This window comes from Agelaius tricolor, unplaced genomic scaffold (genome assembly GCF_023055355.1).
Source record: "Agelaius tricolor isolate 1412-34295 unplaced genomic scaffold, bAgeTri1.0.p SCAF_5, whole genome shotgun sequence".
NCBI lineage: Eukaryota > Metazoa > Chordata > Aves > Passeriformes > Icteridae > Agelaius > Agelaius tricolor.
In genome coordinates, this window is record NW_027269265.1 from 3,469,674 (window position 1) to 3,610,809 (window position 141,136).

At 50.0% G+C, this 141,136-nt stretch overlaps 2 protein-coding genes across 7 annotated transcripts; one reads left to right on the top strand and one right to left on the bottom strand.

Annotated features, from left to right (window-relative positions):
- The first annotated feature begins 3,248 nt into the window (after positions 1–3,248).
- On the top strand, positions 3,249–106,661 carry SAMD4A (sterile alpha motif domain containing 4A). 6 transcript variants are annotated; one of them, XR_011679082.1, is made up of 14 exons: positions 3,252–3,510; positions 3,772–4,363; positions 65,809–66,354; positions 83,159–83,422; positions 88,652–88,761; positions 89,412–89,498; positions 92,395–92,704; positions 94,264–94,349; positions 95,824–95,942; positions 98,591–98,792; positions 99,390–99,516; positions 101,018–102,060; positions 103,073–105,721; positions 105,760–106,661. XR_011679082.1 is itself a non-coding variant. In XM_071426126.1 (13 exons), exons 2-13 carry the CDS (start codon positions 4,168–4,170, stop codon positions 103,099–103,101), a joined length of 2,160 nt encoding a protein of 719 aa, XP_071282227.1. In that variant the 5' UTR covers positions 3,253–3,510; positions 3,772–4,167; the 3' UTR covers positions 103,102–106,661. The 6 variants fall into 6 exon arrangements, 2 of the variants coding, with proteins under 2 accessions (XP_071282228.1, XP_071282227.1); XR_011679083.1 differs by having other exon boundaries at positions 103,073–105,684; XR_011679081.1 differs by having other exon boundaries at positions 103,073–106,661.
- A 6,495-nt stretch (positions 106,662–113,156) lies between these two features.
- GCH1 (GTP cyclohydrolase 1) lies at positions 113,157–134,332 on the bottom strand. The gene is made up of 6 exons (XM_071426128.1): positions 133,852–134,332; positions 122,720–122,829; positions 120,514–120,569; positions 117,511–117,542; positions 116,525–116,609; positions 113,157–115,451 (listed from the first exon to the last, which is right to left on the bottom strand). The coding sequence occupies exons 1-6, from the start codon at positions 134,153–134,155 to the stop codon at positions 115,325–115,327; spliced, it is 714 nt and encodes a 237-aa protein (XP_071282229.1). The 5' UTR covers positions 134,156–134,332; the 3' UTR covers positions 113,157–115,324.
- Between the last annotated feature and the right edge of the window lie 6,804 nt (positions 134,333–141,136).

Genomic DNA, 141,136 nt, shown 5'->3' on the forward strand with positions numbered 1-141,136 from the left:
CAACTGCTTCCTTTGAACTCGGGAATCATCACAATTCACTAATTTGCTTAGACCACCTGCTTGGTTAATATAACCACAGGCCTCTTGTTTTCCCTCTGAAATGGTAAACACAAATCCAAATGTTGCTGTACTGACCCTGGAGAAGAGGAGGCTGAAGGGAGACCTCATGGAGGGTGCAGCTTCGATCTCTGCTCTCAGTGGCAGTGACAGGGAATGGCTGGAGCTGTCAGGGCAGGTTTAGGTTGGATTTCAGGAAAAGTTCTTCCCCCATAGGCTGGTGGGGCACTGAACAGGCTTCTCATGGAATGGTCACAGCCCCAAGGCTGCCAGAGCTCCAGGAGCATTTGGACAACGCCCTCAGGCCCAGGGTGGGATTGTTGGGGTGTCTGTGCAGGGCCAGGAGTTGGACTGGATGATCCTGTGGGTCCCTTCCAGCTCAGGATATTCCGTGATTCCGTGACCCACCCCAGCCCACAACAACACAGACAATGCACAGCCCCACTAGCAGGGGAAGCCTCTGCTTCCTACCCAGGCACTTGCAGCCCTGCAGAAATGCTCCAGCTGGATCTGCAGAGACCCCAAGGTCCCACAGGAATTACCATATAAAAGAGAATTACCCTGCTTCTCCGCTCAATCTGCCTTGTGTTCTGCCTGGGGTGTCTGTGCTCCCAGGACACGTGGTCTGCACTCTGGGTTCTCCATCTGCAGGGAAGCGAGGTGGCCACGGGGGTGTTGCTGAGTGCCCCCACTGCAGTCAGGGAAGGAGATTTGCTCCCAGCCAGCTTGAGGATCCTTCCATCACACAGATCTGCACGGGCACCCGCCCTGCAGAGCACGGAATGCAGCAAGGAATTTCTTCCACGGGTCACAGATCTGTTTTTTAATTACCATAGAAACCTCCAAACATCAGGCGTGTGCTGTTACGTCAGGGTCTCACTCCTCCACAGCTGCCTCCTTGGGACACTCTGGGGAACAGGAACTGTGGGGTCCTAAATGGTGGGGGATTATTTTTGGATTAATTAGTAAGCATGGTCTTGGTATCTTCTGGAGCACAGGATAGAAACTGTGGCTTTGGTCCTTTTTTGCTCCACAGCTTGCTGGTGTGGGGGGACACCATTCCCACCGCCCTTCCCCGCCTCACAGTGGGATGCATTTACTGCTTCAGCCCTAAATATCCTTCCCATCACTGCTATTCCCACTTTAGACATGCAAAATGCAAAACCTGGGAGGCGTTCTTGGCACAGCCAGCTTGGCAACCCTTGAATCAGCGGGGTGTGAGCGTTCCCACCCGGAGCTCCTGGTGCTCCCGCGCCAGACGCGCACCCGGCGCGGCAGACGGCCCATCCTGACGGCTCCACGGCCATCCCAGAGCACACCCCGACTGCAGGAGGGCTCCCAGTACTTCTTTGAGGTGAAAGGGGCACCTTGGTGGAGCATGGATTGGGATGGAGCTGGAGGATGAGGCAGATGGCCAGGGTTTGTTGGCAGGAAAGTCCTGTTTGTTTAATTAGTCACCAGACAGGCTGAGAGCTAAAAGCAAACTCCAAGTGTGGTGAGATGGACCATTTGCACTTGATGTCTACCTGGTGATCCTCATCTTGTCATCCTGAAGTGGGATTGATGCTCCAGCACATGGGACCAGGTGTTCCTGGTGATTTTGGGTGGCCTTTGGTTCCCCACTATTATTTTCCCCCCAAAAGGGGCAGATTCAGACACATGCAGCTTTAAAAGCAACCAAAGGAAGCCCAAACATGGACTGTTCCTTTTTCCAGCCCCCACCAGAGCACACAGCCACCTGTAGGGGATGGATTTCTAAAGCAGCTCCAAGAGAGCTGAAGAGGAACTTGGGAGAAGGGCCTGGAGGGACAGGACAAGGGGGAATAGATTCCACTGCCAGAGGGCAGGGTCAGATGGGATACTGGGAAGGAATTCTTCCCTGGGAGGGTGGTCAGGCCCTGGCACAGGGTGTCCAGAGCAGCTGTGACTGCCCTTGGATCCCTGCAAGTGTCCAAGGCCAGGTTGGACAGGGCTTGGAGCAGCCTGGGACAATGGAAGGTGTCCCTGCCATGTCAGGGGTTTGGAATGAAATGAGCTTTAAGATCTGTGATTCTGTGACTCACTGGTGGAGGGGTTCAGTCCCCCCCTTTGCCATGATTCCATCGTTTCTCCCTCCCAGACCATGTCCTGACACCTGGGCATGTCTCTCAATTCTGAGCTTCCCTGTCTTCAAAGTGATGAGGACTGGGAGATGCTGCAAAGGCAGAATCATGGAATCACAGAATTGTTAAGGTTGGAAAAGCCCTCTAAGATTGAAGGCAACCATTCCCCCCAGAATTGCCAAGGCCACCACTGACCCCTGTCCCCAAGTGCCACATCCACACATCTTTTAAATCCCTCCAGGGGTGGGGACTCCAACACTGCCCTGGGCAGAGGTACCAGTGTCACTTGTTCCTGAGCTTGGATCAGGTATTTTGGGAACTCCTAAAGGGGCTCTGAGAGAGCTGGAGACACACTTTGGACAACAGCCTGGAGTGACAAGACAAGAAGAAATGGCTTAAAACTGACAGATACTCCCACAAATGAAAAGCCCACAGATAAAAGCACTTTACACCTTTATTTTTGCTTTATAAAATGTTCGATTATGTTCAGTGTTGGATGCCTCCTTGCAAACACTTGTGCTTAGGGTTTTTTCTCCCCCATTTCCCTTCTTGTATATACCTGGATCACTCACCCCTTGAAATGGGATGGAAATAAAGGAAGAATTAAAAAAGAAAAAAGAAAAAACGAAAGTAAATAAATGAGAAATGGGAAAGGGAAATAAAATCTGCACAGGAAATGATACACAAATCCTGTCCCTGCACACTTGGCACTTGATGGGGTTAAATCCATGCATATCTAACAAGTATATCTAATATGCAAAACTATGGAAAAAAAAAAAAGTTTTAAAAATTACCATTAGGGGACGAGGCCACATTTACCAGATCCCAAAGCGGCGCTTTTTCCCCCCAAAACACCCCCGCTGCCATTACCCCGCAGCCCACTAGAGGGTGGTTTCCTCCAGCGGGAGCTCGGCCGCGGCGCGGGGAGGGAGGGAAGGAGGGAGGGGATCCGGAGTGTGTTTTCCAGCATTCCCCGGGCAGGAGGAGCGCCCAAAATTCCCGAGGGGAGTGGCAGAGCTGGGAGGGGGGGACACACAGAGGGGACACACGGGGGACGCGCGTCCCCCTCGGGCTCCCCCCTCCGCCGCGCGCCTCGGCCCCGCCCACCCTCCGATGACGTCACCCGTATGCAAATGAGCGACATGGGGGAGCGGGGGCCCGGCGCGCGGCCGGGCTCAGTCTCGCGCCGCGGAGCGCGCGCGCGCCCCCCCCCCCTTCCCCTCTTTCCCTTTTCCCTTTTCCCGCCTCCTTCCCTCATTTCCCCCCCCTTCATCCCATGGACATGGCACGGCCACCTTAAAGCGCCGCGCCGCCCCCTCCTCCCCCGATCGCCGGGGCCGCTATGAGTCAGGTGAGTGTGTTTTTATACGGAGTGTGTGTGCGGGGGAGAACTTTTGGGGAGGGGGGGGAACTGTGCTGCAGTGGGGGGGGGGGGATTGTGCTGGGTGCTTCCCCCCCCCATCCCAAATGGCGGTGCTGGATGTGGGGGGATCGCGGTGACGGTGGGGGAAGAGTGGGAGGAAGGCAGCGGGCTGAGTGGGAGCCTTCCTCTCCATCCTCCTCGTCCTCCCGCAGCCCCCCTGACGCCCCCTCCTCTCTCTCTCTCTTCCAGGTGTGAAGCCCCCGCCGGGAGGAGGTCGTTCCCCTCGCTGGCTGCAGCCCTGACGCTGGGATTTTCCTTTTTTTGGCTTTTTTTTTTTTTTTTTTTTTCGGCCCCACCACCTCCCTCCTTCCCTCCCTCGCTCCCTCCCTCCAGGAATCCAGCGCTGCACCGGAGCCAGAAGAGAGGGAGCAAAACCCAGCCCAGGCCGAGAGCCGCGTCCAGAAACCAAACCCGCCCTTCGCGTCGCAAAGGAGAATTTTTTTTTTCTTTTTTTAATCATTATTATTATTATTATTTTTATTTTTAATACCCCTGACCCGAGCACGGTGGCGGCAGCGGCGCCGGGGCAGGGAGGCTGTCCCGGTTATTTATTCTCTCCCCGCAGAGCTGTCCCTCCGGCTCACCATGATGTTCCGAGACCAGGTTGGCGTGCTGGCCGGGTGGTTCAAGGGCTGGAACGAGTGCGAGCAGACTGTTGCGCTGCTCTCCCTGCTCAAACGCGTCAGCCGGACCCAGGCTCGCTTCCTCCAGCTCTGCCTCGAGCATTCCCTGGCAGACTGCACCGAGCTCCACATCCTCGAAGGGGAGGCCAACAACCCCGGTGAGTGGTGGCGAGCCTTCTCGGGCGGTGCTCTAATGCCGTCGAAATTTAAAAAAAAAAAAAAAAAAAAAAAATACACCCGAGAAACGGGTGCGGTTTGGGAGCCGGGGGGCTCCTCCAACTCGGTTCTCTGCTCGCGTTTTATTTTCCAAACGGGGTTTGGCTTATTTCAGTTTGGTTTTTCACAGCAAACTACTCCGCTCCATGGCGTGGTGTAACTACGGTAGCATGAATGATTGGTGGGTTTTTTTTTTCCTTTCCCCCCCGTGCCCCCCCTTCCTCCTTCCATGCAGTTTCCTGTGAAATAAGTAAGTCAGGTCACGTAGAGTCTGGATTTTCTAGGCTTCTTTTGGGCAACGTGGCTTGCTTTGCTCTCTGCAACATGCAGAAGCAGCCCATCGCTACCTCAGACGAACTGTTATTGTATAAAGGTCTGGGCAAGTGGGTTATCCTATTTTTTTTTTTCCTGTTAAATGTGGCAATTCCTATTTCATCATTCAGATCCTGTTTGGACGCATTTTTTTCCTGCGGCTCTGAATACCCCCTTGTGTTTCAGCAGAGCTCTGAGAAAATATGAGTGGACTGTTTCGTGTTACTGAGCGTGCAGGGTGCAGGACAGCAAATGTGCGTGGCTACCGAGAGTGTATTTTTCTTTTATTTATTTGCAATTCCAAGTTGCTCAACTCCTCCAAAGTAAATGGGAGTTGGGGCAGGATGGGAATGGCACGGGCGCCGTGCGAATTGCGCCGTGTGTTCCCGTATTTATTTATGGGGGGTGTGTTACAGATGTGTGCGTTCCTAAGCGCGGATGTACACAGGGATGCAAGTTGCTTAAAGTAGAGTTTTTGTAACACAGAGGGCCAGCAGGGAAGGTGAAATATCATTTAGTTGCGCAGTTCTGTTTCTCCAACACCTCTCAAAAAAAAAAAAATCCCAAACCAAAAAAAATCCCATAAAAAAAAATCAAAGCAAACCCCCCATTCCCAAGCACCGAAACCGCAGGGGGCTGGAAGCTCTCGGGTGTTGGGCTGTGCGTGGCAGAGCAGTGCCGGGGAGCGGCCGGCTGCGTTCCGTGATGGATGGATGGATGGAAATCCTGCGGCCGGATCCCGAACAGAGCCCCCGGTGTGCACGGGGCGGGAGGAATGCAGGGTCCTTCTCCAGCTGTTCCCTATTAGAGCACCGAGCCGGCAGGATTTGGCAGCTGCCTGCGCTGCCATTTGATGACAAGGTCCAGCGCAGCGCCGTGTTCCACCGAGGACGGATTTAAGTCCTTCTGCAGGAAACCGAGCCTGGAGCTGCTCCGGCGCAGAGGGATCGGGGCTGGCTACGGGGGAGCGAGGCTGGAATTGGCCGTTCCCTTATATAGCTCGCAGGAATGAGAGGGAGGAATGCTGCCGAGTGCGTCTGGGCGCAATGCTGCTGCTTTTATAAACAGCTGAAGGGATGAACCTCATCCATCCCTTTGGGTGGGGAGGCCCCGGGGGGGGGCCGGGAGGGAACACATTCTCCAAACTCGGCTGCTCCTGGATAAATCTGCAGCTTCCCGTGCCAGCTTCAGCACAGCTTTGCTGTGATTCCCTCTGCGAGTTGGTGTGAGCAATATATTTTTAATTTTATTTTTTTTTTATCAGCATCTCAGCTTTTCATTCCCGCTATGGGTTTGGCAGTAGCTGTGTCCCCTCAGCTGGCCAGGGAATTGGAAGGGAGGGGGGATTTGCCTCCTGCGATCAGGAAAGGCAAATTGTGAAGGAAAGCAGGGCTCTGAAGTGGCCCTGGACACAGAGTCACGTAGGGCCGCCTGTGTGGTGGCATTTTCTCAGTGTAAGGCTGGGTGCAGACCAGGGTTGGGCCCTTCCCATCTCCACTCGTGCGAGCAATCCCTGCTTGCCCCTGTAATCCCGGTGACTTTGCTTGGCGCGAGGATTTCTCCTGCGTGCAGGGCTTGGCACCCAGCCCCTGCCTGGCCCTTGCTGCGTTGGTGGAGCTGCCTGAGCTCTCCCTGGCCTGCCTTCCAAAAATGATCTCTTCCTCCAGGGCATTTGTAACTGCGATGCCAAAACCTGGATCCACTGAGTTCCTCTTTCTCACTGAGCATCCCCTCTGTATGGCTTTCCCATGGGAGGGATGGATGGATCCGTGCATCCTGGCACTCCTGTTGTAGTGCAGGGAAGCTGAGCTGAGATTTGTAACCAGGCTCGCTTAGGAAATAGCTTTTAGTCTCCTGCGTTGGTGCTGCTTTCCTAAAACCACCTGTATTCCTTAAATCACTCCTGTTCCACGCCTGTTTGGCAGTCTGGCACTGGTCTCTTCCCTGGCAATGGAATCACACCAAGTCCTGAACAGCAGCGTTGTCATCAAACCTTGCATTACTCGTTACTCTTTGAATCCTCGTGTTTGCATTACTAATTTGGGCTCGATTCCTTCCCAGGCTGGGGCCTGAGGTGGCTCCTGGTACATTTTCCTGGTGTTTGCTGACTTGGAAATAGTGGCTTCCTGCTTGTAGGTGTCCCATTGTCATCCCTGGTCGGGGCTGTAGGGCAGGGGATGTTCCTTTTCCATGAAATCCACTGTCTGGGAAGGAGTGTCACCAGCTCAATGGAACTGCTGGGCTAATGTCCTGGAGCAGGTGTTGGAATTACACTGGGAGAACTGAGTTGTTCTGTACATGCAGGACCTGTTGCTTGTCCCAGCCCTGTGGGGAGATGGGAAAACTGGAATGTTACTCCTAGGTGATGGTGCTTAGGAGAAGGTGGCAGCCCTGCTGTGGTCCACGGTGGATGGTCACCATCCTTGGAACTGTTACCAGCAACAGCAGAGATCAGGAGGGTCCCAAAGGGACACCAGAACTCAGAGATCCTCCCTGACTGGTGGTGCTGGTCTCAGAGCCCTCAGGTGTGTGCACCAGGTGTGGAGGAAAACCCATTTCAGCAAAGGTGTCCAGGTTGTTTCTTGCCTGGTAGACTCAAGATGAGAGGTCTGATGAATGGCAAATGTGATGGGAGAACTCAAGGAAGAAAATTTTTTAACTGGTTAATTGCCACAGAGAAGCAAAGATATTTAGTTTGGAGGAGTTCTGTCTTGGTGGTTTGTTGGTTTGTTTTTTTTCCAAGTGTGAGGGTATTTTCATAATGACAGCCAAGCTGTCCTCACCAGTACTGCAAACCCCACGTGGCTCTGCTGGGTACAGCTGTGTATAAACCTCAGGAAGCCCTGAGGATCCTCCTGGTTCCATGGTTCCCTGCCTAAGCCTGAAGAGGTGGATGTAACCTTGTTGGGAAGCTGCATTGGTGTGCAGGGGCTGCAAGGCCACCTGCAATCCATTGCTTGCTTATAAAGGGAAAATAGGAGTGGGAAGCAAACATGGAAGGACGTCTATACATTCTTCATAGGGTGAAGTTTACAGCTTGGGATTGTCCTACACAGTGGCTTCACTGAGCTTTAATGGTTTAAACTGGTGAAGAATGTGATGGTTGTTGCTAATTCAACTGGAGTGTGAGTGGCTTGGTCTGCTGAGAAGGAGGAGAATATGGAAACCATATTATCTGTGCACAGAAATAGAAGTTTCAGGTATTGCATAGCACTATTTAAAAGCCTGCTATAACTTCCTTCCTTCCTTCCAGCCTGGCCTTGCTGGGCAGCTTCAGTCCCAGCTGCTCGGAGCTGTCAGGACACAGCGACCTCCTCTGAGCTTCCAGGAAAGGTCAGGCAGGAGTGGGGTGGGAATGGGACCTGTGCTGCTCCTGGGGCACCCAGGGCTGCTGGGTTTGGCTGCTCTGGGGGCTGCAGACCCAGTGAGGAGGTGTGAGGGCTGTGTCCATGGAACATGGTCACAGAGGGCAGAATCTGCTTTCATCCACTCCAGCGTCCCTCTGTGGTTTGTTCCCAAAGCAGTCCCACATCCCACCCCACCAGCCCTGGCTTCCTCATTCCTGCAAGGTTGACACAAGTGCCCAAAGACTCCTGGAGGTCCTCCAGGTGTCCAAACAGCCACGTGCACTGATGGAAGCAGTGACAGCTTTAAGCCCTTGGCTTTAAAGGACAACACATTTTCTCTGGCCTGTGCACAGGACATTCACTGCTCCATGTGTTAGGGCCAAAATCTTTATTTCATTTCAGCAGGCTGTCAGGTATCACAGGTATCATCAGGATGACCTAGATTGCTCATCCTGGGAAGGACTGGCCAAAGGAAGAGACAAGGGTTGCAGGGAGCTGTAATGTCTTTTAATAGAGCAAGTGATGCAGCTGGAAAAAATGGCCAGGCATGAAGGTGCACCAGCTCAAAGGAGGGCTTGTGTGCTTGTGGGTTTTTTCCCAACTGTACCAGCTGGTCTATTAAAAGGCATTACATATTCCTGCAGACCTTGCTGCTTATATCCTTAGCTCCCTGTGGCTCCAGCCCTGCATCTGTTGCTGCCACCCCAGCCACAGTCTCCCAGCCCATCAGGAAGCTGCTACCCCTGCACTGTGCAAATTTTGTAGTTCATCCCCAGTGACCCCCACTGATGGCAAATCATCCAGTGCCCAGTTTGAGGGTGTTTCCCATTTAAAAAAAAATAGAAATTCTTGGCTTACAGTTGCATTGCAATGCTGAGCTGTGGTTTAAATGTCCTTGGGCTGTGTGAGGGCATTGCTGGGCTGTCACACAGTGGGACTGGAGGAGCCCAGGAGGAGGAGGAGGGGGTGAGCAGCTTAGCCTGTGCTTACTGGATGTGATGGGGAGTTCTAAGTGCAGGGCTGGACATTGGCATTGTGTGGTCATTCCACACACTTCTCTCCCTGGAGAGGGATGTGAGCAGCCCTGCTGGCTCTGCTCATTAAAAATTAGGAGCTGGGACTCCTAAATGGAAAGACCACAGAATCACAGAAGGGTTGGAAGGGACCTGAAAGCTCATGTTGTTGAAACCCCTCAGAGAGGGACAGCTCAGAGTTCCATCCAGCCTGGCACTTGCTTTTGACCTGCTGCCACACATCTTTCCCAGGTTTTGTTTGCAAACTTGAGTGCTAAAAGCTATCAGTGCTGGGACTTTTGGGAAATACTAAGGGTAGGGGTACAGAAGTACAGAGTGCTGTTAGCCAGGGGCTTTGAGCCAGGCTACACACCCAGTGTTCTCTTGTGATTCAGAGCTATTTTTATGTTTAGGGATGCTTTCCAGAGTGGCTGTGGGAAGCACTGCAGGCTGCAGGAAGGTCTGTGGTGTGGCATTACAAAGGTTCCCCTTTGCTGTCCCACTCACCCCAGTGCTGGGACCTACAGGAGACTCTTCTGGGCTTGCACTTTGCTCTTCTGTATTTTCTCCTATTTGTTTAAAACCTCTCCCTTGTTGTTCCTGGCATGTGTCCCTTGCAGTAAGAGGAGTTAGGAGATACTCCTGTGCCTGCTCCCAGAATTTTGTCAGCATGGATGACAAAGTCTCCTCCATTGGCAGAGCTAATGAGGGCCAGGTGTTTTGGATGGGGGGTGGCAGAGCTTGCCAGGGTGGTAATTTTTAGGCAGAAATGGGAATGAAAATGGGAATGAAAAAGTTAATTAATGGTAACAGCCTGTTTTGCTGCCTGGAGCATGGTGTGGTGCAAGAGGGTTGCTCATGGGTGAGCTGCTTTTTCCCAGAGACCTTTCCATACTTTCAGTGTCCTTTTAACCATTTCCTCAGGTAGTTCAGGGAGGGGTGTGATGCCAGGATTAATGCCAGGGTTAATTTCCTCACTGACTTCAGTTGGGAAAAATCCCACTGTTGAAGTGCACATGAAGGAGGCAGGGGAGCATTTCCTGCATCGTCACAGACCTGAGCTGGAATTCTCTGCCTGGACCAGCTTGTTCCTGGATTCCTTCTGTGCAGATATCTTGTATTTGTGCTTGGAAAAGCAGCAGAGCTGGAGTTCTTTCTCTCCTACCAGAGTGGGTGCAGGGAGGATGTTGGTGAAGGAGAGGAAGCACACAGAGCATCACTATCAGGATATAGATTGATGGGAGAGGTCGAGGACAGCTTTAGATCAAAAGCTGAATAGGAACCAGCTGTAGAGCCATCAATTAAAATAATCTAGTTTGTGAATACACTTATCTGCAAACGAGATTAAATGGATGAGTGGGGAAAGCGCTCTGCTCGCACTGCTGCTGCTGGATGATCCTCTGCACAGTTGCATCCTTTGGCGTGTTAGACCTCAAAATCTGAGCAAAGCTGCGTGCCCATTTCACCAATTACACATTTGCAATTAGGCCAGTTGATTTTAAAGCAGCTGATGCTCCAGTCAGCTGAATTTTCCCACAGAGTTCCCCTGAAGCAGTTGAAGGTTGTGGATCGCAGCGGAAATTCCCACCTCCCTACAATTTCTCAAGCTTTGCCCTTTCTTTTTCTCATGCTCCATCAAAAAAGACCACCTTGGTTTCATCTGTGGCCCGTGAGAGCCACTTCTCACTGAGCTGGGAGTGATGTTTGCAATCAGTTTAACTGAAATAGTAATTAGTGTGAGCTCCAGCTTTATTTTAGGATGCATCCGTCAGTGCTTCAGCGCTCCGGCGTCGAGCTCGTGTCTAGTGTTACCACAGATAACTGCTGGGGGAAAGGGCACCCCTGGCACTACCAGTGCCCCCCAACCCTGGGATGGGCTCATCAGAGAGGGGAGAAGCTGCTGTACTGCAGTGCTGTGTTTTGGGGCTCCCACCTGATGGCCCCAGTTTCCTCCTCACTCCTTGCACGGTGCCAGCTGGGTGCAGGAGCCCACACCAAGCACAGGTCGTTGTGTTTGGAGCCCTTTTTGCCTTCAGAAGGGCCCCAAGGGTGGTGGGATGAGCCCTCACGTGAACTGTGTGTTTGTGCAAATCTGCCTCTGAGCGTGCATGTGCCCTTTGTATTTCCTATTTTCACCAAACAAACAAGACCATTACTATTTTACTAACTCCTGGTTACGTAAGAGCTGCTGAGGGATCTAAAAGAGGCTGCAGGTCTGATGCAAGGGATCCCCAGGCTTGCATGTTCATCCCTTTTCCCTTCAAAAATGGTGTGTTTATCTTCCCAATGCTCTGGTCCTAGGAAGAGACACAGAGATTTGCAGAGGTCATTGCTGAGTGCGAGTTGGGCAATGGCAAACAGCCAAGGCAGTGGCTTTCCATCTTGGCCCAGTAATTACAAATAAAGTTGAGGTTGGAGTGAGCAGATCCGTTCCCAGCTTCCTCTTCCGCAGCAGATGCTTTAAGTGGAAGGGCAGGATCTCATCAAAACAAGGCTGGGATTCTCTGGTGCAGAAGGTGCTGCTGGCTGTTCTTTGGAAGGGGTTTTGTGGGCAGAGGGAGTTGTGTTTCTGGCACAGGGGGGTTGCAAGCTGGATTTTCTCTGATGGAGCAGACCATGGGATGGTCTCATCTGTAGCAGGACAGCCCTGAAACTTGGTTTGCTCTGGTTCTGGTTGCTGAGCAGAAAATGAGCCTGCTCAGGGTGAGTGGGCAACTGCAGAGACAGAAACTCAGTTTCACAGAATTCACAGAATCACTGGGTTGGGAGAGACCTTCAAGATCATCCAGTCCAACGCAGCCCCAACAGCTCAACTCAACCCTGGCCCCCAGTGCCACATCCAGGCTTTGTTAAACACACCCAGGGATGGGGACTCCACCACCTCCCTGGGCAGAACATTCCAGAACTTTATCATTCTTTCTGTAAAAGACTTTTTCCTGATATCCAACCTGTATTTCTCTTGGTGCAGCTTGAGACAGTGCTTTATTCTGTACCTGGCAGGAGCTGGCTGTGTTTGGAAGTGCATGGACTTCTCCTGGCTCTCCATGCAGGACACAAACACACCTGGCTGAAGCAGGAGGAGCTGTAAGTGAAGGATTTTCCAGCACAGGCTCACCCATCGTGCCAGTGTGGGTTTTATTGTTCAGTGTGGAGTTTTATGGATGTATTTACACACAGTGACTCCATGGCCTGGCTGCATCAGGGGTTTTGGTGAAGGTGTCTGGATTTCAGCCTGGTTTCTGTGCTGGGCTCTGTGCAGGTGTGTGCTGCAGCCCCTCAGCTGAGGCTTCCTGGGCTCAGCACTCCTGTCTGGAGCCTGCTGGGGTTGCCTGTCGATTTCTGCTCTCCGAGTTGAACCCAGGGTGCAAACCCTGTGTTTCTCTGCCATTAACCCTGGCTGCTGCCCTTGGCAGACCTCTCAGGGTGTTTGCAGTGCTTGAGCTGCAGTGCAAACACTTTCTTGGATTCTGTCAGAATAATCCATGGGGCAGAGAAAGGTGCTACCACAAATCCAGGGTCATTTTATGTTGTATACAAGGGACTGTCCAAGGTGGGAAACACAGATGGATGATAACTGTGATAGCTCTGTTGCACCAAGGGCTGAGCCAGCTCCTTCCACAACCCCTGCAAACCTTCCCTGTTACTTGCAGGAGCTGGATGGGGCCCAGCTTGTTGAGCTATCATGCCTGGAGATGTTATTTTACTTAAAATAATGTTAATATTGTGACTGTCCTCTGCAGGATTCAGCAGCTCTGCTCCACTCTTTGCTCTCAACCAAGGCTGCCCTGCTTTAGAAGCGTGGGGTGCTTCAAAAAGCTTCTCCTCTGTTACTGATCCTCACAAATAATTAATTCCAGATTGCCTTTTTTTTTTTTTTTAAATACAACTTGTTTCAGGCAAGCCACAAACCTGCCTTTCTTTTAACCAGTTATTTCTCCTGCTCCTTGGCTGTGCTGTTCCCTGGTGGGGAATGGGCATGTTCTGTGTTTGGAGTTTTAATTGTTGTTATAAGAAGAAATTGAGTGGGTGGATAAAACAGGGTTTAACCAGGTTTAGCCAGAAGCATCTTAAAACCCACTTTCCATGCTGCTGCATTTTTAATTTTTTTTTCCTGTGTTTTTAACCCTGAACATCACAGATCAGTTCTCCTTGTCACTGGGTTTTTCCTGTTGTCCCCTTTTCTCTGTCCCCCATCAGCAGTGGGAATTGAAGAAGGAAGAAATTGGGGAGAGGAATGTGGAGGGAAAAACCCACAACTTTTATTGTGGTGAAACTTGGCTGACCTGACATTTACAGGCAGAACATGTGTGTTTCTGCAGCAGCTGCAGTCTGTGCCCATACATTTTCCTGTTGGGATGTTCCTCTTGTTTCTCATGCAGCAAACATCAATGTGATTTTTCTACCTTTTTTTCTGACTGTTCCCCAGCATGCTCAAGTTGCTACAGGGTCAGCTTGGTTCTGGGTTGGGTTTTTCTAAAATCTTACACTTGCAAAGAACTGGATTATTAAAAAAAATGCAAAGTCCCCTGGCTGTTTCCCTCCAGATAATGCAAACATAGATGAAATGTTGAGTTATAACTACCTGAGTGACCTTTTAAGATAAGAATTGTTATTGACTGGTGGTATTATGTTAAACTGATAAGAATTCTTTTTAGAAGAGGAGGAAAAAAAGCCCAACAAACCCTTCAGTAACCATAACAACTTACTCTGCAGTGCAGGGACAGCACACAGCTCCTTCCTGGCACTGCTGCTGGGGGCTTGAGGGTGGCACCACAGGGATCCAATCCAGCAGCTCCTTGGGGAAACCTCCCCAGGGCTCCAGGCTGTGCTGTGAGGGATGCCTGAGGTCACTTGGCTGCTCCTGCTGCTCTCAGATCTCTAATTTCCATCATCTGTAGGGAACTTCAGCTGGGGAGTTGTGCTGAGGCTCACTCTGGTGCTGGGGGTTTGGCTGGGAGGGAGGGATGGCTGCTGGGAGCAGGAAGGATCACAGGAAGGATCAAAGGAAGGATCACAGACTTCCAGAATGGTTTGGGCTGGAAGGGCCTTAAAGCTCATCCAGTCCCACCCCTGCCATGGCAGGGACACCTCCCACTGTCCCAGGCTGCTCCAAGCCCTGTCCAACCTGGCCTTGGGCACTGCCAGGGATCCAGGGGCAGCCACAGCTGCTCTGGGCACCTGTGCCAGGGCCTGCCCACCCTCCCAGCCAGGAATTCCTTCCCAAAATCCCATCTAACCCTGCCCTCTGGCAGTGGGAAGCCATTGCTCCTTGTCCTGTCACTTCATCCCTTGTGAAGGGATCCAAAGCCCCTCTCCAGCTCTCTCATAACTTTTGTAGGCCCTGGAAGAGTCTCTGAGGTCTCTCTGGAGCCCTCTCTTCTCCAGCTGAACAAGGATGCTTTTGGAGGTCAGACGGGGATGCTTTCAATGCTCCTTGCTTAAGAAATGAGGAAGAATGAGGCAAGGAAATCCCTTCTTTGCAGTGGCTGTGCTGGCAGGGTCAGGGCAGCCCCTGGAGCCCTGTTGGGAACTGGACCCAATCTCTGTGTCCTGGCAGAGGTGCCAGCTCCTGTTTCAGGTTAATGCAGTAGATCAGGAGTGTGATGGGTGCTTGGAGCCTTCCCTGGCCCAGCTGAGCCCCCTGGGCTGTATTTGCATGTGCTGCTCCTGGGAATTATGTCAGTTTAAAGCAGAATTCACACTTTGGTCACTTTCTGCTATCAGGGGTTGTTAGTGAGACTGTTAGAGCTAAAGAAAATCTGCCAAGAGCAACTGGGATTTTTTTTTTATCACCTTCTTCCTTCCCATCTCCTTGCACTTGTATTACCTGACAAGGTTCCAAATTTTCATGGAAAATGAACTCATAGCTCACAGGTGGGGATGAGCCCAAAGCTGAACAAAAACCAAACAGCATCTTGGAAAATGCAGAGACCCTAAAAAGAGAGAGGATAGGCCTGGTGAAATACTCCAAATATTTTAGAATTAGGGATGAGGGGAAAACAATGCATTTGAATGCACAGCAGAAGAGGCAAAGGTGTGCAACTTTGTGTGTCTGCTCAGGAAATCAATTACTTAAACCTGCTGGGTTAGGAGTCATGGCAGCAGCAGGGAAGCTGTGCAAAGGTGTCTGCTTAGCCCCTGCTTGCCAACCTCTCCTCACATTCTTCTGGAGCAGCCAGTTGGATGCTGAGTGCTTTTTGTAGCCGATGTCAAATCTCGGTCAGCCGGAGAGCCTTTATAAATAAAGGTGTCTGCTGGTATTCAGGCATATGTGGATAATAGCTGCTGTAATTCAGCTGTCCAGCCTGGCTTCCCAGCTTTTATAAATGACTGATCAGAGATTCCTGAGAATGAGGATTTAAAGGGATGGAGCTGCTGGAAGTGGTCTCTGTGCTGATAAGTTTAGCGAGTCTCTGCTCCCGGGACAGGTGGCCAACATTGCACTCCCTCCACTGATGTCCTGGGTTTATATTTCACACAAAGCAAATGTTGCATTAATAAAACTTGTGCTGTGCTTAGATGGCAGGGCTCTGCAGTCATTTTTTGCAAGCTGCACTCGAATCTTTGAGTTTGTAATATTATTTTTTTCCCCTGTTATTTATGGGAGCCGGTAAACACTCGGAGATCTCTCTGGACAAGCCACAGCAGCTGGAGGATACTGGTTTCTCTATGGAGTGGAGGAATTTCATCAGAGGAGCTATTGTTCCTCTGTGTTCTCAGCATTTTGGCAACTGTTCTTTAGATTAACCCTACAGAAAGGGGAGGCTGCTCTCTGCTGGGTCTAAAATAATTACAAAAATGTGCGCAGATGCTTTTGCATTGTTAGGAATCAGTCCTGGTTGGTAGTGGGGAATGGTGTGGGATTAGGGAATGAAGAAGCCCAAGTTCTTTAAATCCCTCCTGAAGCCAGGCTGGATGTCAGCATTGATGTTCAGTTGTGGTTCATTTTGTGGTTTTAAAGTGGGAGTAGTTGGTGTCTTCTGCCTCTGCCCTGAGCAGTCAGTAACCTCAGTGTGTGATAGCTGGGGTGCAGCCCAGCTGAACTCCAGCAGAATCCTCCCTGGCTGGAGCATCCATTGCCCTGGACTGTGTGGGGTTTGCCTGGCAAGGTTTTGGTAGCAGGGTGGCTTCTGTGAGAAGATACTGAAAGGCATCCACAGCTTCTGTGGGAAACCTGTGCCGAGGCCTCACCACCCTCACAGCCAAGAATTTATTCCCAATATCCCATTTAAGCTGCTGATAGCAAAGAGCCCAGGTACAGGGATGGCCTGAGACAGCCAGAGCAGTGTCAGTTTGGAGGGATGAGCAGCCTGGATAGGGCTTGGAGCTCCCTGGGATAGTGGAAGGTGTCTCTGCTCTTGGCATGGGGTGGATCTGGATGGTTTTTAAGGTCCCTTCCAACCCAAACCATGCTGTGATTGCTCATCCAGGAGCTGGTGTGGTCCCTGCATGAGACCCAGAGGAAAAACAAGCCCATGATTTGTGGCCAAGGGCTGATGGAGCTCCTCGCTCACCCTGCAGCAGCTTCTCCCTCTGTCAGTGCCTGCAGGGCTGATTCAGCTCCCAGCTCTGTCAGTTGCCAGATCTGCAAAACATAACCAAATTCAGGGTTTTTTTTAATCTTATGTGCCTATTTTGATTCAGTTTACCCATACAATTACACTAATTTGCTTTATTACACGCAAAAAGATTAAAAATACATCTGGCAGAGAGGATTAAAAGCTGGTAATCTGGCTGCTAAGAAGCACAGGATGCTTTAGGATTTCCTTTCGAGGTGTGTGGAGCTCTGGAACAAGAGCAAATGTGATCCTTTGTAGTTGGAGTTTTCATAGGGAGAGCTCATTAAAGCTGGTGTGATGGTTTGAGTGAACGAGAAATGAATGAATTTAAAATGTAAGACTAAATCCTACCACATTAAAGGGGTAGTTGTGATTTAAGAGCTCGTTTTTGGTTTGGGTTTGAGTTTTTTTGTGTGTGTAAACCTGGAGCAATAGGGTTGTTTTACCTTTTAAGGGATTTAACAAGTCTCTCTTAATTTTCTTTTAATGTTGCAGAGCTTAAAAATAATGCAAGGTCAGGCTGAGCGTAACTAATTCCAGTGTGAAAGCAGAGGAAAGCCTGTTTCTCCAGAGACTTACAATTAGTGCAGCAATCCTCCTCAGTGCAGCCTTTGAGAGGGATGTAGCAGGAAAAGAGACTGCTGGAATCTTGATAAATAAAAATATGTGCTTGGGGATTTTTTCTTTTTCCTTTTTTTGTCCAAGGAGAAGGGGGAGCCCTATAAAAGCCAAGGTTTAATTTAGTTTTGGTTGCTTTCACATGTGCCCCAAGAGGGCTTGTGGCAGGTCAAGGTGTGATGAAGGTGCCCTTGGATCTTTTGGGGGCTGGCAAACCCCTCTGGGGGTTTTGAGTGTTTATCACTTGGTTTAGCTGGGTTTACCCATGGCAGGGTCCCAGGGGTGCAGAGAGATTTTCTCTGAGCTCTGCTGCTCTGTCCCAGTTTGGTGCTGGGATTCTGGGGGGCTCCCCTTAGTGTTTCACAAAATCTTTTTGTTGCACTATTAAGACTTACTGTGGTGACTGTCATCTTCATCATCTTGATGTCAAAAACCCAAACTTGGCCATTTTCACACAGCTCTGGGTGTGCTGCCTGTTCTGGCCTCCTGTGTATCAAGGAGCCCAAAGCATTCTCCTGCTTTTCCTGCAGCAAGCCCACAGCATTGATGTGACAAAACCACACCTGGCTTTGGTCAGGCCACCCTTGGGGATCCCCCAGCGTGTCCTGGCAGCTGTGCTGCTGTGACAGCAGCAAAGAGGCGTAACTGTGTCACCTCAGTGCTGCAGGGGATGCCCTGGGCCCCACTGCCATCATCAGAGAGCTGCTTCCCTCCTTGTCCCTTCCCACATGTGTTAATTCTGCTTTCCAAGCCTGGACTGCTGCCACAGCCCGTGTGTGTCCCTTCTTTCCGTACATTGTGGTCTCCTGCTGCTGCTGGAGGTGCCTGGGAGCTGTGACACTGAGGACACGTGGGGGAAGGGGAGTTCCCATGTCCTTGCTCCCATTTCCCTTCCCTTGGCCACAGTCTGTTTGCATGGTGGTGGCAGTGAGTGTTTTGTGCTGGGAGCCACCCAGGACACTGAGGTCCCATTTCCTGCCAGCCTTTGGCTCTCAGGGAGTCCTGGGCTCGTCCCATCGGTGCCAGGGATGCAGGGATGGTCCCTCTGGGTGTTGCTGGTTGCAGCCAGCAGCCTGCCCTGCCCTCGGTGCCAGCTGGAGCCCTGCCCGCAGCCCAGCCCTCCCTGGGCATCACCTTCCTGCTGGCACAGCCACAGCCACACAAAATGGGTTCTCCTCTCTCCATCCCCTACCTGCTGCAGCACTGCCTGGCCCTGGGCAGGGACATGGGGCTCTGGGGAATCTCTCCAGAGCCAGGGTTTGGGCTGTTTTCATCTCCCTCAAAATATCTGCACCCCCTGGTTTGCAAGCACTGCCTCGCTCCAATTGAGGTTTGGGGTTTTTTGTTAACTCCTTACGTGCCCCTGGTTGATAAAATTTGGCCTGTTATAGTAGAAATCCCAGCATGTGCTGCCTTTTTTTTTTTCTTTCTTTCCCCCAACAGAATCCATATGTTGCAACTTTGAGGAGAGAGGAAAGCAGCATTAACTTTTCATGTCTAGCATCGCTAATTTAAGGGGTGAGAAATTGGCCTGGGTCTGTTTTTTAAAGAACTGAGCATACACTGATAGTACCAGTGTTGGTACTGAATAACTTGCTAAGCTGAAGGGTGCAGCAATATCTAAAATTAAATCTGTTCTTAATTGCTGGGTTATAAATGGCAGCATTTTCTCCAAATGGAATTAATTTATTATTTTTCATTTGCCGACACGAGTCTCGGCAGCACAAACCCAACGTTTTGCATTAATACAATAATAAGGCACTTCCAAAAGGTGTGTTTGGCATTTGTAGCACCCAGCACAATCTAACAAACCATAAACTATGTCAAAATACCCCTAAAGTGGTAATTAAAACTTTTTTTAAAAATGTAGAATAGATGAATACATTCCAAATTGTGACTTTTCAATGAAGCTCTTTCATAAAAAACATTGTTTCTTGCCAAAACAAATTCAAAGGCATTTTTGTAATTTCTGCTGGGGAAAGGAGGAGTGTTTATCCAGCCTTTCATGTTGGCTGGGCTTTTTGACTTTTATTTAAAACTTAAAAAAAAAAAAGGCAGTGTAAAAAAAGAAGTATTTTTGTCTGAATGTGTGTTAAGAAGTCTCACTCTTGTCCTCTCTGGAGCAACATGCAGTGAAGGCTGGAGTGTAGGGTGTGCCTTGGGGTGCAAGGCTGTCTTTAGCATCCCATCTGAAATTCAGTGGTGATGGGATCCCATGGCCTGTTGTATTTGGGGCAGACACAGATCCCAAAGTGGTTCCTGGAGTTGGGGATCCCATCAGTGGCTCTGCCTTTGGAGGGGGGAACCCCCATGGGTGCTGGGCATGGGAATGGGGTTCCCCTGGCATCCAACCAGTGCACAAAGCAAAACTGCTCGAGGTATTTATAGCTTTTCCTCCTGATTTTTATTTTATAATTTGAATTTTGGATGTGTTTTTGACAGCTTTTACCTGCTGAGTCACCATCCCTCCTCATGCACTGGAGCTGCTCCTGATGTACTGAATCTCTGAGCAGGCTTGAGCAACCATCATTTAAAAATAAATCCTCTCAAGGAATTGGGCTTTTTCCCCCTCTTTTTTCCCCTCATGTCACCAGCTGCTTTTCCCACTGTGTGTTTGCTCTGTCACACGAGGCTGGTGTTCTATAGATGCAATCCCTTCACCTTGCCCAGGATGGCTTTGCCATTTATCACATCCCACCACCACGTATCCTATGGAGGAACTGTGTGTGCAAGCAGATAACAGAGCAGCCTGTGCAGATAACTGTATCTGATCCTGCACTGAGCACTCTGCTGCTCCTGAGATGGGGCTTTGTGGTGGTGAACCACAACTTGAGCACAAACTCATTCTTGTAGCTTGACTTTATAGACACAATTCCCTTCTTGCACTGCAGCACGTTGCTGTTACTTCTGGTGGATGGGAAGGGACAGTAGCTCTTTCCAAGAGTCATCTCAATATCCAGGTCAGTTTTCTTTCCTATTTACCAGGTTCTGGTGGCAGGTGTGTTTGTAGTTGGTTTTGCAGTGCTGCTGAGTGCTTGATGTGCATCACTTGCTTGCAGACAGCCAGACTGCAGCAGCCACCTCTCCAGAAACTGCTTGGGAAGACCTTGGATGTGTGCAATGACACTTGTTTAGGGTATTGAAGCATCTACCTTCCGGTCTCTTCTGCCCCAAAAATGCATTTCAGATTTGTTTTGCTTTATTATCTCTAATTTTGTGCATTGGGTGGTAAATGGCAAGAACATTGTTAGCTCCTTCCTGTTTCTGTATCCTCACACTCCTCCAGCGCTGATGCTGCAGATGGAGAATTACAGGAATGGTTTGGTGGAAGGGACCTGAAAAATCATCTCATTCCCACCCCCTGCCATGGCCAGGGACACCTTCCACTATCCCAGGTTGCTCCAAGCCCCATCCAGCCTGGCCTGGAACACTGCCAGAGATCCAGGGGCAGCCACAGCTTCCCTGGGCACCCTCTGCCTCCCCACCCTCACACAGAGGAATTTCTTCCTGATAATTCATGGTGTGCACAGCTGTTCTGCCTGGATGGTGTATTCCTTATTTTGTGGGTGCTCCCACCTTCCTCCTTCCTGGGGAATTTGCTGCAGAAATGAAGTGTTCAGTCTATTTATAAATTTCAGTCTCTGTATTAATCCATCTGTCTATTTATTAACCCTCCAGGTGGTTGCATTTCACTGTAATACAGCTGCTAGTGGGACGTTAATCTTTGTGAAAGTCTATTTTAGTTTTCTCCTGGTAGTTCAGCCTGCTGTCATCCTGTGGGGTAAATCCTCCCCTAGGAAAGAGGAATGGAGACTATTTAAGGAGGAGCAATTTGTGAGGGAACAGCTGGAGCTGAAACTGAAGCCAGGTTTGGGAGGAGGAGGAGGAGGCTGGGAAGGAGCTATTTCAGGGGATGGTTTGTCTGGCTGGCCATGGAGGTGTCCACCCACTCCTTTGTGTTTGATCAGCACTAGTTTTGGCACTTTGTTTAATATGTGGCCCATTTTTCCATAATTAAGCTTCTCCTGCCCTGGGGCTATGCTGTATTGGTCAGCCAGGAAATCCTTGCCCTCACATTCAGCAGGGCAGCCCAGGTTCCTGTGGAACCCATCCCTGGAGGTTCTCAGCATCCCTGGAGCTGTTCACCACCCTTGGAAGTGTTCAAGTGCTCATTCCCATCATGACTGGATGTGGCACTCAGTGCTCTGGTCTGCTTGAGAAGGTGGTGACAGTCACAGGTGGGGCTCAGTGATCTCAGAGGCCTTTTCCAACCCTTCTGTGATTCTGGGAGTGAATCCCATGGGAAATATTTGCCTCTTGTCCCTCCCCCTGTAGTTTGTCAAGAGGACACAGAAGATGAGAAGCTTTGTACTTTGTGCTGCTGTGAAATCTGAATGAGTAATTCAATAATGAGTAGCTATCAGTTCATTGCTTTCATATTAAGGAGAAATCCTGTGCTTTTAAAGCCTTTTTATAAAGATTGGGTTGTGAGGTAATTTCTAATCTTGCACGACTAACGGGTACTTGAACATAAGGCTTCCTTTTATCATTGCAGTCTCTTTTGTTAGAGCAATCATCAGCATATGGTTTTGGAGGATTTAACATCTCAGACACATGGTGACACTCTCCTAGTCTTCTCTGCACATGCAAGTCTAAAAATGGCCTTTTTTGGTTTCTTTTTAAAGTCTCCAGGATGCTTGTGAGTACTTGGAACTAGAAAAGAAAACAAAAGGCCCACAAACACCAACAGGTTTTGTAAAAGAAGGTTTCTAAAAATGCAACTTATTGAGGAGAACACGTGTGTCTGGGCTATAACATAGAACTTGTTGACATGTTTTGCTAAATTTGCTCAGGTTTTTTTTTATTTTAGCAGTTGGGAAAAGCTTGTAAAACTGGGGAATGTGTGCAGTGGTTTTCCCTCCTTTCATAGCACTGCTGCTTCTTGTTGTGTTCTCCTGAGGCTGACTTGTGGCTGGGTCCCAAATCATCTTCTTGGCATCTTGTGGGGTTCCTGTGCACCCAGCCTGGGCACAGCTTCTTCCATCCTACATCTCTCTGCTTGTTTAGGAGGGAGATTTGGTAACTGTGGATTTTCCTTTCTTCCCTGTCAGCCTACACAGGGACCAGAGGACCAGGGACCTGCTGTGTCCTGCAGGCCAGGGAGGGAGCAGGGATGCTGCAGCCCCTCTTCTCTCAGGCTTTAGGTGCTTTTGGCAGGGTGGAAACACTAAATCACATTAGGGGTGTGTTCAGGGAAATTAGGGCTATGGTGGCAAGGGCTGTGCATCCTCACTCCTGAGCAAAAAGGGTTTGTGGTTTTAGGAAAAACCTTCAGGGCTGTGGGATGGAACTGGACAGTTGGGCCTGGAGCTGCTGCAGTTCTCCTCTCTCTGTCCAAAGGATTTTGGTTTCCTCATTACTATCAAATAGAGGATGAATTGGGCTGTGCAATATTCCAACTGTTTTTGGGAAAAAAAACCCAGCTTTTTTACAAAAAAAAAGCTGGGTTTTTTTGTAAAAAAATAAAATAAATCTGGCTTCCTCTCAGATGTTCCTGTGGTGGTGATGTCTGGAAATGAGGATGGAAAAGGAGAGGAAATCCTACTTGGGGCTGAAGGACAGTGTTGTGTTCCTAGTGCCAGAGCCAGGCAGTGGAGCATGGCCAGGGCTCACTCAGGGCTCGTTGTGGCCACTCATTTCTCAGCTCTGGCCATTTTCCCATCAAGGTAGAAGCCACAGAAATATCTCATTTTATTATGTTGCCATGAGAGAGGAAGGATTTTCTGTCTCAAATAACAGCTGGAGCTCAGACTTGGAGCAACCTGGTGTAGAGAAAGAAAGAATTGGAGGTGGTCTTTATGGTCCCTTCCAACTCAAACCATTCTGAGATTCTTGGGTTCTTTTTTCCCAGTGCACCACCCATTCTGTACATTTATTTCTTTCTTCTGTGCATTTATTTCTTCTTCTTCTTGGTCCCTGTGCCAGCCAAGATTCCTGTGGAAGGTTCCCCACTGACATTCCAGAGGACCAGGGTGCCTCAGCCTCAGTCAAGGGATTTTTCTGACAGGTGGACCCCACCTCTCCCTCCTCTTTCTCAGCTGAGGGGTCCCCTCTGGCTCTGACCTGGAGTCTTTTGGAGACCCTTCAGGAGAGCATCAGACCTTGTGCAGACAGGGGGGGTGGTTGAATTCCAGCTTCCATCTCTGGAAGTATTCCAGGGATGTGTAGATGTGGCATGTGAGGACACAATTCAGTGGTGGCTGTGCCAGTGTTGGGTCTCAAGTCTTTCCCAAGCTGAACTGTTGCACAGTTCCAGTCTGGAAGTGGGATGAATGGGAATTTTGGGTGTCTGAGAGGGTGCCTGCCCACCCAGGCTTGCTGTGGGATGGCTCCAAGGGGACCCTTTGCTGACTGTGGGATCCCTCATATCCCAGACTAGGAACTGATGCCCCTAATCCAAACCTCTTGGAGCTGCTGCTGTGCTGGTTTCAGCAGCAAAAGGGGAATGTAGGCACTGTCTGGTGGGTGCCAGAGCTGCTCCCCATGTCCAGGACTGTGAGAGAAGCTGAAGGGAAGAGTGGGGATGTGTTCCCTTCGTCCCCTGGCAGACACACCTATCCCAGAGGCTTGGCTGTTGTTTCAAAGCTGCTCTCTTCTCTGGCTGGTTTAAATTTAGGAGCTGGCTCCTGCAGGCACAGGATAAGTGGCTGTGCCCTGGGGCAGGAATGGGACAGGGCATCTGCAGTGACAGGAGCTGCTCCTCTTGCTCCTCCTCCCACCACATCTGCTGCCCTGTGTATTTCCACCTCACCTGTGACATCCCTGCTCCTGCTTCTGAGTCAAGGCATCAGGAATTGCAGGACCTGGGGGGAGATATTCTGATACTGGGGGAAGAGAAAAAGTGGTGAGAGCAGCTCTTGCAGGGTCTCAAGATCTGTGACCCACATCTCTGCATCCCAGATACCCAACCTTGTCCTGTACTTGCATTCAGATGCTAAAACCTGATCTCCTGGGCTCAAAAATCACATTGGTATGGGCTAGGACAGCACACAGCTCCTGCCTGGGCAGGCACAGGCTGAAGTCAGAGCATCAGCATCTGACTTGATGCTTGACCTTTTGTGTGCTCCCTCTTGCAAACACATTTCTCTGCAGGTCTGGGGGAAAGAAATTGGAAAATATGTAGGGTGTGTGCTGAAGGCAATCCTGGTGGGATAGATCCATCCTGGGGGGATGGTTTCATCTTTAGCCCAGGTTTGTTTCTTGCTCCTCTCCTCCCTCTCTAAAAGGAACTGGGGGGATGAGTGGATTCACTCTGAGGGCTTTGGATGGAAAATGCTGCAGTAAGCACAAAGTATGGTGTGGGCACAGTGCTGCACAGCACTGGGATGGTGCCTCTTAACCTGCATGGAGAAATGTGCTGGTGTCTTTCAGTGTGGCTTTAAAAGGCTCCTGTACAGCTGGAGGGGTAAATGTAGGAAGAATATTCAGTCTCCAGCTTTCAAAGCAAAGCCTTGCCTTTCCCATCCTTCTGTATCAGAGTCCTGTGTCATGGACTAAACCATCCAATCATTTTAAACTGCCAGGGCAGGTTTCAATGAGATTTTAGGAAGAAATTCTTTGCTCTGAGGGTGGTGAAGCCCTGGCACAGGGTGCCCAGAGCAGCTGGGGCTGCCCCTGGATCCCTGGAAGTGCCCAAGGCCAGGTTGGATGGGCTTGGAGCAGCCTGGGATGGTTGAAGGTGTCCCTGCCCATGGCAGGGGTGGGATGAGGTGATCATTAAGGTCCCTTCCAACCCAAACCACCCTGGGGTTCTGTGGTCACACATTACACATCCCTGCTCAGAAAATGCATTTGAAGACTCTTTATTTTTCCTTATCTGACTGTCAGAGAGAATTGCAGCTCTTCATCAGGAGCCCTGACTCCCCTCCTGTCATCAGGCAGGTTTAAGTAGAAGGAAAGTTTCTTTGGTTAGGAAAAAAAATCAATAAAGCTCCACCTGAATTTTTCTGAGTTATTTTCTTTTTGGTCAAGAATAGCTTGGAAACAAGAGCTGAGGTGTCAGAGCTGAGCACAGTAATTTATTTGGACTGACTATAATAATTTATTTTGAGCACACTGCAGAAGCAGGAGGCTGCAGTGGCTTTGCCACCCTTCATGTGAGTAAAGGAGGGAGAGATTAGAGTGGGATTTCTGCTTTGGGGGGTGCCTGACATGGCCATCTTGGCCAAAAACTGTGAGTCCCCCATTCATCCTGCATGCAGGGAGCATTTGCCTCACCCATGCAGATGTGGATAAAGGGGGAGATGCTCTGCAGACCCCTCTGCCCTGAGGTTTCCTTGCAAAAGGCTTGGAACAGCTTTTTGGCAGAGATGGGAATTTGTTCCTGTAGGAACAGGGCTCTCCTTAACAGGAGATCCTTGAAAATAAATGTGTATGTTTTTGGTCTGGAAAATACTTTTGTATCCTTAGATCCTCCAGCCAGAAGGGAGCATGCTGATCTCTGCTCTGGCCAGACAATTGCTCTCCCTCATTCCTGTAGCTGAGCTCCTGCTTTCTGGGTGAGCTGGATTTGATTTTGGCATTTCCCATCAGCTCCCTGAAATGGGGTCAGCTCTTGCCTGCTGCTCTTTCCAGTGGGTGATGTGCTCCCATGGCTGGAAATCCTCTCTCCCATGCCTAACCTGATGCATGTCAGTGTCACTGCAGGGATTTATCCAGAGGTGAAGGCAGATGCTCAGCACTGAGTGGGAGGGTGCTTCCTCCATGTTTTGCCCACACCATCCCTTCTCCAGCCCAGTGAAGGACAGTGATGGGTAGCAGCATCCCCTCTCCCTGCCTGTTTCCCGTGGGTCCCATTGCCAGGAGGGAGGCTCAGGAGCTGGGGGTATCCCCATGGAGAACATACCAGTTGAATGGACTCCAGCCAGGGCCAGTGGCTTTCCTGTGCCAGGTTGAGTGATAAAGGCCCCCTTGTTAATGCACATTGCCTTAAGCTGTGTTTCCACAGCTTTGCCTCTGTTTACTGAGAGTTTTCAGACGTGTAATTCCACCGGATCTGGCTGCTTACGGAGAAGGCTGGATTATTTGTGTTTCACAAATAAGGCCAGAAAACACAAGGGCTGGAGCACTGAAAGGCAGCTCTGCATCACTCCTGGTGGAGTTTCTTTTTTTGTGCCACTCTCCTCCCTTTTCCTTTTTAAAATTTATTTCTAGCCATAGACACCCTTTTCTCTGGCCCACGTGTTCCCTGTTATCCATGTTCTCTCCTGTTCCCTTAAACTGTTCATGGCTCTGGATTGTTTCCTTCTGGAAGAGAGTCTTACCTGGACTCCCTACTCCCCTTTCACTTGGAGGGTCCTTTTTCCTAGTGCTTTTTAATTTTTTTTTTCTTTCATATAGTAAAAACTTATTTTGAGAAGAGCTGGGATTATAAATAATGAGACCTACCCCTGAGGAAAGAAGAAGTGATCTGTTGTGAGCCTGGGAGGCAGGAGCATCCTTTGGCAAACCCTTTCCTGGTGTGGTTGTGAGATTGGTAAACTTGCTCCTGTCTCAGTGAACTTTTGTGTTCTCAACTCTCCGTTTTGTCCTGCTGGCCATAAAACCATTGGAGGGGCTGCTTGACAGTGGCACCTGTGTGAGCTGACAGCTCTGCATCCATCTGTCCTCACAGGGCACAGCATCTCTCCCCCATCTCCAGTGGAGCCCTTGGGAAAGGCAGCTCTGTAAAGGTGAAGGAGCAGTTTGGTTAATTAGAGCTCTCTGGACCTTTTCCAGCTGGATTCCCAGGGAAGCAGGGGACAGCTTGTGTCCTCAAGCCAGGCACCTGGACCACGGCTCCAAGGCTCATACCCAGACACTGCAGGGATGGTCAGGCTCTGCAGGGGGAAAAAAAATAAACCCTAGAGGCTATTTTTTCATGAAAAGGTTTGTAATGATCCCCTTGTGGTCCAGCCTGTCCTTAAAGCACCTTGCAGGAACAATTAAAGCAGTGCTGGTACAGCCATATGTTCGTGTGAACACGGAGGTGTCGTTGCCATCAGCAGAAGTGTTGGGAAGAACATCTGTGAAAGGGGTGGGAGGGAATTCCCAGACCATCAGCACAGCAAGTCCTGTTCCTGTCAGACCCATGTGTGGTCTCCAGAGCTCCTCCTGTGGGACCAGCTCAGTGAGATGCTGCTCAAAAGGATTTTTAACAAGAGCATTTTTGCCATCTGCACAGCTGCTCAGGGCAGGCTGCAGGACAGCCAACATGCCCAGAGCAGCAGGGCCTGTCCCTCAGCCAGGGAGCCTTGGTTTTCCTGAGCTGGAAAGAATTGCTCTGGATAAACTCTGTAAAGTCTGGGTTTGTGTCGTGGTGGAGTTGGTGAACAGATGCCCGTTGTTTTGTGGAGCTGTGGATGAAAACCTGACAGCTTTCCTTTGGTTCTGCTGGATGGGGCTGGTGGCTGGGGGTGCCCCAGGGATGTGAGCAGCATGGAGCTGGTGTTATTTTAGGGCCAGGAAGATGATAAAAGGGCTGGAGAACACCACCTGTTAGGAAAGACAGAGGTTTAGGACTGTTCAGCCTGAAGAAGATTCCAGGGAGACCTTGGAGCCTCTTCCAGAGCCTAAAGGGGCTCCAGGAGAGCTGGAGAGGGACTTTGGAAAAGGGCCTGGAGTGACAGGACAAGGGGGAATGGCTTCCACTGCCAGAGGGCAGGGATGGATGGGATATTGGGAAGGAATTCCTGGCAGTGAGGGTGAGCAGGCCCTGGCACAGGGTGCCCAGAGCAGCTGGGGCTGCCCCTGGATCCCTGGCAGTGCCCAAGGCCAGGTTGGACAGGGCTTGGAGCAGCCTGGGACAGTGGAAGGTGTCCCTGCCATGGCAGGGGTTTGGAATGAGAAAGCATCAGGTCCCTTCCAACCCAAACCATTCCAGGATTCTCTGACTGTATTTACCTGCTCTGTGTCCCGAGTCTCTGGGCCACTGGGTGCTGAAATTGGGGAGCTGAAGGTGGGCTGTGTGTGCCTTGTCCAGCCGCTGCCATTCCCATGGGCTTGCTGTGTCCCTTAACTTGTGATCTACGGGATGCCACATCCTCAGCCTGACAGGGAATTTGTGCTGGGATCATTGCAAGGGGATGTGTGGGAAATCCTCTCAGTAACAAGGCCTAAAAGTGATGCTTTATAAACTCTCATGTCCCAAAAGCCCAGCATTTTTGGGGACTTCCTTGAGTTCCATCCAGACCCACTCTGCTGAGATGTAAGTTTGGGAAACTGACCCCAGAAAGCAGGAGAACAATGGGAATCTCTTTGGGCTACTTCTTTTCTAATGGAAAACAGACTTAAGGACTTTGTGTCTTGTTCTGGGGGAATTAAATAAATCTTTGAAGCTGTGCTTGCTCTCTGTCTGACTTTTCAGCAGAGAAATTAATATCACCCCCATTTTAAATGTAAATCTTGGAGAAGAGCATCCACAGTGCTGAACTGTGGGTCTGGGGATGGTGGATCATCACAGCCATGGTGCTGTGAGTTGATGCACTTGGCAATTCTGCCTTTGTTGGTCAGGGTTGAGGCAGAGTGGGGATGGGACTGATCCCACAAAATAAAGAGTTCTGAGCTTTGTGTTCCCAAACCATCCCACAGCTGTGAACTGGTCAATGCCAAGCTTTTATCTGCTTGGTCACAAAATTGTGGGCCAAATTGTGAACTATGAGAGAGGAGCACAAACCCCAAACCTTGCCCTGGCTTGCTCCTACCCTGGCTGGATGCACAGCTGGATGTTAGGCCACATCCCAAGCACAAGGAAATGTTCAAGTCCATAAAATGTTTGTCACCAGAGATGTGTTTAGGAGGATGTGAACCCCCAAGTGAAGGTTTGGTGCTGGTCTAAATTGTGTAGAGCAGCACGTGAGCTGTGTAAAAAGCACAATGTTCAAGCTGCTTACATCCAAGAACTCCAGATGCTGATAATAAGCAAATTAGACTCTTAGAGTGTTTTTTTAATGGCCCATGATGTTTCCAATGGCATTTTGTGTTTCAGACTTCCTTGGTAGGGCAGTGGTAGGATCTAGAAATATCTGAGGCATCAACAGTGTCTCTGTCTGTCTCCCTTTTCCCATCCAAAGATAATAAGAGCTGCAGGGCTGGCCCTTCCCCCAAAGCTGCAGGGCTTGTGTTGCTTTTCCTTGCATATTTTGGCAGGGAAAAAATAGCCTTGAAGTGTGGTAAAAGACAGAAATATGCTGGAGCATCAGGAATCCAACCAGCCTCTTTGAGGATGGAGAAAAAGAACAGAAAGAATTTTTTTTTTCCTTCCTTTCTAAAGGCGTTACGAGCAAAGCTGTTGGGTTTGGGGATGGAGGATCATAAAGCACTTTCCTGATCCGGAAAAATGATTCAAACTGACAGATTTCAAGAGGGAAACAAAACTGGAGAAAAGCTGATTTTTTTTTTTTTTTTAAGAACTGCTGCTTGCACAGCTTAAAAACAAAAACCTGCATTTGCTTTGCAGTTTTGCTGACATTATTTCTCAGGCTGTGCATGAGTGATCTGAAGGGAGTGGTAACTTCTTGACTATTCCATTGGTTTTTAGACCCATTTTTGCTGCATGGGATCGTTGGGGATTTTTTCCCTTTTGTGATCATTTACAGCAGGGTGGTGACTGTGCTGATGGGAGGAACTGGCTCTGCCCTAAGGGAGAGGGACCAGGAGCCTGGTTTTGGCTGTCAAGGTGTCCCAGGGGTTGAAAAGCCCAGTGGTAACTTCTTGACTATTCCATTGGTTTTTAGACCCATTTTTGCTGCATGTGATAGTTGGGTTTTTTCCCCTTTTGTGATCATTTACAGCAGCGTGGTCGCTGTGCTGATGGGGGGAACTGGCTGTGCCCTAAACCAGGAGCCTGGTTTTGGCTGTCAAGGTGTCCCAGGAGTTGAAAAGCCCTTGGGGGTATGAAATGCAGGATTTGTGGCATGTGCTGGTGCCAGGAATCTTTCAGCTTCTTGAACTGAAGGAAGAGGCAATTCCAAAGTGTGTGTAAGCGATGCTGGAGCTGATAGTGTCACTCAGCTGTGCCCAGGGAGGGTGTGGAGGCACCATTCATTGCCTGAGGTGGGTGCTCCTGTTTTGGGCTCAGTGTGGGTGTTTTATTGGCTGTCAGCAGCCTCCAGTGCCCCTGCCTGCTCCTGGGTAAGTCACTGATGCTCTGCCCTGGCTCCTGCAGCTCCCTGTGAGCCTGGCTCAGCTCCAGCAGGAGCCCTGGGCTCCAGCCTGGTGCAGCAGCACAGAGCTCAGCCCGGGGCAATAAGGAATGGACTGGCATGGTGGAGTCACTTTGTGTTGTTTATTGGACATTCTGGGGGTTTTTTCTACAACTGCATCTGTCGCTGTGACCCCAGAGTGGCTCCACTCAAGTGCAGGGATGAACGTCAGATCTTCAAGGGACCAGGAACTCCCTGTTCTCAACAGCAGCAGCTCTGATGTAAACCAGTGCTCTGTTAGGGTTTTTTTTGGAGGGGAGAAAGAGGCAGAGGAGAAATACATGATGTGTCAGTGATGTCTTAATGGGAAAAAAATGATTTCCAATTGCAAAGTGGAAGGAATCCTGTGCAGAGCATTCTGGGGCACTTCTTGCCCCTTCTCTCTCTCTCAGTTTCCCTGCAAATATTCCTGGTCCAGGTTTTCTCCCAGGCAGCACTGAATCGTGCCTGTCTGCCATTTGTCTTTCTGCAGAAGGATGTTTTTGCCAATTTTAAACCAGATCTTCAGTCTCTCAAAGCTGAGGTGGCTTCAGACGCCCACAGGTTTTGTTGGATTCTTTTTTTTCCCCCCTGGCATGCATGCTTCCAAAAATGAGTGGGAATCCTTCCAGAGATGAGCACTGTAACTCCAACTTTTGGAGAGCTTTTTTTTCCTACTTCTATACATATTTTCTCTCATTAGTGGTGGCAGAGAGCCTGCAGGTATTTATCACAGCATCAGCCATCCGCTTTCTCTGCAGCAGCTCCCAGCCTGTGCAAAATGCTGGGAAACTCAGGCAAAGTGTAGGATGTAAACACAGAACAGGGCAGATTAAATAAATCAAAATTAAGCAATCTCTATTGTTTAAAGCTTTTTTTTTTTTGTAAGAAAAGAATGAAAATGAGACTTCACATGATGACAACCTGTGTTAGTATAAAAACATACCACGATGAGTTGCTGTGCTTCATATTAAATATTCAAGTGCTGCTTGTTTGCTGCCAGAGTGTTTGAGTCACGCTCTTGGGGGAGGGAGTTTATAGCAAAGTATCTGTAAAGAGGTTATTCAAGTGCTAAGTTTTCCTCCTTTTGGGTTGAATTGATCAGTTCTGTTCCATGGCTGGTCCCTTAAAAGCAGAGAAAGTCATTGGGGCTGAGACAAGGACAGGGACCCCCCCAGGCTGGGGAAGAATCTGTTGCTGCTAAACTTGAGAGCAACCATAAGATAATAATAACAACAATAATAATAACAATAACAATTATTATTATTATTATTATTATTATTATTATTATTATTATTATTATTATTATTTTAAAGCACAATACAAACAAAATAAGCTTTGATGCCCTTTTTTTTCTCCATAAATATTCCGCAGTGCTGAAGCCACCTTGTCATTTCACTCTTCAGTTTCCACTTGAGCAAAGTTTAGCTCGTTGCTGCAGAAAATGAGCCTGTAGTAAATATAATGATTCATCATTCCTACTGTAGTGAAAAAGGGAGGTGGGGAATGTCTGTCAAGTTCTCCTGAAGTCCTTGAATCAAATGTGTAGGGATTTTTGAATAACCTCGGAGTTACCAAATAAAAACATTAATTTGTGTGTCAAGATGATATTTAATTGAAAAGCAACCAAAGGGACAGATTCATTTTTAGGCAACTAGCAAAAAAAAAAAAAAAAAAAAAAAAAGAAAGAAGTATAAATACAAAATAAGTTTAAACTAAAGTAATTGGAAATTAATTGAAATTTAATTTTAATTAGGTGCCTGAAATTGGATCGTCTGGATCCCTGGGGTTCCTATCTCTGTCTCTTCCCTTTTTTTTTTCCCCTCTGTAAGGCAAATGTCAATTAATATTTTAAAAGTGCTTTAAATAACTTCATGTCTGCAACCTATTGCAAGTCAGTGGGACTCAAGTGCTGAAAGGTTTGGGAGCCAGTGGGCAGTTGTAGTTACAGAATAGCTGCATGGGGAGGAAGCACTCAGGCTTTTGTGTGTCTGTGATGTATGGTTTTTCTTAAAAGCAGAAGGGAAAAGAACCTGATTTGCCTTTCTGCTTTGAAATATCACCTGGGCTGGTTTTCTCCTGGCTGCAGAGAAGAGGATATGGGTCAGACCTCTTAGAGAAGATCTGCTGTGTTTTTCTCTGAAGCTCTGGATGTCTGGAGATGCCCTGTCTCACTTTTCCTGGCATCTCCAGCTGCAGCAGTGCCTTCAGGCTGGGAAGTGGTGCAGGATCCATCCTTTGCTCTTGGGGGCTTGGTTCCATGGAATCACAGACTGGTTTGGCTTGGAAGGGACCCTAAAGACCATCTCATCCCACCCCCTGCCATGGGCAGGGACAATTTCCACTAGACCATGTCACTCAAAGCCCCATCCAGCCTAGCCTTGAGCACTTCCAGGGGTGTTTCCACCCTAGCAAGGATCTTCTTGGACACCTAGACAGGCTTTGCCTTTCCAAGGTGTCTTGCCAGGTGCTGCCTCTCCACGAACAGCTCCTGGGGCTGGAGGAGGTGCCTGAGCATTCTACTGAATCCTTCCTGGTCCAGGGAATTCAGGTGCCAAAACAGGCGCCCAAAACACCTCTTGAGGCGTTGTTGGCTTTCCTGGGAGGATGAGGATTCTGCCCTGGGGGATTTCACCATGGATCCTGCCCTTGACAAGTGAGGACACAGCTCATACCAGGCACTGGGCTGAAGGAGGGCTGAGGAATGTCCTCAGTCTAGACAGATGGCTCTGGCTCAGGAAGGAGGAGGTTTTTGGGAACAGCTCCCTCGGGGCAGGGCTCAGGTGCACCCAACCTCTGCTGTTTTCACAGCCAGGCCTGTGGGAGGCTCCTTCAGGCAGCCCAGCAGCAAGAGGGACCAAGATGCTCCAAAACCGAGAGGACCCAGGAAAAGGACCTGCACCTTTCCCACCCTCTGTTGCATGCCTGGCCTGAGTCCCTGTTGCATCCTTCCTGCTTGGGAATGCTGGCAGCATGTCCTGGCTGCTGGCCGAGGATGTGCCTTGGTGCTTTTGGACTCCAAGGTGCCTTTGCTGTGCTCAGCCACAGGAGTGGTGCCCAAAAGATGCATCTTTAACATAAGCGAGGAGCTGTCACTTGATGGCTTGAGCTGCAAACCTTCTTCTTGTGGCATAAAAAGCAGGAAGGGGTCAGGAAAGAAGGACAACAAGTTTTGTATCTGTGGGCTGCTCTGTGTGGCAGCTGTGTGTGTGTCACACGTGTGGCACACAGAGGGATGGGAACAGCGTGTGGAGGAGCCACTCCACGATCTCCTCCCATGAATTCTGTGGAGTTCCTCCTCCTGCCATGAGCTCCCAAGCTGATGCCATTTCCTTCCACCTCCGGGAGCTCCAGAGGAGAAGGGTTTTGCTCAGGAAGTCGGAGCAGCCGTGTTATTTATAGCAGAATTATTTGTTTGGACGTGAATAACCTCGGCGCTCGTTGGCAGCGAGCTGGAGGTCAGCTCCCCTGCCTGCTGCATTCCTGCACCTCTGCTGCCTGGGGAGACCCTCCTGGATCCCAGGGTGTTTTCCTGGGCTGGATCCCTTGCTCCCCATAGCTCTGCCCATCCTGGGGCACCCCTGCACCCTCCTGGGGGTGTATCCTCCATTCTGGATGTCCCACACCATCCCTGATGATCTCTGATGCTGGTGCATTAGCTGGCACATACCTCAGAAATCCTCTTTAAAAGCATCTCCCATTTGTGTTTCGGGTATTTTGTACCCTTAAAAAAGTGGATAGACCCCCATTTTTCAGCACAGGCCTATGCCAAAGACCCCAGCATACATTTAGCCACATCTTACTCATTTTGCTGGTTTCCCCATTTCAGCTCTGAAGTGAAATCATCCCTCAGCCTTTCACTAATGGAAACTTGGTTTTGGTGCCAAGATAGAGGCAGCAGAACCTGAAACTATTTTTCCAAAGCACTGGAAACATTGTGCAGCTCCAGCCACTGTAGGGGAGGCAGGATGGAAACAGCCACATCAGGTTGGTTACCTCTGATCCTGGTTTTCCAGAGATAAGGTTTGAGTCCCCTGCATTATTCTGCAAACAAAACAGGTTTGGTTGTCTCTTTGCTATAAGGATTTTTGTGTTTTAGCTGAAACATCTTATTTTGGCTGACTGAAGGACCCTCAGAAGATGAATGGGTTTCTTCTGCACACTTCCCCACACTCTTTTTCATTGTCAGAGCAATGTAAAGACTCCTTGGAGTAATGAGGAATCTAACTCCTCATGTTCCTTTTCTTTTTTCCTTTTGAAATCAGGAGAGAGGGCTCATTCCTCCTATTCAGCTGAGAGTCCACGTGAAATAAAATCTCCCAGAGTGCAGTGTAGGGTTGGGTAATATCACGTGTAACACGGACTTAGGCATCCTCTAACAGGCAAATGGAGAACAAAACATTTCTCTTTTTTTTTTTTTTTTTTTTTTTTTTTAAGAGATGCATGGTTTGTTTGTGAAAGTTTTGGAAAACCCTCTGGAGCTTCTTTGCATGTATATGCAATCCTCAGGCATACTTGTCTGACTGTCCTAGCTGCTCAGTTAAAGGTCAAACTCTTGGAGGTTTCCCAGCGTATATCGTCTACCGCGATTATTTTTTTCCATATTAAAAAAATACGAAATTTCTCAGTAATGTTTAATTATTTTCCAGTTTGTTTAAGCTCTTGTGGAAAGATCTGTGTTTGCACTGGTGAGCCAGAGCAGCGTGTCCCACTGGAGCTGCCTCCAGCACTGGGGAAGGGCTTTTTTTTTTTTTTTTTAGGTTTTTTTTTTTTTAATTCCTTAAACACGATTTGAATCTCAAGTGTGACGGTCTGATGAGGGGAAATACTGCACCAGAACATTTGCTTGTGGTTTTTGCTCTGCTCTCCCTCCCTTTCCCTGTGCGTGCCTGCAAGAGAGGGTTTGTGTGGAGGGAGGGAGGGGGAGGCACCAGCCAAAATTTTCCAGCAGGAGCTGCTGGGGCTTGGCACGCCCAATGCGCCGGCTCCTCGTTGGATGTTTAGAGGGAGGTGGAATAGCTCAAACTGGGCTAATTGGGGTTTCTCAACAGGAACAGCTCTTTCTGCTTCTCTTTTTTGGCTTTTCCTCTGACCCTCTCTCTCCTCGTCACCTCCAGCTGATGTGGAGCTTTCCTTGATCCCAAGTGGTTTTGTGTTTAGGACAGATGGTAGGATGGGGAAGGAGGTTCCTGTAGGAAAGGGGAGCACCAGCTCTGGGTGACCACCCCAAGGTGGATGGTACCACATGCAATTTGGCTTGGGCAGGATTAAAGGAAGGGCTGCTGATCTCATTGTCCCAAAGATTAATTGGAGCAAGGAGCAGAAGTTGAAGGAATGAACTTTCTAGGACTGACTCATCCACTTTGCTCCTCTCTGGCAGGGCAGGGTGGGTGGGGATGTCCCCAGAGGTGCTCCCACAGCGTGACGGTGTCCTTGGACATGGAGCAGTGGCTTCACCCCAGCTGTTTGGGTTTCCAGAGCTACGGGATCTGTAGTCAAGTTCTCTGCCCTTTGTCTCCAGCAAACTTTGAGGGGCACAGCATTATGCTGGGCTGTGTTTGTGGTTGGAATTGATGATCTCAAAAGTCTTTTCCAACCTGAATAATTCTATGACTCTATTGTACAGCTCTGGGAGAATCCAGGAAAGTCCCGTTCTGCTTTGAGGCATCAGTTTGGGGTCCAAGGGGAGGCAGAGTTTGCTGTCACGACCCTTTGGGTAGTGCAGGGTCACAGATCTCCCCTTGGCAGTTCCACGCCTGCTGCCTGTTCAAATTGGGCCATCTGTACCTAATTAGGGCAGGGTATTCTTCCAAGAAGCTCATTCTTGAATGAATGCTGTTGAAAAGTGTGTTCCTTATAGAAGTACTCATTGTAGGTCCTCCCAGGCCATTCCTGGGAAGAGCCTCCAATGAGCGATACCCCATCACCCATCCATTTATTTAATCCTCATTTTCATTCCCTTACCCACTGGGCTATCCCAGCTCTCCCAGCCCCCCTCCTTAAATACCAAAAGAATGAAAACATCAGCTCTCCCCCATGCCCGATTTCTGTGGCTGTGCTGTATAACTGGACAGCAGTGATGTACCCCAGCCCAATTTCTGTGGCTGTGCTGTTTAACTGGACAGCAGTGATGTACCCCAGCCCAATTTCTGTGGCTGTGCTGTTTAACTGGACAGCAGTGATGTACCCCAGCCCAGTTTCTGTGACTGTGCTGTGTAACTGGACAGCAGTGATGTACCCCAGCCCAGTTTCTGTGGCTGTGCTGTATAACTGGACAGCAGTGATGTACCCCAGCCCAATTTCTGTGGCTGTGCTGTATAACTGGACAGCAGTGACGTACCCCAGCCCAGTTTCTGTGGCTGTGCTGTTTAACTGGACAGCAGTGATGTACCCCAGTCCGATTTCCATGGCTGTGCTGTTTAACTGGACAGCAGTGATGTACCCCAGCCCAGTTTCTGTGGCTGTGCTGTATAACTGGACAGCAGTGATGTACCCCAGCCCGATTTCTGTGGCTGTGCTGTTTAACTGGACAGCAGTGATGTACCCGCCAAGGAATGCCAGGAACCGCTGCCGTCCGTCCGTCCGTCCGGGATCTTCTCCCGGCCCACGGAAACTCCGCATTCTTGGGCCAGCTTGCGGCACGCCAGCGCATTCCTGCTCCATGAGGTGGAAGCAATCCTGGTAGTGTGAGCTGTGATTTCTGTGGCTGGGGTGGGGAAGCGCCGCTTTAAAAAGCCTCTTAATTATATTCTTTCTCGGCAACGCAGCAGCGCCGTTTTTAGCCCATTACGAACGCCGCGATTTCTCTCTTAAATCAGCCCGTTTGCTGATTGACCCAGTTCTGCTTCTTTTACTTCTTTTGCCATTACAAAATGTTCTATTTTCAGGCACTTGAAGGAGAAGGAGGGGGGGTAGAAGGAGCCCAGCCCTGTTTCATCCCCGTCTCCTCGCTCGCCTGTGGATGGCGGCGTTCAGTTCCTCACAAGTCCCTGCACAGCCTGGTTGTAGCTGCTGCTTTGGACTTCTCCCTAATTCCCTAATTCCCTGTGCTGGCAGGACGTGCCCTAAACTGTTCTGGTGCTGCATCCATCCCTTGCTAGCACCCAGGGTCACAGCTGAAGGGTTGTGGTGGTTTTGCATGGGAGGCAAAACCTCACCCACTGGGCAGGACAAAACAGGGAGCTGGGATGGGGAGGAGATGTGGGGGTGCTCGTGGAGGCCACGAGGGGCTATGCAAAACCCTCCATCAAAGGAGAGGAGATAAATTGAATTTGCCACGTGGGTGTCATGGTGGAAGTGAGGTTTTCACCTCTCTTTGTGAATTTCTCTGCAAACATCTTTTTCTGGCAAGCATTCGAACGAGCTGCCCATGGCAGTGGTGGAGTCCCCGTCCCTGGAGGGATTTAAAAGCCACGTGGATGTGGCACTTGGGGACATGGGTTAGTGGTGGGCTTGGGAATTCTAGGGGAATGGTTGCCCTCAATCTTAGAGGGCTTTTCCAACCTAAATGATTCTGTTAATCATCATGCCCTCAGCAGGGAAGGATGGGAGTGCTCTTCCTTCCACATCTTGTAATAAATCCCCCTGCAGCAAACCCAGGCTTAGGAAAGATGTGGCTGCAGGTTAGGAGAGGACCAGCTGCTAGAGACAGTAATCTGGAGAGTGACAGACCTGCTGGGTTTGTGATCAATACCATGGGTGCTGTTTATCATAATTCCTCCCCTTACCCTTAGACCTGTGAGTCCCAGCCCTGCTGTGCACAGCAGCTATTCACCCTCATTTAAATGCTGATGAATTTGAATGGAAAGTTGCTTGGTCTGGTTTGCATCTTAAGCAGCTGTTCCTTGGAGGAAGATGTAAGATGTGGCCTTTACCAAAGATGTGGGAGGTCCAGGTCTCTTTGGACAGGGAGAGCACAGCGAATAAAAGATGTGCTGCCCAGGGGATAAATCTGTGTTAGTCCCTGTTAGCAGGTAGTGCTCAGGGAGAAATGCTTGTGGCAGCCTGTGTTCAGGGGAATGATTAAGGAAACTCAGTCATTTCATTTATCCAGGAGGCCACAAGGAATTGATCCATCCATGTATAAATACCCACGTGGGTGCTCTCAGAGGAGGGCTGTCGCTGGTTTTGGAAACTCAGAGGGTTGGAAATGGATGCTGGAGGTGTTCAGGCTGGAGATGGGGTTTGGGTTTTTAGCCTGTGGTGTGATTAACCCTTGCAGCAGCTTATGAGGGACTTGGGTGAACTCTGCATGGGGTTTAATTGGGGAATGTCAGCTTCCCTCAGGGTCCCTGGTGGAGATGCTGCAGGCCAGGGTGCAGGGCTCCCCAAATGTACAATTCTCTTTCCTCCTCTAATTCAGTTGGAGTAAATGACCACAGTCCAGCCCCTCCTAAGCCTGGCATTGATGAATCTGTGAATAGTCTCATAGTGGGGGTTTTTGGTGGGTTTATTTTCATATCTCTGTCTCTCCCAGACCTGCTGTGTTTCTTCCCTGGGCTCCAGCCTTGTCTCAGAATGCACATTCTGAAAATACCAATCCCTTTTCAGGGGGAAGACAGGATGTTCCAGCCTCCTGGCAGGCCCTTAGGTTACCTGGCAGTGGCTGTGATCTCTCTTCACTTCCTCCCTATGAAGTTCCCTTTATGCAGAGCCTGGAGGGACCTTTCTTGGCTCTCTGAACTCAGCTGTGTGCATTCCAGGCAGGTCTCACTGTTTTCCCAAGCAGATCAATAACTGGGCTTCCAATAGAGGTTTGATCCCTTCAGCCAGGGAAGACACTCAGAGTAAAAAAATGTCACAGAAATCATAAAATCATCACAGAAATCACAGAAATCATAAAATCACTAATCATGATTTAGGTTGGAAAAAACCTCCAAGACTATGAAGTCCAACCATTCCCTCAGCACTGCCAAGGCCACCACTAAATCTTGTCCCCAGGTGCCACAGCCACACAGCAGTGATGCCCAAGGAGCCTGTCCCAGTGCTGGTCCTGGCAGCAGCAGGCTCACCTGGTGCTGCTGGCACCACCATCATTCCCCAGGGATTGCCATTCCCTAGAGATTGCCCCATGTGGGTGATGGTTGGAGCCAAGCACGCAGGCTCCTCTTGCAGGGTTAATCTTTCAAAGTTGCAGCCTTTGGGAGGTGTGAAAAGATAAAACAAAGAAAATCCTGTCAGGATGGCTCCATCCATCCCCCCTTCCTGGGCTATTCCTGGCCTTGTGATACCAGGGTGTATTTTTAGAGCTGTGGTCATGTGTTTGCTGTATCTGATGTGCTCCTGTCCCTCCTGCCCCCTGGGATAGATAATCACACAGGGGTGTGGGCTTCACTGACGGGTTCCTGTCTCTGCTCATGCATAGCTGGTTTAAAGAAAGTTTAGAAATAAAACCTTAAAGGTCCTTTAGCAACCTGTTGGGTTTTTATGAAGACAGAAAAATCCCATTTGTAATAATGCATCCTGCAGTAATGTCGTGTAACCATACAGTTCAATACCTGCTCTTGGTCTTCAGAACAATCTTTTCTTGCAAAACCAGTGTATTTATTCAAATACATACCTGTAGATTCATAGTTTAGGTTAGAAAAGACCTTAAAGATCATCAAGACCAACTGCTGCCTTAGGCAACCAACACTCTGTAAAATACCTTTAGGTCACAAGTTGTCAACTGTTTCCTGTGCATATGGGGGTTTAGAAAACTGGAAAACAGGTCCTTCAGCTATTGAAAGGAATGTAAATTGTGCAGCTTTCCCAGCTCAGAAAGGATCTTGGTACCCAAATTTGAATAGGTCAAATATCCAAAAAGGTAACATTCTAAAATATTATGTGCATATGTGTGTATATATATATATGTGTATATATATATGTATATGTATATGTATATATATATATGTGTATGTATATATGTGTGTGTATATATGTATATATGTATATATGTATATGTATATATGTATGCCCTGATTCCTCTCTTATTGAATACATTTAATCACTGGGATGGACACCCTTTTTTCTCCATGCAGAGTCTTACCTGCAGCTGCTCTCTTACCTGTGCACACATGGAGATCTTTAGGGCCAGGGCAGTGAGATACAATAAGCATGTCAATACAGTGGCTATAAACCAGAATTAATCTGCTCAGAGTGATGGAAAATCATTCACAAATCACTGGGGGATCACACATTGCTGCCCTAGACAGGCTTCCTATATGCCAGACAGACAGACAGACAGACAGACAGGAGTAGGACATTTGCTCAGGAATAAGAAATGGAAAGCCAGCACCCCAGCCTTTGAGTTCTAGTTCCTCTAAATCACATTCATATTGACTTGTTTAAAATATGATGCAGGCAAAATCTGTTTCTCAAGAGTGACTTATGCTGGAGTCAAAAAACAGAAAGCAAATTTTGTCTGCCAGCCAAGGAAAACTTGGATTGGCTATTAAACCCAGGATTTTGTTGGCTAGCATTGTATCTGATTACATGAAAGTGTGGGAGCTAATGCTTTCTAAAGCTATTTTTCCAGCCCTTCAGGTGCTCAGAGGTATCACCTACTGTAGCTGTGAGCTCCCCTCCCCACCAGCCCTGCCCCTTCCAGTCAAACCCTCCTGCCTTGAGAAGCTCAGGAAAAGCACTTTTTTGTCCTGCTTGTTTGTTTTTAAGTAAACATTGCTGTCTGTGTTGTTCTAGACAAGAGCTCTTTAAAACAATTTCGCTGAACTGCAGAGAAGGGGGAGAAACCTGTTGACTGTAAACTTCCAGCTGGCTCCATGTGCCAGAGGTGAGAAAGTGTCCCAGCATGTGGGAATTACCCTGGTCTTGCTGAGCAGGAGGGAGCTGGAGCCAGAGCTGGAGTCACAGTCCAGCCAAGGGGGATCTCTGTGTGGAGTGGAGCTCAGCTTCACCTTTGCAGAAGATCCATGGGAAGGTGATCAGGGATTGTTTAGCTTGGAGAAGGTGCCAGGGAGACCTTGGAGCCCCTTGCAATGCCTAAAGGAGCTCCAAGAGAGCTGCAGAGGGACTTGGACAAGGAATGGAGGGACAGGACACAGGGAATGGCTTCCCACTGACAGATGGCAGGGATAGATGGGATTTTGGGAATAAAATCTTCACTGTGAAGGTGGGGAGGCCCTGGCACAGGGTGCCCAGAGAAGCTGTGGCTGCCCCTGGATCCCTGGACCTGCTTCAGGCCAGGTTGGACAGGGCTTGGAGCAGCCTGGGATAGTGGAAAGTGTCCCTGCCATGGCAGGGGTTGGAATGAAATTATCCTCAAGATCTTTTCCAATCCAAGCCCTTCTGTGACTCTGTGATCCAGCCCTTCCTTTCTTTGGAGGGGCAGCATCAGTTGATGTGTGCAGGAGCCTCAGGAAGAACAAATGATGGAAATGTCCCTTGAACTGGTTAACTTTGAGTTTTCTGAATGAGTGTTTTTATCTTTATATTGTTTAAAAAGGTACTGAAAATATCTCCTGGAAAGAGCATTGAGGTGACCTCTCTCTTTCTGCACTGGTGGTGTTGGCCTGTCTGGACACATTTGTCTTCTCTGCTCTTAAACTTGTCCTCTGAAAAAGATTGTCCTGCCTCCTTGGTCCAGAGCTTGGGTGCCCTTATTGCAAATAAATTTCCCCTGATGTATAAAAATAATGCTCCTTCCACCACTTTGCACTGAGCCCTCATTTTCTGGAAGCCAACTTGCCCTTGCAAGAGCAGAGAAAGTCCCTGGGAGCCCTGGTGTGTGCAGGACACCTGGGGCAGTGGGTGGGAGAGTGAGGGAGCTGCACTCCCCTGCCTGAATTGGAAATAATTCTGTGGGAGCTCTGAATTTCACTCCCATAATAAAACATGGGAGTGAAATTCAGCCTTGCTCTCCTGTGTGATAGCACATCTGGCATCAGGGAGGTCTGGGCTGAAGCACAGCTTTTGTTTTGCTGCAGTGTTGCAGGGAGGATGATGAAGATCCATGGGGGTCACCAGTGTTCACATGGCTGAGATGGTGATAGCTGGGAGGATTAGCAAAGTTTGGGTTGATACTATGAACATGCTGTTTATTTTGGGAAATTCAGCAGCAAGCTGAAATGTTTGATTATCTAGTTTATCCCCTGGGCTAGGATTTGTTGATGGAATACAGGTTTCATCAAGGAGATGCTACAGGCAAAACCTGAGATCAAAAGCAAGTTCCTGAGTGCTGTTTGCTGAGGATCTGTGTTTTCATACAGTGACAGAGGTATTTGCTGCCTTCTTCCCTGCCTGCCCTCTGCCAGCACTGAGGGTTTCCTGGAGTTCAGAGTGTGCAGGTGATGAGATTCTCTGAGAATGGAGTGGGGTTGGTGGTGGTTTTCTCTTGGTGTGGTGAGTGTGGCCAGTGTTGAACCAGAGTCTGGTTTTGGGCAATGCAAGGCAGCATTGGCCAGCTCCAGAGCTCTGTGACCAGGAGGGATCTGTGTGTTCTGCTCCAGATCTCCAGAGCTCTGTGATCAGGGGGGATCTGTGTGTTCTGCTCCAGATCTCCAGAGCTCTCTGATCAGGTGGGATCTGTGTGTTCTGCTCCAGATCTCCAGAGCTCTCTGATCAGGAGGGATCTGTGTGTTCTGCCCTGTTCCAGATCTCCAGAGCTCTCTGATCAGGGTGGGATCTGTGTGTTCTGCTCCAGATCTCCAGAGCTCTCTGATCAGGAAGGATCTGTGTGTTCTGCCCTGCTCCAGATCTCCAGAGCTCTGTGATCAGGGTGGATCTGTGTGTTCTGCCCTGTTCCAGATCTCCAGAGCTCTCTGATCAGGAGGGATCTGTGTGTTCTGCACTGAGAGGGGAGCACTGACCTGGTGGTCTTGGCTTGGCCATTCCTAAAATTGTGATCAATCAGATGGGTCCTGCCTCCCCACATCAGCTCAAAGGGCACAGCACTATCAAAAGATAAATGGTTTTCAGGGTGTAGAGGATTGAGGCTCTGATTCAAATGTGCACTAAGGTTTCCTTTCCTGTTTTTGGCTGTTGGGTGAGGTCTGGGTGCTTGTTGGTGTTGCAGTGTCCTGGGAGTTGTTGCCCACAGCTTTGATCCCTGAACCCAGCTGCAATCACCTCCCCAGAGCTTGGGGTTTTTTTTGCTTTCCCTTTAAGGCCTCACCCCATGTACTGTGAAGGTGCCTGGGGCATGACAGTAGCCACAAAGCTTGTGAAACAGGCCAAGGAGAAATGACAAACATGTCCTTACTCAGCATCACACGTTGGCTGATCAGATGCTACTGCTCGTGTCAGCAGCCTCAGCTTCTCATAGAACTTTGGGGAAAATTGCCTGGCAAGATACCCAGAGAGTCCCCAGCATCAGCCTGGAGCAAAGGTCCCACATTGGAGAAGACATTGGTGGAGTCCCCATCCCTGGAGGGATTTGAAAGATGTGTGGATGTGGCACTTGAGGACAGGGTTTAAAGGTGGCCTTGTCAGTGCTGGGTTAATGGCAGGACTGAATGTTAAGGATCTTTTCAAACCTAAATGATCCTTTAGGAGGAGGCTGGAAGATAAACCCCAATGTGAAAGGCTGGGACACTTCTGGGGAGAGACAGTGTACAGGAGTCACAGCCCCATTCATCTGAATAATAAAGAGGATTATTGAAATATTATTAAACTGCCCTGGTCAGGAAAAGGAGGTGGGTCTGGGTCTCCTCATCCCACCTGGAGCAGCCCACTTTGGAGGGCACTGCTGTGGAAAGGCATTGCAAGAGTGCTCTGATGTTCCCAATGAATAATGCAGGAATGCTGAGCAAGCAGCACATCTATGGGAAGGATTTGGAAAGATGTTTTATCTTTAGAAGCAAGGACACTTCATTAATCTCCCTGAATAATGCCAAGCCATAAATTATATTGGTAATAGACACATCTACATAATGAAATGTACCTTCACTTGGTCTTTACATGAAAAGAGGCTGGAAGCAGCTGTGGTTTCAGGCAGCTCCATCATCTGTTAGAAACTGCTTGCTGAGAGTCAGGGATGGAAGGACCCAGCTGTGTCCAGAGCCACCTTTGTGTCCTGCCACATCATGGCTTGTGTCTCTTCCACAGCGTCATGGAAAAGGAAAACCAAACCAAAAAAAGGTTAAGAAAATGGCTGAGATTTGCAGGGAACTTGCCTTGCTTCCAGCATCCAAAAATATTAAAACCAGCAGCCTGTGAAGTCCAGACCACAACAGAATTTAGAGGCTGTGGTGCAAGTATCCAGGAAACTGGGTTTGTATGGTAAGGCCATGGGTCTGTAACCCAGTAATCCCCAGCACTGGGAGAGCTGGGAGTGGGTTTGCACTGCAGTGTGGTGAGTGGTTTGGCCAGGCTGGAGAAACAGACTTTTTATTTTAAGAGCTGGGGGGAAGAAAAACCTCCTTGAATGCAAGCTTTGCACAGGAGACAGCAGCTGCTGGGGCTTTGGGTACTTCTGATTCAATGGATTTACCCAGAAAGTGCCTCAAACAAAATTAAAGTAGCAGTGTTTCCAGAGGTTGTTTTGTTTTCATCCAACATTTGAATGTTGTTTTCCTCTCTCAAATCCCAAACCACGTTACTTTTGCATTCTTCTCCTGGAGTAGGTGGTTTCTGGACATGGCTGGAAGGCATGAGTTGCTGCAGGAGCAATTTTGGCTGATGAGCACCTGTGTTAACTTGAGCAGGGAGGCTTCCAGTCCCACCAGCAGTGAATTCCAGTGAAACACCAGTGGTGGGTGACACCTTGGCCAGCAATCCAGGGGAACTCCTGGATGTCACCCACCTGGAGGCAGCTCTGAGTCATGTGGAGATAATTCTGCACTGCCTCATTCCTTGCACTAGTGGTAGTTGGGCTGGTTTGGGTTCAGGGATGGTTTTTAAACCCAGTTCTCATTTGCCTGGTGTAGTAGAAAATCATTGGGATATGGAGCAGTGGGAGATGTCAACCTTGATGTCAAGGAGGACAGCAGGGCTGGAAGAGCTCTGACTTTGCCACTCATCTGCCACTAACAAAGTGTCCTGCCACACCCCCTAAAGGTGCAGGAAGCTTTAAATTCTGTCAAAATCACTTGAAAGAGAGGAAATGCCAGGCTGAGGATGAAGGGAAGGCTGGCAAGCTCCAGCCTTGCAGCTCCATGGCTTTTCCAGTGGGATCTGTCCATCTCTGCCAGCAAGGAGGAATCCCCACTGCTTGTGCTGAGCTCTTGGTGTGGTGGAGGAGCAGAGACACTTGGAAGTCATGCAGGGAGTGAAAGTCCTCTGGGATACTGGCAGAAAATGAATTCTATTCTGTTATATTTTACTCCACTCTGCCTTGTGTTCAGCATCCTGATCACACCCAGGTCGGTGTCAGTGGCACAGGCTGGCACTGTGTGACACAGAGGGGCAGGAGAGGGACAGCAGGAGTGCCAGCCCTGAGGCTCAGGCAGCTCCCTGGCAGCTGCACCCCAGGGAGAGCAGGGAGATGCTGCTCCCAGCCTTTGTGCTGCTGTCCTGGGAGCTGATCAGGTTTCACCCCAAAATAATTTCCTTCTGCAAACAGTGGTGTCTGTTGTAAGGCCTGAAAGCTGAGCATGGCCACACATTGGTTGCTTTATCAAGGCAGGAATTTACTGCATCTCTGATCTCTCCCCAAAAACTGTTTTCCAAGTTTTTCCCAGGGGTTTGTGGTGTGAGTGGGAAGCCAGGGCTTCTCACTACCTTTGCCAGCTCCTCCCTGTGCTGCTGGGAGCTGGTCCTGCTGAAGCTGGGACACTTTCATGCTCTGAACCAATTGTCAGCATCTGATGGAGAAGTGTTATTCTCTGGGAATCACACTCCTTCCTGCTGTGTTTCCATATGAACCCCTCAGTGTTTACTTTGCAGCTTTCCTTGTCACACACTGAGAGCTGCAGTTGCTGTCCTGTGTCTGTATGTGCATATTCCACAATGTGCAAGGTGGCAGGGCAGGGAATTTGTTCCTGGTGCCCAATTTTCTGCCTTGAACGAGTCCCTTGCTGCGTTGCTGCTTGTGAAGTGGCCCAGAAGAGGAGCAGAGGCTTTGCAAGCATTACCTGTGTGAGTGCCTGTTTTTTACAGATTGCCAGAGAGCTGCAGCCTCCAATTCCCCTCTGCTTGAGACATTTCCCTTCCAAATACCAGGAGGAGACACAGTGGGAAAGTGGAGGTGGCAGAGGATAACTCAGAGTTGTGTAAAACCCAAAATCCTGAATTTTCCCTTCACACCACACAAAGAGAGTTGGAAACCTGGAGTGTCTGAGCAATTGCAGGAATCCTTTTGAGCTGGGGGCTTCACTCTTCCTGTAGGGAGCTGAGATGTAAACCTCCCCCTGCCACAGAGGTTGAGTGGGATGATGCTGTTGCTGCATCATGACATGGAAAAGCCTTGCCCAGGCTCTTCTGTGTTGGATGGGTGCAGTTTGCACCTCTCCAGACAGGCTCTGAATTGCTGGAGGTATTCAGCAGTCGGGTGTTTCTGCAGGGTTTGCCTGCAGCAGAGCCCAGCTGCATGGAATTGCATGAGGATGGGATGGAATAGAATGGAATGGAATAGAATAGAATAGAATAGAATAGAATAGAATAGAATAGAATAGAATAGAATAGAATATTTCAGTTGGAAGGACAGGAAGGAATGGCTTTAAAGTAGAAGAGGTTTGGATTAGATAATAGGAAGAATTTCCTTCTAGTGATGGTGATGAGGCCTTGGCACAGGGTGCCCAGAGCAGCTGTGGTTGCCCTGGATCCCTGGCAGTGCCCAAGGCCAGGCTGGACAGGGCTTGGAGCAGCCTGGGACAGTGGAAGGTGTCCCTGCCATGGCAGGGGGGGGATGTTCATTAATGTCCCTTCCAACCCAAACCTGTGAATCTGTGATTTCGTGACCAAGTCAGTGGTCAAACACTGGGACAGGCTTTCCATAGAGGTGACTGATTCCCCAAACCTGTCAGTGTTGAAAAGGCAGCTGGACAATACCCTTAACAATATTCTTTTAATTTTTATCATCCCTGAACCGATCAGGCTGTTGGACCCCAGCCAGTGTTGTGTATCTCTCAGAATTTAGTGGATTTCTGCACATTTATTGCTGTGTTGCTGTCAGTTGGCTCAGAGCCACTTGAGGCTCCAATTAGCTGGAATCAGTAGCCTGGAGGGTGAGAGAGGGGTCGTCAGCTTCCAGAAATCCTGTCACTCCTGCTGTTCATCTCTTTGGAGTTGTGGAGGTTGAATCCTTCCCTGTGAGTAACTGCAATGTGTTGCTGCTCCTCAGAGGAAAGCAAGATGCAGGGAAGGGAATTTTCTTCTGCAGGGAGGTCTATTCCTCCCCTCCCTGCACAAAAATACAAGATTTTCGTTTTGTTGGAAGTTTCTTCCCAAATATTATTGAGTTTGGTCAAGAAAATGAAATCTCAAGTTCTCCTTGTGGCTTTTCTGATAGCTGAAAACAGACATTTTAGCCAGACGAGGGGAGGAGCATGATTTTGGTTTAGTGAAAACTTGAATTAGTTGGGAAAGCTTTTCATGTTTCAAGCACTAACAAGTGTCAAACTCATTATTGCTCAGAGCTGGGACAGGAGTTGAGTTCCCCAGCATATTTGTGGTGTCTTTGGTGGGCATCAGCAATTATGGGAGAGGACCCAGGCAGTGGGAATATGTAATTGCCAGGACCTGTGTTCTTTGTCCCTTAAGTTCAGTGTCCACATTTACCCATTTCATGTGTTCTCAGTGGAAAAGGATCATGGAAAAAAAAAACTGTGACTGGGCCACATCATTTTAGCCCCCCCCCAAAACGAATCTTTACAGCTCCTAGGATGTTTTTGTGAAATATCAATAAAAACTGGGCGAACAGTGGTTTTATTCTGAAGGAACAAAGTCACTCTTTGTCTCGAGGTCCTGCAGCACTTCGTGGGTACATGAGAAACAAAATGTGAGGCTGGTAATAAAGGAAGGACAAGCCAGCTGCTGCAGGCAGCAGTGCAGCACAGGGAATTCCACAGGGAAAGATGTATTTTAACCTTATGAGTGCTTGTATAGCTGGGAAAGACACAGGGAGTCAGCCAGTGCTGCTGCTCCGCTACAAGCTGGGGAGAGTCAGCTCTTTGTGTCGCTTTTTCATGGGGGTTCCCTAAAAAAAGAGGAGTTTCACTTTGCTTTGAATGTCTCAGCTGTAGATGCAGAGATTTTCCCGTCCTCCCTGAGTCAGCCCCAGCTCTCCCCTCCCTCCTCTTTGACGTTGGCATTTCAGGGCAGGATCAAAGCGGGTGAAATTAGGAAGTCTCCTCCTCGCAGTGACTCATCACTGCCTTTGGTCAAGTGCTTTGCTCTGGGCGATGTGAGCGGCAGAAAGGGGAGGGGAGGGAGGGGAGGGATGTCTGCATCCCCCGATTCCTCCTGGGAATTCACCCCAGCCTGGGGGTGAAGCTGCTTGTCCTCACTTCACAGCCCAGCTCGCGGAGCTTGCTGTTCATGGTACCTTCAAGGCAAAGCAAAATGGGTCAGTTCTTACCCAGGCAGGAAATCCTGTCAAATCTGAGATCTGATCTGATCCATTAAGTTACTTTTTCTTTCATTTACTGCAGAGAATTTGAAGCAATGAGCAACCAGGTGTTTCCCCAGGCTCCTGCAGGGCAGAGAGTTGTGGCCAGCCAAAGTCAGGGCTTGATTTTAACACCTCAAGCTTTGCACAGAAATTTTCTTCTTTGAAGCCCTGGGTATGTTCTCCCTGTGAGGGGCTTGGCAACATAACAGGATCTTCTCTTCAGCCTTTGGGGTGCACACAGTGAGGGGGGCTCCCCTGTATTGATGTTCAATGGGGTCTAACACTGATTTCCAGCAATAGGCTCCATGTCCTGTAGCTCCTGTGGGTTCATTACAGACTGAACCACAACCATCCTCATCTTTAAAAAAAAAAAAACCAACAAATTTTGGTAGAGCTGCATAAGCTTTGCACAACTTGGATTTATACTAAGCTGATTGGTTCTGGAAGGGTTCACCTGGAACTATTCTTCCCACCTGTCTCAGACACTTGTGAAACTCTTAAAAAGAAGGAAAATCATTGATTTTGTGGCTGGTAGATCACAGATTCAGCCTGTTAGCTCACCCTGCCTGCATTCTCCCAAGCAGTCCATGTAGGAGGACGCCCATTTATCCCAAAAGATGGATCCAACATCCATCCCAAGAGATGGGCTGAGCCCCTGCCATGGTGGGGTTGCCATGGCCTTGCTGTGCTCTCAGGGTTTATCCATGTGCAGCTTTGGCTGGGAGCACCCATATGGTCACCCCAGCCAGAAGCATTTCTTTCAGCATTTTTGTGCAGTATTTTGCTAATTACTGTTTTCCATAATTGTGACAATGACTTTCATTCATAGCACTTAGATGTGTATAAAAGCAGAACTTTCCTCAAAACTCCCTTTTTGTCCAGACATCGCTTAATACGTGGAAATTACACTATTGGCTGCTGTGGTTCCAGCATTTATTTTTATTTTTACCATTTCCATGTCTGCTGTGGGAAAGGAAGCAAGGGTAGCAGTCCTCAGCATCCAAAGATAGGAACCACTTTGTTTTAGCTTTACTTTGGCCATGTTGAATTTTGCTGAGCACGTCTTGGCCGAGCTCCAGGATGCTGGACCAAGCCCACTACATTCAGAGAGAAGTGAATAATTACTACTTTGTGGTGGCAACACGGGGAGGAAGGAAAAAAGTGTTTGCAAAGTGCTTTGAAGATAATGACACCCCCAATTTGACGAGTGACAGTGGTGCAGAACATCCTTAGAGAGCTGGTTAGTGATTAGAGGAGCAGACAAGGAGCACTGTTCCCAACAGTGCCTGGTTTGGACTTCCTTTAAGGAGGGAGTGGTGAAAGGGAGGGCTCAGCCAAAAATAAACGAGCATCTCAAAGGCAGATGGTCCTATTCACAGACCTAAAATTACACCAGTGGAGGGCCAGGCAGGATGAAAGGAATTAGCATCTGGTGGTGAAGGGAGGGCAGTGTCACCCAGGGTGGGTGACCAGATGGCCCAGGCACAGTCGGATGTCCTCCTGCAGGCACTTGCAGCCTTTCCCCACTTGTAGACCTCAATATATTATTTTTATAGTTTGTTGTTTGGTTGTTGGTTTTTTTTTGTTGTTGTTTTTTTTTTCCCCAGGGAGGTGCAGATTCCTCCAGAGCAAATGTGGGCTTTACTGGCAGGAGGCTCAAGTCTCCCAGTTCCCTTTTATGGAGCTGTTCACACCCTGCTCCTGCAGCCACTGCAGCCTGGGGTGAGCAGTGCTGAGAAGCCTTCAGGTCAGGCTGGAATCTTCCAAAGGCACAGCTCTGGGGACAATCCCAGGGACAGGCACATCCAGCCTGAAGGGAAGTCCAGAGAGGTTGAAGCACCCAGTTTCCAAATTAATGTGAAGGTGATCACCATATTTCTCCTTGTGGGAGAGGATTCACTTTGTAGCTGAAGTGAGGTGCAGTGGCCTCTCTCAATGGACTCACAGCTGGTTGTGGCCACTCTTGGGAGCTTGGGGTGCTGTCCTTCCTGCTTCCCAGATGGATCATACAATCACCAGGTTGTTCCAACCCTGTCCAACCTGGCCTTGGACACTTCCAGGGATCCAGGGGCAGCCACAGCTGCTCTGGGCACCCTATGCCAGGGCCTGCCCACCCCCACAGCCAGGAATTCCTTCCCAGTATCCCATCTAGCCCCGCTCCTGACAGTGGGAAGTTGTTCCCCATTGTCCTGTCCCTCCATCCCTTGTCCCCAGTCCCTTTCCAGCTCTCCTGGAGCCCCTTCAGGCACTGGAAGAGGCTCTAAGGTCTCACTGGAGCCTTCTCTTCTCCCCTGGAGCACCTCCAGCTCTCCCAGCCTGGCTCCAGAGCAGAGGGCTCCAGCCCTGAGAGGATCTCTGTGGCCTCCTCTGGGCTCATTTCAGCAGCTCCATGTCCTTCCTGTGTTGGGGGTCCCTGAGCTGGATGCCAGACTCCAGGTGGGATCTCACCAGGGCAGATCAGAGGAACAGCACTCACCAGGGCACCCCCAGAGCAGCACTTTGGAGGGTGTCAGCTCTTGTTCTCAGCTTTGTTTTCCCTGCTTAGCTGGAGCACCAAAAAAGCCTTTTGAAAACCGTGCTGTGACTCCCAATCCAGGTTAAAATGACCTTTTTCAGTTTATTCTTCCCCCTCACATTGTTACTTTGGGCTTGAAGGAGGGCAGTGACCTGGTTCATGGCACTGCCCCACGGAAGGGTTGGATGCAGAGCCTGGTGCTCATCCTGGCAGAGGGGAAACCCTGGCACCCCATTCCCTGTGAGTGCATTCCTATAACGTGACTTCAGACAGTATTTCAGAACTCCTAAGGTTTAAAGCACTGTTGCAATGCAAGAGCAAACCTGAGAACTCAGATTTAAATTTGGGGGGGTGGACTGGATTTGGACCAAGGTTTCTCAATGTTAACTCTCCAATATCTCCCGACCATTGTGCAAAGATCAGGACAGAAATCTCTGGAAGAAGCTGCTCGCTGGTGGTGGTGGTGGGGCTTGCCTTGCTACGTAGCCACATTTATTTTTATTTCACTTTTGAGCTGGTATTCCAGGAAAGCCCATTAAGATCTGGCAGCAGGCTGCTGGGGAGCAGTTTGCTGGAGCTGAGTGTGGACGTGTGGTGCTGGAGGAGCCACTCTGAGGGCTGGGGATGACTGATGGTGCGAGGTGTCAGTGGGGAGGAGGGGAAAAGGGGGATGTTCTCACTCCACTGAACTTCCTTCCTTTGTGTTTCCTATTAAGCCCAGGGAGCAGCGCTGATGCTGCTGCTTTTGCAGCCTTCCAAGCTCCCATCCATTTAATTGTGGATGATTTCATCCCGGCCCTTTTCATGCTGAAGCCAGTGGCCTGCGTCATGCAACAGTGAATTTAGGCAGATTTTATTTGCATGTGAGTCATTGAGCTTTTCCAGCTGAATGTCACCAACTTGGAATTTTTGTCTGATTTTGTTGTTGTTTTTGTCTCTTGGTGTTTTTCCACCGGTCTTTTTTTCCCTGCCCTTTGCTGCCTGCACCCCCTCCACAACCACCCCCCTCCCCTCCCCACCCAGAAAAAATAGGAAAAGACTAAATGGGAGTTTGAGTTGGCAGTGCAAAAGGACAGGATTAGGAATGTTCGGGGAGAGGGGGGGAAAAAGGCTGCTTTATGTTGCTGGGAGGGAAGGACCAGAGCCAAGTCAAATTGAGGGCTCTAATTTGGGAGCGGTGTTATTACAGGTCAGAGGGAGTCAGTTACTGGCTAAATTGGGGGAGCTGTCACATGCCAGGGCTGGAAATGCTGCTCACATGGCTGGGGCACACAGGCTCCTGGGCAACTCAGTTTGATTTTGTTGACAATGTTTTTAAAATTAAAAAAAAAAAAAGAAAAAAAACCCTTTGTTTATTTTCCCTCAAGTATGGGCTCTGTAGCAGCGTCCCTCTGCCTCCACTGCTGGCTCATCCTGGCCCTTGCTGCCCTTTGCACAGAGAAGTTTATAAATAGAGCAACTCCTCCATTATGTGCAGCTTCAGTCTCTTTATTTTTATACTGGAATCTGTTCAATGATTAACAGTTTAAACCATGTGCTGTATATCAATACCTTGCATACCCTTCATAACTTATTTTTAGTATTATTTTTCCCCCTTCTAAATCCTTTATCCATTTTAGGCAACACCGTTATGACATTCAGATAATTTTTTATATATTTATTTTAGCCTTTGAAGGAACTTATCTGCATTTCAATTAAGCTTTTGGTAAAAGGCTCTTTGCAATTGAAATTAAGAAGTCAGAGGAGTATTTCCTCCATGCCTGTGGTTGTGCCTGAAAGTCAGGAAGATTCAGTTGTTTTTATGGATTAAGCTCAAAAAAGAGATACAGAAATTGCATCTTTTATTTCCTTGGCTTCCTGCATCCTAGGAAATTCCACTGAAAATCTGGATTTGAGGGTGTGTGGAGGCATGTGAGCAATATAACCCTGGTGTCAGTGGAAGCAGGCAGTGAACTCATTTCCCACCTGTACCCCAGGCCCCAGAAGCAGCAGAACCAGCAGCGTTTTCCTGTGGCTGAGCTCACGGGCTCCAGGGAGGGATGGGGCTTCTGGAAGCAATCTGCAGCTCCTGTTTAATTATGCTTTTAATCCTTGCTGACCCATGCCATTGCCATGGGCCGGCTGAGCTCAGCTGGCTTTGCACAGAGCCAACAAAAGCCACTTGACCCAGGATCTCACTGGGATATCTTCATCCATCAGACCTGGCACGGCTGCTCTGATATTCCTGTCTGCTCATTGCATGCACAAGGGCTGGTGATTTCCCCTCTGCTCTCCACAGGGGACATGGTTTTGGTGTCATTTCTGCCAGGACAGCCTTCTCAACCCACCCATGGATGGTGCTCCTGCTTTCTCCTGCTCTTGTGCCCCGGCTGGCAGAGGTGGAGCAGCACCTCACCTGACAGTGTCCACAGTGCTGGTGGGGCTGTTGCACCTTTGCATGCTCTCTGGTCAGGTGGGACCCTGGCACTATTTTCCTGAGCTTCCCAATGTCCATCCTCCCCATCTGAAGTTTGGGAGCAGGATGCCCGTGATGCTCAGGGGCTCGGGTGCTCCATGAGTGAAGGGAAACCGGCACTGGGCGTTCTTGTCCAATGTCAGGTTGGCTTCACTCTTCAGGACAGCTTTTGTTGGAGGTTGGTTGGTTTGTGTGCCAAGCATCTGTCCTCCTCCTGACCTTGGGGTGAGAAGCAGGAGGTGGCACCTTGTCCTGCTTGATGTCCCCCCTGGCTCTGAGCTCTCATTTGTGCCGCTGAACCATTCCCCACATTTCTCCGTCCAAGCACTTGTTGGATTTTCACTCTTATCTCCCACCCATTGGCACTGCTGCCATCAGTGTAGACATCACTCCACGCTGGCTGGACTGTGGATTGTGAAATCAGTGAAGCAAATTCCTCTTTCCCAAGGTGTTCTCTGTGCCAGGACTGGCCACGTTGTGTTGAGAAGCTCCAATGCCATCATTCATGTGGTGTAGATTCCCTTGGCACCCGTGGGGCTTTTGATAAGGTTTCCCAGCATGTCATCTTTGCTCTGAGTCAGTGAAATGCTCTCAGCATTGGAAATCTCTGCACTAAATTAAAGTCCTGTTGCTAGGGAGTGTTGTGATAATACAGGGTATTATGCTCTGTAGCAAAAGTGTGCAACAGTACAGCCTAGAAAACAAATCCATAAAACCTCCCGTCGGATGCACAGTGTGAAAATCGAGTGTACTTCAGCTCAGTATTAAATATGTCATGGAAAAAGGCTCCCTCTCCTCCTGAATTTCCTGAAAGTCTGCTTTGGGCTGAAAACTGTAGTGGCTGCAGCCAATTTAGAGAAGGAAAAATCCCTGCTCTTGTTGCTGTCTGCAGAAGCTCCTTAATGATCGTGCCATGCAATTCTCCAGTGCTAAAAATACATCACTTCTGGGTTTGTACAAACAGCCTCCTAATGACTGGAGCTCTGGCAAGCTCAGGAGGCAGAGGGGGAAAATAGTGGCAAAAATATGAAAATCTTACTCATTTCTACTCACAGTGGAGCTGGGCTTTTATGTCCTTGTGGATCTCTGTGGGAGTTTAGGGATGTTTTGGTGAGAAATATTCCAGTTTGCTCTGCATCTGACCAAAATATTGGGTATTCTGCTCCCATTTGGAGTTTACAAATTGGGTGGAGGGTGCTCTGTCTGCTGGTGGGGTTTCATCAGCCTCTTTGGGGTGACAGGATGGAAAGATCTGATTGAGGCTTGTCCTTGAGCCTGGCTTCAGTGCTGAAATTCCCAAATCCTGCTAACACTTCATAGAGCTGCTGTTGCTTTGGAGAGCATAATGGAGAGGGGAACTGCCAGTGACAGCTGAGCTCTCTGCCCAAGGAGAGCTGCCTTTAAAAGGGCAACAAGCCAAGTAGGGCTGGTGTCTTATGCCACACAGGGGTTTTGGAGACAGGAGCAAGGGGTTGTTTGCTTTTTGTTTCCCCAGAACTTACATGTCATACAGTCACCTGCCCCTTGCCTGACGTCCCAAGGAGAATTGTGAGAAATTGTTGAAAGAGTTGCCCAGAGAAGCTGTGGCTGCCCCATCCCTGAAGTGTCTAAGGCCAGGTTGGATGGGGTTTGGAGCAACCTGGTCTAGTGGAAGCTGTCCTTGCCCATGGCAGGGGGTTGGAACTGGGTGGTCTTGAAGGTCCCTTCCAACCCAATCCGTTCCAGAATTCCCTGGAACTGGCTGTTCTTCCAAAGTGAAGAGCAGCAGCCCATGTGCCTCTTGCCACCCAGGTGTGCTGACAAACCCATCCCTCCTGCCTGGGCCCTGGGTGGTGAAGGACTCACCTGTGGCACACAGGGGAACGTTGGGGCCATTGCAGGAAGATTATCTCTTTGGAACATAATTGGGTTTGGTGGTTAAATATTCACTGCTGCATTTAACAAGGAATATTGTGTAATTAATTTACATGGAGCTCCTTAATCTTGGTAATTAGGAATGGAGGAGATGCTCCTTCATGAATTCTTCTGTGCTCTTGTCAGTGCTGAACCACAGAATCACAGATTGGTTTGGGCTGGAAGGCACCTTAAAGATCAGCTCATTCCAACCCTTGCCACGGACAGGGACACCTCCCACTAGACCAGGTTGCTCCAAGTCCTGTCCAGCCTGGCCTTAAATCCTCTCTGTATTCAGAAACACTTTGCTTTTCATGGTTACGTGGCTCTTGCTTTGTTTTTCCAAGTGCTGCCTGCAGTGGGGATTTCCCAGGCCACCACCTTTTGTGGGATGTGCTGCCCCACATTGCTCCATTGCTCCATTTTTTTGCCTCCCTTCCCTGCATCTGCTCTGGTCTGTTCACCTCCCCTCCCCCTTGGAGCTGCTCTGCAGCAGCTCTGGTGGAAAAGAAACATTAAGTACTTTCCTAATGTATTTTTAGCCTCTTAGAGTGTGATGTAGCTGCTGGAAACACGGAGGGGAGCCAGCACCATGTGAACCCAGAGGTTGCTGTGCATCACTGGCGGATTTTCCATCGGGCTCAGACAGAGCCAGGGTGTGAGGTGGGATGTGGCTGCATGTGCCTTGTGTGATGTCTGTCTGTCCTCTCCTTGTGGGAGCTGGTAGACAGAAGGTCCACCTGTCCTTCAGAGAGGTTGTCCACCCTTGAATCTGCCCAGGAAAGGAAAGTGACCAGTCAGGGAAAGGGGAATTGTGTGGTTGCCTTTTTATATCTCATTATAGACCAAAGATGCTGGGGTAGCACTGAGTGTGTTGGAGCTGGAGGTTCAAAGCTGTAGGATTGGGTGCTGTGGGAGGGGCAGTGCAGAGCCCTGAATCCCACACACAGCACTCCCCACGCCCTCCTGGTGTCCAGGGCTTTTCTGCAGGCTGTTCCCAGCTCCTAGCAAAGACTTGTTCCAAGGCAAGAGCTTCACCGGTGATTCCCAATTCCTCCCCAAGCTGGCCTGAATGGAAGGGAGTGACAGCAAAAAGCCACCCACGGGGGTTTATGGGCTTTTCCTCTGTCAGATCCCACATTATCCACTGGGGTGAGCAGTTTTGGTGACCTGTGAGGAAGCTGTGCCCAGGATGCAGAGCTGGCCTGCCCTGGAGGTGCCAGCAGCCGTGGGTCCAGCAGGCACAGCGCTGCTTGGCACGGCTCCTGCTGCCTCCAGACGTGTGGCATTAGGTCCTCCCACCCCTCTGAGGTCAGCCCTGGCTCAGGCATAAATCCAGACCTGGAGCAGGCTCTGAGCCCTTCCTGGAGCCTTCTCCTCTCCAGGTGAGCACCCCCAGCCCTCCCAGCCTGGCTCCAGCCCTTGGAGCATCTCTGTGGCCTCCTCTGGACACTTCACTTGGCTTGTGTTTCACTGTGAAATAAGTTGTGTATAGTAACAGGAGGAGAACCCAATTTCTGCTTTCAAAATGAAATGGTTTGTCTTTGTCTTGGATGGGTTTGGTTGTTTTTTGGGTTCTTTCAAGTGCTTGAGAGCACTTGGCATTATTGTTTTTCCTTGAGGACGAGTCACCTGGTGAGACCATGGTTTATCTTGGATGGGTTTGGTTGTTTTTTGGGTTCCTTGTTGGGATTTATGCTGCAGCCTCACGGATGTGGAGGAGCTTGGAAGCATCACGGGTGTCTTCTCCCCTGTGTTGGCATCAGTCTTGGGGGGATGAGGAGCAGGATTCAGGTTCAGCAGTGTTTCAATGACTGCCTCTCTGCCTGCTGCACTTGGCAGGTCAGCAGTAACGTTTATCACTGAGATGTTTTTCCTTTTAATTAGCGCCGGTCACAATAACGAGGAGGCACATGCTGAAATTCTGATTATTTGGCCTCTGGTAGAGGGAGAAGGCTGCCAGATTTAACAGTGAAGGTATTGATGTGCTCTGGATGGGGTACAGAGTGCTTCCAACAGGATTCTCGCTTCGTTTTCCTTCATGTTGGCCTTTTGAGTGAGGCTGATTTACGAAGGGAATGATGTAAAATTGCCCAAACAAAGTATTGTGACTGGGTCAACGTGCAGGTGCTAATTACTGCAAATAATAATTTAAATCCCTTCAGCTGGAAACACTTTGTGCTTCACCTTCAATCGAGCTGCTGCAGCAGGAGCCAGGGCAGAGGTTTGTGTCTGCAGTACTGTTGGAGAGTGGATTTCTGTGATGGGTGGTGGGCAGCTGGACCACCTCACACACCAGTAAACCCAGTTGTGGGAAGGCTGGGACTGGCAGCAACCTGCCCTTGGCTGATGCACTTGGTGCAAATTCGGACTTGTGGGTGAAATCTCTTGATTTTTTTGGCTCCTCTGCTTTATCTTTGCAGCAAACTGCCCTGTGTGAGGTGGGCTGTGGTTTCTCCACCCCGCTCATAGAATCACTGAATGGTTTGGGTTGGGAGGAACCTTAAAGATCCTCTAGTTCAGAATCTGAAGCAGATGAATTCCAGCATAAAACCAGATAAATTCAACTGGAAATGAAGGCAAACAGAAGTGCTTGGGAGAAACTGGAACAACTAGACATAGAATTCAGGTTTGTCTGATGATGGTCACCCACTGAGAGATGATGCTGTGGCCAAGCTCAGGTTGTTGGGCTGTGTTCATATGCAGGGTCAGGTTTCTTGACCCCTTTTGCCCTGGTGAAGGCATCCAGGGAGCTGGAATAGGTGTGAGATCCTGACTGGAGATGACCTCGTTTGCATATTTGGAGGATTTTGAAGGAAGTGCAGCATCTCCCATGGATGTGTGGAGAAGCTGGTGAGTGGTGATGTGCTGCTGGGTCTTTGCACAGCAGGATGAGTCCAGGTGCTGATTTTTCTGCCTCTTGACAATAAAAAGTGGGTGCCCTCCACATAGCTCTGCCCATCACCCAGATTCAGTTTCACGTTCATAGTCCAGGAAATGGCAAACAATGGGAGCCTCTTCTGGGAGCTGCTGAGGAAGCCTCTTGAAACACCTTCCTGCAAACCCAGAAATAGCCATCTCCTGCTCTGTGGCCACTGATTCCAGGCTCACTGGAAGCACTTGCCAGCTGCCTAAGCATGGTTTGGATTTCTCTTTTGCTGTTGGCCATCCAAGACATGAAAACCTTGGTGTTGTCCATCCCCAGAAAAGCTTCCTTGCCATCTAGGAGCACCCAGCTCCTCTCTCCAGTCCCTGATGCTGCAGTTTGTCACTTTACAAAATCAAGGATCCCAACCTAAACTTTTAGTGCAAATTCCTGGTTTTTCTCCCCAAATACATCTGAGAGTGCAATTCATTGCAGCCCTTCTGGGAAGGTGCTTAGAGGGTGCCCTTCAGATTTGAGCATCTGGTTAATGGTTGGACTCAATGATCTTAGAGGTCTTTTCCAACCTTAATGATCCTATGAATCCCTCTCTTAGTCATTTCTTGCTTGGGCAAATTATCTGAATGGGCTTTTGAGAACTTTTTATGGAAAACTGAAAACAAGGGCATAATAAAACAGTAATTTAAGAGCAATTTGCTGACAACTGGAGCCCTTAAGTGCACTGACTTGGCATTGAGGGGCAATGATACCAAACCTCCTGTGTGAATGTCCTCTTTGTTACTTGGAAGATCCTTGGGCAGTTTTAAAAACACTTCAAGTCTTCAAATTGGTGTCCTTGTTGCTCAGGATAAGCTGTTGTCTGTTTCATAAGGTACACATCACTCATCTCTGAATCACAATCAGCAAATTCATGGAATCCTGGAATGCTTTGGATTGGAAGGGACCTTGAAGACCACTTCATTCCAACCTCCTGCCATGGGCAGGGACACCTTCAACCATCCCAGGCTGCTCCAAGCCCTGTCCAGCCTGACCTTAGACACTGCCAGGGATCCAGGGGCAGCCACAGCTGCTCTGGGCACTTGTGCCAGGGCCTGCCCACCCTCCCAGCCAGGAATTCCCAATCTCCCACCCATCCCTGCCCTCTGGCACTGGGAGCCATTCCCTGGCTCCTGTCCCTCCATCCCTTGTTCCCAGTCCCTCTCCAGCTCTCCTGGAGCTCCTTCAGGCCCTGCCAGGGGCTCTGAGCTCTCCCTGGAGCCTTCTCCTCTCCAGGTGAGCGCCCCCAGCTCTCCCAGCCTGGCTCCAGCCCTTCCTTGGAGCATCTCCGTGGCCTCCTCTGGACACTTCACTTGGCTTGTGTTTCACTGTGAAATAAGTTGTGTACAGTAACAGGAGGAGAACCCAATTTCTGCTTTCAAAATGAAATGGTTTACCTTGGATGGGTTTGGTTGATTTTTGGGTTCTTTCAAGTGCTTGAGAGTTACTTGGCATCATTGTTGTTCCTTGAAGACAAGAAACCTGGTGAGACCCCCACATTCTTCTCCTGTGCTGACAGCTGCTCTTGGCCATCCCTCTCACCAGGGGTGGTGCTTTTAAACTGCAATCTTCTGACCCACAGGTCTCTTCACAAAAACCAAAACTAGAATTAAACCCCTGCAGTTTGGCTCTTCAGGGTTTGTAAATGCAGGCACCAGTGTGCTACTCATGTTGTTTTTTGCAGGGACTGTGTCTGTCCTGCCTTTGTCCATCTGGTCTGGCTTTACATTTGGAAAACTGTGACTGTTCCCAGGACATCATAACCATGAGCCTTGCTGGTGGTAGAAATAACCCCCTCATCCCTCAGAGTAAAGGCAGGAAGGTCCCTCCTGCAGTGCAGCATTAGGGGTGGATCCATCACCACTGGACATGGTGGCAATTAACAAATTAACAGTTTGCAGGGATCCAGCAGTGATTAAGCAGAGAAATCCCTTAATGGATTAATAAATTTACAAATTTCACCTCGTTTTCCAGCCAGAAGCCCCAGTTTTGGGGATGGTGTTGGTCCTATTCATAGCACAAGCACAGGTTGCAGTCTTGGAAGCAGGACCCAGCTATATTTGGAGCTGGATTTATCCTCAGGCATGCTGCACATGCATCAGCTGGGCTGTCTAGCAGCAAAATCCTGTCAGTTAAGTAATCCTTCAGTAGAAGGTAGTTTCACATCCCACCTTCATTCAGCTTCTCATCCAAGAAAACGTCCCATAATAAAAACTGGGATTTTCTGCTTCAGGGGTACCAGCAGCTCCCATCCCTTCCCAGTGCAGGGCTGGTCAGTTGTTATCTTACCTCATCTCCAAAAAGAGATGGGAGTTCAGTGGCAGCAGTGGGCAGGACAGGGATTTTGGGGCATTTCAAGGCAGCAAGGTGGGGGGGGCTCTAACTTTGGGGCTCTCTCTATGCTCGGATTTGCCAGTGACATTGCACAGAGCAGTGAAATCCTCATGATGGGAAGCACCAGGCATCCCTGCAGCAGCATCCAGGAGAATGAATGAGTCTGTCCTGGGAAGCACCAGGCATCCCTGCAGCAGCATCCAGGAGAATGAATGAGTCTGTCCTGAGATTGGTGCCTGTGACCCACCACAGGTATCGTGTCAGGACCCTGGCATGTGGGATCCCAAACAATTCCCAGTCTCAGCTGCCCCAGAGTGTTTGTTCTGGCAGTAAAGGATGGGATATCCCAGATGGCCAGGAGTGCATGGGAGCAGGTGAGGGGCTGAAGGGGGCTCTGGGGTGTTGCCAGCCCCTCTCCCCCTGCCCACAGGCAGCGCCAGCTTCCCTCTCCTGCTCTGCCCTCTCCAGATCCCTCTATTTTCTGGCAGATAGGATTAAGCCTGACCTTCTGCCCCATCTCAGAGAGAGCCAAACCTCTTTCAGATCTAATTATTTTCCATTTCTGTTTAATTGTGCACATCCTGCTGCTGCCTGAGAAGGAGACCAGCTCCCGCCTGGGCTGGGGCACCCAGCCCTTCATCAGCCACAGGCTTCTGTGTCAGTGCTCCATCTTTTTGGGGCTGTGGTTTAAACCCCCGAATCTCTTGGAGGTCCAAGGCAAAGTTCCCAAGAAGCAGCTCTGGCGCCATCCTGTGTTTCCCCAGTGGGGACCTTCGTGCTCAGCTCGGCCCCATGTGAGGAGGAGGAGCCCAGCCACGGCCACCTGCCTCCCTCCTCTTCCTCCTCCTCCTCCTCCTCCTCTCCTGCACCCAGTTTACACCAGACTCAGCTTTTTCTATGTGTATTTTCCTCCTGTGTTTAAGTGGCACCAACTTCTTTGAGCAGTGCATTGCAGGCCGTTTTTTTTTAATGGTCTTTGATTTCTCAGTTTATCTGAGCTGCTACAGAATCCCAGCTGGTGCCAGGCTGGGGTTTGGCTGTGCCAGCCTGAAAGTGCTGCTGAACCACCATGAGAAGGATGATAAAATATCGGGGTGTGACATCCCTCTCTGCAGGAGGATGGGAGAAAATAAAACATGTTTTCAACTCACCAGGCAGCTGACTAAGAGAGAGGGGAGAGATAAATCACATTCATCCCAACAGGAAGCCTTGCCTGGAGCAGGGACATCTGCATATGGAAAATATGGATATGCACTGGTGAGCCTTGAGTCCCACTACACTCGTGTATCCTTTACAGCATCACTTATGCTGAGTGTTGCTCTCCCAAATCCCATTTTTTTAGCACCAAAACAACCTCACAGCATTCCCATGGGCACAGGAGCACACCCAGAGCACCACAAGTCCCCTCTGCTGCAATGCAGCAGTTCCTTCTCCACCAGAGCTGTGCCACGTCGTGTCCCTTGCTCCTTTCGGCACAGGACGGCTCGGGCACGCTGTGCTGGCTCAGGAAGTGGCTCTGGAGGAGGGGGAGCTCTGGAGAAGTAAATACCAGTGCAGAAAGTTCCAGGGAGAGTCTCCAGTGTTTCCAGCAAGCCATCTAGTGGCTTCCTATTAAAACAGTTGCATGCCTTGGAACTGGGAGGGTGAATGTGGAGGGGTGAGTGCTGCTCACCGCCACAGTCGTGTCAGGAAACTGAGGGACAGAGTTTGGCCCCAACTGGGAGAAGTTGCTGCTCTAGCAGCCCTTTTCTGGGTCAGAGATGGTGGGAGGGTTGGGTTAGCTGCTGGCTGGCAGCATGGGTCATGCAGAGTCATAGAATCATGGAATATCATGGAATATCCTGAGATGGAGGGGAGCCACATGGATTGTAGAGTCCAATTTCTGGGTCACAGAATATCCTGAGCTGGACATTGATTTGCTCTTGTGCCTTCCCAAGAGCAAACCTGATGAATGATCCTACAGATGGAGATCCAGACCTGCATTTCAGTGGTGTGGGTTCAGTTACCCTACTCAGAACCACACAGAGGCTATAGGGATAATCAGTGATTTGGAGCAGCTTCTTGTGTGGAATGGATTGAAGACAGCAGACAGGGAGGGAAAACATAAAATTTTGGGGGATTTTTTCAACATTTCACCTGATGAAGCTTTGGGCAGTGTGTTTAAAGCAAGGAGGAAGGAGCATTCTCCAGCACACAGCTCAGTTGTGGCTCCTGTAGCACAGCCTAAGACAGGGCTGGAGATTTGAAGGCTTTGCAGAGGGATTTGGTCAGCACTGGAGGAGAGACTGCCCTGGGGCTGGGGAGTGTCTGTTGGCTGGTCTGGGTAGATTTGGTAGGTGCTTGGAGTTTGTTTTAGCTCTTCAGAGAAACCTCTGGTGATGGAGATCTCACAATGTCCTGGGCTTACAGAAGGCACTTTCATCATGTCCAACCTCATTCATCTTTGCTGCAGTTCAAGTCAGAGAATCATAGAATTGTTTAGGTTGGAAAATCCCTCCAAGATCACTGAGTTCAACCATTCCCCCAGCACTGCCAAGGCCACCACTGACCCATGTCCCCAAGGGCCACATCCTCACAGCTGCTAAATCCCTCCAGAGGTGGTGACTCCAGCATCTCCCTGGGCAGCAGCAGAGGTGGAGAGCAGCTTGTCCATGCCAGTGTTCACCTCTCAGCCAGGCTCAGGCTGCCTGGTGCGGATTTTCTGTGCGTCAATGGTGTCTGACTGAGGTGGTGCTTCCCAAGCCAGGCCCTTGCCCACCTCGTGCTGCACAGCCCTTTGTTCTCACCTGCATGCAGATGTTTGCACCTGCTTCATGCAGATGTTTGCACCTGCTTCATGCAGATGTTCTTTTCACATCTCTTCCAGTCTCATAGAATGTCCTGAGCTGGAAGGAGACCCACAAGGATCATCGAGTCCAGCTCCTGACCCTGCTCAGGACACTCCAATCCCATCCTGTGCTTGAGAGCATTGTCCAAATTGTCCTGGAGCTCTGGCAGGCTGGTGCTGTGACCAGTCCCTGGGGAGCCTGCTCAGTGCCCCACCACCCTCTGGGGAAAGAATCTAAGAACCTTTTCCTGATCTCCAGCCTAAACCTCCCCTGACCCAGCTTCATGCCACCCCTTTGAATCCTCAGCACTGTTTGACCTCTAGTCCAGTTTCCTGGAGTGTTTTCCTTTCTCTTTGCACAATACCTGCATGCTGATCACGTTTATCACATCACCCTTATCACCAGTGACATTCTGGGTGGTGCCAGGCCCAGGACAGGTCTCCTTGCCCAGCACATCCTCTGAGTCTCACAGTGAATCAGCAGCACCAGCTCCCTCCATGTGCTTTTCAGATGAGTTGTGTGCCCACATTAGAGCAGTTTCTCTCTGCTGTGCTGCTGAGGGAGCCATGTGCAGCAGCACCTAATGAATATCAAGATATACAGCACTGCCTGTTCCTCCAGCTATTCACAGGCCAGTTGCTCTGTCGCAGAAGGAAATCAAATTGCTCTTGACAAATGGGTGTCGGCAGTCACTTATCATCTTGTTATCTCCTAAGTGCTTACAAATAGGTTGTTTCATTATTTGTTCCATCAGTTTTCCAGGAGTTCCAGTTAAGTGACCAGTTTGTAATTCCCTGACTTTTCCTTCTGTGTATTTAAATCCAACCCCTAGGTTTCTTTTCTTTCTTTTTTCCTTCTTCTTCTGAAACCTCTCCTATTTGCTGTGCTCTAACAGAGGAACAGGAGCTCTGGGGCTGCTTCCCTCCTTTCCTTTGGGGCTGGTGGATGCACCAACACCCTGGATGGATGATTGTGTTTCCTCTGGGGTTCTCTCCTGTGTTATCTCCTTTGAATCTTGACCTTTTCAATTTTTCAGCCAAGTTCTTTTGAAAGGTTAGCTTTACCCACTGAGTGCTTTTGTGTAGTATTTTCTGTAATCTGCAACAGTATGAAAAATTTGGGCCAAATCATGATTTTGATTAAAATAAGAGCGACAGCAGTACAGTTGGAAAATGGCTATAAATGCATTTCCCACATAGAGTTGGGTGTAGTTTGTTTTTTTCAGTGATTTTCAGGGGCATTTGGTAACTTTTGGCATCCAGTTTGGCAAGCTTTGCCCTGACAGTGGTTTTGGAGGGTGGTGACCTGTAAGAATCCGTGTCTGGATAACTATTTAGTGCAATACAACAGTGACCCCCTTGCCAGGGAGATGCTCATGTTGTGCTGCCACATATGGTGGTGTTCACAGGGGTCCCAGGACCAGGGGAGAGACGAGAATGTTGACTCCATGTTTAGAAGGCTTGATTTATTATTTTATGATATATATTATATTTAAACTATACTAAAAGAATAGAAGAAAGGATTTCATCAGAAGCAAGCAAGAAGAAGAATGAAAACAAAAGCTCCTGACTCTCAGAGAGTCCAAGCCAGCTGACTGTGATTGGCCATTAATTAGAAACAACCAACATGGACCACTCAAAGATGCACCTGTTGCATTCCACAGCAGCAGATAATCATTGTTTACATTTTGTTCCTGAGGCCTCTCAGGAGAAAAAAAATCCTAAGGAAAGGATTTTTCATAAAACATGTCTGTGACAACCACACATGTGCAAATCCCTTCGGCGTGTCGCATTTACCCTGCCAGGACCCGGTTATTTCTTTATTACCTCTGTTTATCAATTTCTCATTAATCTCCCTTTTTCCCCCCCTCCTTATTCCTTCAACAGGAATCATTAACCAGTGGCAACAGGAATCCAAGGACAAAGTGATCTCCCTCTTGCTGACCCACCTGCCTTTACTCAAGCCCGGCAACATCGAGGCGAAAGTCGAGTACATGAAACTCTTGCCCAAAATCCTGGCGCACTCCATTGAGCACAACCAGCACATCGAGGAGAGCAGGCAGCTGCTGTCCTACGCCTTGATCCACCCTGCCACCTCCCTGGAGGACAGGAGCGCCCTGGCCATGTGGCTCAACCACCTGGAGGACCGCACGTCGTCGTCGTTGTCGTCGTCGTCGTCGGGGGGCTTTGGCGGGCAGGGCCGGGGCCGCTCGGACTCGCTGGACTACGGGCAGGCTCACTACTATCACCAAAGACAGAACTCCGACGACAAACTCAACAACGGCTGGCAGAACTCCAGGGACTCCGGCATCAGCGTCAGCGCCTCCAGCTGGCAGGACAAAAACCTGGCCTGTGAGAACGGCCACCTGCCCCTCTACTCCTCCTCCTCCGTCCCCACCACCATCAACACCATCGGCACTAGCACAAGCACCAGTGAGTACTCACGGGAGGATCTGGGGACAGTCCCCCCCATCCCACTAGGAATTGCTGCTTTGGCGTGGTTAGCACAGGGGCTGAACTCATCTGGGCCATAGAAAACTCTTTTTTTTTTTTTCTTTATTTTTCCTTTCCTCACCTGCGTTTTTTTATTTCCTGCTTGCCTTGTTGGGGTTTTTTTTTCTTCCAGCATTATGGGGTTTTAAAGACCTGGGTGTGACGGTGCTCGCAGGGGTCTTGGGATGAGGGAAGAGATGAGGATCTGACTCCATGTTTCAGAAGGCTTGATTTATTATTTTATTATATATATTATACTAAAACTATACTAAAAGAATAGAAGAAATTATTCCATCAGAAGGCTGGCTAAGAATAGAAAAAGAAGGAATGATAACAAAAGCTTGTGTCTCAGACAGAGAGTCCGAGCCAGCTGACTGTGATTGGCCATTATTAGAAACAACCACATGAGACCAATCACAGATCCCCTGTTGCATTCCCAGCAGCAGATAACCATTGTTTACATTTTGTCCCTGAGGCCTCTCAGCTTCTCAGGGAGGAGGAAAAAAAAATCCTAAGGAAAGGATTTTTCATAAAATGTGTCTGTGGCACCTGGGAGCTGGAGAGGAGGGAAAACAGCAAAGAGTAAGAAAAAGTTAGATGGGCCTTACTGAAGGGAACCCCTTGTGTTTCATGCAGCTTTGTGTAGATTTACAGTTCATTTTTCAAGAGTGCCTAAAGCAAGCAGGAAACCGATGCTTCATGTCCAAAAGTGAGCTGGAGGCCTTGAGGCAAGTCCAAAAGCGTGCTGAGGACTTACTGAGAGGAGATGGGATTGGGACCATGAGTGCAGGCAAAAGTTTTGGAAGCAGAGCAGGAATCCACCAGCTTCAGGGTATCTGAAAAGGTTCCCTTGTATTTGCAGGGCAGAGGTGTGAGGCTGGTGGTGACAGAGGAGTTTAATGGACAGTCCTCAGTGTTTTCCAGGAGAGCTGGGTGGTTCTTCTCCCATGGAGACCTTGCCAGGCTTTGATGGATGGTGCAGAGCCCAAGCCAAGGCTTGGACACATGGAGAGCTCCATGACTGGAGATCTGTCCAGCACTGGGTTTTGTGTGAAGCTGTAGTGCAGCTACAACTGGTGTTCAAAGCAGCCATTGATTCCTGTGAGCCTTCTTTGGGACAGCAGGAATGCAACGCTGAAAAGATGATTCTCAGTGGGGTTCAGAAGCTCCCCTGCCCACCCACTCACTCTGTCACACCTTTGGGTGACTGCCACCATGTCACCTGCAGGGCTGCATGTCCTCCTTCACTCTGGGATACTCAGAAATCTCTCCAAGATGCTTTATCAGCATCTCCTAGAAATCAGGGATGCCGAGAGCACTTTGGGGAGGAGAGGCTTGTTGTGGCAGCAGCCCTGGTTTCTTTATTAGAGTGTGGAAAGCCACAATTAAATAGCTAAAAGCTTTAAAATGGTCATTTAAGGCTTCTGGGCTTTTCTCTCTCCTGTAAGAATTGCCTTTTTTTTTTTAAGTGGTGTTTCAAATCAGCAGCACTATAAAACACAGCTCTGGGTTTATTGCTGCAGCACCCTGGTCCCTGCCTCTCCTGTGTCCATCCTTGCAGGCAGGTGGGGATTTAGCAGAAGGCTCTCAGCTTCTCCACAGGCTCTAAACCATCATTCCCATCCAGCCCCCTGTCTGTGAAGCCCCCAGCTCCTGCTGCTGTGGGATTGTGTGATGTGCAATTCTCTGAGAGCCAGACCCTGTGCTTGTGAAGCTGTTCCAGGGTGACTGAGCTGCATGGGAAGGTCTAACAAGGAGGCAGGGTGAGAAAAACCCCATGAATCTACTTGCAGTCGGTTTGTTAAAGCTCTCCAAGGGGTTTTTTTGGGGGGGTTTTCCATGTGGTTTTTGCATGCCTGGTGGTTCAGAGGCTTTGCACACCATGGAAAGGGTCTGGCTCCTCGTGTCAGGATCTGGGAGCAGGGAGGTGTGGTGGGTTCAGCTGGTTGATCACTGACAGTGGCTGGAGCTCTTGCAAGTGTTAGGTCTTGAAGGACTCTTTCCACAAACGCCTTGGTGGATTTTTGAGCCTTTCTGTGCTCACATTTAGCTCTGAGCAGAAGCATTGACCCACCCCTTGCCCGTTGCGGTCCCCAGGTGTTGGCACAAGATTCCAAAACTGAGGCAACAGCTGAACTGCTGCAGTGCCTGAGCTGCTGCAGTGCTGTGGCTTCTCCTAAATTCTCTCAGAATTCAGTGTGTTCAGCAGCAGCTGAACAGGATCACCTGTGGGTCTGCCAAGAGCCCTACACTTCACCCAGTCCTCTGCTTGAATTCCTCCTCAATCTCTGCCACTTGCTTGGCTGCATCATCCTCTGCTAGCGATAGTCCAGGCCCACGGGTTAGGCTGTTGTAACTCCTGCAGACGTATTTTGGTGGCACCATGCTCAGACAGCCGTGGGCTGAGCTGGAGGTGACCCAACCACACTTCATGTGTCAGTTCATAAACTTCCTTAACACAATATTTGGCTTGGGCAAAAGCCTGGTAAGTCCACAGATAGATGCTAAAAAATAAACACGGCTGTCAGCCTTTGTCCCAGCCCCTTGACTCAATCGATATGTTTATTAATCTTTTATTCCAAAGCAAAGCCCTCAACTCCTTAGTGTTTGTTTAGGTTTTAGTGTTGTTATTAGTTTTAAGTTCTCCCTCTTACTCAGAGGTGTTTATCTGTGCAGAGGCTTTAATCCAGCAACACCCTGCAGGGCTCAACCTTCCCTGACCCATCCCTGCAACGCCACTGCCTGTTCCTGACACCAAAATGGGGCAAAATCTTTCCCAGAGCAGTGATGTGGTGATGTTGCCTGAGCTATGTTCTTCTGGTGCTGTGGCACAATGAGATTTAATGCTGTCATGGCACAGGGCTGAAATATGGGTGGCTGGAGCTCATGTGATGTTTTGCTTTGTGCTGTCCTTGACTTTGACTCGACCTAGACTCCAGTTTTGAGATTTGGTTCAGGAGTGGTTCATCTCCAGCTCTCCCATAACTGGGGTTAGCAGAGGTTAGTCAAGGCTTAAGGAGATGTTTCAGGAGGCAAGTCTGGAATGTTCTGAAGGAGTCACTCTGGATTTACCACAGGAATGCTGCTCCAGGAGTGGGGCCAGTGTTCTAAGTGATGAATTTGGGTCTGGAGTGATCAGGACTCACCCCAGACAATGGAAGTTGGCCCAGAGAAGCTGTGGCTGCCTCATCCTTGGAAGTGTTCAAGGCCAGGCTGGATGAGTCTTCAGTCTGGTCTAATGGAAGGTGTCTGGCCCATGGCAGGGGAGTGGAACCAGATGGGCTTTAAGGTCCCTTCCATCCCAAACCATTCTGGGATTCTGTGATGTTGGTGTGCTCCTTCCCACCCACTGCATCAGCAATTCCTACAAAGCTTGAGATGCAGCTTTTACCAAGCTTTAGCACTCCAGGAGTACAGACAGCCCTGGCTCGGGAGCACAGGCAGGGAGGAGGCTGGAGCTGGAGCTGGAGCTGGAGCTGGAGCTGGAGCTGGAGCTGGAGCTGCTCCCCGTGGGGATGGGGTGAAGCCTGGAGTCCTGCCTCTGTGGCCAGGTCAGGCAGCAGTTGCAAAATGTTGGGCTTGCACAACGTCTTTGTGATGGAGACATGGCCTGGAAACTCTGAAAGGACAGAGGAAGGCAGCTGGTTTGCAAAGCTGCCAAGAGCTTCTTGTGTGGGGCTCCAGCCCCTTCCCTGCCCCTGGAAGTGGCTCCACCCCAGCACTGATGGCACAGCTGGATTTGCTGTCAGATGGAAGCACAGCTCAGCCCTGTGTTTTCCACCCTCTTGGATGGAAATCTGTGCAAAGGAGGGTCTGTCATTAGCTGTGCTGAGGAGGAGGATTGCAGATACACTGGTCTCATCTGGACCATAAAGTCCCAGGTCAGTGAGGCACAGATACAGTCAGAGGCCTTGCCAGGGAATATCCCAGAGAGCAGGAATCCTTGGCACTGTGTTCACACTGGAGGGATGGTGCACTCTTTGGTGTTCCAGTGTCACTGCACTGCCTGGCTTCCCCTGAGAGGGAGCAGAGAGGTCCTGGGGCCAGCAAAGCTCTTGCCAGTCTGGAGCCACCCTTCCTCTCCTGCAGAAATGGGAAAGATGCTGGTGCTCAGGCCTGCTGCACCCTTCCCATGGGAGGCTCTGCCAGAAAACTGGTGGTGTTTGTACACAAGGAGAGCAAGGGAGGAGAAATACTCACCTGTGCAAATTTCTTGTCCTGAAAGAGAAAAATCTCCAGATTGTCCTAGAGCTGAAGAGAAGTAAATCAGAGCTCTTCCTTCCATGCACCCCAGGCCAGGTTCAGACTGACAGAGGGCAGGGTTAAACTGGATATTGGGAAGAAATTCTTCCCTGTGAGGATGGCAAGGCACTGGTTGGCCAGAGAAGCTGTGGCTGCCCCTGGAAGTGTCCAAGGCCAGATTGGGCAGGACTTGGAGCAGCCTGGGATAGTGGAAGGGATGGTACTGGATGATCTCTATGGCAAGGGATGGTACTGGATGATCTCTAAGGTCCCTTCCAACCCAAACAATCCAGTGTTTCTGTGGTCCTGCCCTGGAGGCAGGTCTGCAGCTGCTGTGTGTTAGAACATGTGTGTGTGTGTGTGACATGGCCTGCAGGATTTTTCCAACATTTGCTGCAGTTGTGGAATCCCCAGTGAGAGGGCAGGTGAACGTGCTGGAGCTCTCCCCGAGCCATCAGGGAATTGAGGGGGAACAAACCACACCAAGAAAGCTCTTGCCATGAACAGAGTGTGGGTTTCCTGACTCTTGCTCCCCTACCTGCTGTGCAGCAGCTCTCTGCCTTCCTCTGGAGACAGCCCTGTTGCCATAGCTGGTACCCAAACTGGGCTGGTAATGGGATATCTGCATGTTATAACCCACAGGACCACCCTGATCTGTGCTGGGTTGATAGGCACCTTCAAAGTTGTTGTCCTCTGTGTAGATTTCAGCAGCAGCTGAAGGGAGGGAATTGTGTGTCCTCAGCCTTGTGTTTGCCTCACACAGAGGAACACATTTCCTCCCATGCAGACTTAGCAAAACATGTCATGAGAAAATGAAAACGTCTTAGTGAGGTTACAGCAGTGAAGCAAACAAATGTCCTGTTCTTGCTGGGGGTGGATTAGCTTTTGGAATTGCCTTCAGAAAATTGTTGCTCAGTTGGCCTTGCTGAGACTTGGCACCCTGGCACTCATCCTGCCAGCTGGGGACACCTCTCATGTCTGCTTGTCTTCTCTTTTGCTGATAGGCTGAGAAAAGCTCGTTGGCCTTTACTACACTTGAGCTTCTCAGTGGTGGCAGACAAGGGCATTTGTTGTCTTGCTCATGCCCTCTAGTGTCACACACAACGGGCAGAGAGCACTTCCACAAGTCTCACACTTTGTCAGGTTCCCGGTGCTACAAAATCTTGCTACTCCTGTAGCTTGAAATCAGAATTGTTGTATGAGGAGAGCAGGTGTGAGCAGAGTTATTTGCTGAAATCCATGTACATCAATGCAGCAGCAGGCAGGACTGTGAGTGAGAACAGCATAGAATCCCTTAGGTTGGGAAAGACCTTTAAGATCCTTGAGTCCATCTGTAGAAGATGGACAGCACTGAACAGCAGATACAGATTTTCTGTCCCCTCTATAAATTCAAAGCTCTTTGTCCCTGGCAGACACAGCCCACAGCTCTGCAGAGCATCACTCAGTCAGTGACATGGGTGGTCACCCACCTCACCCTGGAGGCCACCAAGCCCTGGAGATGGGAGTGGTGGTGGGGAACCAGAGCAGTGTCCTTTTGAGGTGTCAGCAGTGCTGGGAAGGGTCTGCCCCTGCTCCTGAGTGTGTTTTACAGCCAGTGTCCCTTCCTCTTGTAACTTTTGAACTTCAGGCTAGCTGCCCCTGCCCATTTGGATCCTCCTTTGAGCCTGTGTGGCACATTCCCTTCACTTCTTTGCTCCCAAAGGATCTCTTTTCTCACTGTGCCTTTGGCTGAGTGACAAAGCTCCTTGTGATGCTGAGGTCCCACCTTCAGTCATCCCCACAGGGTTCCCAGCCTCACACCCAAGCTCATCAGCCCATTTCTTGTCTTCCAAACATCATAACCTGCACTGGGAGGGAACAAAAAACAAATTTTCACAGGAGGGTGACTTAGAGTAACCCATCAACCACCGAAGAACTGAGCTCGGGATATCTGGAAGAGGGATTCTCCTGTTTTGTTCATCTGGAACTTGCAGATCACAGGCAGCTTTGCCCATAGGGATGCCCATCCTTGCAGCCATGGGGCAGAAGTCTGTTACCATCAACTGCTGGCTCTCAGGGCATGCAGGTGGCCCTGGGGAATGTGGGTGGCTCAAGGGGGATTCCAGTGCCTCTGGCAGGATGTGGATGGCTCTGGGGGAACGTGGGTGTCTCAGGGAGGGTGTGGATAGCTCTGGGGGGATGCAGATGGCTCTGTGGGGATGGGGTTAGCAAGGCAGAGCTGATGTTACCTGAGGTAACAGCACAGAGACAGAGCAGGGTCCTCAGTGCTGTGCCTGCTCTGCTCTCGTGTGGGGACAAGTGACAGCACAGGGCATATGTGCAGCCTACAGCTTTTGGGGTGTGCTGGTGCTGCTGTAGCAGGTGTGGAGAAGTGAGGGATCCCTGCTTGCCAGGCAGGGTGAGCAGGCAGTGAGGGGAGCACGTTGCCCATTGGTGTGCTCTGGCAAGTGGAGTTTCACATGGGCAGCAGGATAGAGCTTGTGGCTGTGCCTCTGCTTGACCCCTCACCAGCCACGGTGCTTGGAGGCAGAGATGTCACCAAAAGGCAGAAGGGTCTCCAGAAGAGGAGAGCAGACCCTGAGGCTGGGCTCAGTGGTGACTTGCACCAGGTGAGGATGCCAAGGGTGGCTCATAACCATGTGTGGTCGATACAGACACCTGTGAGTGCTCCTAAACCAGCCCTTGTGACACCCAATGTGGCTTCCAGGCACTTCAGCAATCCATGTGCTCTGGGCTGCCTTAACCCTTGCAAACCCTGGGTTTGGGTAAGCCCTGGGTTGGGTAAGCCATGGAGGAGGTCATGGTTGGTCTGCATGGATGGAGAGGAGGAGAGGGAGCACTGGGTGCCAGCCACAGACACGAGGCTGCCCCCAAAGTGGGCATGTCACACATGCATCCTCTGAGATCACACAGTTCCTTCCTCCAGACCTTCTTTATGCAAGGTTTGGTCTGTGCTCACACATGGAAACAGCATGAAGCTGTGTCAGGGGAGGTTTAGGTTGGAGGAAAAGGTTGTTCCCTCAGAGGGTGGCTGGGCACTGGAATAGGCTTCCCAGGAAAATGGGACTGACAGAGTTCAAGGAGTATTTGAACACTCTCAGGCACAGAATGGGATTCTTGGAATGTCCTGTGCAAGGCCAAGACCTGGATTCAATGATCCTTTTGGGTCCCTTCCAACTGTGCATCCTCTGTGCTCTCACAGAGCTCTGCTCCCAAATTCACACACAGAGCAGCTCTGCAGCTTCCTGGCTGGAATGGGGCCACCTCATTTGGGAATCTCTATTCCAGCAGCACCCAGGGATGTTCCCACCCTCCCAGCTTGTGAAATCCCAGAGCAATCACTGCTCAGGGCAGGGAATGCCTGCCATGGTTTGCTGTTGTGTTGCTTGTCCCTTGACAGGAGGGTAGGACCTGCAAATTGGGATGGGGGGAGATTGAATCTTGTGGCTCTGATGCCACCTCCACGTTCCTTACAGCAGTCTGGGTGTCTCAGGATGGATGTTGGGAAGCAGCAGCAATGGTTTTGTGTGTATCCTACAGTCCCTGGGATTCCTGTCACCAATCAATGCTGCTTCTGACCTGGAAGTGGTGCAGAAGCTGCCAGGGCAGCAGATTGATGCTCTCTGGGCTGTGGGGCAGTCAGACAGCCCCAGTAATTCTGTCAGACCCCTGGGCAGTGTCCTCTCTCAGGGAGGTTTGGGTGATGGATGGACCCTCCTGGAGCTGGGTGGATTTTTCCAGCTGCCCTGGTGCCTGTTGGATGCAGGCACAGAGCACAGCAAGCTGGGCTCACTCAGTGCACGGGAGCTTGGTGCTCTCCCAAGGGAAGCTTTGCTTTTGCCATCACCCCATGAGCACCTCTGGGTTCCTCTGTGCACTTTGTGATGGGGCTCACCCCTGGAGCCATCAGCAGGGGACTGAGGGCTCTGTCTGGGAGCCAGGGATGTTCCTCAGCACCTCCACTGTTAACTCACATCTGTTAAGGGCCTTGTGAGTAATTCCCTCCCCAAACCTTTCTTGCTTCTCTGTGACCTCATCCCAACACCACCATTCTCCAGCTTTCCCTCAAAGCATCACTAAAATCACAAAAAACATTTCTGATGTTTTCCTGAGCATCTTCATGCAGCAAGAAACCCCTGGAGAGATTCCCCTTCCTGCTGCTCATCCTTTGAATCCGTGCAAGGCCAGGCTTTGGCAAGCAGAGGGATGGAAAGAGATGAGCTCTCCTTCCCCCCACCATCACACAGCATCTGCAGACAAGTGGCAGGAGGGCACGGAGGAGGGATGGAAGTGCTGTGGTTTGGATCATCTGGAGTGTCTCCAGTCTCCTTCCCCACTGCACTGGGACTTGTTGTGTTCTCCTGACTCAGTAACACGCTGCTATTTAATTAACTTTTGACTTCTGGTTTAAAGGAGCAGTGCACAAAATAGTTATTTACTTCATTTGGAAATTCTTTTATTCGTTACCATAATTATAGCTTCCTCCCTTTTTTCCTTTTTTTTTCTTTTTTTTTTTTTCCTTTTTTTCTTTTTTTTTTTGATATTTTAATTAGCAGGGGAAGGGAGAGAGGGAGGAGTGGGGGAATATTTGCTGCTCTCCTTGTGGTTATCACATCCTTCAAATTACTAAAAGAGGCTGGGATAATAGGTCTGGTGATTATATATAGGCACCATCTGCTCTGTGGCTGCTTCCTATCAAAGTGCAGTTAGGAGAGTGCAAGGAGGATATTTTCTCTCCAGCTATATTAAGACTGTTTCCATCTCAGCTCCAAAGCAAAGCTCTCTGCATGCAAATGGATCAAATGCTCTGTAATCAATGGCTCAGTTTTGGCAGCCTTGAAGCTGGTTTTTTTGGGTTTTTTTTTTTAATTTTGTTTTATTTTCCCCTCAAGTTTTGCTGTTCCCATCCGTTATGCAATTTTATTTCAGGCTGGTTGTTCTGATTTGATGTTTTCTTGTAACCATGGTCCCCCCTGTTTGCTGAGCAATGCGGTCTCGTGTTAGCTGGCGCAGGGATCTGTGCCATAACTCCAGTGAGAGGCAATATCTGAGCAATCAGGAATGTTTTGGAGGATGATGAAGGCAGATTTTTAGGATGCATCTGCTGTGGGTATGTAGAGGAGGTGGAAAGCTGAGCTGAGCTAATTTGGAGCAGTAATGGGAAAGAATTAATACTTGGTTTGTGATACCAGCCCTGGTTGTCCTCTTGCTGCTGGGGATTGTTGGGGAGCATTGCAGGGCTCAGGATTTGGGAGTAGAGAATTTTAGAATTCCAGACTGATTTGTGTTGGAAGGGACCTTAAAGCTCATCCAGTCCCACTCTCTGCCATGGGCAGGGACACCTTCCACTGTCCCAGGTTGCTCCAAGCCCTGTCCAGCCTGGCCTTGGGCACTGCCAGGGATCCAGGGGCAGCCACAGCTGCTCTGGGCACCCTGTGCCACAGCCTGCCCACCCTCACAGGGAAGAATTTCTTCCCAAAATCCAATTTGACCCTGCCCTCTGGCAGTGGAAGCCATTCCCCTGTCATGGGGTGTCCCATCTTTTGCATCTTCTCATGGTGGCAGCTGGATACTGTGTTTGCCCCTTGGTGGCCTCAGAGACCCAGCAGGCTTCTCTTTTCTCCTGGAGCTGGTAAGATTTGATGCTTTTGAAAGAGAAATAGGAGAAGGAATAAGGCATGGCCAGCCCAGATGGAAGGGGAAGGTGCTCAGGATGGGGTGTGTGAGTTCCCAAGAGGTGGAGGCCAGAGGGAGGTTGAAACACTGAGGAATTTGTCTTGCAAAATTTGTGCCATGGTACCTAAAAGAGAGGGGGAGTAGGTGGCTTTTTTTTTTAATGAGTGAAAGTGGCTAAAAAGAGATAAAGGAGGAGAAAATCCAGAATGAGTTGGCAAGGATGGAAAAGGCTGCAGGTGTGTTTCAGTCTGGGTGCTGACTGTGGGATGCACATCATGTGAGACACTCACTGTCCTCATGGGTTTTGTCACTGCTGAAGACACTCCCTGCTCTCACCCCACAGCTTTTTAATGACTCTGGGGATTGTTGGATCCCAATTTCTTGGGGCAATTCCAGAGGTTTGGCACTCACCCCTTTCACTTGACTGGTTTAGGGCCCATCATGTCTCACTCCCAGTTTTCCCCAGGTTGCACATTGCTGTGTAAAGGATGCACATCCTCCAGGCTGGCCTCCTGAAATGGTTGTAGGTGGTGGAGGGGTTTCTCCATCTGGAGTGTGGTGGAAGCTGATGCTGTTGGAAATCTCAACAGGGAGATGCTCCTCAGACCAGGGATGGAGGCAGTGGCTGCTGCTTGAGCAATGAAAATGTTCTTGGACATCCCTTTTGGGTGGAAAAGGACGTTGGGAAGGAGAGTTTCTGCATCCCAGTGCTGTTTATCTGGCTTCTTTCGTGAGCAGGGGAGGAATTTCTCCCAGGAGCCCACAGCAAAAGCTATTTTCTGGGATAATTAGGGAGGCTTGGTTCAGCACAGCAGCATTTGATATTAATGGACCAGGATTCCCCAGGGACAAACAGTGATTTTCTGTGTTTTGTGTATAGGTTTAGAAGAAAAAAAATGGATTTATTGGCCTGGACATTGGGGCATTGTGTTTACCCCAAGAGACTCGTGGTTTAGGGCAGAACCTCCTTGCAACATATCCCTAATCCTCCATCCCCACCCATTCCCACCTCCCTGAGCCACCATTCCATGCATTCTTTTGTCTGTCAGTTAAATCCTGGTTATATTCACATTCTGGATGCTCTAGTGGGAAGCAAGGACCTGTCAGAACTTAGAAGGGGCTCATAAAGAAGAGGGAACGGGATTTCTTACATGGGTTGATAGTGATAGGACAAGGGGGAAAGTTTTAAATTTATAGTAAGTTTTAAAACTTATTTTAAATAAGTTATAAATTTTAATTTGAAATTAAGAGAGGGGAGATTTAGTTTAATTTAAAGAAGAAATTCTTGGCTGTGAGGGTGGTGAGGCCCTGGCACAGGGTGCCCAGAGAAGCTGTGGCTGCCTCATCCCTGGAACTGTTCCAGGCCAGGTTGGACGGGGCTTGGAGCAGCCTGGAATAGTGGAAGGTGTCCCTGCCCATGACAGGGGTGGAACTGGATGTTCTTTAAGGTCTCTCCCAACCCAAACCATCCCAGAATTCTGTGAAGGAGCCTGAAAGCATCTCCTGAGCTCCTGCTGCTCGCTGAGACAAGCTGGGCTTCCTTCCAGAAGTGCATCCCGTCGGATTGCCGGAGCCACCAGGGGCTGAATTTACACATCTTTAGATGCAGCCCCGCTCCTGCTGCCACACAAATGAGTAAATAACAGCCACAGCAGTTCCTGCTGGAGCCAAACAGTAGCTCCACGTGTGTTTGTGCCATGCAGGGAATTTCAAAAGCCCCTGTGAGGGTTCCTTCCCCGCTGAGCCTCGCATGCGCTGCTCGCAGGGAGCAGCAACAAACGGGTTATTGTTTCTCTGTCCACTTTCTTCAACAGGAAACTGTGTTTAAAAACACCATTTCTTTAAAAAGGTTTGCTTGACAGTCTTTTCTGCAGGCTGTGCTTCTTCCCTGCTTGAGGCAGCACTCTGCTTGGATGGGGTTTTATCCTCATGCAGGGGTTAACACCACTAATTTCCTAATTCCACAATTTTCCTTTTCCCCAGTGGCTTCTTGGATTTAGGACCCTGAATTTCACCCCTTCATGGGTTAGATCAGCTCATGGTTCAGAGGGCAGCACATGGATTATCCAGCTCCTATAAACACAGTTTGTGTAGAAGTCACAGCCACAGAACACAGGGAGATTAAAGGAAAAAAGGCACAAAAAGAGGCTCCAAGGGTTAGGGGATGTTGAGCTAAAAAATGTTCCATCAGGTTCTGCTCTGGCTGTGCTGGAGCTGCCTGGGGCAGCCTGGGGAGAGGGTGAATGAGGTGCCCAGGAAGGAGGCTGGGTGCCAGCTGGGCAGTGTGACCCACTGGCAGCTCTTTCCAAGGGTTCTGGGCAAAGAAAAGCTGGAAAAGCCCTGGGCATTGCTCTGCCAGCACGGGGAAGCCTTCCTGGAGGAGAGGATGTGTCGTGACTGGGATGGCAAGGAGCAGGCAGAGGGGAGGACTGGGTTGAACTTGGAGTTTGCTTTGTGAGGGGGGTGCTCAGTGTTCCCTCTCCACGGGGGAGCTTCCAGGCTGCACAAAACCTTGTGTGGATTAAAAACATCCCCACTTTTTGGGGTCAGGCTGCTGTTCCAGGTACCAACAGACCAGGAAAGGAGCTGTGTGTGATCAGATGCTGCCTGGGGACTCACCATAAACAGCTTTGCAGCCAAGAAGTGCCATTTTTAAACTAAAAAAAAAACCAAAAAAACAAAAGAAGGTCCCAAAGGGTTCAGTATGCACCTTGCAGTGCTTTTTCCTTTTTTTTTTTTTTTTCCCTTGCAGTGCTTTTTCCTTTCTGCAAGCATGGGGAAGATGTTATTTGGAATTGTAACCTGATTTATGGACCCACTGCTGGTCCTTTGGGTATCAAGGGCTTGATGAGGACTGGAGACATTCTGAACCCTCCCAGTGGTGGGTTTGGCTCTCACTGGAAGCTCTCACATGTGTGTCCTATCAAGGACTTTTGCAGCACTCTAAGCCAGGTTTCACGAAGGGAGAGGGAGAGTGAGCACCTTGTCAGCTGTCCCACACTGTGTGGAGGAAGGTCTGCCTGCAGAGCCCAATTTCTCAGCTCTAATCACAGGAATGGGTGGCTTTTCCCTTCTCAGGCTGAAAAAAAATTGGCCCAAAACCCTGAGAAACCACAACACAAATGTCTGACGCTGTTCCACATGGTCCTCAGTGAACAAAAACCCTCTTGAAATCAGCCCTTGCCTCCCAAAATAGGCAGCACCACTTCAAAAGGGAAAAGAGGGGGGAGGGAAAAATCCCAAAGCCAAGGCTTCATGGGGTGAGAGCACTTGCAGCCTCAGAGTTTCTATAAGTGTGTTGTGGTGCCTGCCAGCCCAGCCAGGGTTTGGTCTGAGATAAATCCAGATTTGCCTGGGGAGGGGGTGGTGCCACAGGGATGCTCCCAGCGTGGTCAGCAGCTGCCTGCAGTCATGGGGAGCTTTGTTGCCATCACTCCTTCTCCATCCCCTGCTTTTCTTTTTTTTGTTTTTTGTTTTTTTTAACCTGGGAATATTACCCTGAGCTTGATCCCAGTCTGGAAATCATGGAGAGGGTTTCTTGCAAGGAAACCTGGTCTGGTGTGGGCTGAGCACAACCCTGGCTGCTCAGAGCAAAGAGGCAGCACCAGCCCAGGGTTTTCCAGGGAAAACCATGATCTGCTCCAGCCCCTGTCCCACTGCACACCAGCTTGGAGGGAGCTGGACCAGGCAGTGCCTGTGCAGAGTCTTGCAGCACCTGAAGGGCAGGAAAACACTTCTAAGCCAGAAGTGGGGCATGCTTAAAGGCTGTAGGGGATCCTTGTGCCAGCGTGGGATGCCCTTTGGAGTGGTGATTTCCCCTCTTTGTTTGCCCAGCTCACAGCACTCAGAGAGGCAGCCGTGCCCACCCACCTCCTGGGAGCTTATCTTGGCCCAGAATAACATTTTAGATTTCCTTTTTAAATTTAAGCTTGATATTTTTGTAGTAAAAGAAGAGGAGGCATGAGTGTAAGGTGATAAACTCACACTTGCTTTTCTTCTGCTGAAGTTAAAGCCCACGTGGACCATTTATTTTAGCCAGGAGCAGCCCTGGATTCACCTTGGACCATCCAAAAAGCACACAGAATGGTCAAATGCAGGTCAGGACCTACAGTAAACTGATGCTTTGGAAATAATTAGCTACATCCTCTTATTTCAAGAAATTGAGGGCGTGACCACAAGCAACAACCTTAATAAATATTATTAATGAAATTATTAATAAATACTATTAATAAATTATTAATAAATATAATAAATATGGGCATTTGTTAATCCCCTGGGGATTACAGTAAAAGAGGGATGCCATCCCAGTATTCTCAGCATTTTTAGGGCTGATGGAAATGGCTGAGGGGGGTTGCAAGAAACCACATTATCACCAATAAAAAGCAGACCCTAAAGTTAGGCCAGTGCTAAGAGCCCTTAAATCACCTCAGTTTGGTCCCCAGGTGGTTTCAGAGAGCTGGGGACTGGCAGCATCCTTTGCAGAGGGATTTTCCCTGCTGCATCTCAGGTGATGTGGGAACTGACTCACACTTCAGTAAAAATTTGGCTTAGTAGAAGGTGTTCTCTTGGATCCAGCATTGCATTATGTCAGGGAAAGAAGAGGAACTGATTTTTGTCTGGTGCACTGGATGGTTTCTAATTGTCCCTGGCCATCCTTTGGAGTTCATTATTTCTCCTTCAGCCGACACCAGCTTCTAATTAGGGGACATGAAATTAAGATGGAAGAGCAGCAGTTTGCAGGGTATTGCTGCTCGTGAAGGAATCTGGGCTGGATTTATGCCTAAAATGCCCTCTTGTGTGCAGGGTGGTGTAAGCACTGCTGGGTACCAGTGTCTGCACACACCCTGTAGGAGCTGGATTAGCAGAGCAGCCCTTGGCCTCCTGAAAGGGGACAATGAACCTCAGTCCCCCTTGCCCCTTCTCTGCATCTCTCCTTCATCTGAGGGGCACAAATATTTCCCAAACCAGAGCTTTTCCTACAACAGACTCAGGGTGAATTCTCTCCCCATGGCAGAGTGGCCATGCCTGGGGGCAGCAGGCACACAAGGGCTCTGGGTGATGTGGAGCCAATGCTCAGCCCTGCTGATGCATTTTAACCAATGTATCCATTTTTTCCCCTATATTTGGGGGGTTTAAATCCTAACTATATTTTTCTCCTGAGAGGGTGATGTGGCATCTACAGATGCTGTTTTGGGGGTACAGTTGCAAAGCCAAGAGCTGAAAAAACTTGCCCAAGACCTTCTGAAATCCATCTATTTCCCCATTGGGGTGCATCACAGCAGAGCTTTAGGAAGCATAACGCTGCTCTGGAAGCAATCTCAGGATCTCATTGACATCCTTTTCTGCCAAGAGACTTCTGGAAGATGTTTGTATAGTTTTTAAAAGGGAAGGGAATGAATTCTTCCCCACAAGCCACCCCAGTACTTCCCTGCAGAGCGTGGTGTCACTGTTATGTGTTGGCACAAGAAAACCCTTTCAGAAGTAGGAATTATTTAAACATTACAGAAATCCACAGGTTTTTTGGCCTCATCCAGCAGCTGCCTGTGGTACCAGCTGCTTATTGCAGGTGGTTAATAAATGCAAATGTGCTCTGGTGTTTCTCTCTCCCCTCCTTTTGTAACCCCACTAGTGCCTCATTTTCATGCATCTCCTGGTCAGCAAAATGGCTTTGATGGTGGTTTTTCCCCCAGGCCTGAGCTGGGAATTAAGCCTGGCTTAACCTTTGCAGCATGGTGCACCTGGCTGGGGGTTTTCCACCAAGACTCATTTATATTAAATAATAACATGGAGAGGAGTCTGAGTGGTTTTGGTGAACTGCTTGTAAATGCAAAAAGGGGATTAAGGAGCTTTAGGGCTTTGGTGCTTTAGATGGAAAAGCCATGAGAACAATGAATTTCCCCAGGTTTTGTACAGTTTAAAAATTTGGTTTGGAAAGAAAAATTGAAAAGTTTTTGCTTCTGTTTCTTGTAGGCTGGAAGGTCATTCTAATCCCTCTGCCCTCAGGTTTTCCTGGAGCAGGGAAATTTTCCCTGGTTTGCATCCTAAATCTGTACATTAAATTACATACACTCTGTTTATGGTTAGACCAGTAGGTTAGTGACTCTCAGTGATGGAGTTTGAATTTTGTTAAGCAAACAGAACAGTCTTTTAATACTTTTTTCAGTACTTGAAACAGAGATAGTCCTTGGAAGTGTTTAAGGGCAGCTTGGACAGGGCTTGGAGCAGCCTGGTCTGGTGGAATGTGTCCCTGCTCATGGCAGGGAGTTAGAATGAGGTCTGTAAGGTCCCTTCCAATGCAAACCATCCTATGGTCCTTAGGACTCAACAAGGCTGAGACATTGCTGTGGATGAGAAGTACCCTTGCAGTGATTTTGGGAGATGTGTAAGTGCTCCTGCTTCAGGGCACAAGCCAGGTCCTAACCCAAAGGGAGAGACAGATGCTTCCCCTGGATCTCTGTGGGAACATCCCCATCCTGGGGATTTTTACACTCCAGAAGTGCTCAACTGATGTTTTTTCCCTAGAGCTGGAATCCACACAACCCCTTCCCTTGAGCAGCCCAGCATAGCTTGTGTGACCCCATCTCCTTACAGGTACTCCCATCCTTTTTGCTTCCCAGGAGGCAAAGCTGAGAGCTCAGGGTAGGGCTCAGGGTGCTGCAAAGCCATCAGCCAGGCACCATGGCCAACCACCACCACTACACATTTTATAATTTCATTTGATTTTTTTTTTTCCTTTTTCTTTTTTTTGTTTTTTTCGGGGGACTCTGCTGCATCCCGGGCCGCGAGGGGGGAATAACCTCTTTGATTTTATTTTTTTTTTTTTCAGTTCTCTCAGGCCAGACACACCACAGCCCTTTGAAACGCTCTGTGTCCCTTACCCCACCCATGAATGTGCCAAACCAACCTCTAGGACATGGATGGATGTCTCATGAGGACTTACGAGCTAGAGGACCCCAGTGCATCCCTTCCGATCATGCCCCCCTGTCTCCACAAAGCAGTGTAGCCTCTTCAGGAAGTGGTGGGAGTGAACATTTAGAAGATCAGCCTTCTGCTCGTAACACATTCCAGGAGGAAGGGAGTGGGATGAAAGGTGAGTGACAAACCAGACCCCCCACCCACCCCCAGCACCCAGAGGCAGGAGGGGAAGAGCTGCCCCTGCTCCCTGCTCGCTTTGGGGAGAGGATCCTCGTGGCCAAGCGGGGCCTCCCAGCCTTTTCTCCCCACCTTAGGGATTTAGGGTTAGGGGAATGCCTTGGGTTTTCTTTTAAGTAGCAGCTGGTCCTGATCTGACGTCTTGCACTTGGGTGCCAGTGGGCTGCTTTTGCCCCAAAACCCTGTGAGCTGCCAGCTTTGCAAAAAGCTGGATTTTTTCCATTGCCTGTGGCTTTTGGCTGCGAGTGGTGCTCTTTTTTCTCTTTCTTTTTTTTTTTTTTTTTTTATTTTTTATTTTTATGACAGTGAAAAATAGCTTAGAGCAAGCTTAGCAAGCCACGTGTGATCTGCCATTGCAGTGTTTGATACCCTCCAAGTATCTGGGGGAAGTTTTGGCTTGGGCTACTTGTTTGCAGTGAATTTAACCTGTGTGTTTCGGTTGGTTTTCCCATTATACCTACATTTCACAGAGATTTTGGCAATAAATATATGTGGTTCTGGTGGTAAACAAGGCAGAAAATGAACCCCACTTGCTGCAGTCAAAGATGCAGAGCAAACTTCAGGCTGAGGAGGAATAAACAGCTAAAAACTGGGCAAACACACAAACTGTGTGTTCCTGGGAACAGAATGAAAATGACCCTGCAGCTCTCAGACTGATTTAAACAACTCCAATTTGTATTAATGCAAAGCAGCTCGATTGTGTGCAAACCAGTGGTGTATCAGAATAGGGAAATAATTGTATTTTTTAACAGTCACAAGGTCTGATTTTAGTCTAATTACAGACAAATTGAGATGTGGATAAATCTGTGTGATGTGGGACTGCATTTGGCTTGGCTCTGGATGGCTTTGATGTGCATGAAATAAATGCATGAAAAACCCCTCATGGTTCTAGGGAATGTAATAGAGGCAGGTCAGGTCCTGTAGTCTGTCTGGCCAGGGAGAACTTTTTGGGAGCAAGTATTTCTAGGGGGGAGCTGTTTAACACTACATTTCTCCAGGTTTCTGCAGAAGGAGCTGGAGAAAAGACCATGGGGAGCTTTGCTCCCTGTGATCCACAGCTGCAGCTCCAGGATCTGTGTGGAGAGAAACTTCCCAGTGCTGTGCAATCAACCTGTGTGGCCAGATCCACAAAACCCAGAGGCTGTGATTGATGATGATCAATTAAATAACCCCCACATATTAACACATCCCCTTGCTGCTCTGTGCAGCTGGGGTCTGTCCACCCTTCCTCGGGCTGTCCCTTTCCACACTCCCAAACGATTCCCCCATTGCTGACTCAGCCAAATGGCTTCTGTCCCCCTGTCCAGGGACGTGCAGAACAGATGTTCACAACCTCTGGTGTCTCTGCCTGCCCTGTCCTCCCCCCTCAGCTGGGTTTTCTTCAGCTGAACCATTCCACTGCCTGCCCAGATGATGTTTTCTGAACTTGGGGTTGTTCCTGCTTCTCTCCGCCAGGATTTTTTCCAAAAAGTCCTCGTTTTATTGAAGGTGTGCTGCCCAAAACTGGACTTGGAAGCAGAGCAGAGGCTTGTTTGCCTCCAGACAGCATTCCTGTGGCTGCGTAGCTCATCGTCCTCAAATAACAAAGCTCTGTGAGCTGCATATGACCCACTGTATCCCCACAGCTTTCCTGAAAGAAAAAATCAAAAAAAGGAGAGAGGAGAGGGAGAGGGAGAGGGAGAGGAGAGGGAGAGGAGAGGGAGAGGAGAGGACTGCCCGTTCCCTGCACTCCGATGGTGCCGTTTCTGGTTCCTGCAGAAACAAACGCGCAGCTCGCTGCATTTTTATGGGGCTGCCTCCTTCTCCATCCAGGCTGGCTGCTCCTGCTGCCAAGTCCTGAACTGCAGCCACGTCTCCCTGAGTGCCTGCAGACTCTTGTGGCTGCGTGTCCCCCCTGCTCCTGCTCAGCTGGTTCCTTCTTGAACACCCTCCAGGGCATCCAGGAGGATCCAGAGCCACGGGATCTGGAATGTCATGACAGGTCCCCATCTGCCTCACCAGTTTATCTCCCCCAATGCCACCTATTTCTTTCCTTTCTGTTTATCTTTATGCTCCCATTTCTTTCCATCTATCTTCATGCTGAAGGGAAAATGCCCTTTGGCTTTATCCTAGCTCTTGGTTTCTCCAGGGGAAGATATGGACACTTGTTTCTCCATAGATCCCAGTCTGTCTGTCTGTCCCTTGCCATGTGCCTGCCCATGGACAGGGGTTGGAATTAAATAATCTTTAAGGTCCCTTCCAACCCAAACCATTCCAGGATTCTGTGATTCCTGGGGCAGAGCTTGGGGAGCACCAGAAGGCAGGTCTGGGTAGAGCCAGGAGTTTCTGTTGGAAGTATATCCAAGGTGTCCTGTGTGTAAATATTGCAGAGTGAGTTGTTTTCCTTCTAAATTTCCTGACAGCCGTGCCATGACTGTGCAATTAGCTGCTGGTAATTGCTGATTAAAGAGTAGCTCTGCAGGCAGGTGGTTCACCCATCCGTGCAGAGCACTGGGAAGTTTGACTTTCCAGGGACCAGGAAATCACCTTGGATGTCCTTGCACCTCCTGGTTGCCTCTTCCTTGTGGGAAAGGGGAGAACTCCACCACACACAACACACTCTGTCCTGGGGTGGCTCCTTCTCCCCAACCTGCTTCCAGGATTGCCATCTCTGCTGGCAGGGGGCTCTGGGACCGTCACTCTCCCCAAAACTGAGGCATGATCCAGTCAGGCTGATGCAAAGGCAAAGAGCTGCTTCTGCAAAGGTTGGAGAAGGGTTTCCTGCAGGGTTCAATGTCTGTGTGAGGTTGAATCTCTCTTCTGGAAGCATCCCTGTGGGCTTGGCCGTTGGCATGGATGTGTGCCAAAGGCAGGTGTCCTGTGGGGATGTGGGATCAGGGAGACTTTTAATGTGCTGTCACTAGAATGGTGTGGTTTTGTGTTAAAATGATGTTGAAATTTGAGCCTGTGCTGGAAATGGGGCTTTTTGCTGAGAGGTTTTAATTTATTTTAAACAGAAATCAGTTTAAGAGGGTGCTGGTAGCAGACTTTGGGACTGTTGCATGTCAGAACTTTTGGAAAACTCTGAATTTCAGCCCTTCTGTGCTCAGTCATTGCTTTTCCCCATGTTTGGTCTCCTGTGCAGCACCTGAGGAATTTCACTGGCATGTGAATCTTTCTGTGTGTCTGGGATTTGGGGAGTGTGAGCAAGGTGCAGCATGCTGGGATTGTTTGCATCCTCTCCTTGGATGCAGGGTGGGTTTGGGATCAGCCTGGGCAGCAGGAGACTTCTGGCAGATGGATGGATTGCCTTGGGAACCAAACTAAGGCCTCTCCTGCCCTGTCCCTTCCACTGATGAGACCACCTTGGTTCAGGAAGAGGTCATGGACAATCCTTGGCTTGCAGGTGGTGCTCACCAGTGTGGGACTTTGTGGACCCATGAGGTGGATGTCCCAGCAGTGGGAATGAGCTCCCCAGTGTCTCACTGGTAGGGAAGGGGCCAAGGACTGTGGACAAGGCACTGCTGGGAGCAGAGCACATCAGCTGGGAAAGCTGTGGCAGAGCTCCTGTGGGGTTGTAGGTGCTGAATAAAGCAGGTCTCAATTTGGCAAAGCATTTCAAGCCTTTACAAACTAAAAACCTTGTCACAGGCCCAGTGCTGTGCTGCAGCACAGACACCTGCAGGGCCCCCCTCCCTTGTGGGGTGTCACCACAGAGCCCCAAAGCTGCAAAACCCTGCAAAGCTGCTTGTTGTCACATTGCCTTGTCCATGGAGAGCACCTCATCATGGAGTCCATGGGGTTTTGAATGTCACAGAGAAAGGATTCCCCTCCCAGGTTCCTGACTGTGAGACAATGTTGAAGTCAGCAGGATAAATGTAATTTTGGGTACCCCTCCAGCTGGGCATAGAGGTGCTACCCTGCAGGAAACAACTGGGAAAGAAGAAGTCATTTCAGTCAGTGCATTTTAGGTCCCAAGTCACCCTCTGAAGCAGGGTGTGGGGCCATCTTTGATGGCACATCATTTTTTCATCCCAAACCCATCTCTCTAGCTCTGTTTAAGCATCCAGTTCCATTTTCAGCAATGCCACCATCCCTCAGGCCATAAATCAGTGTCTGCCATCCACAAAACAGCCCTTTGCTTGTGCTGAGCTCAATCACTCCATGAGCTGCAGCACTTCCCATGTTCCTGGGAAAACAGCAGTGAGGAGCTTGGTGTGCAGTGGCACAATGCCACTCCCCATGGGCTAAATCCACTGGTTTTCCTACAGAAACCCAGCTTCTGAGGACGTTGGGTTGTTGTTGTTCCCCTCCTCATCCAGGGGCTGGTTCCTTGTCCCATCCACATCCACAACCCTGTGTCCTCATCCAGGGCCTGGTTCCTCCTCACATCCACACTCACAGCCCTGTGTCCTCATCCAGGGCCTGGTTCCTCCTCACATCCACACCCACAGCCCTGTGTCCTCCTCCAGGGGCTGGTTCCTTGTCCCATCCACACCCACAGCCCTGTGTCCTCCTCCAGGGCCTGGTTCCTTGTCCCATCCACACTCACAGCCCTGTGTCCTCCTCCAGGGCCTGGTTCCTTGTCCCATCCACACTCACAGCCCTGTGTCCCCATCCAGGGCCTGGTTCCTCCTCACATCCACACTCACAGCCCTGTGTCCCCATCCAGGGCCTGGTTCCTTGTCCCATCCACACTCACAGCCCTGTGTCCTCCTCCAGGGCCTGGTTCCTTGTCCCATCCACACTCACAGCCCTGTGTCCTCCTCCAGGGCCTGGTTCCTCCTCACATCCACATCCACAGCCCTGTGTCCTCCTCCAGGGGCTGGTTCCTCCTCACATCCACATCCACAGCCCTGTGTCCTCCTCCAGGGCCTGGTTCCTCCTCACATCCACATCCACAGCCCTGTGTCCTCCTCCAGGGCCTGGTTCCTTGTCCCATCCACACTCACAGCCCTGTGTCCTCCAGGGGCTGGTTCCTTGTCCCATCCACACCCACAGCCCTGTGTCCTCCAGGTCCTGGTTCCTTGTCCCATCCACACCCACAGCCCTGTGTCCTCCCAGAGGTCCATGAAGCTCAGTGAGGTGTCCCTTGGGATGCCCCTCATGTTGGTGCTGATGCTGTTGCTCATGGTTGTGCTGTTCCATGAATTCAGTGGAGCTCTCCTGTCCTTCCTCTGTGCTGCAGATGTCCCAGCCTGGCTGAAGAGCCTCAGGCTGCACAAGTACGCTGCCCTCTTCTCCCAGATGACCTACGAGGAGATGATGGCCCTCACCGAATGCCAGCTCGAGGCACAAGTATGTCCCACCTCACCTGGGGCTGACAGCTTCCAAAGCCCCTTTGTGGGTCTTCCCATGGTTGGGAAGCAGAAAAAGGGAAATTGGGTCTTGGGGAGTGAAAAAATCTCACATAGTACCTGAAATAAACCTTGTCCCTGTGTTGTTGTTGCTGGAGTCCCAGCATGGAAGTCCAATCACTGGGAGCTGTGCTTGGGGTTTTTTTGCCTAGCTGGGATTAAGTTCAGGAGTTTCAGGGGTGCAACTTGTGGTAGCCAACTCCCTTAAAGGCAGTGGGGCTTTGATGGCTGACTGCCTTTGCACATGTTATAGAATCATAGAATATTGCTGATTGGGGTTGGAAGAGACCTTAAAGATTATCTGGTTGCAACCCCCACTGCTCTCAGGTTCACCTCTGCATTATCCTTGGGATAAAGAGGAATGGGAACACCATTGCTCTCCATGTGTGAGGTGCACCAGGGAGGGACAGGCTAGCTGGAAATCTCTATCCTCAGCAAGTCTGTGCTTGATTTTCCATGTCCCCCACAAATCCCTGCACTCAAAAATGTAATTAATTTCTAGCAGCCCTTTCTGTTTGGGAGAGGAAGGGTTTGGGTTGGGCCAGCTGCCCTGTGGAAGTGTTACCATCACGTTTTGTCCTGTTTTTGCAGAACGTTACCAAAGGCGCAAGACACAAAATAGTCATCAGTATCCAAAAGCTAAAAGAAAGACAAAACCTGCTCAAATCTCTAGAAGGGGTAAGTAATCACAACCATCTTTGTATTTCTTGTGTTCTTAAGAAGCCAGGAATTAATTCTGGGGTGAAGCACTCTTTGCTTAAACGTATTGTGGGGATCTGATGCAGATTTTATTTCACAGAATTCCAGAATGGTTTGTGTGACAGTGATCACAGGGGTCCAAGGATGAGGGAAGAGATGAGGATCTGACTCCATGTTTCAGAAGGCTGATTTATTATTTTATTATATATATTATATTAACTATACTAAAAGAATAGAAGAAAGGATTTCATCAGAAGGCTAGCTAAGAATAGAAAAGAAGGGATGATAACAAAGGCTTGTGTCTCTGACAGAGTCCGAGCCAGCTGACTGTGATTGGCCATTAATTAGAAACAACCACATGAGACAATCCCAGATGCCCCTGTTGCATTCCACAGCAGCAGATAACCATTGGTTACATTTTGTTCCTGAGGCCTCTCAGCTTCTCAGCAGGAAAAATCCTAAGGAAAGGATTTTTCATAAAAGATGTTTGTGACAGGTTTGGGCTGGCAGGGACCTTAAAGTCCCAGCCCTCTGCCATGGTAGGGAGACACTGTCCACTAGACCACATTGCTCAAAGCTGTGTTTTGCAGAGTGGGTCCTAATGCATCCCACACAGCTGGCATGGATGTACCTTGTAGCCCTGGCCAGCCCCAGGGTGCTCAGAAAGGCTTGGTCATTCCTGGAACATCATATGGGCACCCTGTCCTGGGATAAAACACCAAACACCCACATCAGTGCTGAACAACAACTTGAATTTCCAAGGAGAATAAACAGAAACTTCTTTATCACTTCAACAAAAGCTTAAACCCTGCAGGAAGGGCTTTTGGGGAAGTAGCAGCACCACAGCCTGGCTGGGAGCAGCTCACCCAAGCTCTCCCTATTTATTATGGCTGTATTATATTATACTTAATTGCACCATCTTCAAACAGCAACTTGCAGAGCCTCCCACTAGGGGCTTTTAAATACTTCTGTGGTGTGTTGCTATTTATTGGTGTTTTCCTTAACTTGCTGCTTCACTATTTATTTATAATATGGGCTTGTGCTCAGAGTATGGCAGGAGCTAATAAAGCCATATTTACCTCCGTTATTAATAATAACTATTAAATCCAAGAGCTGGATGGAGCTGGCTGCAGCCCTGTGTTTTCCAGGCTATTGCACAGCCTCTTCCTCCACTCCTCCACTGGGATTTGGGAATCTGGTATTGATTGAGTGGTGCTGTGCAGGAGCTGGAGCCCAGCTCAGCTGGCACAGCCAGCCAGGCACGCTGTAAAATACAGGAGGGAAGTGGCAGGGACTGGTTTGGAGCCCTCTGGGGTGGGTTTGGGCTGTGGCACTGTGACCCTGTCCTGCTCTGCTGGGGCTCAGAGCTGCCTGTGAGCTGCTTTCCCTGGGAGGAGACATCTCTGCTTTTCCAGGCTTCCCATCCAGTTTTTGCTAAACAAGAGCATGTGTGGGACTTGATGCTTTTGGGCAGTGTCTCGCTGCTAAATACTGCTGCTTTCTTGGAAAGAGCTGCTCCACCCCTCTCTGTTAGTTAGCAGGGCAGTATTTTCTCCCAGAAAAATAGTGCCCAGCAGACTGACACCAGATCTTTGTGAGAAATGGAGCTGAAACGTCCAAGAGTGAGCTGGGAATGCAGCAGGAATTAGAATCAACAACTGTTCCAGGGCTTGCAGACATCCCATGTGCCCACTTAGTGTCCCTTCCTTCAGCACATCAGGATTCACTCCAAAAGTTGCCTCTTTCCAAGCAGTGTCCCATGAGCCAGACTGTGCAGGAGCCTGCAGTGAGCTGTTCTGGTCCAGGCCACATTAAAAACAAAATGCACTTATTTCCCACATTAAAAACAAAATGCACTTATTTCCCATCAGTGGGACGAGGATCTGACCATAGAAATGGAGTTCTTGACCCACACCAGGAGCAAAGCTGGGGTGCACCCAAATTCTCTCCCTCCTGGGTGGATCTGCCCCAGGATCTCTGAATGGTTTTGCTGTGGGAGTTTCAGTTCTTTTCTGTGTCTGACCACAAATCACCTGCTGCCCTTGAAACCCTCCCAGTGCCCTCTGCATCCACTCCCCCAGCCCATCCCAGAGTGGACAGGGATGTCCCCACAGCTGCCACAGGACAGGCTCCAGCATCCCAGCATGGTGCTGGGCTCTGAGGTGATCCCAGAGCATGAGGATGCCATGGCAAACAGTTTAGGGGCAGAGCAGTTAATGGGAGCTAGGCTTGAAGGTGGTGCTGGAAATGGGAAACAAGCTCATGTTAATGTAATTCCAGTGAAATGGAGCTGAAATGTTGGGATTGTAGGATTGCTGGGGAACCAACAAATATATTTTTGCCATCTGCTCTGTCAGAACCATGTCTGACTCCTTCCAAGGCTCACTGGCACAATGGGACAGATCTCCAAGGGCTCCTTTTCCTTAGGAAAAGCCAAAGCCTCCTTTTACTATCAGCTCAGCACTCAATGATGTGATATATTTTTAAAATACGCAAAATTTTTGATATTTTAAAATATATTATTGCTGCTCTGGGCATTTAAATCTCCCAGGCTCAGTCACTTCCATGGACTTGCCATTACCCTGGTGGAAATGTGGAGACATTGAAGCTGGATTGTTGTTGGGTTTGGGTCCCAGTGAGTGATGGGGGCACATTTATCTCTGGGGATTCAATTCTGAAAACATCCATGGATAATCAGTCCCTGCAGCACTCCCCTGATAAAAAGAAAAGACTTGGAGAATGAAACCTGGCTGTTGGCTGTGGAATGCAGCAGGATCCTGAAGCAGGAGCAAAGCTGGGAATTCTCGGGGGGTCACAGGAGGGCTGCTGTTGTCCCAGCAAGGACAAACCTCCTCTCTCTCTCTTCCATCCACAGGACATCCTGGAAGGTGGCAACTTGCGTGTCCCGCTGCAGGAGCTGCACCAAATGATCCTCACCCCCATCAAAGCCTACTCCTCCCAGAACTCGAGCACGGAGGAGCACAGCAGGGAGGTGGACTCGCACCACGGCCACCCCTCCTCCTCCCTGCTGGGCTCAGACAGGGACAGCCAAGGCTCGGACTGCAAGGACTCCGCGGCCGCCGGGATGCAGCAGCACCACCTGCCGGGATGCGAGGGCGAGTCGGGAGGGGCCCCTTTGCCCGAGGGCGACCTGCCCGGGCAGTTCACCCGAGTGATGGGCAAAGGTGAGCAGCTGCCACTTCTCCTCGGACTCCTCACCAGGGATGAGTTTCCCTGAGTTTTTCCCCCCCCGCCTTTCCCTGAGCTCCTGCAGGTCCCAGTCTCATCACTAAGAAGGAGTTTCCCTGAGTTTTTCCCTTCCTGCCTTTCCCTGAGCTCCTGCAGGTCCCAGCCTGAGGGGTGATGGTTTTTTGAGGTCCTTTTGTCATGCTGGGGTTAGAGGTAAGAAGATAGGGCAGGTGGGCTGGGATTTTGGGGAGGGGCAGCAATGGCTCAAGCTGCCTGCCTGAGGTCCAAGGTGGACAGCACGCATTCCAAACTCCAGGTCCAAGGTGGAAAGCATCCTCTCCCTGCTCCAGGTCAGATGCAGAAATCACAACTTTTCCCAAGGTCAGGAGTGGAAGATGTCCTCTCTCGTCCCATCCAGAGCCCTGGGGTCATCGCACTGATCCAGAGGTGTTTTGAGCAGCATCCCTTGGACTTACTCTGCTTGGAGTAGGATAGCAGTGATGCATGGGCTGGACATGAGCCATTTGGAGTGCAAATCAGTGGCTCCAAGCTCCTTTTTATGTCCCAGTTTGGATGCAGGACATCCAGAATACTCCGGTGCCATTCCCTCTCGAGTGCAGGGTGTGCAGCTTTGCACCAGGGATGACACATTGGGAGGTAACAGGAGCAAGCTGAGGTGGGGACTGACCTCCTGTGCAATATTCAGGGTTCTTGGAGCAAATCTGTGTGAGCCTGGATGTGCCCTAACCTTGCTGGTGGCTCCTGAGGTGTCAGTGCTGGCTGCATGGAGGGAGATCTCCCTGGGGAAGAGGAAAGGGGTTCTCATCTGCAGGAGACTGGGAACAGGCAGAACCTCATTGGGGTGCCACAAAGAAATATCAGCCTTGTCTCTATTTCCAACCTCTTTTGCAAAAAAATAGCTGAGATGTTTTCTAAAATAGCTGAGATTTTCTCTACACAGGAACCTGGTGCAGAATTTGTCCCCAGCTGGTTCCCTGCAGAAACAGCCACATGTGGGGCTCCAGCCCCATTTTATTCCTGTGACAAATGGCAGAGTGTGGCACAATCCCTGCCAAGATGTGGTGTCCTCCTGGACCCCCAGGCATCCCTGCCAGGGGTTTACAACAGGAGAAGCTCACTCCTCTGTGAGCTCATTCCCAATTCCTTCAATGACATTCATTCCAAAAGAGATTAAAATTCATCAGGGAAGGTGGGAATTTACCACTCTGCAGTGGGGGCAGATTTGGCCATGGGAGAAGGAGCTCTCCTGCCTATGAATAGGGATTGATCCTGTGCCCCTGAGTTGCTTAGGTCTAATTTTGGGGACTCCAATGGTGCTACTCTGGATTTACACCATCATAACAGAGAACAAAATCTGGCCCTAAATATAGGAAGGTATGGCAGGAATTGGGGAAGGGCGTTTTTTCTCACTGATGAAAAACCTACTCGTGGTTACAAGGGAAACAGGATGTCCAAGGTGGTTGTGGGACCCCTCCTGGGCCCCATCCTGATGTCCCCATCCCCATTTCCCTTCTCTTGTTCTTTTTTTTTCCAGTCTGCACACAACTTTTAGTTTCCCGACCCGATGAAGAGAATATAAGTTCCTATTTACAGCTCATAGACAAATGTCTAATCCACGAGGTGAGTCGTGTCAGATCATCTAAAACTGTTGTTCTCATCACTTGGAAACTGTTTCCAAAGTGTCTGTTTATGTAAACCTTTGGGTTTCTAACACAAATATTTTTGGGGGGTATTAATAGTAATTCTGACAGAGCAGGCTTGGAGCAGCCGGTAGCTCCAACGTGGTGCATGGAAATGTTGCTTCCCCCCACGCTGCTTTAATTGCCAAGGCCTGGAGCTGGGAAATTCATCTGGCTCGTGACAGTCCCAGCAGCAGCTGGATGAAAGCAAGAATCAGTCCCACCAGCAGCTGGATGAAAGCAAGAGCCCTGGGATGAACGTGCAGGTGGTTCCCATCAGACAGACCCGGCGATCCCTCGGCATTGCCTCCTCCTGTTATGCACCACGTGCTCTTGGGATTTTGCAACAGGGATTTTCCATCTGTTCCTGCTCCAGAGGATCTGCCTTGGCTGGGTGATGGCTTGGGGTGGCCAGGCTGTGCCACAGGGCTCTGGCACGCTCCTGCCTGGTGACAGGGAGGGATGGCCGGTGTCCCTGGTGTCCTGCAGTGTCTCCTACCTGCTCTGGCAGCACCTGGAAGAAGCCGCTTCCATCACCTGCCTGTATGGGAGCAGAAGTTGTGGAAGCTGAGGACCAGAGAGCAAAGCCAGGAGGACATGGACTTTTCCCAAAGTGCCTGCACTTTTCCCAGCAGAACCACCCAGGTCCCAGGACCACCCTCTGCGCTGGCTCCGGCGTAATCAGCGCCAGGAGAGAGCATCTCCTCCTGAGTGGTTCAGAGCAATCAAGTCAGGCACTAATTAGCCTCCAGATTGTCCTCTGGAGACTTCTGCTGCTCTCCAACAGAGTTCTGGGGTGTCTAAAGTTAGCAGTGGTGGCACGTGGGTGTCCCTGTCACCCACGCCTCCTGCCTGGAGCTCCGGGAGCAGGTCTGTCACTGCCAGGTCTGTCACTGCCAGGGTGACCTTTGCAGGGAGCCTGGGTGGGTGACAGACTCACCCTGGGTGACCTCCCCAGAGCCTGTCAGTGCCAGGATCACAGCCAAGCTCTGCCCAGCCCTGAGAAGGAGGATAGAATGCAGGATGCCACAGGGCAGCTCAGCTTTCCAAAGCCCAGCTTTGCTCACCCTGGCAGCATTTCTAGAGCCACATCCAGGTGACAAGTGTCACCACCCGTCAGGACCCACCGTCAGAGCCTTGCTCTGCCAAAAGGAGTTGGCAGCCTTGAGGCAGAGCTGGGCTGTCACTCTGGGACACAGGGAATGCTGCCAGCATTTTCTCCACCTGAGATGAGTAAATCCTGAGGAAAGACCAGTGTTTCCCCTGGGACTTTCTGATGGGGCTCAACTCACCCCATCACCTGCTCCAGCTGCTTTTCTTTACCCACACTGCCACATGCACATCCCTGCTGGCTTTGTCCACAAGAATATTCATCCATTTCCTACTTTCCTCTCTGTTTTTTTTTTTTTGGGCAGGCGTTTACAGAGATCCAGAAGAAGAGGCTGCTGTCATGGAAACAGCAGGTGCAGAAACTCTTCCGGTCTTTCCCTCGGAAATCCCTCCTGGAGCTGTCGGGCTATCGGCAGCAGAGGAGGTACGTGGGAACATGGGCCAGCAGTGGGAACATGAGCCAGCAGTGTGCCTTGGTGGCCAAGAAGGCCAATGGCTCCTGGCCTGGATCAGGAATGGTGTGGCCAGCAGGACAGGGAGGTCACTCTGCCCCTGTACTCGGTGCTGGTGAGGCCAAACCCTGAGTGCTGTGCCCAGCTCTGGCCCCTCAGTTTGGGAAGGATGTTGAGAGGCTGGAGCACATCCAGAGGGGACAACGAGGCTGGAGAGGGGCTGGGAACACAAACCCTGTGAGGAATGTTTGAAGGAGCTGGAGAAGAGGAGGCTCAGGGGTGCCCTTATTGCTCTCTACACCTTCCTGAAGGGAGGCTGCAGACAGGTGGGGTTGGTCTCTGACAGAACCAGAGGACACAGCCTCAAGCAGCATCAGGGAAGGTGTAGGTTGGATATTAGGAAGAAATTTTTCACCAAAAGAATAATAAAGTACTGGAATGCTCTTCCCAGGGAGGTGGTGGAATCACCATCTCTGGATGTGTTTAAAAAAGACTGGACATGGCACTGGGTGCTATAGTTGAGGTGTTAGGGCACAGGTTGGGCTCAATGATCTTACAGGTCTCTCCCAACCTCATCATTCTGTGATTCTGTGATTTTGGGAGGGGGGGATGGATGCAGTGGCCAGAGCAAGAACACTCCAGGTGGGAACATCCCCTCAGAGGGAGGGATGGGTCCTGCTGGGTTCAGAGCTGTGTTTAGGGAAGGGGAAGGGTTGGAAAAGCTTCAGCAGTGGAATCCCAGGTGCTGGCTGGGAAGGGAGCACAGGAGGCAGTGCCCAGGTGCGTGTGGTCGCTGCCTTTCCCTCCCATCCCACCCTGCCTCCCTGGCTCCAAACCCAGCACTTCCCAGCTGTGCAGGGTGTCCCCAGTACTGGGCCCTTTCCCTGCTGCCCTTTGTGATGGCATCAGCACTGGAGTTTCCTCCAAAAGCTGTCAAGGGGCAGAAAAAAAGGCTGGAAGCTCTGCAGAGCCAGAGGTGCAGTCAGAGAGCCAGGCAGGGCTGTGTTGGGAACACCATGTTTGCTCACTTCCAAGGTGATGCTGCATTTCAGGTGATCCTAGAAAGCATAGGGTTTGTGCCAAAAAAAAGATTTTTAAATCACTTTTAACAACATCACCCCTCTGTTTCATTTTGCAAAGCCTGATTTGTTGCAAGTTTTTTATTCCCAAAACAGACGGTGTTTTGGAGATAACTGGGAGTATAGGAACTTCCAGGATGAGATTTCAGCTCCTTTAGCTCAGCCCTTCTTAATAAAACTTGGATTTATTAGGTCATTCTAACCAAATTTTACAGAACTTGAGAAGTCTCAGAGGTGACCATATTTGTAAAAACAAACCTCCTAGAAGGGGAGAAAGAAAATGCAACAGCAAAAGCTGAACTTAAATTAGACACTGGAGAATCCACTCATGAGAATTCTCAAAGAAATCAAGTTCCAGGGGCATTACCTGGATTATTTTAGATTGTATTTAAGAACAGACCCATTTTGCAGGAGTAAAATAAGCTTTAAAAAAAAACAGTGTGGATTTGAGAACTGCAGGAGGGTGGGAAGGCGAGTGGCAGAAGGGAAGAAGAGAGGATGCTGCACACCCAGACTGCCTCCTTCCCACTGCCTGTGCAGGGTGGAGGGACCACCTTGGTGGGCTGGGAGGGTCAGGACCCCCTTAGAGGGGTCAGTGTCTCACCCTCAGTGGGGTGGGAGCGTCAGGACCCCCTTCCAGGGGTCAGTGTTTTACCCCTGATGGGATGGGAGGATTAGGACTCCCTGCCAGGGCTCAGTGTCTCACCCTCAGTGGGGTGGGAGGGTCAGAACCCCCTCCCAGAGAGGCTCAGTGTCTCACCTTGGTAGGGTGGGAGGATCAGGACCCCCTCCCAGGGCTCAGTGTCTCAACCTTGAGGTGGGGTGGGAGGGTCAGAACCCCCTTGGAGGGGTCAGTGTCTCATCCCTGGTGGTTTGGGAGGGTCAGGGCTCAGTGTCTCACCCTCAGTGGGATGGCAGGGTCAGGGCTCAGTGTCTCATCCCCGGTGGTTGGCAGGGTCAGGGCTCAGTGTCTCACCCTCAGTGGGATGGCAGGGTCAGGGCTCAGTGTCTCACCCCTGGTAGGATGGCAGGGTCAGGGTTCAGTGTCTCACCCCTGGTAGGATGGCAGGGTCAGGGCTCAGTGTCTCACCCCTGGTAGGATGGCAGGGTCAGGGTTCAGTGTCTCATCCTCAGTGGGATGGCAGGGTCAGGGCTCAGTGTCTCACCCCCGGTGGTTGGCAGGGTCAGGGCTCAGTGTCTCACCCTCAGTGGGATGGCAGGGTCAGGGCTCAGTGTCTCATCCTCAGTGGGATGGCAGGGTCAGGGCTCAGTGTCTCACCCCCGGTGGTTTGGGAGGGTCAGGGCTCAGTGTCTCACCCTCAGTGGGATGGCAGGGTCAGGGCTCAGTGTCTCACCCCTGGTAGGATGGCAGGGTCAGGGCTCAGTGTCTCACCCCTGGTAGGATGGCAGGGTCAGGGCTCAGTGTCTCACCCTCAGTGGGATGGCAGGGTCAGGGCTCAGTGTCTCACCCCCGGTGGTTTGGCAGGGTCAGGGCTCAGTGTCTCACCCCCAGCTCTCTCTCTCTGTCTCTCTCTCCACAGCCGAGGCTTTGGCCAGTCCAACTCGCTCCCGACCGCCGGCTCCGCGGGGGCGGGGCTGGCCCGGAGGAACCCCCGGCAGTTCCAGATCCCCTCCCGCAACCTCCCCACGGCCCGGCTGGGGCTGCTGGGCCCCACGGGGCTGCTGGGCACCCCCCAGCGCAGCCCTGCTGCCAGCCCTGCCATCCTCAAGCAAGGCAGACAGGTTGGTCGGCGTTCCTGACATTCCTGGCTCTTCCAGCCCTGTCCCACCAGCGAGCTTCCTTCATTTTTCCTTCTCTGACTTGTCCAGATCATCCCCAGTTTTTTTCCCACTCTTCCAGCAGTTTGCAGGCATTTGGGTTGGGCTCCCCTCTGTGCAGTGGGATGTGGAGGTGGGAGCAACAGAAGAGGAAAAGCTGAGTCCTTAAAGTGGCTTATGAAACAGGGAGAGGGGATTTTGGCAAGAGCAGATAGTGGTAGGAGAAAGGGGAGGGTTCTAAATTGGCAGAGGGGAGGTTTTGATGAGATGCTGGGAAGGAATTCTTCCCTGTGAGGGTGGTGAGGCCCTGGCACAGGATGCCCAGAGAAGCTGCGGCTGCCCCTGGATCCCTGGCAGTGTCCAAGGCCAGGTTGGACAGGACTTGGAGCAGCCTGGGATAGTGGAAGGTGTCCCTGCCCATGGTAAGGGGTTGTAACGAGATTCTCTGTAAGATCTCTTCCAACCCAAGCCGTTCTGTGATTCTACAAGCCCAAAGTGGCTATAAACCCACAGCACAGAGGGCTTTGCTTTGCATCCCACCCCTGTGTTTGCTCCCCACAGAACCTGTGGTTTGCCAACCCTGGGGGCAGTAACAGCATGCCCAGCCGGAGCCACAGCTCGGTGCAGAGGACGCGCTCGCTGCCGGTCCACACGTCCCCGCAGACCATGCTGATGTTTCAGCAGCCAGGTAGGCAGCACAGGGGTTTTTCCACTCACCCACAGCCAGGTGAGGTGAGGGGAGGTGAGAGAGGAGCTGTGCTGGTGAGCCTCCACACAGGCACATGGCACACAGTGTGTTCCCACTGGGGTATCTCTGAATTCCTGGGAAACATACACATCACTGGAGGGATTTCTGACCCTGGTTGTGCCACCTTGACTCTGTGTTACAGTGCTGGTGTCTTGCCTAGCTCATTTCTGAGGGGCTGCTGTCAGGAGGGAAGGTGGTGGCTGATCCATCACCTTTTCCTGCTGGATGGCCACAGCCCCGCTGCGGAAGGACTGCCTTCATGCACTCAGGGGAAATGGTTTCCACAGTGCGTGTGAAGGGAAATGCTGCTGTGTCAGTGCTTCCTTCCCCAGCACTGCCAAAGTGCTCCTGTGTATAGGAGCATCCTCTGATTCAGGGAGGATCCCTCTGACCTTGGACCCTGGACCTGGAGCATCCTGGCCCTGAGGAAGCCTCTTTGTGTATCCCTTCCTTAGCTTTGAGCCTTTTCCTACCAACACCCCACAACCATTTACACCTCGGGACAGGGAATCCATCCCCCAGTGAGCTTTCCCTCATCCCTACACTCCTGCTGCTTTGGGCTGGCAGCCAGTGGTGTTAAACTGCAGCATTTGGGCAGCAAATGTTCCCTTCAGCAGGAGCAGCAGCTGTTCCCAGGTATTGATTAAATACCAGGACAAGGGCACATTTCTCAGGCGCTGGAGGAGAATAAATGGGTTTCTCTTCATGTCGGCCTGCGGTGGATGAGGGCGTAGGAGGATCTGGGAGCCAAAGACGTGGATTAAATCACAAGGAAAATAAGCAATGATGTGATGCTGGGCTCACAAACCACTGTTTGCCAGGCTGTGGGGGGACCTCAACCCTCCTGGATCTCGTCCCATGTTCCTGTGAGCCAGTGGAAAGCGGGAGATGCCATCCAGCACAGTAGCACAAGCTGTATTTGCAGGTTTTGCTGCAGGGTGGGGAAAGTTTGCTGTTGTTTAGATTAGGACAGGGGTGTTGGAACGCTCCAAACTTCATGTGTCTGTCCCCTTTTTTGTGCTCACCCTCCCAGGGATGTGGCAGTGATGACGTGGGAGGCTGAGTGGGAGCCAAGCTGGTCCCAGAGAAGCCAGACAGTGGCTGTGCTGGTCTGTGCTGCCATCCCATGTCCAAGCATGGACAGCATCCATCCCCAGGAGATGACCAGGGCTGCCCCCTCCCTGGGTGGGGCTATGCTCTTGCTCCAGCTGCCCCTTACATCTCTCATCAGCTCCTGAACCCCCTCAGATTCATCCTTTACGGATAACAGGGGGTGATGACTGCTTCTGTGAGTGTCTCTTGCTGAAGATGATTTTTCTGGGAGACCTGTCAGACCCTCCTGGGGCATTTTTCAGATTGTTTTTCCCACACAGAGCAGGCAGGCAGGCAGGGTCCCTGCCAGATCCCTGACCAGGATCCCTTATTCCCTTTGTCCCTGCAGAGTTCCAGGTGCCGGTGACTGAACCTGACATCAACAACAGGCTGGAGTCCCTGTGCCTGAGCATGACGGAGCACGCACTCAGCGGTGAGCATTCCCTCCTCCTGGGGCTCTTCCAGCACGTCCACACCTCCTCCGCTGAGCCCCCCAGCACCTGCCCCTGCCCCGTGCCCCCCAAAAGCTGGGACAGGCTGTGGCTGTGAGAGCAGCACGGGGCTGGATGCAGGGATGCTCCGGGGGTGTTCCCATGGGAACCTTGGCTTCTCTCGGCGAGGCGGCCGGGGCAGGGGGCAAAGCCGAACGCAGGGATCGCACCAGCACCAGTGGAGTCTGTGCTAATTAGCCACTCTTCAGCTTGCTAATGATAATTAGTGTTAGCTCGCTACTCTCGTTAGCTCTCGATAAAGCCCCTGCCGCCAGCGCGCTCGGATGGGTCACGGCTTTGGAGCGTTGTGCCCTCCTGCCACCGGATCCCTCCTCTGGCCAGGGGTGAATCCCTGCCAGGCTGTGCCAGGGGCTGTGCCAGGGGCTGTGCTGGGCACCGTGCCCTGGTGCTGGCAGTCCTCACACAGCCGGGGGTGCCAGCGGATAACGGGCACGGGGAGGGAGGAGGAGCGGGGCAAAACCAAGCGGGGAAGATGGAAGGCAGCAGCAGCAGCAGAGCAGTGGAGAGCCCGTGCAGCACAGAGCCCCAGCTGGCACCAGAAGCTCCCGGTGTCCAATGGAGGCCCAGGCACAAGGGATGGCCCCGGCGATGGGACGAGCGCGGCCGCCCGGAGTCCCCAGTGACCAGCTCGGGTCTGCTGTGGAAGCCCTGGACTGTGACCCGTGGCTGAGGACAGGAGCCCTCGGAGAGGACGAGTGCCACCAGGCTCCCTGCAGATGCAGCAGCCCTTCCTGGGGAGAGGAACGGGAGAACAAGGACTGTGGGAAGCAGCAGGGCCCTGGCAGCATCCCTGGCTGGGAAAACAAGGACACTTCTGTCACCCGAAGCGTTTCTCCGGCGCGTGCCCAGCCGAGGCTTAGCTGTCTTGTTCCTCTGCAGGGTACTGTTCCTCCAAGTTATTTTTTCCAGGTCGCATTCCCCGAGCCTCTCCAAACCGGTCGTGCTATAAATAGCTCTTAAAAAAATAAACCTTTCGGGGGAGAAAAAACAAAAAAAAAAGGCGTAACAAACCTGTTTGTTTTTAGTGTCGAGGAGGGAGGCGGCTGTGGTGCCCCAGGTGGTAACAGGGAATCCTCTGTTCCACAGCCACTCTGGGAGCTGCCTCCGGCCACTCTCCATCCTGGGGATGGTGTTTGGGATGGGGGATGGCGGGTGGGATCAGGGCTGGAGGGTTGGAAATGCTGTTGGGTGCTGATTTCTGCCCCTGGGGGTGGGGACAGGGGGCTGCTGGTTCTGGGGTCAGTTGTGAGGCTTTGGGGTGGGTCATGGACCCCTCGCTCCTGGGGTTGGGCTGTGGCTGGATGCATCCCTGCTGTCACAGGGTGCTGGGAACAGGGGCTGTGGGGAGACAGAAAGGATGCCTGGGGGCTTTTTGTCTTTCCACGACCCTCAGATGGAGGAAAACTTTGCATCCTCTGCGGTGCAGCTGTTGCAGGGTTGGGTGAACTGTGGGCAAGGCAGCCCCTGTGACCAGCTGTGTCCCTGTCCCCTGAGTCCTGGTCAGGGACACATGAACTTGTCATGCTGTAGGAGAGTCCCAGACTGTCACCTGCCTTGTGACGAGTCCAGGCTGCCCAGAAACCCCCTCTGCTCCTGGGGAAGTGGTTGTGGAGTTGTGGCAGAAGGCCTGGACTGATGTTGGGACAGCATCCTGGGGAAGCTGCTGTGGGGTGGGGACAGTTGGTGGCACAGAGGGAGCAGCAGAGCACTGACACTCCAAAACCCTTCTGCACCCCTTGGGGAGATGGGAGGTGGTGGGGGTGGCCCCAGCACTACCTCCCTGTAGGGGCTGTGGGTTGGGGGTGCTCTGGGGGGTCCATCCCCTAAATCCCCAGCTTGGGGGGTACCAGTGCTCACTGGGGCTGCTCCTAATTCTCCCTTCCCACTTGCAGATGGTGTCGACAGAACCTCCACGATCTAGAAGGCGTCGCCACGGGGACGCTGGGCGGGACAACAACTGCTGCGGGTCCAGCGGCGAGGTCGGGGCTTGAGGGAGCCTCAGCGATAGCTTGCATCCTTTCTCCTCTCTCCTCTCCTCTCCTCTCCTCTCTCTCTCTCTCTCTCCTGTTTTAATTTTGTGAATGTGTAGATTGTCCTTGTGAACATATCATTAGACTTGGAATTTGTGTTGTCATTTATTACATCCATGCTAAGGGGGGGAAAAGATGGCAAAAAAACAAAAATCTCAGCGACGACGATGAAGCAGCATGGGGAGGTTGGGGCGGACATGGAGGAGGAGGAGGAGGAGAGTGCTGACAATGGAGGGTTCACCGTGGGCAAGCCCTGCTCCTGGAGGAGGATCCCAAGGAGCACGGAGCACCACGTGGGGGTGTGTGACCAAAAACCCTTTGGGGAGGATCCACCTGCCCTGCCAGGGGCTGCAGAGCTGGCAGTCCCATCTCTCGAGTTTCGCCGCTTTCGGGTGCGGGCTGACCCGGTGAGCCCAGATTGAAACAGAAACAATAAAATAACCCCAAAATTTCCTTTCAGTCTAGCCACGAGATCTGCAGTGTGGAGGCAGCGTTGTGCTCAGGGCAGTGGAGGGTCAGGGGGTGCCTGTCCCTGTGCCCCAGTTGGATTGGGATGCGGGATGGAGCGGGGGCATCTCACCCAGAGGAGGGTCCTGGGGGGAGTCTGTGAATTTGGGGACACTGGGAGAAGTTCCTGCATCCTGGCTCCACACATCTGGCCCAGCCTGCCCAAATCCAGCTGTAAGGGGCTTTTCCAGCATGGCCAATGATTGATGAAGGAGCCCCCAAATAAAACCCAAATCACAAAGGGCACCAAAATGCAGCTTCACAGCCTTGTTTTCTTGGCATTAACTGTGGGGCTGGCAGGGGCTGGGCTGCCCCTCTCCCACTGCTGCTTTTTATAACAGGAGCTAAATTTGGTGTTAAATTGGTAAATCTGACCCAGCACTGCTCTGACCTGCAGTGATGCTTCTCCCGGTCCCAATGCTGCTCCAAGTCCTCCAATGGAATAATAATAAATATAAAATCAATTAATTGAGCTGATGGGTGGCAGCAATATTTCCAAAATACGGCTGTGAGGAGGACATGGGCAGCATTGTGTGCTAGGATCAGAGGGAGCAGGGCTCAGGGGGAACCAGAGCATGGGCAGGGCTGGGAGACGTGTGAATCCTTTTGTCATGCAGCGTTTTTAAGTTGTTTTTCTAAAAAAAAAAAGAAATATATCTATATCTATATATATGTATACAAAAACCCAAGTGCCAAATGCAATGTTTTATGTTTGCTGTTCCTTGGTGTCCTGCTTCCCGGCAGACAGGAGGTGGAGGGGGGTGATGGGGAGGGTGGAGAAGGGAAAACCTGAAGGCCAGGGAGGTTGGGAAGAGGTGTGAGGAGGTGAAGGCGAAGCGGGGTCGGCGCTGGGGACCTGGGTCACCCCCGAGCACCCCCAGCTTGTGAGGTGTGAGCAGAGCCACCGTGGCAGGGGCCTCCCTCAGGGAGACTCCAGTGTATTTACAGAGCTGAAATTCTATTTATTCCTTCGCTGACTATGGACACGGAGGTTTTCTGATTGTTCAGAGAGATTATTTTGGATATTTTACCTATTAACTTGCTGTGGCTGGGAACCATGATAATGTCTGTTATTAACAACCACCAAATAATTCAATTGTTTTATCCTTTTTGATGTTAAAAAAAAAAAAAGAAAAAAAGCTTATTTTCCATTGACAGTCTAGAGGTTAATAACGACTTAGTTGTGTTTGCTGTTTCTTGTTTTGTTTTTTTGAGTAAAAACAACAAAAAAGTGGCTTCAGTTGTGTTCGGGAAGTGCTGCCTGGCTCTGCCTGCCGGTGCTAAGTGCGGGTGGCAGAGCTCCAGGGAAAGAAGCTTAAAAGGGAGGGGGAAAAAAAAAAAAAAAAGCTTGAATCCTAAAAGAAATAAAAGTTATTTATAGAAAGAAAAAAAAAAAGAAAACAAAAACTCCTCCGACAGTTGCATGAGTGAAGTCAAATATTCAGTAATAAAGCGGCAGTGCCTTTCTTTTTGTATCCCCGCTGCTGTCCCCTCCCTGTCCTGTCGGAGATGCCACCACTGCGGGGTCCTGGGGTCAGGTGGGCAAATCCCCCCCTCCTGCTGCCCCCCAGCGCCGCCGGGACCCTCTCCTGGTGCTGTTCCCCCGGCCAGCCCAGCACACACAAGTGCCCTTGGGCCCGGCGGATGCGACACCTGCGGGGACACAACCCTGTCCCTTCTGTGTCCCCATCCCTGGGGACACAACCCTGTCCCTTCTGTGTCCCCATCCCCGGGGACACAACCCTGTCCCTTCTGTGTCCCCATATCTGGGGACACAACCCTGTCCCTTCAGTGTCCCCGTATCTGGGGACACAACCCTGTCCCTTCAGTGTCCCCATCCCCGGGGACACAACCCTGTCCCTTCTGTATCCCCATCCCCAGGGACACAACCCTGTCCCCTCAGTGTCCCCATATCTGGGAACACAACCCTGTCCCCTCAGTGTCCCCATCCCCGGGGACACAACCCTGTCCCTTCAGTGTCCCCATCCCCGGGGACACAACCCTGTCCCCATCAGTGTCCCCATCCCCAGGGACACCCCAAGCTCGGCTGCGCTGGAGTTGAGCTCAGCTCAGCAAAGCCCCCCAAGGGGTTTAGGGTGGCGGCATCCAGCAGGAAAATCCCAAACTGTGATGGAAGCTGGGTCAGCACTTAGGGGAGCGATTTCTGTTGTCACCTTTCTCCATGTCGGGTTTGGCTTTGGGAATGTGCCTGGTGGAAAGTGGGTGGGTCCCGCAGACGTCTATAATTTGCACACAGCGACGATAACACTAAAGTTGATTTTATACGAGTCATCAGAGTTTGCAAAGTGAGTTTTATTTTTTGTATTCCTTTATCTTTACTTAAAGGTGAATGTGTATTCCTCTGGGAGGAATAGGAAGAAAAAAAAAAAGAAAAATACATTAAAAAAACAGGAATGTTAATAATGTTAAACAGAATACTTCCTCCCTTATTAATATATATAACCCTGATGTATTTATGCCTATTGTAAGCTGACTTTAAAGAGCTTTGACCTCTCTTCTGTTGCATGCCATTCCCGGGCAGCCTCTCCTTGTCCATGCATGCCTTTTGTCCTGGTTTTTCTGTACAAAGTTAGTGCACAAAAGAACTATTTTTGCCTAGTTAATGTTGCCGAGCAATGCCTATTTTTTAAATTTTAATTTCTTTTTTTTGGGGTTTTTTTTTTTTTTTGGTCATATACGGCAATAGCATGTTTGTTACATGTAAAAGCTTCCCGATATAAAGAAATACTAATGTTTGGAGATGCCAGTCTTTGCAAGTGTACAGTTTTCCAATGTTGTTCCCAGTGAAACACCCTCGTGATTTCCACTTGCTCCCATGTATTTATTACTCATTTCCTCCCGTGTAACTAGGAACCATGGCTATATTTCATATCTGCTCTATATTGAAAGTGAAGGGAGATGATTAATACAAGGTTTTGTAACACTGGGGTGTGGCGCCTCCTTATTTATCCCCTTTTTGGCAGCCGGCTTCGGACTCCTTCAGGCAAAAAAAAAATCAGAATTCAATAGATGTTCGTCCCGTGGGCAAGAGGGGAGGAACCCTCCACAGTTCCACAGGGGATTGGGGATCTTTATTTAAAGCCTGGGGCAGAGCTTCCAAATCCCTGGCATTCCCCACACAGCTGCCTCACTGTCCCTTTGGGGACATCCATGCCCATGCCCCAGGAGCTGTTTAGATGAAGGATTTTCCTTGGAAATCAGCAGGAATTGGGGCTGGCACAGCCCAGAGGCTGCAGAGGCACACAGAGGCTTGGCCCAGAGCCTCAGTGTGTGTGTGGAGACTTTTGGGGTGGGAATTTAAGGCTGGGTTCTTTCTGAGATTAAAACGTGCACATTTCAGACCTTCCTGGGGCTGGATCAAGCAGGGAAGGACGCTCAGAGCTGGTGCTGCCACTTCCCGTGGATACTCTGCTGTGGGAAGTGCCAAGGGCAGCACCTTCTACCCCTGGTTTTTCCATGTTTTCTCAAACTGAGCCTCCACATCTCCAGGCTGATCAAGGCCAGCCCTGCAGGCTCTTCTGTGCCTCATCAGCCTGGCCATTCCTGCATCCAGGTCCAGGGATGCCCTCCAGAGACCTCCAGGGTGTCTCAACCCTGCTCATGTCCCTCCACAGCCTGGGTGGCTCAGGTCCCCACGAGGAGCAGAATATGCAAACACATTCAGGGTTTATTCAGGTGGTTTGAACACTTCATCTGCTGCTTCTCCTAGGATGAGGCTCCCGGTGAGCTCTCCAAATGCTGATGGTGCCAAGACCCCAAAACCTTGTCCTCAAGCTCCTTCTATCTGGGATGCTCCCAAGCATCTTGGGCCAGGCCACCCCAGAAGGGAAATATTTGCCATGGTGCTCAGTACCACCTGAATTTCCCTGTCCATCCACATCCACAGCCCACTGGCCACGGCTCCCTGCACTCGTGGGGAATTGGCCTCCCTACACAGCTCAGACAAACTTAAATCTCAAAAAAACCCCATCTCCTTCCAAACAATTTGCCTTTCCAGGTTCCTGTGCTGCTGTCTGGGTCTCACAGCACAGGGCTGTTGCACTAACAGAGAATGGAAACAAAAAGGAAAAGGCAGAAACACCTGGGTTGGAAAAGGGGAGTTGGAAGGGCCAAAAAGGCTCCAAGGAAAGTCCAAGGCAGCCACAGGTTAGGGAGAGTCTGTGGGTCCTGCTGCCTGGCAAAAGGAAAAAGTCCTAAAAAAGGAAAAGCAGGAGGAGAAAAAAACATTTCCATGCTGGTAGAAGCTTGGTGAATCTGTTGGGTGAATCTATTGCAGACACTAAAGGCTTTACCTGCCCGTGCCCCTGGATTCCAGCACACCCGAGCCCTGTCCAGCCCAGGGAAATCTGATCCCCTTCTCCTGCCTGGCAGAGGCTGCAGCCCCTGCCCATCTGGAGCAGAGCCAGGAGCTGTTCCAGCAGCTGCTGGGCTGTCACAATCCCAGCAGGAGCTGGATAACCCCACATGTGCTAACATGATCTCCTATTCCATGTCTGCCTATTCCAAAAGGTGGTGGAGAAGCAGCCCCCGCCCTGGGGCCAGGCAAGTTCTCCTTCCAAGGGGATGCTCCTGTCCCTTCTCCTGACCCGGTTCCTGCTGTGGGTACAAATTCCTCATTTTTAACTCTGACTGGAATATCCCAGGGAACAACCTACCCAGCAGGAAGGGATTTCCCTCTCCAGGGAAGGTTTTATGCAAGATGGAGAGGGCTTTTCCAGCAGAGCTCCTCGGGATCAGGGGGTAATGAATTCCCCAGGTCTGCAGGCTGTGCCAGAGGCAGGGTGATGCTGCTGGCCTGGCTGCCAGCCAGGAATGCTCCCAGGATACACAAATTCCCAGCTGCTCCTGGCAGCCCAGGGCAGCAGAGGGGCCACCTCAGCCAGCCTGGCCTCTGCCACCAGCAGGGAGCTGCTTTAGCTGGGGTCAGCAAAGGGATCAGGAATGCACACCTGGGATGGGCACCTGGGGCAGGGATGGGTGCCCTGGCATGGGATCAGCCTGGGCACCCACAGAGCTCCCCAGGGCTTCTCCCAGAGCCCAGCACAGGCAGAGCAGGCGCCTGCAGGAGCAGAACAGCTTTAAACTAAAATAACAGCTTTAAAGTACAAGAGGAGATATTTAAATGAGGTGTTAGGAAGGAATTTGTTACTCAGAAGGTGCTGGGGCCATAACACAGGTTGTCCCCAGAACCTGAGGCTGCCCCATCCCTGGAAGTGTTCAAAGCCAGGTTAAACAGGGCTTGGAATAACCTGGGATAGTGGATGGTGTCCCTGTCCACAGCAGAAGATTATCTCTTTTTTTTTTGCACCAAAACCATTCAGTATTTCTATGATTTTCCGTCTTTTCTTTATGGAAACACCCCACTGACAGAGCCTGCTTAGAGGACACGTGATCCAGCTCAGCCAAAATCCCCCCTTATCTAAAGAAAATATATTTTTGGGCTAATTTTAAATAATAATAATAACTTTTTTAGATCCCTCATGCTGGCATGTAGCCTCTGCTTTTGGACAAACCAGCTCCATCCCCAGCCCTGTCCAGGGGCAGCACGGGGGCTGTTTGCAGCATCCCCCAGCAGTGGGATGCAGTGCAGGGTGATGATGGTGCCCTCTTGCATCCCCACGCCCCCACTCTGGCACTCGGGGGATCCCTGGGCTTCCCAAAAACGCTTTTCCAGCCCCGGGGAAGCTCCTGCGGCTCCTGCAGGGAGCAGAGCTCGGGGCGGGCTCAGCAGGGGGAGCCACAGACTGTGCGAGCCGGGACCCGTCAGTGACAGCCTCTGGAAAATCCCTTCCCAGGAGTGCTTGGGAGCTGAGAGGCCTCAGAAAAGAAGGAAAACAAGAATTGTCTGATACCAACAGGTGCATCTTTGACTGGTTCCATGTGAATTGGTTTTAATTAATGACCAATCACCATCAGCTGTGTTGGACTCTGAGGAGTCGGTCACGAGCTTTCATGATCGTTCTTGTGAAGCCTTCGGATGTATCCTCTCTGTTTCTTTAGTATAGTCTTAGAATATAATGTAATGTAATGTAATATAATATAATATAATATAATATAATATAATATAATATAATTCTAAATATATAAAATGTATTTGTATATATTTTATATATAATATATATTTTATCTATTATATACATAGTATGTTTTTATATCTAATATATCTTATAATAATATATTTATAATTATATTAATATATGATTATATAATTTTAAATATATAAAATATTTTGTATGTATTTTATATATAATATATAATTTATCTATATATAACATATATTTTTATATCTAATATATATAATATTATAATAATATATTATATAATTATATTAATATATGATTATATAATTCTAAATATATAAAATATATTTGTATGTATTTTATATAAAATATATATTTTATCTATTATATATAATATAATTCTATATCTAATATATAAAATATATTTTTGTTATGTATTATATTATTATATTATATTATATTATATTATATTATATTATATTATATTAGCCTTCTGAGAACATGGAGTCAGATTCTCATCTCTCACCTCGTTCTGGGGACCCCCTCAAACACCACAGGGACCAGCTGAGCCCCTGGGACATTCCTGACCTCGGGCATCACCCAGCACCTTTGCAGACCCCTCCCTCCCTCCACTGCTGCTTCCCTACAAAACCTTTCCCATCCTTTCTTTCTCCATCACCAGGCCCTTTTCCCCCAGCTGATCTCCTGTGGTGAAGGGCAGTGCAGGAGAGGCTGCAGGAGGTGGGCACAGAGCTGGGGTGCAGCCCCCGAGCCCAGGGCTGGCACTGGGGCTGTGCCCACAGCCAAGGGCCGGCCCTACACAGCACCAAAACCCAGCAGAGAATGTCCTGAGCTGGAAGGGACCCATAGAGGTCCCTCCAGTCCAGCTCCTGGCCCTGCACAGACACCCCAACATCCCCAGCCTGTGCCTGAGAACATTGCCCAAACCCTTCCTCAGCTCTGGCAGGATTGCTGCAGGGACCACTTCCCTGGGGAGCCTGCTCCAGTGGCTGCATCCTGAAATTTTGCCTTTTTCCTCCCCATTGATGCACCTCAGTGACTGCCACCTCCTCCAGGCATTCCTGCAGCCCTCCAGCAGCTCCATGCCTTGCTCCAGGACAGGGGAGCTGAAGAGGTGCCAGCTGTGGGAGGAGCTGTGCTGGCACCTGGGGATGCTCAGAGGGCTCAGAGGGTCCCAGGAACTGCTCCCTCCATGGCATCCACACATCCAAGGCCAAAGCAGCACCCCTGTGCTTTGCCTTGGCACTTTTAAAATCATTTTCAGGCCTTTGCAGTGGAGTTGATCCCTCTTAGTGTGGGTTTTTCACCTTTGCTTCACTGTCACAATCCTGGTGTGGAGAAGAAGAGCAAACAGAGGGATGTGGTACGTTCACCTCCCAAAACCACCCCTGCAACACCCCAACACCAAAAGCACAACATAAACTTGTTAAAAACGACAAATAAATGCCTTGTGATTATATTCTTTATGTATTTTAGCAATATTCCTTTGAATACTGGGATTTATTTTCTGTCCCTCCCAGGCCAAGACTTATTAACAAGAGCTTTAATGTTTTATGCCCCTTCAACTCCTAAATCATGAGTGTAACTTCCAAAACAACTGGCAGGCAAAGCTTTTCCTTGAAGTTATGATTCCAGGAGGGCTCAGCCAAGGCTCAAAGGGCACAGTTCATTACAGGCTCTTCCCCAACTCCAGAAACAGGAGCAGAGGAGCTGCTGGAGCTCTTTAAGGAACTCTCCAAGGTGTGGAAGGTTGTGGAGGCTGCACGAAGCCTCTGGGGTGATCCCAGCCCTTGCCTGTGGCCACTCAGTTGCTGAAAGGCAGATTTTTGTCTAAAAAGAGCCTAATTTGGAGCCCAGAGCTGGAGGAATTGCCTGAACTGAAGCATCCTGGTGGGCTTGGCAGTGCTGGGATAACTGTGGGGCTCAGTGGCCAGGGGGGCTCTCCCAAATTTCATGATTCCATGATAAAAACCTGCACCTGGAGCTGGAACACAGGTGCTGAGGGCCAAAGAGCCCAGGACATGGCACAGGGATTTATGGAATGGTCACTCCACAGCACAGGGGCAGGAGGTGATGGGAGACACCCAAAATAAACAAAGTGAGAGGAAAAATCCTCAAAGAACCTTTTCCCTTGACAAAATAAAATTGATAAGCAACACATAGCACTGGAGAGCATCAGGAAAGGAATGGAGCTCATGATAAATCAGGTGAAGTCCTGGGAAATGGGGCAGGTCAGGGCTGGGAGGATGTCCCCTTATTTAACAGCTTTTGGTCCGTCTGGTTTAGCTTTTTGTTTCAGGTTTTGGGGGTGTTTTTTGGTGGTTTTGTTTTTGGGGTTTTTTTTAAGCTATAAAACAAAGTATCGGTAGTAAAATATTTTTTCACCCCAATGAAAACAGACTTTCCCATGATGGCAAAACCAGTGAAGCTCCTTCCCAATCCCACACCTTAAAAAACCCCATCAAAACAGCTAATTCCTTGCAGAAGTGCCAGTTTTCCCAAACAGAGCATTTCCCACCACAAGCAGCAGCTTCCATGCACAGCTGTGGGAAAGGCAGAACTCAGCCTCACCACAAGGATGGGCCTTGCCAGTGCCCCTGGGGCTTCCCAGGAGCTTTATTTCCACACACTTCAGACCAATTTGGATCAAAAGGACAGAAAGGGCTGGAGGAGGCTTCATTCATCCTCCCTGCTCCCTTGCTGGTCCCCAGAGTGGACACAGACCCTGGGACCCCCTTCCCTTGCACTGGGGCTGCCCTGCTCCTCACAAGTCTGGGATCCATGCATTTTATTTTATTTTATTTTATTTTTTTGCCCTGAATCCCAGCAGTATCTGCTTCCTGGGAGGCTGGAGGACAGGAGGAATGGCTTTAAGCCAATCTGCCCACCCTGCACCCATGGGCAACCCAACCCAACCCAACCCAACCCATGGGCAACACAACCCAACCCAACATCTGTCCCTTGTCACAGATGCTGATGGGATTTATTTGTTCAGGTCAGGAACCAGGGATTTCCTCAGGCCAGTGTGAGGTCCAGGACAGCTGAAGAAGGGTACAAAGGGTGCAAGGAGACTGTGAGACCCCCCAAGCTCAATGGCAGGAGCAGCCACTGCCCCTCACCACCCCTGCTCCAGTGTATCTGCTCTGGATTCCCCTGGTTCCAAGCAGCAGTAAGAAGAAGGTGACAACAAATCCTGGAGGTTTTTTTGCTTCCCAGTCACCAGCTGGGGACTCCCCAGTGGATAACAGCACCCAGCACCCAGAGGAGCAACCCAGCACCTCATCCATGAGTGAAAACCATCTCCACATGAGGGGAGGGAGCTCTGTCCCTTCCCCTGTGCAGGACCATCACCTCCAGGTCCCCAAGGATGCTCCCACTCCAAAGGATAACATTTTGCTTTAATGTGTCAGAGACAATGCACTGGTGAGCAGTACAACAGGGGCTGTACATCCTTTACATATTTACACACGGGGTGTAGTTAAAGCTCCTGTGTTTGAACAATGCTGACATCCCAAAAAACTCACTGAGATTGACAACAGCAAAAAATGGGAACGAAATCCAAGGCCACGAGTAGAGAGAGTTGTGTTTTAAGGACTACAGGTCACATGGAAATAAAGAACAGTGGTGGTGCAATGTGAACTTTATCCTGAATAGAGATAAGTGGTTAAAACACAACTTTTTTGGTGCCTCAGGACCAAGACAGTGTTTTACAGAGACTTAATTCCCAAACTGAAGCAAGGAAAGAGAAATAAGTGTATTGGTGTGTGCCCCTTTGGTCCCCAAAATCTCCTTCCAGTCGAGCTAGAAGGAGAGGTTCACTGCCAAGCTCAGGCAAGAAAGATTTAAGGCTTTTCAGCTGGATATTTGTAACATACTGAACTGAGAACTGGCAATTTCAGGAAAACAAATGCCATGGAGTTGGTGTGGCTCAGCAATGTGCAGCACAGCTTGTTCACACCAGAGACAAACACTGTCACAGCACTGATCCTACAAACCCAGGGCAGAGGATGCTCTCAAAGATTCTCCCTGTGATGCTGTGAAGGTCCTCAAAGTGAAATTAGTGAAATTAAACACATGAGCTTGTTCTCCTTGAAAAAGCTCTTTAGGCCCAATCTGACCAGACATGATTTTTACTTTTGTTTGGAACTGGAGCAGGAGGGAGGAATTTTGGTGAGATGGAGCTGGGCAGAGCAGGAGCTGCCCCTGAGCTTCAGGGACATCTTGGATTGATGTCCAGCAAAGCAGAGAGAGCCCTGGGAAGCTGTGGGCATCCACCCCCCTGGCTGACATCTGTTTTGCAAGCTCAGTGTGAGGAGGGTGGTTTTCATTCGCTCCTCATCTTTTCCCAATTAAGAGTTACAAAACACCCATTAAAATGGTAACAAAGCAGAAGTTCAGCCAAGTCCAGCTGGACTGAAACTTTTTGTACCAATTCTGCCACTTACAGAGGTTGCCACATACACAGCAAGGGGGGGGAAATGTGGTTTGATTCACCCTGGTGGTCCTGGAAATGCTTTTGTCAGCTGCTCTTATGAAATGAGAGCTGTTGTCATCCCAGGTTGCTCTGCCCTGAAGTAACCCAACCTGTGGGCAGGGAGGGGAGGTACCATGTGCTGTGCTCAGGATTTCATGCTCACCTTTGGTCCAGCATTGGAAATGGAAACCTTGGAATGCTTGCAAATCATAATTTTCACATTGTCAGACTAATTTTAGCTTCTCAGTCTAACCCGTGAAAATCCAAGATGGAAAGCTCAAGATATAAATATTAAAAACCTCTTTGGATACCTCAGTACTCTGCAGACAGACTCTGCAGGGTTTTTTTTTCCCTCTCCTCTGTTAAAGTTTCCTTAAAAACAGTAAGAAACTGACAGTTCAAGTGGTCAGACCTTCTGAGGCACAGAGAAAAAGGTGCATAAACCCCTTTGTACTGAGACAGGGTTGTGCCCCAAATAATTCAGAAGTTAATTCCCTGCCTGTTAAGAGGATAGGAAAAATGGAGTTTACACATTTCTCAAACAAACAAAACAAAATACACAGAAAAGGAAGATTAATACTAGCAAGAATATAAAACACACCAGAGGTAACAATTCAGAGGTATAACACACATATCCAGGTACTGAAACAGCCACTGCAGGACTTGCAATAAAACATGGTCCAATAATTCAGGACAATCCCAACCCTACAAAGATCCACATCCTTTCAGGTGTTTCCTGTGCTGCTCCACATTTATTCTAATAAACACAACATATTCACTTCACTCCTGAACCCCACTTCTCTCCTAACTGCTGGATATTCTGCATTATGGATGGAAAAACATTTCCAAACTCCTATTTGTGGCTTGTAACTCTGTGGCATCAGCATCAGTGGAAATGCAGGAGGAGCCTCCCTCATCCCACCTTTCCCAGGTGCCACCAGGAGCCTTTCACTGCACAAGGACAATGACAACAATTCACAACGATTTAGTTTAGAGCTGGGACGTGGGAACAAGGACAGACAGTGACACAGGACAGGACAATCCAGGGTGCATCCAGAGGGTGACACAGTTTCAGCTCCTGATGAGGGTCAGGAATTCCTCCCGGGTCTTTGGGTCCTCCCGGAACACGCCCAGCATGGTGCTGGTCACAGTTTTACTGTTCATTTTCTGCACCCCACGCATCACCATGCACATGTGCCTAGGAGAGAGCAGAGGGGAGTCAGGGCACCAGGAACACTCCTGGGGAAGGGAATCCCACAGGGGGAGATGGCTCTTACACGGTGACATTCAGTTCTGGGAAGGTCACAAAACCTCCACAAGCAGAATTGGCATCTGCGGCACCTCAGCTGTGGAAGGGTCACATCCTCAGCCACTGAGCTCTGCCTCCTCTCCTCTGATCCCAGGAAAATCCCACCTTCCCAAGGTGCACTCTGATCACAGGACATGCCTGCTGCTGGTCCCAGGCTCTGCACTGCTCCAGGAGGCAGGAGGAGCACAGGGCATGGACCTGGTGCAGCGGGGACAGCTCCTCCCTGCCACACCTCCACAGAGGATCAGGCAGTGCCCACTTTAAATGTGAGCTCCAGCACATCAGGATCATTGGTTTTTTTATTACTACTAATAATATGTTATTATTAATAGGGTTATTATTATTATTATTGTTGTTGTTGTTGTTGTTGTTGTTACTAACCCCTCTGCCTGATAACCAAGCATAGCACAGAGATACCACGCACCAGCCCTGCAGCACAGGGATCCCACAAAGCCATGATCCCACCCATGGAACACCTGGGATCCCACCCATGGAACACCTGGGATCCCACTCATGGGACACCTGGGATCACACAGAGCTGGGATCCCACCCATAGAACTCCTGGGATCCCACCCCTGGAACACCTGAGATCACACAGAGCCAGGATCCCACCCCTGGAACTCCTGGGATCACACAGATCTGGGATCCCACCCACGGAACTCCTGGGATCCTACCCATAGAACACATGGGATCACACAGAGCCAGGATCCCACCCCTGGAACTCCTGAGATCCCACCCCTGGAACACCTGGGATCCCACCTGTGGGACACCTGGGATCACACAGAGCTGGGATCCCACCCATGGAACTCCTGGGATCCCACCTATGGAACTCCTGGGATCCTACCCATGGAACACCTGGGATCACACAGATCTGGGATCCTACCCCTGGAACTCCTGGGATCCCACCCTGGATCCCACCCTGGTGCTCTGGGGTCCCCCCCTGGAGCTCTGGGATCACTCACGTGGCTTCCACGACGACGCCGACCCCGGCGGGCTGTAAGGCCTCTGTGATGGCGATTGCGATTTGTTTGGTAAGGCGTTCCTGCACTGAGGGAACAACAGGGAAATCAGGCTCCCAGAATCCCAGAATGGTTTGGGTTTGAGGGGACATTAAGGCTCATCTCATTCCAAACCCCCCAGCATGGGCAAGGACACCTTCCACCAGACCAGGTTGCTCCAAGCCCCATCCATTCTCTTTTCCATTTGTATCCTGGAACAGACCTCTTATTTTCTTGTTTGTCTTTGGAGCCATTTTGCATTCCATCTCTCCAACCACAATTTGTTCTACCAGCTCCTCCATTTCCTATTTTGCAAGAGGATTTTCTTGTCTCTCTGTTCTGTTTCGGTTTTTAATGTGTTTGTTCCCAATGTTCCTGCTGCACCATTTATTCCACACGCCCAATTTCTCTTCTTAGGGAAAGGAAACTGAGATCAAAAATGAGCTTTGTCCTGCAAAGCTTTACTTCCTGCAGCTCTAGCACCCTCTATTCACCAGCCTGGTGGTCACTGAGACTTCTCTTGCCAAGACCAGGCCAAATTTAACCAGAGGACAAAGGCAGCAGGATCAGCCCAACTCAAGGTTTGGACCCTGCAGCTTCCTCTCCTTCTCAGGAGCAGGAGGCAGCTCTTGCTCCATTGCCTCAGACAAGGATTCCTGAAGGCATCTCTCCAAATCTCTGCAGGAGAGCTCATCCCCAGCAGCACCCAACTGGTTTAGCTATTCCTGGCAGCTCTACCTGGAGCACATTCATCCCTGGAATCAGTTCCAGCCTCCATTTAGCTCCCTAGGCAGAAGTTACCTTCACTGGGAATGCAGGGGCTAAGAACAATAACATAACCTCTTCCAGAAGAGTTTTTCTCCCCTCTTAAACTCCACATCTACAGTTACCAGCTCCCTGCACTGACTAGGAGAGGAGAGCACCAAACAAACACCAGATTTTGTGTTTACCTTGTAATCTTCTACTGTATATTTCCACGATCCTAAAGGAGAAAGGAAAAAGACAATATTACAGTTATTTCCAGCTGGCCACTGACTGACCTTCACAATTAATTTGGTGCTGTCAAAAGATTCCCCTGTGCTGACCTGTGTAAGTCCTTGGCTGTGAGGAACATCTCAGACTGCCCTTGGCACATCACTGTGTGGAGTGACAGGTTCCCCCCACCTGCAGCACCAGGGACTATTTTAGGGCAAACCAGTCACTCCTCTGGTCTCCTTCTGCTGGTTTGGAATTCCTTGTATCCCCCACCCACCTGCACCACACAGCTGTGAGGGAATTCACATCCAAAGTCTCCCTGCACCCTAATTCCTGAACATTTCCCTGTGCTTCAGACTAGAGCAAATGCTGCCTTAAGGTCAGTTCAGATAATGGATGCCCAGAATGCTGGAATTGAGCAAGAAATGTTTTGGATTCTTGCATTTGACCACAAATTTAGCTGAGAACAATGTGACAGAGTTGGTCTTATTTAAAACAGAATCTCTCCACCCACTCATATCTCACCCCATCCTTCACATTTCAGTGCAGGGATCACCTTAATGGTCCCCTCCAATACAATTCCAAATTTAAGCCATCGGTGGCAGTGGAAGTGACACTCAATGAGAGCTCTAGAATCCACACATTTTAAAAAATCCATATAATTGCTCTGTAACTGCAGGGGTTGTTCATGCCAACCTCAAATGCTTAATTACACTTCAAGTGGCCACAAAAAGGAGTTGCTGTAGCAAGCTTTGATACCTGTCTGGTCACACCAGACACAAGCCAGACACTGGCTGGCAGCCTCAAGCATCACTTACAAGAATCATCCCTGACAATGAGAGACTCTCCTGCTGGTTTTGAGAGAGAATTAAATGCACAAACTCCCCTCCAGCAATGAAATGGTTGTGTTACAGCATCAAACAAAGCAACACAATATTTAGAATAACCATATGGATAGGAAACACATATTGCACAGAAGAAGCCCTAACAAGGTGTTTATGTAAAAACAGTTATTTGAAAGAGCATTTTCATGCCTGAGCTTAAAACCCAGGGAAAGATGTTTGTTTACTGAATACAGGTCATCCCCAACTACAGAAACTCACCACATAAAACTAATCCTATTAAGAAAGATTAGGCCTAGAGCACCAGCAGCCTCTCAAATCTTTGCTTGAACACTGGCTGCATTATACAGGGCACCAAAGACAGGCACAATTTGGCCCCCAAACCTCTTCATGGTGAGCACTCAAAAGGGAGAACATTTTGTTATACAAGAATCTAATCTTTTCATTATTGCAGTATATGGGAGTTTCACCCTCACTTTAGAAAGAGGCAAGATTTGAGCTTTGAGCACAGTGCAGGAAGCCTTGCACATATTGCTGTAGGTTTCCATTCTGAGGATAAACAGGAGGAAATTTGTATCTTTCCAGCACCATGGTCCCACTTGCATTAAAAAAAAAAAAATTCCATGAAAAGCATTTTGAGCTCCTTTTTCCAGCTGCAGTCAAGAGAGAAACAGAGACCAGAGCAAGCAGAAACCAGTGGATGCACATTTCAAATGTGATCCTTGACCCTGCATTGGAGGGAGCCCTGCAGAAATGAAACCCCGTGCTCAGGACAGTCTCTTCAGGAGGAGTGGATTCTCTTCAGAAATCCAACACCACCAAACAAACCCCCCAGCCCTGCAGCACCTAAAGACCCACCCAAAACTCAACACCAGCCATGGGATGCCACACACATGCCAAGCATGGTGAGCCAACAGGAGATGAGGACTTTGCCCAGCAGCTGCGGGTCTGACAGCTCAGAACCCCAGCCTGCAATTCCAGCAGCTCCTACAGCCACAAAAAAACAACATGCAGGAGAAAATCCACACATTGTAAAGCACCTGTCCAGCCCTTGAACCAGAGCAAAGCCCACTCCTGAAAGCACTGCTGGGGGCAGGGATGTGCCTCCCTGCAATGTGAATTTACACTGCAGAGATGCGAGATGTGACCTGCAAGGATCCTTCCCCTTCCAAACCCAACTCCCTGCTGTGCAAGCAGAGCCCAGAGCAGATCTGGCTCACTTTAGGACATTTTGCTGTCATATCCTACACATTTCTTACCTGCTAAGAAAATCCAGCAGGCAGGCAGATTTGCAGGGCTAATTTCTCATTAGTGTTACTGCAACCACAGCAGGATTAACAGACCCACCAGGGAAAGCAAAATCTATGTGGTCTTTCTGAGCTGCAGCCAAATCTTTAGATTTATTTCTCCAAAAATGGCCCTTCCACTCTGATCCCAAATAATCTGCTTATTGAAGGGATCTACCATCCTCTTCCTCACCAGCATGAGAAAGTGTCACTTAATAACAAGAATCAGTGCAACAACTGATCCAAGGGCACTTGCTGAGGAAAAAAAGCTATTTTACATAATAAATGGATTTCTCAAGTATATCACAATTGCTTTGTTTCTTAGGCTGAACTTTATCTATAAAATCTACCCCACAGCACTCTTAGCAAGTTTTCAGTGAAAGAAAGAAATGTCAAATTTTTCTGAAGAGTCAGCCAAGAGATGAAAGCTTTAGATTGAATTTATATCCATAAAATGTGTTCATTTACAGATTTTTGTGCTTATTAGTCAATTTACACCCAAGTGGTAAAGAGAGCTGGAAATTCTCACTGATTTTTGTGGCCTGCCTTAGAACATAACCAAATTCTCTTGTTCTTTGCCTCAGAGCTCCCTGCAGACCCCAGGGCTCTGGGGGAACCTACAAAAGCATCAGGGCTCTGCTGCAGCCGCTGGTGAGAATTAACACACAGCTCCAACACTCATCTGTCCTCTCCACACAAATAAAACAATGCTGAGGATTGATCTCAATCCAAATCCAGGACACAAAGTGGGCTGAGCTTTAGAGGGAGAGGAGATTAAAAAGATTAGCACAGCTAGCACAAGCCTGGAACACTTTTTCCAAATTAGCATCATTTTCATTAGAACACTTACCTAGCGAGCTTGCTGAGGCCAAGCACTTGTTTGTTGGGGAGATAACCAATGTGTACCTGCACAGGGGAGAAGAGCCATTAACAGCAGCAAAAGCACCCTCCCAAGGGCAGGTGAAACTCATGCACAGACAATGGGATGTGCATTTGCCCCAGAATTAACTCTCAGCATGTGGGAGGAACATGGCACCATGCAAGCCCGGGGAATTGTGGAGCTGAGGCTGGGAACATCTCATGAGGTCCTGGTGAAGAACAGGGGAGTTTTTCTGAGGGGGAGAGAAGTCACAGCCCTTCAAGAGTCAAGGCTGATGTTCCAAGTCTCAGGAATGCTACAGAACACTGCTGCATTTGGGTACAAAGGCAGTCTCTAGTACTCAGCACAGCACTATTTGTCTAAAATAAACATGCTTTTCTTCCAAGACCTTAAATGGATTTAGGGAGAGGAAGGAAGAGGGACTGTGCTTTACTTCCAGTGGAAGTTCTGGTGGCAAGAAGTACTTTGCCACCAAAAATCAGGCTGCACTTCCTGATTTGATTGTTTTTCTTGTTTTAGTATCAGAGATCACTGGTGGTTAACTCAGCTTCCATCCTGCTCAAATATGGATTTGCTGAACATGTACTTGAACTAAACTGGAAGAAGTTTTGCAGAAAAGTGCTCAGATATGGAGGGAAGGACATTTAGCTCCTTGTTTTTAGAAATCCACTGAATTCCAGTGGGTTTACAGTTATAACAGATTATAAACCAGGCCTCGTGCCACTGTACCAGAGACTTGGAAAATGAGCCAAGCTAGAGCAGGGGAGTGTCAGTGGGGGATTCTGGCTTTGCCTGGAGGCCCCATCTCAGAATCCTGTGCTGCTGTACCTGCAGTGGAGGTACCACAGTGCACCTGATTACCTGGCTAACTTGCTCATTCCTACCCCTCCTGTTAGGCAATCAACCCACTGACACCTGAAAAGACATGAAACATTTCAGACAAAGTGAGAGACACCACTTAGAAATAAGCTTTGAATCCTGTTCCCCATATTTTTGCAGATTTCTTAATTTCCTGTGAGGTAGAACTGCAAGTGCAAGACCTACAGGTCAGGGTTTGCAGCCTGTTTGGGGCACCCAGCAGGGCAATGGTTACTCTGAATATTCAGAGCCATACCAAGTCATTTTGTGGGATCAGTTGGTGTTTGTGAGGAGATTTCTCCAAACCACACAGGCTAAACAGCTGGATGTAAAAAAAATGCACACATTGCCACAGGAATAATGGGGAGAATATACACAGTGCACACAACCAAGAGTAACAGGCACAACAGAAAGCTTGCACAGAAAAAGAGGTTATCCTGTTCTCCAGTATAAAACACCAACAGCAAGAAAAGAAAGCAGACAAACCTGAATTGATTCAACTAAATAAACAGCTGGTTTCTGTTCATGTATTTTATTATGGGGAGACAATTTGCTTGGAACATATGTGGCACTGATTGAATTTTATAGACAACACAAGCACGTGCTGCTCCTGGACCTGTGAGCACTTCATGGTAACAGATGGCTCAGGCTGAGCTCCATCCTTCTGTGCTGATGGGGGACTGAAGAGGCTGAGATGTGCAGCTCCCACTCAGAACTCTTCATCACCTCTACAGTGGTTAACTGGAGAAATTTTATTTTCTAAAGTTGTTGGGAATACAATTCCAGCACCCTCTGAAGCACCAGCCCCTTTCACAGGAGTCCCCAATCAAGCACAGCCAGTTTTGGCCACCCTCTCCCTGACCTGGCTCACATAATTAAGGCAGGGCTGCTAATGAGTTTGTTCCACTCACAGAGGGTTTCAGAGAGATGGATGTGCTCTGGATAGCTCTGAGCCAGGAGCTAAATCCATGACAGAGCCAGTGTGCAGGGTGAGCTGGTTTAATATCGAGATGTCTGCCCTCAAGGCTTGCTGCTGCTTCATGGAGAAGAGCTTTGATATGAAATGTCAGAAACCATTAGATTACTTAGACTAGGAAAGGTTGAGCATTATATTTCAGGAGCTTAAATTCAAATAAAACCTCACATTAAGGAGGCCTTCCTTATTTGTATTCTGAAGATTAAACTTCTAGAACTGTAGCCGTAAGCAGCAAGTACTTACAGCCTTAAAAAGCTTTGTAGCTACAGCTGCAAGGTCTTTTACATGTACTTAAGGTCTTTTATTGTGCATTCCCACATTTGTTCTGTGAGGGAGAGTTACCTTTCCAACAAATGGAACGAGGTGATGCTCACACAATGAGAACATGTCTATGTCCTTCACAATTACCATCTCATCATGGTCTTCGTCGAAGATGGCGTCGTTCAGGACATCTGAAATCAAACATTTGCATTAACAATAAACTCAAAAATCGTGGCAGGCTCTTCCAGCCAGGGCCTGAGAAAGCTTGTAGCAAAGGCAGAACTCTCTCAGGGTTATAGATTTTAGGGTTAAGGTGTGGGAGGGAAGTGAGGAGTAGCATCACAAGCACGTTTTGGTTTGGGTACAATCCCACGTTTGCCCCGGTGTCACCTTGCCTACGTGCTGCACCAGAAGTCAGCCTGGAGTGTTCTATTTAATTAATAGCTTGAGCATGGGTTAGAACAGGTCTGGTCTCTGCAGAATTACTGACATCTTAAGAGCAATTAACAGCTGACACTGTGGGCTTCCATCCGTGCTTCCACCAAGCAAAGCCAGCCCGAGGTCAGGGAAAACCTAAGAAACCACCACAGTGGCTCCTGCAAACACTTTAACAGCATCATTATTGTCTCCAAGAAGGCTTTGCATGCAAATTTCATCCTGCAGCACACCAGGCAGCAGCTGTTCAGGTACACACAGAAGTCAGAGACACATCTGGGGAGAGATTTGCTGTCCTGATGTGAAACGGGCAAGCACATCCACACTCCAGCCTAATTCTGCAGCTCAGAGTTGGCAGAAGAGTGAGGTGCAGAAACTCCCACAGAGACAGAAGGGAGAAGAGACAGCTCAGTAAGAAAAGGAACACATCAATGACACCTGGCTAATCTCAGAGGTCAGTAGAATGGATCCTCAGTTGATTTCCCACTTTCATCAGTCCCTTGACAAATCCCCAAACAATCCTGGCCCATCAGTCTCCACAGAGATTGCAGGCACCTGGACCATGCTCAGAGATCTTAAAAGTAGAATAGTCCCAAATCAAGAAACCAGGTCTTTTGAAGAACAAGAGAGAAAAATTGTGTATGAAGGAGAAACTTGCAGGAGAGAACCAGCTGTACAGGAGGGCTGATAATAAGGACGAGGAACTCTGCAAACAAGTTCAGCTGGAAGCCACACTGGCTCCTTGGAGCTACTTCCAGGAAAGCAGAGTCCCACACACCACAGCCAGACCAGGGCACTCAGGGACTGCCCTGCATGCACCAGGGGGCACCTGCAGGGGTGGTGACACAAATCCAGCAGGAGTGGTGACACAAACCTAGTGATGGTGACACAAACCTAGTGATGGTGACACAAACCCAACGGTGGTGGTGACACAAATCCAGCAGTGATGTCTGCTCTGCTTGCCTTGGTGCCTTTCCCTGACACACACATCCAGCTAATGGCCACCATCTGCTGTCGATAAGGGATCATCATCATGGAGCATTTTAATTTCCTGCCTGCTATCAGCCCTGCACAGGTAACCCTGGAAACTGCGCGCCAGGCGCTCCGCCTGCGACACAGGATCCTTCCTGAGAAGGGCTGGCAAGCTCCAAGGCAGCCAGGATGAATCCCAGAAGGGTTTGGATCAGGTTAGAGGGCAGGAATAGGGGCATGAAAAAGGCCAGGGAACAGCTCTGTGAAGGTACATGATTGTGATCTTTGAATTTCTGGGTCTGGTTTAAACCAAGCACTGCTGGAGAGGGTTTTGATTGCACGGGCAGCATCGGGCAGTTGTGTAACTGTGAATTCAGCCAGGCAAAGGGAGAACCCAAAGCAGGATCTGAACAGGCTCACAGGAGAGGGAAGGGGAGGCAGAGCAGCAGTCTGGGTTCTGAGCTCCCTCCTGCAGCACTCTGCAGCCGTGCCATTTCCACAGCAGAAAGGCAAACAGTGGTTGCACAAAACCTGCTGCCGTGGCCAGAGTTATTAAAACAAAATCCAAACAGATCCACGAAGCATCTCCAGAGTGACTGCTGCTGTTATTAGACCCCCAGCTCAGGTCACACCAGCCTCACCAGGAGCATATCAGAGCCTGATGTCAGATATGGATTTACGTCAGTGCACGAGCAAAGCAGATTGTTCAGAACAGCCAGAAATGGCCCAATTCTCATTAAGAGTCCTGGTGTGTGACACAGAGCAGAGCTACAACAGAATGAACTTCACTCATGAAGCTTCATACCCATGTGTATATGGATGGATTTACACTAATTAACATATAAAATATATATTAGTAGACCCTCACAAACTTTCTCTCACAGCTGTGTTGTATCATGGACACAGCTCAGCCAAAGAGAAGTTTTAGTGACCTCAGAAGTACCACACAGGCAACTCCAGGAACAAAAGGCACCCTGCATCCTTCTCAGGGCCAGAGCAATCAAACAGGAGCACAAAGGGCACCCACCCTTCTTGCACATCCCCTCCAATGCCACAGCCCAGCCTCAGCAGTGTGGGCAGTGCCCCAGCACAACCAGGGGAGTTTTAGAGGTAAGAAAACAGATCTGCACATCAAGAATTGCAGCCACAGGGCTGTGAGGACCTTAAAGCTTCTTGTTTATAGTGGTCTTGCCATTTATTTATTTATTTATTTATTTATTTTCTTCTATTTATTTATTTAATATCAGCAGCAAGTAGCAGCCAGGTCACAGACAACTCCTGCAGCTGTGCCTGCAGTGAGATGTGCTGATTGTGTCAGCACCAGCTACTCCCTGAGTAGAAGGGCCCACAAAGGAAGAAACCAGCTCAGTGTTAGGCCCTCCAAAAACTCCTCCACAAGTGCCAGGTGATGCAAGGACACAAAGGTAAAACCAAGTGTGAGGCTCAAGGCCACCACCTGCATAAATGACCACGGTCTGACCACCATCCACCCCTGCTCTGCCCCAGTCTCTACTTCACAAGGCTCTCTTCCTGAAAGTCAGCACAGCTTGAAGCCTGCCCATCCCTAGAGGTCCCCCCTTGGAGCCCAAGCCCTGAGTTGACAAAAGCAGAGTGAGCAGAGCATCTTTTCACAGCTGCTTCTCCCTGTGTCCCACTGCAGCAGTTGTTTGCAGTGATCACACAGGAGACACTTCTCTGGCACACACTCTCAAACACCTTGTGCAGGGAGGCAACACCATCTAAATTTGTCTGTTTTTTTTTTTTTTTTTAAGGTTTTTTAGAGGTTTTTTGAATTTTTTTTCTATTTTTTTCCATTTGCAATAGCATCAAACAGCGTTCATAAAAGCTCAGCCTGTGTGCTGCAGCACATGTTCTGGAAAATTTAACAGAGCTGAAAGGACAGAAGGGGAAATAACCTCAGACTAACCAGGCCAGAAGCAAAGCTGGGGACAAATTTTTGCCCCTTTTCCCCTTTCTTTCACTCTACCTACCAGACCATGCTGCCTGCTTCACTAGTTTGACTTCATGGTTTGTACAGTCAGGGTGCTCTCTAAATTATTCCAGCTGAATTTTCCTTCAGCCAAAAGTTCAGTTCCTGGTGCAAAAACTTCAGTGGGCTGTTGAAACTAAGCAGTCACCTGTGCTGCAAGTTAACTCCTGAAACAGAGCAGAATTAATTTGCCCTTTATCTTCAAAAAAGAGTTGATAAAATGAAAAATCAGAACTGGATGAAGACAGAATGAGAAAGACCTTTCAGGATTCTGCGTCAGAGCTCAGCAAAGATACCTGTTGCTATAGAAACTATTTGCATGGCTTTAATGTGACACGGGAAAGCAAAAGCACCTCTGGCAAGCAGAGAAGGCAGAGCCCACCCAGAATGGGCTCGGGAGGTGAAGGGGGGGAAGGATGGCAGCGCTGCAGCAGCCTCACAGCACTCCAGAGCTGCTTTTCTCACTGTGCTGGGATGAAGTGATGCAGGCTGCTCTCACCAGGGGTTTAAGCACTTCCCTGTGGTGTTAAGTTGCCTCACAGCTCCGATTTAAGTGCAGGCTGCTCAGTGCCAGCAGGATCAAGGCAGTCTCAGGAGCTCCCTGACTCTGCTGCTGGAGCTCATCCATCCTGGCAGGGACAGGAGGCACAGGGTTCCCCTGGCCCCCATTTCACAGGTCCTGGCTGCCCCCACTGTCCCTTGCTCTCCACAGTGGCAATGCCACAGGCAGGGCAGGAATGGGCTCAGGCCAAGGCAGGATCACATCCCATGGGACAATTCACACCCCTCAAACAAACTAATGTGACTGTGTTCAGAGGGGTCCAAGGATGAGGGAAGAGATGAGGATCTGACTCCATGTTTCAGAAGGCTTTGTTTATTATTTCATGATATATATTATATTGAAACTATACTAAAAGAATAGAAGAAAGGATTTCATCAGAAGGCCAGCTAAGAATAGAAAAAGAAGGAATGAATAACAAAGGCTTGTGTCTCAGAGAGTCTGAGCCAGCTGGACTGTGATTGGCCATTAATTAGAAACAACCAACATGGGCCAATCCCAGATGCACCTGTTGCATTCCACAGCAGCAGATAACCATTGTTTACATTTTGTTCCTGAGGCCTCTCAGCTTCTCAGGAGGAAAAATCCTAAGGAAAGGATTTTCCATAAAAGATGCCTGTGACAACTAAAGCAGTGTCTGAGCTCAGACACCTCCAGAACACAGAGTTACACCCAAAGCAGTGGCAGGGAGCTCACATGAGCCAGGAGCAGGTCATGGTTTGGAGGGTGCCCCAGAACAGCAGTGCCAGGAGCCAGCCCAGGCTCACTGGTCTTTAAGGCAGAAGCAGCTGGGGAATGCTGGCAGATATTCCTGGTTGTCTTTCTCAGAGTTCCTGCCCAGCTGAGGACAGATGTGACTGTCAGCAGGAGACACCAGTTAGCAGCTGCATGTGTGGCAGGGAAACCAGCAGCCTGCAGGGTCAGGATGAAATCTGGAAGGGAACTGCTGGAAAAACCTCCCAGCTACTGCTGGGTAAAGCAGTAAAATGTAAAGTTAAACCTGACTTCGTTTTTCATTATTCATGTGATGACATTACAGGTAACTGTAGTTAGGGACAAGACTCCAGACAAGCAACAAGAAAATTATTGCAGCCTTTGAGTATAAAAAAGGCACCAGGAATTTATTATGCATTAAGAGACCCAGGCTATAAAAACATTAATGTGAAGGGCTTGTACTGCTGCAGAAAGTGAATGACTTCAGGTTGCTAAGAAAAGGAGGCTCTGGGTATGTCATTGGCTTCAAGAAGTCTTGAAGAGCTCTAGAAAGAGGCACAGCCTGGGATGCCACATGACTGTTTAAATAGGCAATAGGGCTCAAAAGATGCTGAGAAATGAACACTTGTGACAACACACCTTCCTAGCAGGAGCCAGGAGAAACCTTAGACACAAAAGAATTTACAAGTTTCTGGCTACTATTTCAGATTTCATCACCAAAAGTCTGGAAACAGACTCTCAGCTTCAGACAGGAACATTTGCTTCAGAAGCAAAGCTCAATCCCTCAGTTACCAGAAGGGAGGTGAAGCAGACGTGTGATTCAAGGGACATTTCATGGAAGCAAAGATAAAGGAGCAGCATTATTGCTGTTCAGCCAATTCTGGCTGTGATTTGTACAGATTTGTTTATTTTCCTGTGAGATACCCTCCATGTTGTAGTGAGACTGGAGTCTATTCATAACAGACCAGCTACTGCAGACAGATGAAGCCAAGATTAGGTTCTAGAAGTTGCCCTCTGCCAGGAGGTTTATTAATAAGAGGGAAAGCAGCATTATGGAGATGCTCATTAAAATGTATCAGGATTTTTCAATAACCATTTCAATGTCCCATGTGACAGAAGGTGCTCATCCACACTTCTTTCTGAAACTGAAACAAAGGAAAAATCAAAGACAAAACACTTTAGAAGAGCAACATGAAAGATCAGAAGCCGGCAACAGCTCAGATCCAAGAGGTCACAATATTTAATAAATTCCTGACAAAACCCAACCAAGCTTAGTGTTACTTGAGCATTAACAGGAAGGGGAGATGATCCAGGAAAGTCCCAGCTCCCAGAAGTTTCACTGCATTTAATGTGTGTTCCAGCATGGTAGGTTTCCCTTCTGTGGGGGCAGAGTTTGAAGAAACCCCAAAAATCCTCTCTCTGAACAGCCCTGAATTTCCCACCCCCTGGTTTACCAGAAGCAAGCCCTGGCTGGAGCAGAGCAGTGCTGAGGTTTCAGCTGTTGCCAGATCCCAGGGCTGCATCCGTGTCCTCATGGATGAGCCAGCAGCACCTCGATTCCAGGAAAACACAGCAGCTCCCCAGCAAAGGGCAGTGCTGCTGATCAAACAGCCTTGTTTGCTCAAGGCACTGTGTGTTTTGACACAGCAATGCTTAGCACCTCAGCACAGCAAACCAAGCAGGCTGGAAACATTTAGGAGCTTACACCGTTGCTGTCCTCTATAAAAAAACCAAACCCACACTGACTAGTAGAAAAGATTATTAAGGCTGAATTTTTTCACCCCACAGTGTAGGAAAAGCATATAAACTGATGAGTGAGGAAATGGCCCAACTAGTTTATTGCTCTGAAATAAAAGCTGCCCAGCAGAGTCACTTGGTTTGCAGGCAGCTAACATGCAGCCTTTCAAACCACAGAGGTCCAGGAAGCAAAGTCATCCCCTCCCAGTATTTCTGAATTTCATTTCCCTGTTAAACACACAGAAAGGATGGGTGAGCCTGCCAACATGCCTGAGAGCTGCTCACATGAATAAAGGCTGGGACCCCCCTGGCAGCAGCTCCCACCATCACCAAGCCCAGATTGGTGACCAAGTTTTGCTTGGAGTTTTTGTGGCTGATGAGAACAACTTAACTTAACTTCCTCCTGCAGATGCAGGCAGCTGGCCCAGCCCTGGGCCTAACGTTTCCTGCAGGGTTACACAATCCAAACCAACTCATTTGTGACTCACCTTTCAAAGGCAGGATCACTGACACTGTTTCTGTAACTTACCAGTTGCTTGGGTCTGAAAGCTTCAGCTTCAGCTGAGTTTGTGCTGTCTGCAACCTTGTATTTATTCTCATTTTACACTCATTTACTGCCTTTGCACACACTTGTGCTTTGCAGTATTTATTGTGAGACCCTCAGACAGCACCTCTGAGCATGCCATGAAGCCTTTAGTAAAAGGAGGGACAAGGTTTGACCTTTGTGTGGCAGGTAGCTGCCTGAACCAGCTCTCACAAAGCTGAAGGCACCTGGCTCTCACAGCCCTGCTGTTAGCCCTCACCAGCCAAGGGGGCTACTCTGAAATACAATTTACACTCAGAAATAGGAAGCTGATAGATCTGACCCTGGAAAAAAAAACAGATGTTTTTGGATGCTGGCACAGAAACACTGTATGAAATTGGGAGTTACTTTTTTGGTGACTTTCCTGCTCTGCCTTCCTTACCAACACATTGAGAGGTTTCTGTTGCAACAGCTGCCAGTCTACACCAGTGCTCAAGTGTCTGCACTGAGCTGTCAGGATTTTTAATCTGGTCCCCAGGTGGATTTTGTTTGAAATCACTAGAGGCATTCTTGCCAAGTGTGATGACTGGTACTACAGAAGTGGGAACAGCACGTTTGAATACATCCTGCCAATGAAAGAGGTTGAGGCCTTTGGTAAAGCCAGGATTAATAAATGACAATCTGGAATTAACAGAAAGAGCCAGATACAGATATTTAACAAGTAAACTCTACTAATGGCTCTGACACACAACCCTGAGCAGCTGCAGAACACAGATAGCAGAGATGAATGGAGGGTAAGGCAGGAACAGTCAATGCACTGCTGAAAACAAGGCAGGGAATACACAGAGTAGAAGCTGGAAAGCAGAATCAGCTTCTCTGCTGCTCACAAATCTGAATGGAGAGACAGAATTCAGGTGTTATCTTCCCTACCATACTACAAAGTTAAGCTCTGGGAAATACAAACGTACAAATACAAGCAGGTGTCATGGAAGCAAAGTGACAACACCCAGCACAGGAGATCAAATGACAGCACATTGAACCATGCTCCAAGTTATTATTATGTTTTCAGACACACAGAAACCAAAAAGCTCATGGAATGGTTTGGGCTGGAAGGGATCCCCAAAGGCCATCCAGTCCAACCCCCTGCAATAGCAGAGAGAGAGGTGAAAGTCAAGCACACCAAACACAGACCTGGCAGCAGGGCACAGCAACTTTACACTCTCAGGAGAGAACAGAGCTGGGGAAGGGGCTGGAGCCCCAGGAGAGGCTGAGGGAGCTGGGCAGGGGCTCAGCCTGGAGCAAAGGAGGCTCAGGGGGCCCTTGTGGCTCTGCACAGCTCCTGCCAGGAGGGGACAGCCAGGTCAGGCTCTGCTCCCAGGGAACAGGGACAGGACAAGGGGAAATGGCCACAAGTTGTGCCAGGGGAGGTTTAGATTGAATATTGGGGAAAATTTCTTCACTGAAAGTGTGATATTGGCACAGCTGCTCAGGGCAAGGGTGGAGTCCCTGGAGGGATGTAAAAGCCACGTGGATGTGGCACTCAGGGACAGGGGTCAGTGGTGGCCTTGGCAGTGCTGGGGAAATGGTTGGACTCGATCTTAGAGGGCTTCTCCAACATAATTCTCTAATTTGGGTGTGTATCTATCACATCTTCCTTTATGCTCCTTTATGGAAAATGAAAACTCCATCAGACATTAATTGCTTCCCCCTCCCCAGGGCAGATGCTGCAGCAGACGAGGTCACAGGGCTGATTTTAAAGCCTGTCCCTGCTCTGACATTCACTGCCCTGGCTCAGCTGTGTCACTCCCTCCTGGCTGCACACTCTGGCAGCACCTCCACTCCCTGTGAGCTCAGCAGGGACCTGTTGCAACACACACACTCTGCCTCTGGCCATGTGGTTGTACAACCACCACCACAGAGCTTTTACCTGAGGAACCTTTCTTGGGAGGATGGAACTTGCAGCTATTGTAAGAGCCCCTCATCTTCTGCCTGTTGCAGGAATAAAATGGAAACACTCCTCAAAACACACCCTGCAAATCCCTGCTTTAACCTCTGCCCACCCAGACAGCTCCACAGGAGGAGCTGAATAAGCTGCAAAAAAAGCCTGGGAAAACAAGAGGCCAGGGCTGCTTCTTGTCAGGTTTTTGGGAAGGGTTTGGGCTGGTTTGGGTTCATTTTCTTTTTCACTTGCTGGTCCAGGCAGAGAGCTGGATTAGTATAACCAAGGAACAGCACAGGATGCTGCAGCAGAGACAGCAGCAGTCCCACAGCTACTCTTGTGCCCAAATATTCTGTAGTTGTTGACTCCAGGGTTCATCAGGTATTTAAAACTCTCCAAAAAGAGTTTACTCATATTGATTCTCCTAACAAACTCTTCATCCACCACTTGCTTTGCTATCTGCTGTGGGCTTGTGCTTCAGCTGCAGCTCTTCCTCCTGTTTGGCTGGGAAAAGTGGAAGCTGAGCATCCTTCAAGAAGGGGTGAGCAGCTGGAGAGTAAAAGGATTCCCCACCTGACACAGGAAGGAATGTTGGTGTCACAGCTTCACACGATTTCCTTAAAAGAAAAAAGCAGTCCAGGAGCAGAGCACGAGCAATGACATTTTCTATCCTTGGACATAATCCAGCTCTCTCCCATGATAATCAGAGGAGGGGAGTATCCAGAACTACTCTGCTTAATTAAATGAATGTGAGAGATTAGAAGACCCCAGAGATCCCAGAGAACCCACCTCGGAGCAGAAAAAAGTTTTTAAAATTACTTCAGGTAACGTGAGCACACAAAACTGGCAGCAAGGTAAGAGAGGACTTAGGAAGGGCAGCAACCTCATCCAGGTTCAGCACAGAAATTCATGCTCAAATTATCACTGAAAATATTCCCTGTGCTGGAGCCTGGCAGGATGGCTGAGAGACCCTCCTGTGCTTTACAGCAGGAAAATGAGGAAAGTGAATCCCAGTAAACAAAAGATGATACCTGATGAAACCTCACCACAAACACACCGTGCAACAGGACTAAGAGAGGAACAGGATGGCCACTGCAGCCCAGAGCTGCTCCCAGCTGTGAACCAAAAACCTGGCTTGACCTGAAAGGCAGAACAACTTCCAGGGCAGAAATGGAACACAACAGTGGCACAAGAGTTTAAGCTGGCCATGAGTAAGTGAATGCTGGAAGTTGTAGAAATCTGATTTTGAAAGAGCCAACAGCAAAGAAATAAAAAAGAAACTAAACACAAACCCCAGCCTTTAAGGTGAAGCACGGTGCCCTTAGAAAAGGGCTCTGATGTGCCAGCAGGAGCTCCCTGATGCCATCAATAGCACAGCTCAGCCTCTGCTTTCAGCTACAGCATCCTGATGGAGCCTGGGGCAGGCTCAGCAGCCCAGGGCTGATTCCAGAGAGCAGGGCAGGAGCAGCCCTTCCTCAGCCACACTCAGAGATCCTTGCTGGCTCTCTCTGCATCCCTGCCAGGATGCAAAGGAACCGACAGGAACTTGCCTTTTACTGCAAGAAGGAGCAGAAAGGGGAATTCCCAAGCTCTCCAGGCTCCTTTTTACTGTTTATACTGGGTATAGTCCTTAGTCAAGACGCTGAGAAAAGTGATGTAAAAAAGCAAATTTTCAAGTATTTACCCTGCACTGGAGCTTGTTGATGAGAACATATCCCAGCCAGTTCCTCTCCTCACACCCTCACCCAGCAAGCAGAGACACTCAGCTGGGGCAGGGCTGTGAGCCTGGGGTTCCTCTCCACACCTGCACTTGCTGCTGGGACCCTGAGATGGGTCCCCTCCCTTCCTCTTCCTTTCTGCTCACCTCGCTTCCTTAAGTTTCATGCCCACCTTTGAAAAACCTCACTCGATTAAAGCACCGGCAGAACGGGACTTTTCCTGAGAAAATTCAAGCCCCTTCTGTCTGCTAATGGAGACAAACCTGGATTGGGTTGGATTGGTTTGGATTCCCACCCTGTCCGAGCACAGCCGCGCTCGGCCGGGGAGGGAGGAAGGAGGGAACCCACAAGTTCCTCCGCCGGGGCTGAAAAAGTTTCCATCACAAGAGAGAAAGCAAAAGCACTTGCTCTGCTCACCCAAACGAGAGGCTTACGACAGAATGGAAACTTTACCTGCACAGAGTTTAATTCTAAAAAACCCCGAGATATTTGAGGAGGGAGGGGACAGCGAGACATACAGGTGATAACGAGCTGGGTGACGCGGTGACAGGACAGCGACGTTTTACGAAATCCGTCAATTCATCAATTCCAAACTCCATCCCCGCAGCCCCGGGAGCGCTCCCTACCCGCGATGGTCTCCTGGTAGCCCTTGGTGAAGAACTGCATGGCCGTGGCCGCCCTCCAGGGCGTCTTGAGCAGCCCCTGCCGCTGCGGGTCCTCGCCCAGCGCCCGCAGGATGGAGGTGTAGGCGGCGGCCAGGCCGGGCAGGCTCAGCTCGTTGTCCTCCTCGCTGCGGGGCCGCTCTCCCCGCCACCCTTCCCCGCTGCCGCTCCCGGTGCCCGGGGCCCCGCGCGGGTTCTCGGCGGCCGCGGGCGGGGAGGGCGGCGGCTCCTGCCGCGCGTACCCGTTCCAGCCCCGCGCCGCCTCCATGGGCAGCGCTGCAGCGGGGCCGAGCCGTGCCCGAGCCGTGCAGCCCCGGGCCGTCCCTGCCCGTCCCGGCCCCGCCGCCGCCGCTTTTATCCCGCCCGCGCCGCCCCCATTGGCCGCCGTCGGTGTCGCCGCCGCCGCTGCCGTGAGCCCGCCGTGCTGGCCGGAGGGGAGGGGGTGCCCGGGGTGAGGTACAGGGGGGATCCCCCGGGATGGGGACTGGGTGGGGATAGCGGAGATCCGAGGGGACCCCCGGGCTGGGGTAAGCGCCGGGGGTGGAGGGGGTACCCCGGGGCTGGGGGGATCCGAGGGGATCCCAGGGGGTTGGGAGCCTGGATGGAGGTGCGGAGGGGTCCATGGGATGAGGCGTGGGCCCGGGGTACCGGGGATTCGAGGGGATCCCCGGGGCTGGGGATATCGGGTATCCCCGGGCTGGGAGTGCAGGGGGATCCGGGCGGATCTCGGGGCTGATGGTACGGGGGGATCCCTGGGCTAAGGGGTGTGCTGGGGGTACGGGGATGCTCCTAGATCAGAGGGGATCCCCCCGAGCTGAGAGCCGATCTGGGGGTGCGGGGGGTCCCTGGGCTGAGGCGTGGGCCGGGGTTACGGGGGATCCGAGGAGATCCCCGGGGCTGGGAGTGCAGGGGGATCCGGGCGGATCTCGGGGCTGAGGGTACGGGGGGATCTCTGGGCTGTGGGAGTGTCCCAAGAGGTCTCCAAGATACGGGATCCTCCGGGATGAGCTGCGCAGACAGGGTGGGAATGCCCTGGGCTGGGGCTATGGGAGCATCCAGAGGGACCCCCGGGCTGAGAACTGGGTGGGGAGACCGGAGATCCGAGGGGACCCCCGGGCTGGGGTGAGCGCTGGGGTGGCGGGGGTACCCCGGGCTGGGGGGATCCCAAGGGATCCAAGGAGATCCCCCCATGCTGGGAGCCTGGCTGGGGGTGCAGGGGGTCCCTGGGCTGAGGCGTGGGCCGGGGGTACGGGGGATTCGAGGGGATCCCCGGGGCTGGGAGTGCAGGGAGATCCGGGGGGATCTCTGGGCTGAGGGATGTGCTGGGGGTACAGGGGTGCTCCTGGGTCACAGGGGATGCCTGGGCTGAGGGATGTGCTGGGGGTACAGGGGTGCTCCTGGGTCACAGGGGATCCCCCCGAGCTGAGGGCCGGGATGGGAGGGCAGGGGGGTCCCTGAGCTGAGGGTACATGGGGATGTCTGGGCTGTGGGCGTATCCCAAGAGATCTCCAAGATATGGAGGTATCCATAGAGATCTCCAAGATCTCATCCTCCGGGATGAGCTGTGCAAGCAGCAGGGGAATGCCCTGGGCTGGGGCTATGGGAGGATCCATCCCCGGGCTGAGAGCTGGGCTGGAGGTCCAGAGGTTCCAGGAAGGAATCCCATGGACTGAGGTGTGCTGGGGGAATGGAGGCATCACTGGGGCTGAGGATGTGGGGCAGCCCCGAGGCTGAGAGGTGTGATGGGGGTACTGGGGGACCCCCCAGGCTGGGGGTACAGTGGGAATCCCTAAGGCACGGGAGGAGGGTACAGGGAGATCCCCCAGGCTGGGGTACTGGGGTTCTCCAGGCTGAGGTGTGGGCTGGGGTTGTGGGGGATTCCCTGGGCTGAGGAGGAGCTGGGGATTCAGCCCCAAGCTGCTGTAGGTGCCTCCTTCCATCGCCCACCATGGGGGAGGGCTGTGGGGAGCCCAGGCTGAGCAGTAAGGGAATGGGGATGGATGGGGCAGGTCCTGCTGGGATGCAGGTTTGTGCCCTCCACAGCAGCTCCCAGCATCATTCTCCATGTTCTCCCCATCCCCTCAAACTCCTAGAGCTGGTCCCTTTCCCACCAGGGTGGTGTTGGCACATCCTGCCCAGGCACTCCCTGGCACTGCTGGAATGGCACCACCACCATTCTGAGGCCCCTGCTTGGGATGCAGTTGGCTTGGGATGCAGTCACCAGAATGATCCCAGGCACGGACTGAGCCTCCTTAGTGACCATTCCCACCACCTGATCCCAGCTGGGCTTCCACCCCTCCAAACCCCTGGTCTCTGCAGACACCTTCCTGCTGCAGGGCTGGCGTGTCCCAATGTTCCCATATTCCCACCCAGGATTCTGGACATGTGCTAACTCTCACGACCAAGACCAAATATTTTGAAGTTTCTGTGGGGAACTAATTGGTGTGTCACCCCAAAAGGTGGTTTGAGCACCCTGCATCCTCCTGGCCACTTCTGGGGCAAACCCAGCAGACAGAGCACAGCTTGGGCTCAAGAGCTGGTGAACAAATAAATGCTGGGGCAGATTTTTGGAACACAGGTCCCCTCCAGCTGGAGCTATTCTGGGATTTTATGAGCTGGAAACTGAGTCTAAAGGCTCAGCTGAGCATAGGGTGAATGCTCCATCACCCAAGCACGAGCAGGGGGACTCATATTTTCTGGATTGCAGTCAAATAAATGGCCAGGATCTAAAGGAGCCACAAACCCTTCTCTTCACACCACTGGTCCTTAAGGCAGCAGGGACAAATTGTCCCCCTCTTGTGCCTAGGAAATGGTAAATTGCTGGGGAGATAAGGAGGGGAAGGAGCTGTCAGAGGGTGGGGTGTGACTCACTGGCTTTCCTCCTCCTCCTCCTCCTGACACAAGAGCTGCATTTAACTAAGACAAGCAAGAGAAAAAGAAAAAAAAAAAATCCCAGCAGCTGTAACACACTCCACATTTCCACATTTATCATTTGGTTTCTGATCACAGGTTTCAGCAGAAGAGTCAGGATGACTCAGGTGAAATCCAGGGCCCTGCAGCCAGCCAGGCTTTACTCGGTTTTATTGCCCCGGGCTCTGCTCAGGAACAGGAGCTGCTGCACCAGAAGGGTTTGGAGCCCTGAACTGCATCCCTGCTCCTCCCCAGACACCCAGCTCATTTCCCAGTCCTCTGAGGGTGTTCAAAATCCTCCCTTTGAACCAGACCAGTTCCCTCACAGAAACATCCGTGGGCCTCGGCAGAAGGATCGCGCTTCCCTTTGGATCCCGGCCAAGCCGGCTCGGTTCAGAGGGCTGGGAAATGCTCCTGAGGAGCTTCAAACCACTGAGACCTAATCAGCCATACAGAAAAGGGGTTAGCAAAGGCCATCTGAGCATCTTGGCCCTCCCTAGTCTCTGCTCTCTTTGTTTCCTTGGGAAAGAAGATAAGCTCCCTCTGGAGTCAACCCCGGCTCTGTAACAGACTGAGCTGAGCTGCTGTGGGAGCTGGTTGTAATTTTTCTCCTATTCATGGGGCAAGAAGGGCAGGTTCCAGCTTACTTACCAGTGTGATCACTGCCTGGCTGTGCAGAAAATCACTTTTTCTGAGGGTGTTTGAGCAGGGGTTGCACACACGGGAGCTGATGCCAGCAGTTCTGTTAATGGCCTTTGCCAACATGGAATTGGTAGGTTCAGGTAATTGGGATTTGTACCAGGATGTGGAAGGACACAGCCCAGTTTCCAGCCACAATGGAGTCCTCTCCCTTTGGAACACAACCCCACATCAGCTGGGTAAGATGAAGCACTGAGACTTTTGGGTTTTTGAAGTATGTTATGATGAGATTTTATCGATAGTTCCCTGTTACTTACACCCCACATTCTCATTAAGCCTTCTCAAATAAGTTTTTCTTTGCTATTTCTGAATACATACCAAAAAAAGTGAAATACAGACTATAAACCAGAAGAATCAATGAATATTTAAGGTTGGAAATTATCTCTAAGACCATCAAGTCCAACCATTAACTCAGCATAGGCAAGGCCACCACTAAGCCACGTCCCCAAGTGCCACATCCACTTTTTGACCACTTCAAGGGATGGTGACTCCACTACTTCCATTGGAAGTTTATTCCAGTACCTGACCACTCTTTCAGTGAAGACATTTTCCCCAATATCCAATCCAAACCTCCCCTGGCACAACTTGAGGCCATTTCCCCTTGTCCTGTCCCTGTTCCCTGGAGCAGAGCCTGATCCCCCTGGCTGTGCCCTCCTGGCAGGAGCCGTGCAGAGCCACAAGGGCCCCCTGAGCCTCCTTTGCTCCAGGCTGAGCCCCTGCCCAGCTCCCTCAGCTGCTCCTCACAGGACTTGTGCTCCAGACCCTCCCCTAGAGGGAATGTGCCCTGGTTTTCTCTCCTCTGCTTGCTTAGAGCTTGGAGGGCATTTTCACAGTTTAAAGAGAAGAAATTCTTAAAGATCAACAGAACCAGGACTGCAAAAAAGCCTGATACTGTAACTTGAATTATGTAGAATAAGGTTTAGAGGTGGTGAAGGCCCTGTGAAGCCACTGAAGGGTACTGGGGGTCCCTGAGAGAGCCAGGGGATGCTGCTGGGGGCCAAGGTCCATGGGAAAGCCCTTCAGAGGCCTCTCTTGTCTTTGAATGTGGGGAAAATATCAAAAAGGGAGAGGATGGAGCAGGTCTGTGTTCAGGCTCCTGCTCCTTGGCCTGCTTTAGTCTGTTGAGCTTCCTCAAGGCTTTGGTGGGACCCAGCTGGGAAGGGCTGGAGCATCATTCCCTGTGTGTGAAATGTGCTCCTCAGGTTTGGAAGAGTGGAGTTCCCAAAAGAAACCTCTCCATGCCAAGGCTAAGGATGAAATACCCTGGGCAGTCCTCACTGGGGCAGGTGAATCCATCAAAAAGGTGTTTCAAGGGGAATCTGTGCACCAGCAGCTGCTAAAGAGCTGTCAGGATAAATAGGAATCATGCACAGAAGACACCTGCTTTTCCTCTGTTGGCTACAAAATGGGATCATTCAGGACTGGGCTCAGAGCTTGAAGTTAGAGATGATGAATTCCACTCTCTGAATCCATCTGTGCCCACCCAGCACCTCAGCAACAGCTCAAGCAGCAAAGGAGCAGAGCAGATCAATCCTGCTGTTAACAGCAAGCCAGGACGTGGCCCCAGTGAGATCCTGGAATAATAGCTGAGCCCACAGAGGCCATGGATGGCAACATCCCAGCCTACAGCCATCCTTCCTCTGCTCTGGAAACAGCCTGAGATTTATCAGCCCCTGGAATCACAGTGATTCAGTTGAAAGAGTGAATCACGAGCAGTTTAATTCTATTACCCAGAATAACGAGCAGAATTGATTAAATTGATTACAGGCTCCGAAGATCCTAATTTGTTACAGGAGGATTTGTTGCTCCGTGAGGACAGAGGATCCCCAGGGTCTGAGGGGTTTTCTGCAGATGGGATCTGCACTTTAACTTCCTTGGTGGGGGTCTCACATTTTAGGGATGAGGCTGGAGGTGGGGGCAGCAGTTTTGCCCCAGGTTTCCTTTCCTGCCCTCACACAGCAAGGACACAGGGTCTCTTGCCAATGGGTCTCTCCTCCCCAAAACTTAGAAAACTTCAGAAGGATTGGGCTGGGGAGGCTGTAGCAGGTGAATTCATATTTGTGAATGTAAAACCAGACATATGACAAAAGTCTCCTGACTCTCATGGATCTATTCCCAGCAGAAGGCGCCTGACATCAGCCAGGATGGTCTTTAGGTCTTTCCATTCCATCACCAAGGGTGGCTGTGGACTCACAGCCCAGCAAATGGGAGCAGCAGCCGTGTCCCTGCATGGCTCCCCTCAATTGCTCCTCACTGTTATTACCCCAAGATATCGATAATGTGATTTGGAGACCAGACTGTTCCCTGGCAACACGTGCCTTGAAACTATTCCTGCAAATTTTCCCTGCCATTTGTGTCCAATTGAGTCAGGATCAAGTGGCTCTTTTCACAGCCTGGGTTGGTATTTGTGTTTTGCCTGCCTTTAAGTAAATTATTTACTATTAAATTTGTTTGGCAGCATTCAGCTGAGCACGTTCAGTGCAACAACCAGGCAGAGGGAGAAGCCAGATCTGCTGTTCTCTGTCAAAGAGCTCCTTGAGGCACCCAATTTCCTCATAGGCAGCTCTCACATCCTGCCTGGATTATCCAGCCAGGACCACCAGGTCACTCCATGACCAGCACAATTACATTTTTTGGAAGGAAGCTCATAGCCAGAGGACCTCTGAGAGGGGAAATCTTGTCCAAATACAGGTTCTCCTTTGCCCAGCTCCACCCTGAGAATCCAACAGTGATGGATCCATCCTGACTCTCCCATGCCACAGAATAATTTGGCTTGGAAAAGACCTCTAAGATCACCAAGTGCAAACATCAAACCCAATCACTGGGATTCTCAGCACAGCCAAAGAAAAAAACCTATCAGGCAGATTCCTTGGCACAGTTCCTGGTTTTCCAGCAGAAAGGTGGCAAAATCAGGACAAACAAACATTTCTGAAGACTTCAGTGAAATTCTATTGAATTTAATTAGCAATGTTGTTAAAAAAAATTGAAAACAAGCAAACAAAAAAGCTCAAACAAAAAAAAATCAAAACCAGGTAGTAGAGATTTACCTGTTTTCACTTGAAAATCCATTCCACATTTTCTGTTTCTTGGTCTGGCATTTCATTTCCACTCGAATTAGGATCTATACTTCTGCCTGTCCTGCTGTTGCTGGATGAGTGCACCCCGTTCCTGGCCAGCTCAGCACAGCTCCCTGGAAGGCTCCAGGTGATGGAGGATGTATTTGTAGCCCTGCCTGGAGCTGTGTAATAGAGCAAAACCCATCTCTGATGATGGAAATGTAACAGCAGCCCCATGGGAGATGATCCTCCCAGCAGTAAAGCAGCTGGAATATTCACTGCCATGGTCCCAAGAACCCATTTGGGGTTTGTTTTAGGGCCATGGACCTAAAATCACCCTGGAACAAGTCCTGGGAGGAGCAGCTGAGGGAGCTGGGCAGGGGCTCAGCCTGGAGCAAAGGAGGCTCAGGGGGCCCTTGTGGCTCTGCACAGCTCCTGACAGGAGGGGACAGCCAGGGGGGGATCAGGCTCTGCTCCAGGGAACAGGGACAGGAGGAAACAGCCACAAGTTGTACCAGAGGGTTTAGATTGGATATTAGGAAAAAAATATTCATGGGAAGGGTTCTCAGGCACTGGAAGAGCTG

Excerpts from the sequence above, each read along its gene's own strand:
- SAMD4A (XM_071426126.1), top strand. The coding sequence starts at position 4,168 with ATGATGTTCCGAGACCAGGTTGGCGTGCTGGCCGGGTGGTTCAAGGGC. Across the intron at positions 66,355-83,158 it reads CGGCACTAGCACAAGCACCA|TTCTCTCAGGCCAGACACAC; the intron begins GTGAGTACTCAC and ends TTTTTTTTTCAG. Across the intron at positions 92,705-94,263 it reads CACCCGAGTGATGGGCAAAG|TCTGCACACAACTTTTAGTT; the intron begins GTGAGCAGCTGC and ends TTTTTTTTCCAG.
- GCH1 (XM_071426128.1), bottom strand. The coding sequence starts at position 134,155 with ATGGAGGCGGCGCGGGGCTGGAACGGGTACGCGCGGCAGGAGCCGCCG. Across the intron at positions 117,543-120,513 it reads GGCCTCAGCAAGCTCGCTAG|GATCGTGGAAATATACAGTA; the intron begins GTAAGTGTTCTA and ends TTTCTCCTTTAG. Across the intron at positions 116,610-117,510 it reads ATACAGTAGAAGATTACAAG|TGCAGGAACGCCTTACCAAA; the intron begins GTAAACACAAAA and ends TTGTTCCCTCAG.